General features: G+C 43.7%; 3 protein-coding genes and 1 long non-coding RNA gene across 9 annotated transcripts; 3 read left to right on the top strand and 1 right to left on the bottom strand.

Annotated features, from left to right (window-relative positions):
* The first annotated feature begins 3828 nt into the window (after window positions 1-3828).
* On the top strand, window positions 3829-19557 carry VPS4B (vacuolar protein sorting 4 homolog B). Of its 2 annotated transcripts, XM_015854583.2 has the most exons (12): window positions 3829-3981; window positions 6737-6848; window positions 7458-7608; window positions 8801-8868; window positions 11923-12042; window positions 12283-12439; window positions 13229-13377; window positions 13550-13631; window positions 14242-14461; window positions 16379-16516; window positions 17378-17488; window positions 17592-19557. In XM_015854583.2, the coding sequence occupies exons 1-11, from the start codon at window positions 3964-3966 to the stop codon at window positions 17477-17479; spliced, it is 1317 nt and encodes a 438-aa protein (XP_015710069.1). In that variant the 5' UTR covers window positions 3829-3963; the 3' UTR covers window positions 17480-17488; window positions 17592-19557. The 2 variants fall into 2 exon arrangements, with proteins under 2 accessions (XP_015710069.1, XP_015710068.1); XM_015854582.2 differs by having other exon boundaries at window positions 17378-19557.
* An 8047-nt stretch (window positions 19558-27604) lies between these two features.
* On the top strand, window positions 27605-47817 carry KDSR (3-ketodihydrosphingosine reductase). Of its 2 annotated transcripts, none has more exons than XM_015854624.2 (10): window positions 27605-27932; window positions 32059-32148; window positions 32949-33005; window positions 36668-36733; window positions 36876-36971; window positions 38048-38239; window positions 39261-39344; window positions 42064-42147; window positions 43955-44056; window positions 44413-47817. In XM_015854624.2, exons 1-10 carry the CDS (start codon window positions 27825-27827, stop codon window positions 44530-44532), a joined length of 999 nt encoding a protein of 332 aa, XP_015710110.1. In that variant the 5' UTR covers window positions 27605-27824; the 3' UTR covers window positions 44533-47817. The 2 variants fall into 2 exon arrangements, with proteins under 2 accessions (XP_015710110.1, XP_015710112.1); XM_015854626.2 differs by lacking the exon at window positions 27605-27932 and adding an exon at window positions 28170-28365 and having other exon boundaries at window positions 44413-44882.
* A 3827-nt stretch (window positions 47818-51644) lies between these two features.
* On the top strand, window positions 51645-141300 carry BCL2 (BCL2 apoptosis regulator). Of its 4 annotated transcripts, none has more exons than XM_015854617.2 (3): window positions 51645-51799; window positions 52092-53409; window positions 136508-141300. In XM_015854617.2, exons 2-3 carry the CDS (start codon window positions 52843-52845, stop codon window positions 136640-136642), a joined length of 702 nt encoding a protein of 233 aa, XP_015710103.1. In that variant the 5' UTR covers window positions 51645-51799; window positions 52092-52842; the 3' UTR covers window positions 136643-141300. The 4 variants fall into 4 exon arrangements, with proteins under 4 accessions (XP_015710103.1, XP_015710102.1, XP_015710101.1 ...); XM_015854616.2 differs by having other exon boundaries at window positions 52008-53409; XM_015854615.2 differs by having other exon boundaries at window positions 51961-53409.
* LOC107309651 lies at window positions 124437-130538 on the bottom strand. Its single transcript, XR_001553275.2, has 2 exons — window positions 130460-130538; window positions 124437-127414 (listed from the first exon to the last, which is right to left on the bottom strand). It is a non-coding gene; the product is annotated as an uncharacterized LOC107309651 (long non-coding RNA).
* Window positions 141301-142963: the final 1663 nt, after the last annotated feature.

Genomic DNA, 142963 nt, shown 5'->3' with positions numbered 1-142963 from the left:
GGATGGTCTTGGAAAAATGCAGCCCAGACCTCGGCTGGGAAGTTGTGCTCAGCTGGGATGAGCACCGGCTCTGCAGGCCCCTGCTCGTCCTGCAGGCCGTCACCTGAGTGCGCTGCGGGCTGCGGGACAGCACACTCCAGGTAATCCTCGTCCGACCTCACCGAGTATCGGATGGTGGCGACTTTGTGCCCGCATACGGCACAACTCGGCTTCTTCTGTGCCCACCAGAGGGCACAGCCCAAGCACAGCTGGTGCAGGCAGGGCATCGCGTAGGCCGCCTCGTCCCGGCTCTGCCCGCAGATGGGGCAGGTCCATTCCGAGGGCAGCTCCATGGCCCCGGGCTGTGCGGTGGGCTGGGGAGAGCCGAGGTGGGAAAGCTGCTCCCCTCACAGGTGCTGCAGCAGGCAGAAGGTGTTACCACCTGCAAGAGAGAGAGAGAGGCCACGGTCACTCACAATCCCAGGGGAAGGAAGCTGATACCATAGTCCCTCAGCAGCCTGGTCCTGGTCCCTACCAGTTGCTGCAGGGGCCATGTCCTGCACCACTCACCTCTGCTGCTACAAGCTCACCCTGTGCAGCCCCAGCTGCCTGATCCAGGCAGGGCTGGGGGAAACACTGGTGATACTGTGGGATGGGCACCAAGATCTGTTGCCAGCAGCCACACAGCAAAACACAACCAACTAGCTCAGTGCTCCAAGTCTCGCAGCTGTGCTCAACTGGAGTCCAGGCACGAGTCCACACTGGTCTCTGCCAGCGCCCAAATCTACACAGGGAGGGCTAGTGAGGTCACAGTCATCTCCATTGCTGACATCACAACCCCTCGGTAGGTGACCTCACGTTCCATCACTGCATGTACTGGGGCAGCGGCCTGGGCCTCCATCGCCCTCCACCATTTCATGATTTTCCTTTGTAATGGTGATATATTTGGGAAAATAAAAATTGCATGTTTACTATCTCCACAATAATCCATCTTCTGTGAACTGTTTACACTTTCTGAAACTTAAAGAGACATTTTTTGCCTCTTCTACATGTATTTTTGGAAACCTGGTAGTAATTTATCACCCTTAGGTGATGAGAACATCTTCCATATACTTTGGAATTGTTCTAAAGCTTCTGTAGATTATCAGAATCTTAAATGATGTCTAAATGAAGGAGTCCAAACTGTACTGTCTAAACTTTTACTTCAGGCTGCAGGTTGGGGCACAGTAAAGTTGTGGCACATCCCCTTGACACAGAATCTGAAGACTTCTCAACATCCAGTACATCAGGTCTTGCCCTGAGGTTCCCCTTTGCCTCTAGTGCCATAGGTGCAACATGGCTTTATTTTGGCTCCAGTCTTTCTGGTGTCAAGTACAGCTTTAGACCTTTTCTTTCTGTGTTTTACAGCTACAGCACCCTGCCTAAACATCTAGAGTTCTGAGTGAATTTGAAAGAAGGGATCTTGGGACCCAGCCCTCCTCCGCTATGCTGGTTAGCTTCTAGTTCAATTAAAAGTGGTTACAGAAGGAAGCCTCTCCTCCAGGACTACTGTACCAGCATCATTCCCCAAGGCACTGTGCTCCCAGCAGACATGTTCCCTGTTACAGCCTGTGGTCTGGGTCTTCTACAAAAGCAATGTTTGTGCCTTTCGTCACACCACATCCCAGTGCAGAGGAGGCTTGAAGGCGCTGTGACCAGACTGACTGTGCACTGAGCACTCCCAAGCTGCATGCCTGTTGTCACTTTCAAAGTCTCCTGAAATACAATGAAAAGACAAGTGGTTAGAGAAGAGATATTGCTTTATTTATGTGCAGGGTGCAAGGTGGAGAATAGCACCATCCACATCCATAAGCCAAAAGTTCTCAATACTCGCCTATTTAATACGTAAGGCACACATTTGTAGTTACTTGCAGCTACCACAGTGGAGCAGTATTGCTGACAGGAGGCCTGGCTGTGCTGTAGACAGGACTTCTTTTATTGATGCATTCACCTACTCTTGGCACGAGGCGTTCAACCAAGCTGTGGTTTGGCTCCTCTCTTTCCATACCAAAAACTGATAGCAGGAAGCATTCTCCACAATTCATTCAGCCTTAAGGAACGTGGAGATCATGTGTGCCTGTGCCACCTAGTGTCACAGTGATGTGATTTAACAGAGTCCCAGACAATTAATTAGCAGATGGGCCTCACAGAGGCCAATAAGTACTTGCTGACAGACAGTTAAATGTGACTGAGCGTTGTGCCCTAGCAGCCCAAAGGGCCAACCACACCCTGGGGTACATCAGGCCCAGCACTGCAATTGAGTGTGGGAAAGGGTCTTCCTCTCTGCTCTGTGCTGTGCAGTCACACCTCCAGCACAGGGTGCAGATTCTGGTGCCACGGTATAAGGATATCAGACTATTAGAGACTGTCCAAAGGAGGACCACAAAGATGGGGAAGGGTCTGGAAGGCAATGTGTGTGAGGAGTAGCTGAGATCCCTTGGTCTGTTCAGCCCAGAGCAGAGGAGCTGAGGGGAGGCCTGATGGTGGCTGCAGCTCCTCACAGGGAGCGGAGGGGCAGCGCTGAGCTCTGCTCTGTGTGACAGCGACAGGGCCCGTAACATCATTAATATAATTTATTGTCACTACACTGAGTTGAACACAATAGTTCACAATGTTGAACACAATGACAGACTCCTGGGCTTCTCAGGAGTTTGTCATGATGTTATTACTCAGCATTCAGCCAGTATTTCCTTAGGCACAACTAGCTGCAACGTCACATCATAAGCATGCTGTATGAGTAAGATTTAATGAAGTCTAACACTTAGCCTGTTATCTGTAAATACAAGTGCCTTTTCTGATTTCTTGTTCTTTTTTATTATTATTTTTTTAATCAGCATTCTTCAGCATCCTGCATTGTATGCACATACGAAGACATTAAGCACGACCAGAGAATTTCAGGAACAAATTATGTCAACCTTCCTAGATATCGGACTGACTGTGCTTTTGCCTTTTACTCTCATCTCAGAGCAGACATGACTGGGCTTAGCTGGAGGTGACTTGCAGAATAAAACTCTATAATCCAGAGATGGGTTATAAAGCAGGTATGTTTATTCCAGCGCCGGGTGCAAGGGGGATAGCTCCACCAAACTTGCACACCGACTTGTAAAATCGTGACACAGATATAGGTACATCTAATACATAGTCAATGATTTCTCGGAATTCTAATACATAGTCAATAGTTCTCGGAATTCTGATACATATTCAATAGTTCTTTAGCATGCAGACCCCCTCTTGTTCTTATCAGGGGGATGCAACTCCTCTTCTGGTCGTCCGTGAGGTCTCACTCCTTATCTGCATCCTCCCTGCTCTCTCAGGCCCCTTGTTTCCTTTACTTGTTACCTTTAAATTTCCTTTACTTATTTCTATAACTACCTTTAACCGTCCCCCTTTTAGCCCCCTTTATTCCAAATTCCAGCAGAGCATCTGTTTCCTGCTTCACTGTTCAGAAGCAGGTAGAAAAATGAATATTGTGAACCTAAGAAGGGTTTCCCCAGCAGTATTACAATTAACATTGGGAAGGACATGACATTAATTTAACACAACTGTTGCAGAAGTTTGTAAGTCTGAAATACGTATAGCAAGTTTACAAGACTCGTTTATAACGTGCCGTGCTTTCTGAGACACGTCATTGCTCAGCAGGCTCCCACAGGAGGTAAAGCCCAGAGCACAACGGGCTTCACAACCACCCCCTACGTCAGCGCTGGACCTGAGGTAACCTCCTCCCCTCAGCCCTACAGCTTCCCGCCAACCCACCAACTTCCGCTACCGGGCGGGGCGGGGCGGGGCGGGGCGGGGCGTGCTGACGTCAAACGACGCTCACGGGGCGTTGCCCGGAAGCGGAAGCGTGTCGGCCGGCGCTGTGGTGCGGAAGCTGCTGGTGGAGGCCTTCGGTTCGGTTCGGTTCGGTTCGGGGCCGCAGTCCGGCTCGTGTCGTGTCCTTCCGCCATGTCGGGCAACCTGCAGGTACAGCGGGTCCTGTTGAACCCCGGGCTCGGCGGGGAGGGGCGCCGGGCTGGGCCTGGGGGTAGAAGCGCTGACATCAGCCGTGGTGGGATGACGAGGAGGCCTGGGCGGGGGCTCGGAAGTGCAGGATGGGCCCGGGGAGTGTCCTGCCCTGTTGGGAGCTGAAGGACCCATGGCCTGTGGGACGGGGCTGCGGCATGCTGTGAGCTGGAGCCGTAGTTTGGACTGGGGGTATATGAGCAGTGTAGTGCTTATATTGACCGAGCTGGGAGGGATCTCACTGCGGTTTTCCAGTACTTGATCACAGAATTATCAAGGTTGGAAAAGACCTAGATCATCCAGTCCAACCATTACTGATACTTCCCGGCTAAACGATATCCCTCAACACAACATCCAAACGTTTCTTGAACACTCCCATGGTCGGTGACTCCACCACCTCCCTGGGCAGTGCATTCCAATGCCTGACTACCCTTTCCAAGAAGTAATACTTCCTAATGAACAGCCTGAATCTGCCCTGGCGCAGCAGGGGAGCAAGACTGACTTTTTGAGTGGCCTGATGGAGATAGGGCAAAGAGGAATGGTTTTAAGGCATAAAAGAGGAGATTTAAGTTAGATGTTAGGAGGAAACTCCTTACTCAGGGTTGTGAGAATCTGGCACAAGGTGTCTGGAGAAGCTGTGCTGCCCCATCCTTGGAGGCACTCTAGGTTCTATGGGGCCTTGGGCAGCCTGAGCTGGTGGGGGTAGCCTTGACCATGGAAGGGGCATTGGAACTGGATGGGCTTTATGGTCCCTTCCAAGCTGAGCTGTGTGAAATTGCAGGGCCCAGAGTAAGCAAAGAGAGCAAAGCCAGTGTTCATTCCAAGGGTGGTGTTCATCCAGCTATCAAACTGTGGCCCCAGCAGATATAGCTTGTGCCTCATTTATGGTTACAGCTATGCCTTATTTTGTACAACTTTCATATAAATTATTTCCTGTTTGATACTGGTGTTTTTCATCTCATTAGCAGGCTATGAGCCTTCCTAATGCAAAAAAGTAGCAGAGCTGAGAGTCTGATACCTAAGTAATTATTTTCTTGGTTTTGTTTAAAAAGAAAAATACCAGAAACAGTCAGTACATGATGTAGGCCTTTGGTTTTATATTTCAGAGGAGCAAGGCCCTAAGATGCCCTGTTAGGAGAGTTTACCATTGATCAGAGACAGTCTTTACCATTTAGATCACGGAACAATAGCATTGTAGAATATCCTGGGTTAGAAGTGATACACCAGAATCATAAAGTCCAACTCTTATTTGCTATTTGGGTATAGTGTCGTTTTTGTCATACCTCTGTTTTTGTTATACCGTATCCAGGAGTCTTCGCACTGTTCCTATGGTATTAAATCACTAAAGTAACAGAAATTATTGTTTGGAATTGATTTTTGTTGTGCTGAGTTAGAATGGTTTCAGCAGGGATAGGGAGGTGATTGTCCCTCTCTACTCTGCTCTTGTGAGGCCCCATCTGGAGTATGTGTCCAGGTGTTGGAGCCCTCAGTACAAGAAAGACATGGAGATTTTGGAAAGGTCCGAGGAGGACACAAAGATGATCAGGGGCTGGAGCACCTCCCCTTGAGGACAGGCTGAGGGAGCTGGGCTTTTTCAGCCTAGAGAGAGAAGGTTGCGGGTGACCTCATTGCAGCCTTTCAATACCTGAAGGGAACTTACCCCAGGAGGGAGTAAACTCTTTGAAAGGGCTGAAATAGCAGACACGGGGAAATGGATCTAAGTTAGGAGGGAAGATTTAGGTTGGATGTTAGGGGGAAGTTCTTCACTTAGGAGAGTGGTTAGGCCCTGGAACAGCTGCCCAGGGAGGTTGTGGATGCCCCTCCCTTGGAGGTGTTCAAACCAGGTTGGAACGGGGCCCTGGGCAACCTGATTAGTAAAGGTTATGTTTGGTGGCCCTGCCAGCAGGGGGTTGGAACTACATGATCCTTGAGGTCCCTTCCAACTGGGTCATTCTGTGATGTCTGTGATTTCTGTGGTTTGCAGAAGGCAACGCAAGGTCAGCAGTGAGGAAAGATTTAAGTTCTGTATCAAAGAAACAGATGTTTGTTCTGTTTCCAGCACTTGTCACAAAGGATCCATAGTGTTACTCGTCAGGTGATTGCTTTGAAATTGATTACTCTCGATTTCAAATGGATGCAACGAGAAGATCTTTTCTTCCATAAATGCAAGACAAAGCAATAGAAGAAGAAACTTTGCTCCTTCTCTGATGGTTACAGTTTATCAGCTTAGTTTTGACTGAGACACATCAGAGTGTCTGGTTTCTGTTGAGAGTATGTGCACAGCAGTGTCTAGTGAAAACCCTGTGATGACACTGAACAGATTTGGGCACCTCAGCACAGGAAAGACATGGAGGTACTGGAGCAGGTCCAAAGAAGGGCAATGAGGCTCGTGAAGGGCTTGGAGAATCAGCCCTATGAGGAGAGGCTGAGGAAGCTGGAGCTGTTTAGTGTGGGGAAAAGGAAGCTGAGGGGAGACCTTATCACCCTCTTCCAGTACCTGAAAGGTTCTTACAGTGAGAGTGGGGCAGGTCTCTTCTCACTAGTGACAAGTGACAGGACGAGGGGAAATGGCCTCAAGTTACGCCAGGGCAAGTTTAGGTTGGATATTAGGAAGAACTTCTTTACAGAAAGGGTAGTTAACTACTGGAATAGGCTCCTTGAATCGCCGTCCCTGGATATCTTTAAGAGCTGTTTGAATTACTTACCTGTGTTACAGAAAGCGGTTGACCTGGCTAGTAAGGCAGCACAAGAAGATAAAGCAGGCAACTACGAAGAAGCCTTCCGCTTGTACCAGCATGCTGTGCAGTATCTTATCCATGTTGTTAAATGTAAGTGTAATGCGTTGGGTGATTAAGTTTTATATTGCCTGGAGTAGTCTCCTCTATTGACATCAGCATTTAACTTCTGACTATCATTGACATTTGTTTTCTGTAGTGTGGCTGAGGTGTTATATTATGCAGCTTGTATCCTCACTATATTGCATACCTGCTTCTTTCCTGTATGAACTCTTAGTTGTATCCACAGGTTGTTTTTTGCTTATTAATTCATGTCATTTAGTTTCCTATGGTTTTTCCAATGGCATTTTTTACTCATATCAGTCACGCTCATCACCTTGGCCAGCAAAATGTCATAGCAGTTTGAGGGGCTGAAAAAGCTTCTAGTGCCATCATCCTTACTCCTGTTCAGTCAAGTTTTCAAGGCGAGGCAATGTTCAGGTGTATATTTGATTTATAAGTGATTACTTACCATTGATTTGTAGGTGTTAACTTCTTTCCTGTCACTTCTTTCCATGGCGTAGGGGTAAAAATAAGTCAATGAAACGTTTGGATATGTGGTAAGCCCCAAGAGAGCGATCTTGATACAATGTAAAGATGTTTTCTGAATGATGCACGTGTATTTTGCTGTTAACAAAGCATTGTTTCTCTTCAAACTCTCAGATGAAGTACAGGGTGATAAAGCAAAGCAGAGCATTAGGATGAAGTGTACAGAATACTTGGACAGAGCAGAAAAACTGAAGGAATATCTGAAAAAGAGAGAAAAAACTGCACCAAAGCCAGTTAAAGAGTCTGGTCCTGCTGATGGAAAAGGGTATGTTTTGGGGAAAGGTAAAGCAAAATACTTTCTCAACTCGGCTTATTCTGCGATTCAGCTTTTCAGAGATCATTGCAAATAGTGTTTTTGAAGTGCTTCACTTCAGGTAGCTACTAATGTTGAGGTACAGCGGGCTTAGAAAGGAAAAATAATGTGAATTAATATCACAGGCTTTTTGTTCTTGTTTGCTACACCTTTGAATGCTTTCATAGGAAATTCACTGAAGAATGGAAGCTGTTTTGCACTCATACTTGCTTTTTGGGCTCAATGACAGTGAGCCTAGTGACACAATTCTGCATGCGAATATCTAATAACTAGAAAATAAGTTCAGATTTGGTCATGATTTCTGTAGTCTGAGTTCTATCTGTCTCTCATCTGATGAGAGGTAACGAGGTTCTGTCATAGGCCAATGTTCCGAATCGCTCTATTGCCTCGCTCCTGCCTATTCACTGCTTTCCTTCTATTAGATCTGTTTTTCGTTTTGCACATCTGGGAGCTGAATCAGCCCACCTGAACAAGCAGAGCCTCTTTCGTATTTTCTAGGGTAGAAGAAAGGTTTCACAATGGTGTCTCTGAGTGAGGTTGCCCTTTCTGGTAGCCTTGAACAGCCAGCACTGCTCACTTGTCTCTTGAAACCTCACCTGAGGTTTCAGCGTCTTTCATTGTCTGCTCATATAATGGGTTTTATTTTTTGAGCTGTTCTGCTGGTTTATAGTGGAAGGAAGCACGAGGCTACATGTCTCCATTCCATTTGTTCCCTATCTCACCTACTTCATTCTACTTTTAATTTCCAGTTTTCTGACAAGACTATAGAGAGTTTTGTGATGCTTAGTGGAACTGACCAAGTCCAGTTGCACTTTTAAACAAGGAGTAAGTGCCAGCATCTGCAGTGAAACCATTTTGCTGCTTCCACGGTGCTTTTGTTTCCTAGAGGCTGAGTCAACACACGTATAAGTATGTTAAGAGGAAGGGCTCAGGTCTGTAAGGAAGTTGAATTGGTTGCAGCGAGGGGGATTAGAATGTAATATAGAAAAGCAAGGATATAAACTTGTAGAAAGCTGAATGAATCTAAAATCATAAGGGTTTTCATTCTTCTGAGTGATATTTTTTCTGCTTCTTGCTTTCTGATCTGTAACGCAGGATAGCAGTCTTGATGTATTTCAATGTTTCTTTTTGGTTTCCAAATCAGGAATGACAGCGATGGGGAAGGAGAGTCAGAGGATCCTGAGAAAAAGAAATTACAGAATCAACTTCAAGGTAACTCTGAAGCCTGTGTTTGTTTAAATGGAGGTGACTTTGGTCAAGTGGATTTCTAGTTGCTTGTTGTATTTTCACCAGTTAACTTGTGTCTTTAAGTGGCTCAACTAATGTACTCTACATACAAAAATAAAGTCTTTATGGAAATATGGGTTTGTGTGCCATGAAATTCAGTGGTGAATATGTTGAAATCATACCATTTATCAATTAAACATTTTCCAAAGGGAATAGTCGCAGGATCCCAGATGGCTCTTTTGTCAGACTGTGCCAGTTTATGTGCTGACATATTGCCTAGAGGCCAGAGCTACAGATGTCATCCAAGTGCGTAGTATAAGCAGGACCATCTTCACAGAAAGGCTTGAACTCAAGTTGATAAGGTGGGAAGATGGATTCTTGTTTGTTCATAGCAACAGGCAGGATTTCCTCATGTTGCACTGATGAGGGTGTTACTCAGTTGCGTAACATAATTGTGTTTTTGAAATGACGTGCTGTACACATGCAGTGATGCAATACACAGCAGTAGTTTTTTACATAGTAAAGAAACGGCTTAGCTTGATACTCCTTAACGGTAAAGAATTAGTAAGAGCTTCCCTGGCAGATGATATGTATTGATATGAAGAAACTTCATTCTCCTTATTTTCACTATAACAAAGGTGAGATGCATTTGTCTGATCTCTCAGTTTCTGTCATTTCAGAAGCTGTTGTACACCTTTGTAAAATGTATTCTAGTTTTGCTTCTCTATACATTTACTCAATTCTATGTGTAGCCCTATGGGACAGTTTCCTGTACTTTAAAATCAATAAGCGTTGGATTCTTAGCCTGTGCCTCACTATAACCATTTTGTTTCTTCCCAGATTAATCCAACCTTCGGTTTCCTATGAACCATAAGGTTCTTGCTTATTAATCCTCTTGCTTTAAACATCTGAGATGTGAGATCTCTGGTGTCTTTAAACTTAACATAGGAGTCCCCTATACAGTGTAAGCTCTTGGCAGCCCTCACTTTGCTTATCTTCATTTTACTTCCCACGACAGCTACGGATATGCCCTGCATTTAGTTTTACTGCCTTGTTACTCTTAGCTGACTTTGCCTTATGGAACTTTCCACATCTATGGCTGTGTATCAACCAATTCACAGAGCTCTGAAGGCATAAGGGGAAAGTGACAAGAAAATAGCTTGCAAAAGCTGGTTGTGAGCTTATAGAAAACCCTTTGTAGAGAAAAGTGGCAACTGCATTGCTAAGTATGCTTGAGTACAGAAAGATAAGCATTAGGCCATTGACACTGGTTCATTTGGAAGATTTCTCTTACCTTTTGGATTTGCCTTGAATAGGATTTCACAATCTGCAGCTGGCTCACCAGCTCCACTGTGAGCTGTCCCATCTAAAAGATGCCCAGGTAATGGAGTTTTTATCTTCAGACTGACTAACCTGAAGTCTGGAGAGACAGGGGACATCACAGCTCAGCAGCTAAAATCAAATGAAGTAATTTGTGGCCCGGGGCCTGGCAGTAGGAGAGGAATTTAGCCAAGTCCAGGTGATGGAATTATGATTAGAGGAGCATGAGTTCCATCTTCTGCATTTTGGGGACCATGCATGTTTTGCAAGCGCTGTCATGAGCGCTGGTTTATATTGGTGGAAATAAAGTGTTTCTCTCCTCCAGGATGGGAAGACGGAGAAAGCAGCATGGGTAGGGTCAGCAGCGCCAACAGTCAAAAACACAGAGACTTTTTGTTCTAAGTTTTAAGGGATGTTTATTAGGTATTATAAGCAGCAGGCCGAGAGGCAGATGTTGGGCTCCCGGCCCGCCGGAGCCGTGCTGTGACGGCAGTGCGGTTCTGGCCTAGTGCCACCGCCGGGGCCGCCTCTTGCAGTGCGGCACAGAGACCTGGGGGCTGCTGCGGGCCTTCCTCTTCGGGGAAGAACACAGCCGTAGCACAGCTGGTGCTGACAGGGGGTCACGTAGGCGACATCCTCCCGGATTTGCCCGCAGATGGGGCAGGTCCAGTTGGATGGCACGTCCATATCCCTGGGCTGTGCAGTGGGCTGGGGAGAGCTGAGGTCGGGAAGCTGCTCCCCTCACAGGTGCTGCAGCAGGCAGAACGTGTTACGAACTGCAAGAGAGAGAGGCCACAATCACTCACAGTCCCAGGGGACTGTGATGTCCCAGTCCCTCAGCAGCAAACCCTCCTGATCCCAGTTCCCCACCAGCTGCTGCAGGGGCCATGTCCTGCACCACTCACCTCTGCTGCTACAAGCACAGCCTGTGTGGCCCCAGCTGCCTGATCCAGGCAGGGCTGGGGGAAACACTGGTGATACTGTGGGATGGGCACCAAGATCTGGTGCCAGCAGCCACACAGCAAAACACAACCAACTAGCTCAGAGCTCCAAGTCTCGCTGCTTTGCTCAACTGGAGTCCAGGCACGAGTGCACACTGAGTGCTCACAGCCGGGTGTTTGCCGATGCTTTCCTGTGCAACCTACTCTAAGGAGCCTGCTTCGTCTGGGTGTATGTCTTGTTGATCTCCTTTTAGGAACTGTACTCTTCTGTAGCTGCTGTTGGTATGTTTGCTGATCAGTTACAGAGTATCATTGCATGTCACAGAACTTCTAACAACTGTCTGCTTATTGATCTTTTTTTGTGGTAAAATAAAAAAAATGTGAAATCTTTGTAGAAGTAATATTCATTTGACATCTCCCCAGGGAGGTGGTTGAGTCGCCATCCCTGGATGTGGTGCTCAGGGATATGATTTAGCAGAGGGTTGTTAGAGTTAGGGTACTATGCAGTGGGGTTGGACTCGATGATCTCTAGAGGTCCCTTCCAACCCCTACAATTCTGTGATTCTGTGTGTTAGGCTGTGGTTGGACTTGATGATCTTCAAGATCTTTTCCAACCTGGATAATTCTGTGATTCTATGACTAGCATTGTTTGATGCTTAAATCTGTGTGGAAATGTCTTGTTTTTATTTCATGTGGACATATGCATAGATTCCTTTTTCAAATCTATAGTAAGCAAATAGTAGAACAACACACATCACTGATTTATGTGATCTTATAGGTGCCATTGTTATGGAGCGGCCAAATGTGAAATGGAGTGATGTTGCTGGCCTTGAAGGTGCCAAAGAAGCTCTTAAAGAAGCAGTGATCTTGCCCATTAAGTTTCCACACTTGTTCACAGGTCAGTATTACAGCGTTTATTTCCTAACTTAGATACTACTGTTGAAGTAAGCTGTGTGAGCAGAGTCTAAGGAGAGCATTATGCTGATATATCAGAGGCTCAAACTGAGCTGGTAATGATCTATCTGACAGGTGTTTCTTAGATACATACAGAAGTCTTAGTAAATTAGGGAGCCTTCATCGTAAAGATAGACTTGCTCTTGTTACAGTGTTTTGATGATTGCTGATTTCTTTCTTGCAGGAAAGAGAACCCCCTGGAGAGGAATTCTTCTGTTTGGACCACCAGGAACAGGAAAGTCTTACCTAGCAAAAGCTGTTGCAACAGAAGCGAACAATTCCACTTTCTTTTCAGTATCTTCCTCTGACCTGGTCTCAAAGTGGCTGGGAGAGAGTGAAAAGTAAGTTGGAGTTGCCAGAGTTCCAGGAAAATATTACCAGAAAGAAATGAATTTTTCAGGGCTAGATGGGGCATTCTAAAGAAATAAAATTTGAAGGAAGGTTCATGTGTCTTGTTAAAGCAAATCTTAGATACTGCATTGAAGCAGAGAAACGTCAGCTAAAAGTACCATAATGCACTATATTTTGTGCTGCAGCAGCTGGACTGCTCTTCATTACTCAAGACTGTGTTTAAAAGTAGTTCAGACAAAGATATCAGGAGCACAATGGTAATCAATGAGCTTCTGAACCCAGCTGTGATTGTACAATGAAGTGGTTTGAGGTGCTGGGATACTTGGTTTCTAGTCACCTTCTGGCTCACCTGTTGCAGTAGCCCTGCAGATAACACATGGCCTTTCACCCCACAGAGGTGTAAAGGTTTTCTTCTACATTCTGTTTTCAAACAAAATCTTGAAGCTGTGGAAGGTGGGCATGTATGGGTTGGGAGAGATGACCACCTGTGAAATACTCACTCTGCATGTTTGTTTGTTACGATGCAATGTGTTAACATGGCCAGGAAGCCTAAAGTGACCTTATTCTGTGGTATCTCACTCAGCATCTCAGCATTATGCAGAGTTATTGGAGCTGAAAGGATGTTGTATCTTTGAGTAGCTCTGTTAGTATCTTACGTGGGATTCATTTTGTTTTTTATTTCTAGTTTTTTCTTAACAAAATCACTGTATCATAATCCAAAGTTACGTGTTCTTGCTGGTTTGCACATTAAGATAACTGCAGCTATTTCCTTTTTTAAGATTAGTGAAAAACCTATTCCAGCTTGCCAGAGAAAACAAGCCCTCTATTATCTTCATTGATGAGATCGATTCGCTGTGTGGGTCAAGAAGTGAAAATGAAAGCGAGGCTGCTAGACGGATTAAAACAGAATTTTTAGTCCAGATGCAAGGTAAGTTTAATGGCTTTCAGAATCAAAGGAATTTGGCTGTGCATAAAATACACAGCTTACATGTGAAAAGATCTGCAGCTTTACCCCATTGCGTTTTGTAAATGTTCTAAAACATCTACAGGCATTCTCTGTTTATTTTCTAAACGGTGAAATGATTTCTTCCTCGTTATAGGGGTTGGCGTTGATAATGAAGGAATATTGGTCTTGGGAGCAACAAACATACCTTGGGTTTTGGATTCTGCTATCAGGAGAAGGTATGTTGGCCTATGATTTATATATTTATGTTTATGGTAAGAAATCTGCAACCATTGTGAGGGTTCATCCTAAGACTATTTGGGTGAGCGAGCTACTTGATCCTTGCAGACGCAGCTCATGAGATGGACTGAGTCAAATAATGGGTGTTTAAACCATGTGGCCTCCAGAGGTCGCTTCCACCCTGAGCGAGTGTAGTTTCATAGGAGGAATAAGAGGTGAAGGTGGTACTTAAAATTTCAAGTCATTCTTTGCAGTGAGAACGAGTATCTCTCATTCTTGTCCATAAAACTTGAAGGAGCTTGTAGAGCGTGGCAGTAACAGAATTAATTTTCAATGGCTTTGGCCTGCTCTGTCACCTATAGGAAGTCAGTAGTGTTCTACAGAGCTTGGAGTTGGTTACTTCCCTGGTGGGAGGTCATTGTCTCTTTGAGAACAGATGCTTCAAATGAAGCACTGCAGTTATCAACCATTCCTACCAACAACTATATTGAGAGTAAGCAGTTTCATTTAGGAACAAAGTATGTACTGATTTGCATAAGCTTCTTTCCATTGTGCACCTGCGTGAGCCAATGTCTGTGCAGTGTTTTGCTTTTATCTTTTTCAAACCAGGTTTGAGAAGCGTATTTATATCCCTTTACCTGAAGACCATGCCAGGGCTGCCATGTTCAAACTTCACCTCGGGTCGACTCCAAGTCTCCTAACAGAAGCAGATTATCGGGAGCTTGGAAAAAGAACCGATGGCTACTCTGGTGCAGATATAAGCATCATTGTACGCGATGCACTGATGCAGCCTGTTAGGAAAGTGCAGTCAGCTACTCACTTTAAAAAAGTAAGTAAAAAAACCAAACGTTTTTCATATTACTTCAACTCTGAGAATTATCTTGCTCTGAATAAGCTAGAATAAGTGTGAACTGAAGGTGGGCACTTTTCTCCACATAGTTACGAGGAATACATTCAGCTTAAGGCACCAAGAGAAAGGAACACTTAAATACAATGTGGTTCAGAACGCAAGAGATCTATTTAAGTTCCAGAGTTTGCAGTGAGAAAACCTTATCAACCTGTTAAAATATGCCACCACCCTGTAAGTTTGCTGGTGGGGAAGAATATTTGATAGGTTTTTTGATGAACTTTTCCCAGTTTAAAATCAAAGAATAATTTGAAATGGTATTTCAGAGCTGTGACGCTGTTGTAAACTGTATTTGCTTAAAAAAAAAAAAAGCGGCTGTTTTGATATATCAGGGATTTTCTGGATTACTCCTTCCCTTAAGCAGCAATGCCTAAAGTATTTATCCATTGTTGTCTTTAAATGATGATGGCATTTCTGGCCAATGGGTTGTCACATTTGAGCCTTCCATTGAAATTTTCAGACATCTGAGGCGTGTCTCACTACCACAGAACAATGAAATAATCTCAGTTACCACAGTTTGCAGAGCAGCCAAAGGCAATTCTTACCTCTTTTGCCAAAAAAGAGAACAAACCTACAGTGCTTTGAGTGTTCTGATGCAAGTCTGTTCCACTTGTTTTGTTTGTACTTTAATTGGATGCAGATTCTTATTTTTATAAGAAAAATCTTTGCTTTATTAACTATTTCCATAATAGCAATTTGTCCCACTTAAATAGAATCATGGGATGGCTTGGTTTGGAAGGGACCTCAAAGCCTACCCAGCCCCAACCCCATGTCCTGGGCAGACACAGGGACCAGCTCAGGCTGCCCAGGGCCCCATCCAACTTGGCCTGGAGCACCTCCAGGGATGGGACACCACAGCTTCTCTGGGCAGCTGTGCCAGCGCCTCGCTGCCCTGAGTAAGAAGTTTCCTCCTAGCATCTCACCTAAATGTTCTCTCTTTTGGTTTAAACTATTCCCCCTTGTCCTAATTGCCATCTGCCCGTGTAAAAAACAAAGTTGGTCTGCCTCCCGGTTCTAGCATTTTGCTCAATTTTTGTAACTCACTGTAAACCACTGCTTGTTCCAGATGATTGATATCGGTTTGTGCAAGTGAGTTTCTAATGTTATAATCTCCACTTTTCTTTGCTGTGCTTTCAAAACAGATTGGAACAGCAAATCCGCTTCTCTGCTATTTAACAACAAACAGTTGTTTTTTGATCTTTGTATATGTTCTGTGTTCTTGGGGATGTGTGATACTTCAGTGACAGATGATAGAACTCCGGGTCTTAGATGTGCACTGCAAAAAGATAAGAGGCAGCTGGTGCAGATTTTGAGGTTCTGTCTGTGTATCTGGAAAAAAAAAGGATGGTTTCTGTTCTCCCGCTAGATGGCCCCATTTTCTGTCAAGTACTGTTTGAGGTTGTGTCCAAAAAGATGCCCACAACTTTGTAGTGCAGTAAGTAAAAGCTTAAAAGGACATCCGAGGCAGCTCAACTTGAGGGACACTCAGTAATAACTGAGTATATAATAGTAATAACATTTAGAAATGTTAACCAGTGGTGAATGGACTCCTGCAGTGATGGATGACTAAGAGGAGAGTGGTCTTCTCCAAACAGCAGTGCTGATACATTGGCTTTCTACAGACATTCCTACCTTAAAGGCTCATTGGTTCTGACGTGATACGAGTTCAAGTATCTGACTATTGCTGCATGTTTCGTAAGTGAATGATGCCAGCACCTTTTCACAGTTCCACTCTGCTGGATAAGACTTCTCAGTGGGTGGGGGGAGTCAAGAGAAAATGAAGGGAATGCTTTTGCTCTAAAGATGTTCAGTTTATTTGTTTATGTGTTTATTTATTAGGTAAAAGGACCATCAGTGTCAAATCCAAACACAGTGGTAGATTTGTACACCCCTTGCTCTCCAGGTGATCCTGATGCTGAAGAAATGACATGGATGGATGTTCCAGGGGATAAATTACTGGAGCCTAAAGTTTCCATGGTGGGTTTTGTTGTTGTGGTTTTTCTTTGTGATGTTTCTTGCTTTGCAGAGCCCTGAACATACTCAAGGCTTTTTAAAGCCAGCATGCAAGGCAATTGGCTGAGCCCTTTGTTTATAGACGTGCTTGGACGTGCCAGATGACATATTAATCCCAACACAGCATGACAATAGAACATGCTTATCAGCAAGCCAGCTCTCTGTCACTGATAAGCATTTATCATTGTCTAGTGGCATGTAGTATAGACAGCACCCAACTCTTCCTCCTTTAATTTTTCTCTTATTCCTTTAAAGCCTTCAGAATCCCTGCCCCATCATATGTTATTTTCCCATTGCTCTACAGCATCGTTGTTGACACCGACAAGTGGGAAGTTATATTCAGTGTAACTTGAGAAGAATGTGCTGTGGGTAAATTTTGCCCACAAAAGAAATGCAAGCATAACCAATACAGTGTAAAAATCTGGTGGATATAATGGTAGCTTGGATTATACTTCATCACAGATGATGCAGCTACATTGCTTCTGTCTACAGATTAAAACGTCATACTTGAGAGAGATTGAATTTTAAATGCACTGCTTGAAAGGTTACAAATTGCTGAGCACTTTGTATGTTGTATATTGTACCCCCAAGCAGCAGAAGGTTCTGAGTGTACGTGCACTGTTTGAAGGAAGGACTTGATATCAGATTTGTGCTCACTAATTGTCTGTCTTCAGGAGTTAAAAAGTGACCCGTGTGCAGAAATGTTTAAATAAGAGTTCCTACCGTCAACTTGTTTGAAAAGGCTTTTTAAAGCTTACTTTTCTTTGCAGTATTGTTAGCAGTGGTACGTTTTCTAAGCGCATTTTCTTGCTTTCTTTCTTACAGGCCGACATGCTCAGCTCACTAGCTAGCACGAAGCCAACAGTTAACGAGCAGGACCTGGAGAAGTTAAAGAAATTTACAGAAGACTTTGGTCAGGAAGGCTAAGCCAAAGATGTCCGTGGATCATTCGAACTTTTGCTTTCTTAAGTATTCTTGTGTCTTTATCAATGGCACTCCAAATAAATGCCGATAAACTCTCTCCTTTCTTGTTTTGCAGAAGGAATAGAAGATCTGTTTGCAAAGACCCTTACGCTTTTATATTGTATTGTTTTCTTCAGACATCTATTCAGTGTCTTCTATCGGAAAATAATACCGAAAATACAATTTTAGCAAAGTGATGTGGCAACTCATGTGAAATATTTGTAATTTTTCAATGATGGGTTCAGTTTTAGCTATTCTATTAGGCCTGGGCATGAGCGAGTTTTGAACTTCCAGTAGGCTCAAAAAGAAACCCTTTTTTGAGGGTGCAAAGAGAACCGATTTGCCAGGTGTTTTCAGTAGCCGTCAGCCCACATGTTGATTACTCCTTTCATTTAGAGAAATGCAACGAGATTTGGTAATTGAACATAACTGTGTGTTTGCTGTTAAGGTAAGAAAGAAAACACTGTGAGGGGAAGACTGTATGAGCCAGTGCTTTGTTTCAATACTGATGAATGCGGTATTCGGCTTTTTCTGCTGTGCTGTGTTAGAAAATTTTGCCTTAAACAGCAAGCTTTTGTTTTTAACTCTTTACTAGCTGATACACATGTCACTATGCAATTGAGCAAAGATGTTCGTTACATGCAAGTATGGGAAAGATTTTCTGATGGCTGGTTTTTTAAATCCGGTTTTATCAGAGTTTTGGCTAAAGGTAGGAAAAAAAGCATTGAGTAGCACTTGTAAGATTCTGTATGTTAAGGCTGGCAAGGTATGGATAGTCCTTGAAGAGTGTAAGGGAGGCGTTTTGGGAAGCAGCATACTCTCAGGGGTGAGGAGCACGTAGCACGATATAGCCGCAGACTTTGCAGTGATAGGTTAATTCAGAGCCCCGCTGATCACTATGGCGTCCAGGTTACATCAACTTAGCGCTTCATCTTTGGGAAGAGGCTGGCACTTTAGTGCAGAAGTAGCGCTTCTGTTGATTATTGTTTTTAAGAACTACAGATTGAAACGTGCCTGAACTTACAACGCTACAGTGTCAGCACTGAGTTTGTGCCTTGTAAGTTTGCACTGGCTGTAGCTGCGAAACATGGTTGGGATACCCAGAACGCTCTGTTCTGTAATGGTTGTGCAACTCTGTTGTGCGTATGCTTTGTTTAAGTTGCATTCAAAGAAAATTGCACACTTCATGTGCATATGTTACACGTACACATGCACATAGATGATTGTCTTTTTATGGGTTTTGGTTTCCTTTATGTACATATTTTGTGTACTTGATAAATCATAGGATGGGTGAAACTTGCTGTGCTTAAATGAAGTAAAATGTACAACACCAGTTCTGTTCTGTGAGTGTTTCTTCAATGTTACTTTCAAGAATTTATCGCTTCAGTTTAGGCTTTTGTTTCTACGTTTGACAGCTAAGCAAAATACTTAGAAATTCTTTCATCTGCGAGGTGCTGAGCTTCTGTTTACTAACAGAATGAAATGTTCTTTCCAAAGTCGTTCAGTTTCACACAGCTTTACTTTGGTCTTGCACTGGAAAATGTGAATGTGATTCAGTGAGCTGCAAATCTTTTTGTGGACCTTTGTGGGCCAGCGGGGAAATTCCAGTGGAGATGCAAGTTACTGTGGTTTGTAAACTTAATCTTAGTTGCAGCAGGGTTGTTTGTTCTCAGTTGCCCCTGGTGAACACTTCAGAAGTGAGCCACGCTCTGGCATTGCTCTCACCTGGAGGACTGAAGCTGCTGTCTGAATTACTTGTTAATTGACCTTCATAAATGACAGTCCTTTATGGCAATCTTAAAATTCTCAGGAAATGTGTTTCTTTGTTGTCGTCGTAAGTCAGTTTATCCTATGGGTTTCTCTAAACCTAACTGTAATCCCTTATCTTTAATGTACAAAAGTATGCTGTATGTTTTAAACTTGCATCTTGCTGCTTGCTCAGTTGTGGGATGACATCTGTAATGGAAACTTTGGTGTTTCAAGTTGTTTTTAGAAATATTCCAAATAAACACCGCTGGTTAGAACTGCAGCTGCAAGGATAACTTTTTGTTCTGCTGTTTTTGTACGGTGAGAATAAGTTGATCACATATTCCTAGCTAAGTTATCCCAGAAGATGTAGCTAAATGGCTGTGGGGGAGGTAGGGAGGAGGTGTCATTTACTTCAGCTTTCAGGGTTAATCTGAACTATGAAGGCTACTCCAAAGGTGGTATTTATTTTATTATATCAACCCATGGTGTCAGAGGCAGATGCTGGTGGTTTGGCAGTAGTGGTTGAACCTTCCTACCAATATTCCATGATGTGATCTTGCTGTGCGACAGATGGCAGCAGAGGGGCAGCCTGACAATGGCATGTGACATGGGAGTACAAATGAAGTAGAGGTGTCATTGAATTCCTCCACACAGGAAGAATTATGCCTGTTGACACTCATCAATGCTTGCTGAATATTTATGGAGACCAAGCAGTGGATGTGAGCACAGTGAGGCAGTGGGTGGTGTGTTTTAGCAGCAAGGAAGTTGTTTCAGTGGAAATAAATAGGAGGCATTCAGAGCAACCTATGTGCTCATAAGCAGCAACAATGCTGCTTGGTTTATGGTTGATTAAAGGTTATATTTGCTTTACATAACCAGAACCTCTAAGCACTGGATAGATTACTTCTATCTTTCATGCTGTCAGCTGTGACTTTGTCTTTGACTACTTGGCTTTGATTTTCCTATCATTATTCAACTACCAGTCTTCAGAACTGAGTTGATTGCTTTTGTTATAATGAGTGGAGCAGAACACACGTCCTCTGGGCAGATACCCTTGAATCAGCTTCTGTGCTCCTGTCAGTCAGATGTACCTGATCATAGTTTGCTCTTCAGCAGCTGAAGCAAAGAAATGGCTTAACCATTCTCTGTTTAACCACTGTTTAATCTACTTTTTGTGTTTGTCTTCTTCCTAATGAAAATTTGCTCCGCTATGTATTTTTTACGTTATTTCTGAAGATTATCCTGATGGGGAGCTTTTTGATGGCTCTGAATTGTTGAAATATGCAGGAATGCCTTGATTTCGCTGCATAGTCCTTCCTTCCTCCAGAATGATGACCGTGGTTTCATGACTGGCTTCCAGACGTGTTTGTCTTAACCAGATTCATCCTAGTAATCATGGCTGACTTAGAGCCGCTCACATGACATACATAAGCTATTGCAAGCATTGGTGGAGAGTTTGCTTTCAGTTGTGCTGCTTTTCCAATAGGTACTTTATTACTATCAAAACATACTTCTATTCTTGAGCAGATGGTCTACGTTGTAGCTACTGTGCTTTCACCTTGATTTTTCTTTAAAAATACCTCTTCACACATAATATTTCAATTATTATTCCACAAATTCTCTGTCGTCATAATTATGCGTGTAAAATTCTTAGTTGTTCCTGTTCATCCTCTGTCCTGGCATTTGTGTACTGACAGCCCGGGTATCAGATAAGCTTGTCCTGTTATTTTTCTTTGACCTAATTACAGTTTTGCCTGCCTACCTCTACCCACGCGCCCTTCTGATAGTAAATTTTTGACTAGGTCACTGTTTTGTACACTTTCTGTTTACTAGAATCACAGAATCTTTGGAGTTGGAAGGGACCTCTGAAGGCCAACTAGTCCAGCTCCCCTGCAGTGCACAGGGGCACCACAGCTAGATCAGGTTGCCCAGGGCCTGACCCAGCCTTGCCTTGAAAGTCCCAGGGGACAGGGCTTCAACCACAACACTGGGTTCAAATGCCTCACCAGCCTCGCTGTAAAAGAATGTATCCTTATATCTAACCTAAATCTTCAGCATCCATCCATTGGTGCCATCTATGCACGGTACCTGCCACGTGCAGGATCTGCTACGTTCTTTTGCAGGAATACTAGACATTTTACAGCTCATTTCTTTGCATGTCTCAGGCACTAGTCATGAAAATAAACATCAGTATCCTACCCGCATCATAGCAGGCACTAAGCTCTCTCATAGAAGTCCAAACAGGTGTTGGTCATGTTTTGAGACTTCTCCAGGAAATAAGTCACGGGCACCTGAACATAGGCCTGATGTTGCTAATGAAGCCAGGGTTGAGTTTTCTTTCCTGCTTGGTGACCTATCACCGGGCACCGTGCCATGGATTGGCAAGACCTGCTTTTGCTTGCCTCCCCTCCTCCTCTGCTGCCTCAGCTAATTTAAATCTCAGCTATTCAAGGCAGGGACTTTGCTTTCAAACATGCTCAGTGTCACATGTGGTCTGTAAACTATAAACAGTAATTTCCACTGACTCATACTACTGTAGGCAGATGAGTGTCTACAGGTAATGAGTTACAAAAAACGGTGCTGGAGCAGTCACCTTTTACTACTGTTCTGGCAGTGTGCTGCAAGAACCTTAGCAATCACCAGTCAACCAAACAAGGGACAGAGAAAGTTGCTATTAATGTCACCATCTCACAGAGGAAATAAAAATGGCAAATGGAAACTGTTACTTACAGCAGTGATTTGAGCTCGGGAAGAGGCGAGTGAATCGTTTGCGTACTTGAAAGCCAGGGGGGAAAAAAAGAAAATTCCAACTAGAAATGATCATTTCCCTTCACCACCTGAAGGCTTGAGCACATTCATTATGAACTCTTTACACGTGTGCTTGCTTTGGTATGGTTTTGTTTGTTCATATCCAGCCCTACTCTACCTCTGTAATTAAGAAATGTTTTTGCTTTTGTTTTTGTTTTACTTGCCTGGAGGCCTCCTGCCCATGGTGCACGTGGCTGCTGATAGGAAACAAGCAGGTGGCCTGCCAGCCAGGCTCGTGTAGTTGCAGAACTGCAGGAGCTGCCACAGGAACCACAGGGCTGGTGTCACAACACAGCCAGTGTTCGGGGAGGAGCTGCTGCACAGCTCTCTTTGCCAAGCATTAGTAGCGTAGAGAGGTGCCTGCTTGTTCCAGGTGTAGATGGGCTCTGTCCAGCAGCTTTTTCCAGGTGTAGATGGGCTCTGTCCAGCAGCTTTTTCCAGGTGTAGATGGGCTCTGTCCAGCAGGCCGTTAAATTCTTTGAGCTTCCATGCTCTTTTTGGGCACAGCTATTTTGTTCTTCCTGGGCAACCTGAGGGTCTGCATGGGGTGAATCTGTCCATGAAGGAGTGCACAGGTTGGGAGATGCTGGTCCTTGCTGCAGCTCTCCTATATCTAACGCTAAGGGGAAACGACTGCTGGAATGACTGCCACAGTGCTCATGCTCTACACAACAATCTGATGTATTTTTATGCTTTAGTCTGTGGTGTCAGCTGTGAAAAAGAAACGATTTCTGCAGGCTTTACTGGTATTGGGGTTATTCGCTTGAGTCTTTGTATAGAGCACGCTCGCTTTGTTGCAGTAAGCAGTGGAAAGGGGTGATGCTGCTTAAAGGAGGCAAAAGGTTTTGATGGGGCCATTCCTTTGATGGAAGTGTTAATTGACAATCTGTGCCTCTCTCTTTCCTGCTGCTTTTGGGTATTTTCCACCTCCTTCTTTCTGCCCAACTAGTTCTCTCATGTCAATTTCTTTCTTTTTCTGGCTGATTTATTCCGTCCTTCACACTATTTTTTCCCAAAGGGAAGATAAGAAGCTGATTCCTTTTAAAATCTTATTTCAAAGCATGTTCCTATTTCTTCAGCTTTTCTACCAAAGTGAGCTTATGAGCAGCAGAACAAAAGCTGGATCTTTCTCTGATATTTTTTTCCCCTTTTTCCATTCAAACCTACAGGGCAAATCTGTACATAGCAGCCTTTTTGCAGGCTGACAACAGGAGGGCAATGGTTCATGCCATTAGGGGGATGGAAACAGCCTTAAGAAGTGCAAGCAACTCTGACATGTTTGGTATAACCCACTAGGGGAAAAGGTTTGAGGTGCAAGTTTCCTTGCATTCAGCAGGCTGTGTTGTACTCAGTCCTTGGGTTAGAGAAGTAAGCTAAGAAAAAGAGATCTTCTAAATTTCCATTGCCTAACAGCGGCTTCTTTGCCAAAGATAATGGATCACGGCATGATCTTGAAGTAATTTTGGTGCTACGGGGTTGGCCAAGCAGGCCTAGAAATGGATAACTCTGGCAGCCAGAAGCACAAATAAAATCTCCAGAGCACTGCAGTAGCTTCACAAGCACTGGAACTACCTGAGAATATCACTTACAAAAAGCAAGATCAAAGGAAACCAGAGGCTTGCTTGAAGACTGCAAATCATTAACTGGATCTTTCGTGATAAGAATCAGTCACACGCACAGAACAGAAATGGCTTGACTGGATGGTGTGTGGTGGTTTAACAGGTAGCTTAATCCCAGAGCAGATCAAAGTTGTGAACCTTAGAACCCGTCACTCTTCAAAGATTACCTCGAGGTGTGCTTTTCTTAAGGCAAAAGATTCTGCCTGCTCTGGAGAAACAATAACTGCAACCACATGGCTGGACAGGAATCAGGAGGAGAGACAGTAATTGGCCATAAGTTGCTGGAAGGGTAGTCACAAAAAATGCTCCTTACCTGGCTAAAAAGTGAAAATATTCCTGAAAATCCATATTCAGTGAGGTAGTAATGATAGCCACAGGTGAAGGACAGCCTCTCAATAAAGGCAAAATCCAATAGTGCTGGAGCAGTGCGGTGATTCCTGAGCGATTCTTCTCTGCTCTCTCAGAACAGCAGACCTTTGCCTTGCTTCTCCATAGAATGCCTGGGAAAGAGGGCAGCTGTTATGAGGATGGGGAACTGGGAGGTGTGGGATAGGGTTAGGGCCTCAGCCCTCTCTTTCAACCTACATCACCCCCAACACCATTGTAAATCTATAGCAGTGTCTGACACCTGAGTGCGAAGAGCAAACTGCTCCAGTGTGGTGCTTAGTGTAAGCAGGTGTACCAAATAGAAAGAACCATGGGTACTAAATGAAATCCAAGATCATTTTGGTCCCAAGTTTAACTTATGTCTATTAAAATTAGACAGTAAAGACTTCCTTTTACCACTGGTTTGAGGTAAGTTATTTTTATTTTAATAAATACATTGCTCAATCTGTGAAATACCTGTACAGTTATTTATTTGGTGCGAAATCAGTTGTGACACATAATGGGCCACCATGGCCACCAGTTATGAATGGGACTCTCGGCTGGTAGCTGGGCTACGTATGTATATATACTACCTGCTTTTGCACCGCAGAGTTGGCCTCCTCTGCCCCAGCAAACAGCCTTGGTTTGACCTGAGCCTGAGCTGCTACAACCACCCCCTGCCTGTGTGCTGGCAGCCTCCAGCACCTGGGCCAGCAGCCCAGCCTGAGTTCATCGTGATAAGGGCATGCGGCATAGCTGCAAGCTGCAGAGATTGCCGGAACCCATCCCTGCTGCAGGCGAGCACTTTCTGGATGATACGCTGAGCTTGGGAGGGCAGGAAATCTCCTTCTAGGAATGCCCAGAAGATCATCACGATAGCACTCCAGCAGACAGGGTACATATGGTATTTTGACCTGCATAATGCTCTGGGAGCTGTTTCACCCTGCTTTACGTGGGGTAGCTGATGATCTCTCCAGCACGATGGGCCAGTAAAGAAGCTATTGTTCAGCTACAGGGGGTTTGCTTGTTTGTTTGGAGAAGAACAGCAAGACAGGCAGCTGGGTGTGATAAGTATTTCAGTCACACTGCTTTAGTCACTACCATGTGCAGATCATTATTTCTTTCCCAATTCTCCTCTACTGCCAGTGTGTTATGTAAATCCCTTTCTGATTTCAGTTCTTACATTCCTATTAGCTCTTCTCCTCTGGGACAATGGGGCTTTTGGCCACCTAGACTGCCATTATTCTAAAACTTGAAGCTTTGCAGGAATCCAAGAACTGCCAACGTGCCTTTGATGTCTTGTAATGATTACTGCAACAGACCTCTTAAGAAATGAGCACAGAACACCTCTGCTTACTACACAAAAGAGAGAAAGGTTGGAGAAGAAATTAAGTTAATACAGAAAAACAGAGGGTAAAAGTTGTTCTCCTTGGCCACTGAAGTTTCTCCTTCCTGCTTCTTTCCCTAAAAGCAGAAGGACTGACTGGATGGAAATCACATAAAGAACTCTCCAGCTTTTTTTCCCAGTCACTGTGTAGCCTACACATCCTGGCCTTTTTCCCTCCTCTCTCCCTAAGGTGAATATGACACAACCAGAAAATCCAGCAGATGAGTACTCAAGTGCATTAAGAAGATCTGTCCAGGCTGCAACCTCACTAACCACTCTGCTAAAGCTTTATGCCTTCTCTTAATGGCATCTTAAGACAGCCCATATCTCTTTTGTGCGTACCTTGCATGCTTTGGGAATAATTATCTTCCAAGAAGATCAAAAGGATACCTCTAATATCAGTCACATGCACTGTAGTATCACCAATTCATACAGTTGTTTCCGTGTTTCAATGACTGCTTTTGTACTTTGGTTGCTGCGCTTTGTTCACACTGAGTTATCCCAACCCACAATATTGTTATTGCAAACGTCTGTTGAAAGATTTAAATGAGCAGAAGCGAGGAAGCAGAAAACCACGGCTGGTCCTACAGTTTGGGCACTTCAATCTACTTGTATTTGATTTTCATCTCTAAACACATCACTGTTGTGTTGAAGCTTCTTCTAAGGATTAATTAGCAAAGCAATTAGCGTGTGTTAACCTTTTTGTTTTCTTACCCATCCCCAAGGTACATACATAACCTTGGTCAGTTTGTGCTTCAGAATTACACTTTTGATGTTGTTAGCCAAGGTCAGATTGATGAAATACTGCTCCACACACAACCAAAGTTTGAACAAAAGCAGAGTAGACGCTGTCTGCACTGTCAATCACAAGGTTGTAAAGTGGCCACTTAGCCATAAGGAGAAGACAGTACTGATTTCTCCATAAGACTTACCGATGGGACTCCTCATTAATCTACAAGGGCTTTTGTAATGTTTTGTAACATGTGATTGTAACTGTGATGCATATCTTGCTTTTGAGGTCTTTAAAGGCCCCCTACCAATATGTTTAACCTCCATTTTACTAGAAATTAACTGCAGACGATTGTTTCTATCCATGCCCTCGCCTCACGTTGATTCTGAGAGCGATACCACATTGTGAAAGACGGATTTATCTCCATCTGCTTTATCTCCACGCTGCTGACATTTGGGCTTTTCAAGTCTCGCCGTATTCTGCAGTAGTTATCTAGGAACAGGCTCTATTACATTATCAATCTCCTGTGTTTAATGAATATTCTACAAAAGATAATACATACACCGTGTTGTATGTAAAGAACGAAGTCGGTATCTCTGCCTGCTGTGCTTCTAGTCCACATCCTACACCATCTTCTGTTGGTTGGAACTGGCGGTCGCCTACGATTCCCCACAGCCTTTTTTTGGACACAAGCTTTGTTCAGCGCTCTCCGCATCCTTGCTGTGGTGGCTGTTACCTCAGCACACGCACCTTCTTCCTCTCATTTCCTCACACCTCCACCCCACAGCACCACGCTCAAAGTCTCACCAAAGTCCGATCCTGGCTCAGTCCCATTCCACAACTAATTCCTGGATTCTTTTGCTCCATTTTCCTTGCTCTCCCCTTTAAGGACGGCCTAATCCCTGCCCGCAGCCCTGCTCCCATTTCCGCCTACTCCCCGCTCATCTGCATTACCCTCACACCCTTCCCAGTGCACTCGTCTGATCGTAATCTCTCCAAGGCCAGGACGCTGTGTATGCTGCAAACTCCTTTCTACAAGTCACAGGCTGCACAGCGTTTGCAACATAAACCGCTTCAGGAAGCTCCTTTGGGCCATAAACAGCAAAGGAACTATTGAACACAGGCAGCCATACTAACTCAAAGGCAACGAATCATTTCACTTGAGCTCCAGGCCGTTTTGGATTTAGTTTATCTGATGATTATGCTTTGAAAAACCACGTTTGTCCGTATGATTTTCCACACGAATGGCCACCCTCGGCTCTCAGGGCGCGAACCCCACACGGAGCCTCCCGTCGGTCTCCACACGGAGCCCCGCCCGCTCCTTTCGGCGGGAAGCCCCACATGACACGAAGGGGCGGTTCTTCCCTCTCTCCTCCCCCTCCATGCTCGGGTCCCTTAGGGGGCGCCGTCCCGCTCCCCGTCTCCTCCTCTGGAGCTCCCTCTTCCCCGCCGCCCTTTGCCTCCAACGGTCCGCCCCGCCTACCAGCCATTCAGGGCTCCTCCCTTCTCCTCCTGCCTGGCCCCGTGGCGGCGCAGTGCGGGCGGTACCGGCCGTAGTCCCGGGCCGGGCCGCGCTCGGCGCCTCACGCAGCCTCAGGGGCCGCGTCACTTTACACTGCCCGCTCCATAGCGGCGAGCCCGGCCCGAGCCATGCTGCTCTTGGCGGCCGCCTTCATCGTGGCCATCGTCCTTCTCCTCTACATGGTGTCGCCGCTCATCAGCCCTAAGCCCCTCAAGCTGCCCGGCGCGCACGTTGTGGTGAGTGGAGCGGGGCCTCTGTTCTCTCCCAGCTCCCCGCTCCGGCTCACACACCGCGGGGCAGCGCTCCGCTGGAGGCGCTGGGCGGGATGAGGGAGCGGGGAGGCCGCGGCCGCCGTGTCCCGGGGAAGGCCCCGCTGCGTTTATTGGAGCGCGGCCCTACGTGGGAAGGGCTGGAAGGGGACCCGGGGTGAGGAGACGGGCGGGCTGACCCGAAGGGAAATGGTGGGACGGCACGCAGAGCGGGTATCCGTGTCCACGAGCGACGTTTGGCTTGTCTGTAATCAGCGTGGCGGGGCGAGCCGCTGGGAGGGTTGATTCGGGGAAACACAGCGGCTGAACGGCTCCCCAGTTGTGATAGTCAAACGGGTGTGTGATGGGGAGCGGCAGCCGGGGGGCTGCAGGTGCCTATGGGGCACATGGATGCGTGATGGTGAGTTGTGGCAGCTGTGGTCATTCAGTCGGATCTCGGGACTTAACTGGGGTGTGTGCTGTGTGGAGAGCTGCGCTGTTTGCTCCCCCGTCCTTGGAGGTGTTCAAGACCAGGTTGGACGGGGCCCTGGGCAACCTGATCTAGTAAATGTGCATGTTTGGTGGCCCTGCCAGACAGGGGGGTTGGAACTACATGATCCTTGAGGTCCCTTCCAACCCGGGTCATTCTGTGATTCTGTAAATCTGCTTTTAGGAGGTGAGTAGTACATGAAGATTGCCCTTGTTACTACAGGACTAGGGGGTAATGCAGGAGTTAGACCTTTGAGGTGCAAGGGAATTGACAGCTGCTCTGCATTTGGGATTTCTTTCTTTCTCGAGCTCTGTGTGGTGCCTTGCTTGTTTGTTTTCGTTCTTATCTGCCTATTTGTTTTACGGCTGCTCTTTGCAGATAGAGCTGTCCTTGCTCAGAGCTGTCCAAGTTGCAACAGTATTCCCGAGTTGCTTGATGCAATAGGTATTGCTACTGTAACTGGCTTTACAGTATCATGTCCTGCCTGAGATATACAAGCGTGAGCAAAGGTTCCCTGGTTGAGTTTCTTCCCACAGTGGTGGGAAATCATTCTGTACTGCGTAAAAGCAAAAGGGTCTTCTGCAATGCTTACGTGGAAACTGAATAGTAAACGATGAAGTATTCAGTGTATTCTATTCAAGAATATTGTTTGCTTGCTTGTTTGCTTGTTTTTAATCTGATTATCCCAAATGTCTTTTCTTTATGTCGTTACGCATTTTCCAAAGCTACTCTGCTGGCTCTTCTGTTTTCAAAGAGCTGCTTCACTTGGCTCGCACTGAAAACAACAAAGAATAATCTCATTGGAGAATCCTTCCCTTACAGCCACAACCGCTTATTATATTAGCCACGTAAGCTGAATTTGATACAAGTGAAGGTCTCAAAATGACTATTCATAGGGTTGTAGAATGGCCTGGGTTGAAAAGGACCACAATGATCATGTAGTTTCAGCCCCCCTGCTATGTGCAGGGTCACCAACCACCAGACCAGGCTGCCCAGAGCCACATCCAGCCTGGCCTTGAATGCCTCCAGGGATGGGGCATCCACAACCTCCTTGGGCAACCTGTTCCAGTGTGTCACCACCCTCTGGATGATTAACTGCATTGATATACCAATAGAAGACAAGGCTGTATGTATTGGCATCTCCTGTTGTCCATTTCTAGAGTCACTTCTGTGATGGAAGCACAGCCATCGGGTTGACTCAAGCATCAGGTTTCATTTAGTAAAACAAAATGCTTTTAAATGTATATTTACTTTTGTGGGCTAACTGTGGTAGGAATGTGAGGATGCTCGCTGCTTGTAATTGTCTTCCTTTCACTTTGAGCAGAGCCTTTAACTTGGAGGTAGTTGAGCTTCAGCATGTCTAAGCCACAGGAGTAAGGGCCATCTCAGGACTAGGAGTAGTTTCAGCATTACTCTGCAGAGCCCATCAGATAATGGCAGCATGCTTTGGGTGTTCCTGGAGTTGACCCATCTCTATGTCTCAGCTTTATAGCTTTTGCACTGGGAGCACTGTGACCTGTTGCTTGGATGCATCTGGGTGGTTCAGCAAGAGGTCATTTGGAGCCCAGTCAAGCACAGCAGCAAATCAGAGCAGGCTACAGGGATGTTACTGACCTATCTGACACAAGCCCTGTCTAGCGTTCTTGAGTATGACTGCAAATAAAAACTTCCCTTTCTTGTGTGAGTTTAGACAGAATCACAGAATTATCAAGGTTGGAAAAGACCTAGAAGATCATCCAGTCCAACCATTCCCAATACTTCCCGGCTAAATCATATTCATCAACACAACATCCAGACGTTTCGTGAACACTCCCATGGTCGGTGACTCCACCACCTCCCTGGGCAGTGCATTCCAATGCCTGACTACCCTTTCCGAGAAGGAATACTTCCTAATGAACAGCCTGAATCTCCCCTGGTGCAGCTTAAAACCATTCCCTCTAGTTCTGTCACTGATTACACGAGAGAAGAGGCCAACCCCCAGCTCACTACAACCTCCCTTCAGGAAGTTATAGAGAGCTATAAGGTCTCCCCTGAGCATCCTCTTCTCCAGGCTGAACAATCCTAGCTCCCTGAGCCGCTCCTCATAAGGCCTGTGCTTCAGACCCCTTACCAGCTTAATTTACTTAGAAAGCAGTCATTCTTTATTCAGAATCCGACACTGTTAAACGTCTCCAGAAAAGAACATGCGTCTTGAAGTCATCCACAAGGGTTAGTTTAGGGAAGAGTTGATTAGGAGCTGTTTTGAAGTGACTTTCTCTAATAGACAAAACTCTGTTTAAGCTGAATTTAGTCTTTATAAGCTCTCGACCCACTGGTGATGGCAGACAAACTAGACAAAAACAGTGGACTATGTTGAAAATAAGTTTGCTGAGGTTACATGATGACCCTTGATGTACTGAGCTGTTGTCTTTGAAGGATTGCGATGAAACACTCATAAGAAAGAAGAGTTTAGTGACTCATGGGACTGTACTTCTAACTCTTCTGACTTTACTGCCTCCAGGAATATGAAAGAATTTTGAGGGTAGCGAGTCTGAAAACAAAACTGAGGCACGTGCAGATGAGACTGGGAGCCTTTGTTCTTCCCCCGGTTGGCTCAAGGGTGTTCCATTTCTCATAGTTGAAATAGAGGTGATGCCGTACTTTCTCTGAAGTCTTTTGTCAAGAAGAGCAGTCGGAACACCATCTGTGTTTTGTTTTAAATGGAGTTTGCAAATAGATTTTTCTGGAGGGTAGTGAGGGGGGCGTTAAGGTGACTTTAACCTGTTTATTAGTGTGGGGATGCTGCTATCACCTTGCATTTGTCTGCAGGTAAACTGTTTATTTCCTGTTTGCGTGGAAGACCACTGAGAATTATGGTTTAGAGGAAGAAGGAGAGGCTTATGAAGGCTTAGAACTGGGATCCCTACAGAAGGGCATTGAGGCAGTTCAGTATCCAGACGTGAACCACGAGACTTGGTCTACAGGGGCCAGCTGTCAAATTAATCACAGAATCACAGAATCATAGGGGTTGGAAGGGACCTCCAGAGATCGAGTCCAACCCCCCTGCCAAAGCAGGCTCCCTACACCACATCGCACAGGTTGGCATCCAGGCGGGTCATGAATATCTCCAGAGAAGGAAACTCCACCTCCCTGGGCAGCCTGTTCCAGTGCTCAATTAAGGATGTTTTAATAAGAAAGAAGATAACTTTGTGTTTGTTCACGTGATGTTTTTGGCAGACTAGCCATGATTGCTCATTTTATGAATGCTTATTGTAGCTAGGCATGGAGGGACAGGATGTAATTGCATCCTTAACGTTAGCAGTGATTTCAAACTTATAACTATTACTTTACTTTAAAAATAAGTTAATTAAAGGCAAATGAGAGTGGCTCTAAGTGTGCCTGACATAAGAAAAATGGAAGAAGTACCACTAAGATGAAGCTGGTTTTGGAAACAAAGAGTTGCCTGATGATAATGAGATTTCGTTTTTCTATTCATACTTAGTGAGTAAACTAACTTTTGTGTATCTTGTATCCGTACTTCACCGGGTAATATTTGAGTCTCAATACACTTCTAGAGTTTCAATTTGACTTTTTATGGTATAGGGATGAGAATAATGGACTAACTGACTTTCAAATAACTTCTAGGTAACCGGAGGCTCCAGTGGAATTGGAAAATGTATTGCTATTGAATGTTATAAGCAAGGTGCTTTCATAACACTGATTGCAAGAGATGAGGTAAGCGTATTTATATTTTTGTTGGCTATGCTGTATTAATGAAATTGGTGTGGTTGAGGAGTAATTTGGGAATTGCTAATTATTCTTTTTCCACTCTATGCTTTAAGGTGATCCTGATAATTTAATGTGTTTTCAGAGTAGAGGTGGCTGCCTTTTGAAGAAGTGTAGCCTTACATACAACTTGTGATGGCTGAGGGAGTTGGGTTTGTTCAGCCTGGAGAAGAGAAGGTTGCGGGGTGACCTCATTGCAGCCTTTCAATACCTGAAGGGAACTTACACCCATAAGGAGAGTAAACTCTTCGAAAGGGCTGACAATAGCAGGACACGGGGAAATGGTTTTAAGTTGAAAGAGGGAAGATTTAGCTTGGATGTTAGGGGGAAGTTCTTCACTAGGAGAGTGGTTAGGCCCTGGAACAGGCTGCCCAGGGAGGTTGTGGATGCCCCGTCCTTGGAGGTGTTCAAGACCAGGTTGGACAGGGCCCTGGGCAACCTGATCTAGTAAAGGTGTATGTTTGGTGGCCCTGCCAGGCAGGGGGGTTGGAACTACATGATCCTTGAGGTCCCTTCCAACCTGGGTCATTCTGTGATTCTGTGTGATAAGCTTGCCTTAAAACTCTTCCATTGCTGTCACATGGAGTTGATGTTTTGTATATTCATGAATCTCTAATATGAACATGGTAAAGCGTTATTGTTAGTTGATGATAATGTCCTTGTTTTTAGAGAATGTTTCTAGGGCTTCTCAAAACACTGATACATTCTCATAAGTGCGGTGCTTTAGCTGTTCTTATTATCCATTTCAGAACAAGCTGTTACAGACAAAGAAGGAAATAGAGAAGTACTCTGTTAATGACAAGCAGGTAAGATCACTGCTACCTATAACTGTGGTGTTTCAAGGTAGTCGCTTCAACATCACTTCAGTAGCCTGGTTATTAAAATCAAGCTGGTTGATAACAATAGGTGAGGCTTCACTTGAATTCAAGAAATTCCAATATGTCTATGTGTGATGTTCCAAACTCTGCTACATTTGATGTTGCCTGGTTAGTACACTAACTTCTTTTCCTCAGAGAAAAAGATTGGTATCTTCAGCCATAGATGTAATAGAATTTGTTTGATAGCTGTAATTTGCTGTCACTTGATAAGTGTTTGTATTGTTTAAGATTGAGGAGAATAACCTACTTTTTTTCAACACTGAGAGATCATAAATGCCGCAATTGTAATGGGGGAATAAATTCAGGTATTTATTTTCAGATTTAGTTCCCTATGTTGTGCTGTGTATTGCTGTTTTCCTGGCTAAGCACTGAAGGTAAATACTGTACTCAAGCTTAATGCACTGTTTTAGTGCATTAGTGCTTGCTGGGGTATTAAACTTTTAAAATAGGGCGGTTTTCTATGTTCAAAAAACACAGCTTCAAAATGAAATACTACAATCTTTTTTCTTAATGCTCATAATCCAAAGGAAAAGAGAAACAGTGTTGCGACCATTGTACCTTTGATTTCTTCTTTCTTGTGTTACAGAAATTAGTTCTTATTTTCGTTATTACAAGTGCAAGCAATTTGTTTGTGATAGGGCTTTTGGTGTATATTGGGTGTAGTAAATCACGTCGTTAGTCTGGGGAATTAATAAGTTGGATATGTTCTCTTGAAAAGATAAGCAATGGAGAAAGGTGGCTATTTGGAAGCACTAATGTTAGTACTATCTGAAGTAAATGAAGGTATTAAGATTACTCTGTAAGATTCAGTCTTTGCTCATTCCTGTCAAATGGTTTGAGATGGTCTTTCTGTGCATGTTTCCTTACCCAGATCAAATTTATTTTGAAATATTAAATCATATGAGGGGAGAGAAGGAGCAATATTATGTCCCCTTTTAAAAACAAATGAAGCCAGGTAATGATTTTCCTTTAGCTGCTCTGGCCTTTTCCCAGGGTTGACGATGACTTTGATCCTTTGTCAAACACTGTCACAATGCTCTTGTTAATAATCTGTCCAGGCATGACAGATGTGGGCTTACATTTTTATTTTCTTAAGAAGAGTACCAGGTATGTTCCCACAAGAGTTTCAGTTAAAATTTCAGTAAGTTCAAGACTGAACAAGCTTCAGTGTGGGCCAAACAGGATTGTTTTAGCAGTAGCAAATTTAGACTTGTCCATACTTCCACTGGCTGCAGGGGGAGTGCCCTAGTGTACCCATTGTGGGGTGGTAGTCATTGTCACAGGGAGGTCTGCCTGTTCTAAATTCAAAGAACACAAATAGCAAAAGCAGGGTGTCTGGAATAGTGGATAAGAAGCTGACAGATGAGGGCAGCTGAACACACAGAGGCTGTAGAAGAAGATTGCTGAAAATATAGTTGTCTGGTGTGGGTTGCCAGACCATGGAGGCTGTTACATTTGCAAGATAGCAAACTAGGGAGCAAAAATCCAGAGGAAATACCAGTTTTTACATGATTGCATGCTGTATACATTGTGCTCATGTATGTTTATATAAAACTATGTTGCACTGAGAACCAGGCTTCTGGTGTCTACATAACTTTAGGTGTTTGATCTGGCGTGTGTTCTCTGAAAGCCATTTCTATGTGATTTATTTAGAATGCTGACAGTGCAGCCTTTACAAATAAAGGTGTGCTGTGGAATGAAATACTTGCCCGTAAGTTTTTGTGAAATTTTTTAAAATCCCTTTCCTTGTATGGGGATGAAGCACCCCCCCTATGTGGACAGGCTGAGGGAGTTGGGTTTGTTCAGACTGGAGAAGAGAAGGCTGCGGGGTGACCTCATTGCAGCCTTTCAATACCTGAAGGGGAACTTACCACCCGGGAGGAGAGTAAACTCTTCGAAAGGGCTGACAATAGCAGGACACGGGGAAATGGTTTTAAGTTGAAAGAGGGAAGATTTAGGTTGGATGTTAGGGGGAAGTTCTTCACTAGGAGAGTGGTTAGGCCCTGGAACAGGCTGCCCAGGGAGGTTGTGGATGCCCCGTCCTTGGAGGTGTTCAAGGCCAGGTTGGACGGGGCCCTGGGCAACCTGATCTAGTAAATGTGTATGTTTGGTGGCCCTGCCAGGCAGGGGGGTTGGAACTACATGATCCTTGAGGTCCCTTCCAACCCGGGTCATTCTGTGATTCTGTGATCTGTGATTCCTGCTTACTTCACAATTGAGCTTTTATTGAGAAATGAATGCTTTAGGAATGATCAGACAATGTGCTATTAGAACAAAAGATGAGCAACTGGAATGAGGATATTAGACTTCCTGGCAACATAATCTGTTTATTAGGACCACATTCATAGTGCATGCTCTGGACTGGAGGTAATCAACTTAATGTAGCAGAAAGGAAATGCAGTAATAGGAGCAAAAAGATGAATTGTATAATGTGCTGGTAGCCAATACAAGCTTTGGTAGTTCCTGAGTATATTAATCACAGTATGATTAACTGATTTGTAGTCCAATATCCAATTTTCATATGGAACTGTGATTTTTAACCTTGCTGTAAAGACATCCAGATAGTAAATCAATGTAGCTCAGCTGTTATTTTTGTTCTCAAACTTATGTAAAAGATAAATATTTCTAAAATCTACAAATGCCCTAAGGAGAGATGCTTGCTGGCCAACCAATGACTTGCACCACAAGTTTACTCCAGTGTCCAGCTATGCACAGTGCTGGAAGGCAAGAATAGCCAACCTGCTGCACAGGAATGGCAAGCAGATTCTGCTTATGGAGCTGGGAAGTGTTGCAGTCTGACCAGAGGCAAAACTGACAAATGACTAGCTGCCAAAGCAGTTAGTTACACTTTGGTAAGCTTTGCTTCATTTTTGGTGGCATGCTTCATGACAAGTGACCATGATGACACTTGTTAGAAACTGGTGATGACTTTGTTTCACTTTAAATAGCTTTAAATGAACTGAACAAAGTAAAGTAAGGCATAGGGAATGAGAATGTAGGAGTCTCTGTTTATGTTGTTGTGTATGATCGATTCTCCTTTCAAGGTACTGAGTTACACCAAAGCTTTGGTTGTTTAGCAGAGAGGAGAGTCTCTTTGTAAATCCCTGGCCAAGCTGGAGTTGGCAGTGATCTTACAGTTGGTGATACCCCAAAGTCAGTGCTTTGTTTGGCTGCAATTTGACTAGAAGGCACTTCAAAACTTAGGTTCTGAGATCATGTTGCTAAATGTAATCAGCAGTTTTAAAGAAAATCAATACTTCCAGCTGCAACAAAACTTAAGACATTGCTGTCTCTGTTTGTTTGTTTTGTTAATTATTTACTTATTATCCCCTGGGCCAACATCTATTTTCAGTTTCTTGAATCATTCAAACTAAAATCCACAATCTCATGTTCCCAGACAAGGAGTAAACCTTACATCATTTCTTAGGTATATGTAGCACTGTGCCACTAATCAGATTTTCCTAGTCTTGTTTTTTCACTTTTGTCCCTGATATGACCTAATTAAGCAGCACACAGTTTCTTTTGTAGAACTCGGCGCCAACCATTCTTGAACTTAGATTATAAAATGCTCTTTCATTTTCCTTTTTTAGGTTGTGCTGTGTATTTCTGTTGATGTATCTAAAGACTATGAACAGGTGGAGAATGTTCTCAAACAGGTGAGAAGCAACTGTTTCACCTATGTGTATATGTAAAGGTCATCTGTGCGATGTGTTTCAAGTGACGATATATTTTATAATGACACCATACTATATGAATGCTTTTTTCCTGCTGGAAAGTTTCACTTCTGTCCTCTTGCAGGCTCAGGAGAAGCTGGGGCCAGTTGACCTGCTTGTAAACTGCGCAGGAACATCAGTTACAGGAAAATTTGAGGATATCGAAGTGAATTCTTTTGAAGTGAGTGATCATTCTTTATTTCATTGCAAGTAATTTGTCATTCCCCTGTTCTAAGGAATAGATTATTTTACTGTGTCTTTCCAGACTGTATGAGTAGAGATGTATTCCATCAGTGGTGGTTTTTGTATGCATTTTTAGATTCGCAAGGATTGCAGCTTATTTTTTTTGCCTGATTAATAGTCCATGGGCGGTTCAGAACAGTGAATTCTCCACCTGGGGTAGGGAAGAACCTCATGATGGCAGGAAAGGTTGATGTTTGCTTTTATTTAACGAGCTCTGAAATACACTGAATTTCACATGGTCTCTTTGTTCCTGATGAAGGTGTGTGGGGGTTTTTTTCCACATGTTTTGAATCTGTTGAAGAAGAATCCATCTTGTCAGCATTCAACTCTGAGGTGTACAAATAGTTTGTAACTTGGTGCCTCTTGATGGAAAGAAAAAAACAACACTAAAACCCAAACCAAAATGTATATTTTTGGTTACTTTGAATCCCACCTCATCAGTGAGCCATCTGAAAATGCTAATTAGACATGATACTGAATAGACATAATGGTACAGTAAGTGTAACAGTAAGTAATGTGTTTTATTGCTTGTATAGGCCACCAGTTGTGTTTTAGGTCTTTGGGAGAATGAAACAGAAGAATTCATCTTACCTGCCAATGATGAGAGCTTGTGCATACATACATAGAATTGTTCCTCTTTCTTTTTTTAGGAAGCCCTTCGTTTCAGTATGTTTTTGTTCATCGTTTGTAAATGGATTGCTTGACACTGTCCAAGTCCAATTTCTTGTGAAAGCCATAATAGCTCACATTATCAGTATACTGAATGCCATTAGCATTTGTATGTGCAGTGCATTTCTTTTTGTCTTACAGTGACATTCTTAGCTATGGAATGGTTTATGAAACTAATACAATAGAAAACCATTGTTTACTTTGCTAACTGATAGGAAAACAAATCCAGTGGAGTTTGGTGTTAAAGCAAGCCTCAATAGGGATTCTGAGAAATAACACTGAATATCTGAAGAATGCTGAATCTGTGACTCAAATACCATTTTAATATCACTTTTTTTTTAACAGAGATTAATGGCAGTCAATTATCTCGGTAGTGTTTACCCGAGTCGTGCAGTAATCTCTACTATGAAAGAACGGCGGATGGGAAGGATTGTGTTTGTATCATCTCAGGCTGGGCAATTAGGCCTTTTTGGTTATACAGCCTATTCTCCAACCAAATTTGCTCTTCGAGGATTGGCTGAAGCCCTGCAAATGGAGGTGTGTGAAATGACTTATGCTTTTGTTTGCACGCAAGAACGCTTATGTTTTCACTTGCAGCTAAGCAAATTTTATTTCAGTGGTCTTGTGCAACTCTGCTGATGCTTGTTATGTTGGTCCTTCTTTGAGAGCAGGACAACCATATTGCTCTGCACAGGGCTGTAGAAACTGAGCTACTTTCATTTGCATAAGAGAGAAGAAACTCTGTTTCTAGAACTGAAGATGACCACATACAAACATATATGCTCTATTTATCTTATATCTAAATGTCTTCTAATTTAATGAAAGGGACTTAAAATTAAGCAGAATGGTATTGAAGACCCCATGGATATGTGAGGGCTTGTTACTAAGGGCAGTGATTCCCAAGTTGGTTGCAAGGATGTAGTAAATGAATGGTATGTGAACCGTAAGAGACAGGAAGCAAGCTTGAATGTGATAACAAAGTCTGTTTGAAGTATTTTGCTCTTCTAGACATTGGTATATGTGAGCTTTATATATTGCAATGTTCTAAGCTTACATTTAAGTTGAGACCAAAAAAACCCACGTTGTTTTCATTATTTGATGGGATGAGACTTCTAAGTATGTCACTGCAGTAAGACAGGTAAAATTGATTGGGAAGTGATTTTTCCTTAATGCCCATTTGATTCTGGACCCTTGCATGGTCACTGTTATCCTATTCCATTCGGTGCAGTGGGTTGTGCTGGTCAGCGGAAGAGAGTTGTGGTCTGCAGAGCAATCGGACTGCACAGTCTGTCTACAGGCTGATGATATATTTTTGTTAGTTCTTAAAGGTTTTTACTAAAAGCAACACAACCATCTCTTTAAAATCTGTGTTTTCTTCCTTGTTTGACAAAGCTCCAAGTCTTGAAAGTGTTGAGTGTGTGGATGATTTAATGCTACAAGCAATCTGAAGAAATAAAGCAAGCATAAATTTAAGAGAAATTAATGAAATTATGAGAGAAGTGTAAAGGCTGTCAGTAATAAGATAATGTTTTGGTTGTTTTTTTTTTGTGAACTGCAGGTCAAACCTTATAATATCTATATAACAGTGGCCTATCCTCCAGATACTGACACACCAGGCTTTGCAGAAGAAAGTAAAACAAAGGTAAATGGTTCTTCAGCAACATTGTAATTTTTTTTTTTGGAAGGTTTACTTTATAATACATTATGTGTTTCAGATATCATTCACTTCTGTAGTACTTCTGGAAACAGTACATACTAAAATGCTTAAAACACTTAAACACTTTGGTTTTATCTACTTTGCTTATCCAGTGTAGTTTACTCTGGCTTTAAATGGAAGAACTGTTTAACTTTTAATAGCTGAAACACTAATAAGCTTTTCTGCATGCAATCTGAACGTTGCGAAATAGCAAATGAAAACCACTGTAAACTGTTGTTATAAAACCATGAATGGAGGCGAAAATCATATCGATCCGTTATTTTGAATCTTTTGTCTATGCGTTAGGTTGGTCATCGACAGGTGAAAGGAAAACTTCAGTTCTTTCATTGAGTTTGCAAACCAACTATTCTGTGTGAATACATGCTTTGGCGACAGATTTTAATGAGGTGGGGGGTGTGAAAAAGCTACTATTAAATCGTAGAAAGGGAAGCCTCTCATTCCGTTTGGCACTGTCTCTTTTTCAGAGGGGTGTATCCATGGCTGCCTTTTTCATTTTGCTTAGGTTAAAGCAGGTTTTGATCTTCAGAAGTTTAGTTGCTCCTCATCACTTGGCGTATTTCCTGCGCATAAAATGTAATATCAAAAAGGGTGCTGGCAATACTATGTTTAGGCCCCTAGTTTACACTGATTTATCTGCTAACCAGAGAAAATAGCTAATCTACAGATACCAGTATATGTTTAAGATGCTCCATCTAATGTCATGTGTAATAGGGAATTGAGGCTGAATTTTGTCTTGCACCCTTTCTATAGTATTCAGTAGGGACTGTGTAACACAATTCTTTGTAATTTCTTGGTACAGATACTCAGTATTAAACATACTCCCACACAGCCACATAAAGAATTAGACATCTGCAGATACTTGTGTAGCTTGCACATTCTTTGTCTTCATAATAGCCTACTGCAGGGAAATACATTGTCCAGCAATGTTGTGTTAATCTCAGATTTCTGTTTAAGGAAGATAGTGATATATAGCTTTTCTTTATCGAAAAGGCATTGTCTTTTAAACACATATTTATGCGTTGTTTTAGCACACGTGAAGTCTTAATGTTGTGTGACTACCTGATAGTGTGCCTTAAATCACCGCAGTATTCTGTCATTTAACAGTTCAGAATGTCATTCATTATGGTTGCATTTATTTAGTACTGCTTAGTTTAGAACATCTGTTTCTGTGGTTTGCATCTCATTAAGGCTAAGCTGTTTTATTCTGTAATCATTGCTCAGAGCTAGTTTAAGCACACACAAAAAGAAGTCAGCTCCGAGGATGCTTCTTCCTTGTGTTTAATCATTAAGCTCTTTTTCTGTGATAACTGCTTGACAAATTATAACAGTGCTTTGACTGGCTAATCAGATGAAGTATTTGGTGGTTGAGCTCTGCCTGCCTTTTTCTCAACATGTCATTAACTTTAGTGAGACGCCCCTGAATAGCTGCTGATTTTTCCCAAACTTAGAGTACACGCAATACTTACAGTATTGTAGTTTACTTTTGACATCTGTCTCTCTCTCATGGATTTTGTTGACACTGGCCAGTGAATTAAATTATGCATGGGTTATGAAATGGAGATCTGGTGACATATGCCATGCCACCATAGGAAAAAGCATGTAAAAGGTGTGTGTTTATGATTTCCTCTAACAAAGACACTGACTTTAAATGCGTATATTAGGAAAAACCACTGAGCCTGGTCAGCACATCAGGATTCACAATTTCACAGATACTTCAGATTGACGTTGAGAAAGAAGCCTGTAATTAAGTTCTTCCCTAAAAGGGTGGGATTTATTTTTTTGTGTGTGTTTCAAAGGATTAATCACAGAATGCTTTATGCATATTAAGTATTTGACTAGGTTTGAATGCTTCCATTCAACTTCATTAAATCTAATTCAATTCTTCTCCATAACAAATCTACTTGTAACCGCTCTTCTTTTCCTAATTTAGTGCAGTTTGTTCTTTATCAACTGAACCATTTATCTTAATATATTTATCATTTAAACAGCGTGCTATGTGTTTAGCTCCAGCACTATAGAAGCACATAAATGACAAACAAGCTTCTGAATACTTCTCAAACCTTTTTACTGCTTGCTTTTACAACAGATCAGACTTATTTTTTTTTTTGTAAAAGAAATTGTAATTGATAAAATTGCTGTGGCTGCTTTCTTCCAGTAAGGTAAAATGACACAAATGCTCTCAAACACAATGAAGTGAAATACAGCGATGGGTTTTGGTGGATGCTGTGTGTGGGGTTTGAGAAACAAACAAAAAAAAATTAAGTAACATCCTACAAAACAAATTAATACAGTATTTTAGGCCTATTTTTTACTTTATTAAAAATAGAGGCATTGAGGAGATGTGGCTTAAGCATTTTTCTGGCTTCTGAAAATCATATACTTGGAAAGAATGCTATCTACTATTTTGTTGGTAATAAATTCCAAGGGGAATAAGTACTGCCTAAAAGCTGGCAGTTCTCTTTGTAAAACTATAGTACTTGTGAAGCTGCTTTTTCTTTTAAGTGGATGTTTTAGGTGATGGAATGATACAGCTTGTTAGCAGCAACACCATCCACACTGGAAGACTCAGAACCAAAATTTGTCCTTCGTATTTTCTCTCCTGTATGTTCTTAGTCTAACTTCTAATGACATTTTCCTATTAAAGCCCTTAGAGACAAAGCTAATTTCTGAAACCTCGTCTGTTTGCCAAGCGGAACAAGTCGCCAGAGTTATAGTCAAAGATGCCATAGTAAGTAAATCATTTCTTAAAGTATGACCTTCATAGGAGAGACTAAGATGGCTTGTAATGCTTGCTTAAGAGAACGACTGAGCTAAAAATAAAATCAATTTACAAGAAGTGGTGTCTCTGGTTAGTTTGAGCAGGAAGTTTTTTTGCTATTCTTCTTTTGCCACTGTGCCCACAAATGATTTTATGCAATCTTTTTGAACAAAAATGTATCCAATGTTGTTCCTTAGAATAAAAGGATACCTAAGTATGATACAATGTCTCAAAAGCAGGTTATGACTTTATTTCGAAGCCCTGAGCTATATTGGCTTTTCGTGTCTCAAATACCATTTGTCTAACCTCAAAAGCTTATTTGACTGTCTAATTTTTCTTGAATATGGGCTTAGATCAAAATGATGTTACTATAAATGGAGGATGTCTAGTCTTTTTGGCTGTAAATGTCTAAAGTATCTGATCCATGAGTGATTAAAATACAATAAGATGCTCTTAGTTATAAGGGAGTATTGCATTTTTGAGGAATTGTACAGATTTGTGCTGAAGATTGCTTCCTAATAAAATAAGAAGCAAACACCAAGGGCGTTCTGAGGTGGAAATAAAAATGGAGTTTAATATCCTTAAAGTTCAGCAATTGAATATTAAAGTCTAATTATTTTACAATTGTAAATAATGTAAGCGTGGTTTTGAGAAGCTCTTACAGTAGTTCCACAAATACAGCAGATAAGTGCAAAATCACATCTGGATTTGGGCTGGTGAGTCTCAAAATCTAATATGTCCTTACATGGTATTCTGCATTGGTAGTTAAGGAGAACCAATCTCATTTCTAATCATAAGCATCTGATCTTTTCATACCATGCCTTTCAGTGCTCTGGGTGGTCTGTTAGTTGAGATTTGACCTTTATACGGCCAAGCCCTCAGCTGAGAGACTAAAATTGAAACTAAAAAGTAGTTCTTTGACTGTAGGAACTCAGTTCTCTCAGGTGCATGTTGGGTAATACTTCACTTGAGTGTCATCTTCGCTACTGCTCCGTATAGATAACTGTGGTTCAGGAACACCACCACCTCCTTTCACTTCTTCAGTCCGTGGTGGTTCTGCAGTGTTTCAGTAAGTCTGTTTTCCAGCATAACCTGCTAGGAGAAAAAATAAATAAAATGGGAGAAGCCTGAGAGTTAGAGTTGGAGAGCTGCAGTTTTTTCTGATGAGTAGTCAAAAAAAAAAAACCCACCTTTTTCTCCTGGGGAGCCTCCCCCTTTTCCATTAGTTGGATTGCTTAGTAGGCAGTGTGTTTTGCAGTTTTGAGGAGAGCAAATTGAAGTCGTTGATAGAAGTGAAGGAGGGCCTGTTGCATAGTGTTTGAAGGACACCTCCTCCAGTAAGTCTCACACACCAGTAAACTAGTTTGAACAAAAGATTTAGCGGTGTTTTATTCTTGAGTACAGTAGTGATTGGTGATCTGACAGAAATAGGGAGTAATATGCTCCCTGTAAACATGTTTCAGAGAGCACTGTGCATTTCCTATATCAGTAAGCATACTTCAAGCCTTTCTAGCTTACCAAGAAATTCTTAGTAGTCTATCACACCACTGTTGTTAGGGAATGTCTTTCAGAATGTTGATGTATAGTACAAAATATTTCTTAATACATAGGTTCTTAATTGTGGTCATGTTTTTTTATTTTAACTTTGAGATATTCAACCGTACTGACTTGAAATTAACTATGATTATCATAAATAGCTGTAAAATTAAGGCATGTCATGTTTTGCCACAACTGGGTAAATTACGTTTTCCTTAATTACTGTTTCCCTTCCATTCAGCAAGGGAACTTTAACAGCTTTGTTGGATCAGATGGTTACATGCTATCGATATTGACAAGCGGAATGTCCCCAGTCACTTCTATCACTGAAGGTCTTCAGCAGGTAAGGTTAGCAAAGGTCTTGTAGTCATAATTCCTCATAGTTCAAAATATATGGAATGTTATGCGAACACTAATTACTTTTTCATCAAGTAGCTCTCAATACCATGGAGAGCTCTCAATACCATGGAGGCTTGGATTTAGGAAACTCAAGCAATGTTCTTGAGCTGAAGCAGCAGTGTGGCAAGAAAGCAGAGAGAACTGCACACTGCTCAGTCCTGAAATGGAACACAGTTAAAGAAGTTTTCATATATATATTTTCTATTATATTACCTGTCTAGAACTTTTTTATTTCATGAGTGAAAAATATGCTACAATCCAGGATCAGAAGTGAATTGAAAGATGTTTCTCTGTTTCCAGGTTGTTTGCATGGGCATTTTTCGCATCATTGGCCTCTTTTACCTAGGAAGCTTTGACAGCATAGTTCGACGCTGCATGATGCAAAGAGAAAAATCTGAGAATACAGATAAGACTGAGTAATTTTTAATTGAATTGAAAGAAGAAAGTCAAACAGTCCTGGACAGCTTGCTGCTCAAGTGGGACTCAGCTTCTCTGTGGAAGGATGTAGACTGAAGGTACTTGGTTATGTGGTAGATGAGTCCTCTCAAAAGCAATGAAAGAAAACGGAAGTTTAACTCCAGAAAATGCCAAGCTATGCAAAAGAGTGATTGAGGATTAGCTTTTTTTAATTATTATTATTTTCCTTTGGTGATTTGAGCTGGAGAGAATTTGGGAGCTTGTAAGTCATCTGTAGGGAACAACTTGAGAATGGACCACATGTGGTAATTCTGGACAAATGCTTAAGTTTTCTCACTTTGGTGCTTATGTGGAAAAAAAGATAACTATACAGTGACAGAGTGGGCTGAAGTAGAAAGTCCCCTGAACAAGTCAGTACTCTCGCTAATGTTTCAGGACTGTTCTTAATTTGGAATGGTAACTTCTCCTTCGATGGCCAACCTACAGATCTTTCAGTCAAAGACAGCTTTCCTTGTTCTGTTCAGCACACAGTTGTGGAAACCTCAAGACGACAGATTTTATTTTATTTTTTTGGTGTAATCTAAGCTTTCTCAGTCTGGGAGTAATTAAAAAGTATGGCTTAATATATGCATACTTTCTAAAGGGAGATGAAGAACCCATTCCTACAGAGAAATGCTGGGAGGTGTAACTGGCCCTTGAAGTATGCTGTGAACAAAAAAAAAGATCGAACCATTTTCAAGTGTGATTATGTCTTTTAACATTTTTAAATTGTTGGAAAAGTATTTGTCAAAGTTAGACACTCTTCTTATCTGCCAGTCTTTGCTCTGGAAAGGGAAGTAGCTTCGTGCTACTGTCATGCACATTATTTTTCAAAGCCGCAAATGATGAGCCACACCAGTAGGTGATGATAGAATCAGACACCGGGCTCTTAGGGTAGCAGGAATGTAGCTTTTGGGATTGGGGACAGGGAGGAGAGTCAGAATGGTATTCTGTGCTTAATTTCATTGTTATACGGGGAAAAACTTCTAACACAACAAGAAATTATTTGAAGTTCTCTCCTCTGCCCCTCTCCTCATTTGCTTGATTTACATTATATATGAATCAAGGCTGCTCCATAACTGCTTTAGAATACACGGAACACAATGGTTTGTTCTAATAAATCGCAAGTTTAACACTGGAAAAGCTTGATGTGTAACAACGATGTTTTAAGGGTGCACTATATACACTGTTTATTTAATGGACCACTATAGCAAGTGCCTTGTGAGCTTTTTTTTTCCCCAAAAGCTGTGTATTTTGTATTTATTAGCTCCACTGTGTTGTAAATGTCAAAGCTGCCATTTTCAGCCAGTACTCTGATTCTAAAATTACTGTTAAAACTTGGTGTTTTCAGTTCCTTGAAAGCAGTATTTAATTGCAAAGCAAGCAAAATTGATTGTTTTTAAGATGTTCCGTGTATATCTGTTTTAATTCAGTTAAGCCAAAATGAGAAGTAATAGGTGGTTTACATGGAAAACTCTTTGAAATGTAACTTGTTTATTCTCCCTCTGATTTCAGTAGATCACTTCAAAAGCTTTTGTTCACGTAGGCTAAACTTGCTTTAATGTCTGTTTTACAAACGTATTTGGAGGAGTCACGCTGATACTCTCATTCAAAGTGGTTAGAATTTCATTGGATTGCAAACGTCAAGGCGTTGCAGAATTCTTCCTAATGCCTGTGTTTTAGGTCCTGCCTCTTGATTTTGTTTAGATCTGTGAAGTTGTGCATGCCTATATTATACAATTTATTTTGAGAACAGGTTATATTCCTGCATATTCTTTTTTTCAATCTGCTGGGCTTTAGTGCAGAGGAATCTAGTCTGCCTATGTGTTTTCTCTGCTGCTTAATGTGGATGACACATAGTGGAGCACTTATCATACATCGTCAATATTGCCATGTTTCTTAAAGCAACGTAACAATGCTGTTTGGACCCAGTTATCTACATTAGTTGTTATCTTGGTGCAAAAATCAAATATTCCCTTGATCATCTGCAAAAAGATACCAAAGTGAGTGAGTGGGTTATGCAGTAGTTTGAAAGATACGCTTCTGCAAGTGACTTTAGAGCAACACAAGCTTGAAGATCAGGTCTTGAAACCAGTAAGACTTTAGATACTTGAATTTTATGGGATCTTCAACTTGGGATGTTAAAAGGCTTGTGTTTAAGAAATAACCCAGAAGAATCAGAGCACACATACTCTGGTAACTGGGCCTCTTAAGAATGTTTCAGGTAGGGCTTCTTAAATCACCAGTCACTCTGTTGAAGATCTTGGCTGAAGAATGCTCCAAATAATGACTGACTGTAGTTCAGCGTGAGCGTTTGCGAAGAGGAATACTGGGTGAAAGTTACAGCCCTGATGTAAAGGGGCTTCAGCTCACACCTGATTTTTGCGTATCGCAAGAAGTCGTATTGGCTGTAAAATCATAGGTTGCATCCCCTCAGCGATACTAGAAATGTGAAGCAGGCAAACTTTGAAAAGAAACAAGTCAAGAATAGTTTCTCAGAATGCTCCAGCTTCTGTTGAACCGTATTAACGTGCAACATTTTAACTGATAAACTTGTCAGCTGTTTTATTGTCAAAATGGAGTTATACTGTCAAACGCAGCAGCCTTTAATGTCAACTTTTTCTTATCCCCATTCTAGATCTACCATCTTACTCATTTTAAGGTCCAATATTAAGTGAAGGAGATGCCTTGTAATCTTGTGGAATAATGTTCGAGTAAAAAAATATATATATTTTGCTACTTTAAACATTACGGAACCTCTGCATCGAAGCATTTTAGCAGTGTATTAAATCCATGAGGAACTTCAAATAGATGCAACGACTTTTTTTTTTGTAAGACCGTCAGTAATTTAATCACTTGTGCCATATCAGGCAGTGTCTTGTCTCTTGTTTTCCTGGTCAGTCTTTAAGATTCACTTTGGACTTTGATAGTCTTCTCTACTCCGTGTGGTTTCTAATGACTGTCTGTCTGCTTTAAACACAGATCTATTATAACTGCACATATAGTTTACTTTACCAAGGTGTTCATGTGCAATTGAAATAGATTTAATATTTTACTAAGACAAATGATATAGGTAAACTTTATTTGCTGTGAAAAAAAAACTTTAGGCACTTTTGAACGGTGAAAATACATAGTACCATTTGTAAAAACAAAGGAACGTTGTGCTTATTGCTTCATCTCTTTTGTGCCAGAACTGTAAACGAGTTTTCATATTTTATATTTCTCAAAATAAATGGAGGATCAACAATACCTGTAGCACTCAAGTTCTTTGAAGGGGTGAAGTGCGGTAGGTAAATTCATGGAGCAAGGCTTGGTGGTTTTCTTTTTGTAATCTGGGATTAATTCAGTGGGATCCTCTTAATTATGTAGAAGATTTGGGGGTGAGGGGGCAATACATCCCCCTCTATTTTGGCAGCCTAGGCAGAGGTGTACAGTAAATAGTGGGGGAAGATGTAATGAACTCCATTCAGTAGTGTCGCCAAACACGACGGGTGTGGCATTAAATTGATAATGGCATGTGGCATTAAATTGATAAAAATCTGCCTTTATTGTAGGGGCTGCTGCCAGAATTTAACTAGTGCTTGTGCTCTCTGGAAAGCTTTCATGACTTCTGGTGGGCCAAGTGGTGCTTGTTCTTTCTAGTGGGAAACAATAGGAATAAACAAGGTTAGGGTGGCTGTCTTTCTGTGACACTGTTGAACGCGAACCTTTATATAATATGATTGTATTACATTCCAGCTTGAGAGAAAGGCTGAGATAGTGCTAGTCATGGTGAAATACCCTGAAGATGGCTACTGTCGAATCCAGGATCACAGAAACTCAGCCTTTCAGAAAGCCATTCTCACTGATTTATCCTCCAAAATCAATAACGGTTAGAGGGGAGTATGCTATGTAAAATGTGTTTTAAAGCTGGAGGGGCTGGTGTTCGTTAGATAACAAGAAGTTTTATAACAGAAGGCAGCCATGTTGCTGGGATCAGCATGGGAGCTGCTGATGTTTTTCCTTTTTCAATAGAATTAGCAGGCAAAGTAGATTGCTCTTCATTCCTAAAGATTTTTGAAAGATAAAAATACGTAGCATTTTGTTTAACTAAATAAAAGAGCAAACAAAAAACACCCTTTCTGATCTCAGCGAAGAGGCCAAACTACCTGGCTAGGGTTGTTTTTGGTTTGCTTTTGCACAGGGGGTAGTACCAGGCACACTGAGTAGGTGGCTGTCCTTGCAGAGCCCACAGCAAAACCTTCTGTCACTTGCTTTCCTCTGTCGCTTGGGGGAGACTCTCATGAAACCAGAACCTTTTAAATGAGGTGTCTGCTGGGGAGCCACACCTCCCATCCTCTATTTGTTTGCTTTCCAACCTCAGTGCACTAAATTGGTGAAAAAGACTTTACTCATCAGCAGGTGCTGGGCTGGGAGGAGGGGAAATAATGCTATTTGCTTCTTGAGCAGAAACTTGCACTGAAATAAAGTGTTGTGGTTGGTTGTTTTATTTTTAATCCAAATGTTGCATGTCAGACTTGAAAGGGAAAAAGAAAAGCATCTTGCAAAGCTGGCTTGGGTAGTCTTGTTTTTGGTGGGATCCTGAATGAGGATCACAGTATCAAACCTGCTCTGCTGTACGGTGCCACCAAGGCAAGGCAGTCTGAGACTTGATTTTTCTAAGCTGAAAACAAGATTGTTTTCAGCTGAGGGGGAAATCCCCGAGTTAATTTTAAACCTTTTGAGTTCTATCTAGGAGCGCATTCTGTAGTAGAGCTTCTAGAGAAATACAAATATCATGGTAACTACCAAGCACCTAGAAGCAATTTCTTTGGTCAAAGTGAAGAGTTAAATCTGTGAAGGTAGCAGCTGTAGACAGTATTTAACAGCAAGTCTCAAAAGACTTGGCAATGCTTTAGGCAGCTCGCAGTTTACTTGCTGGGGAAATATGCTTTTTAAAGCTGACTCTGCTGCTGTGTATGAAGACAAGTGATGAGGAGGAGGCTTTCCAGAGGTGCCCATGGTGCCTATTAGCTTGAGCTGGGCACGGCCATTCTGCATCCCTCCCACCTTTAAGCTTGAATAGGAGGAAAGGTGGCTGAGGAATAAGTAGAGTAAAAGGAGCTGAAAGTCAGGCGTTGTTTGCTGTTTGGATCTGCTGGATGCTATCTAAACATCTCGTGCTGCTGCCTTTCTTGGAAAGCACAATTAAGGCCCCAATCAAGTAAACCCTAATTGTAGGTTCAGCAGGCTTCAAACTTCTTACAGTAGCACTCTGTGCTTTGCAAGCACTTCAGGCAAGAAGGATCCACTCCACACCTGTAGCATTTGCAACGCTGGGAGGATGAAAGACAATCTCCTGTTCCAGGAATGTGCTCTGTGAAGAAGTGCTCATTTGTTCCAGTTAACCTGCCCCTGTCCTGGTTAAGAATGGGAAAATGCATTGTCAATGCTTTTTTTCTTTTGTGTACTTTTTAGACAAGTGAAACCTTTTCAGAAAGCATTTTATACCACAGATCCTGGCTGCTGTCTGGATGATGGTGTTAGGGAACTCAGCCTGACATTGAGTATCCCCAGAAACCATCTACCTGGTCATCTACCATCTACCTCTGGGCAACCTGTTCTTGTGCTTCACCATCCTCCATAACAGAGCCTGCTAAAGAGTCTGTCCCCTTCTCTTACAGCCCCCTCTTTAGATAGTTTTCTGTGAGGCCCTTGGGCCAGCATAGCACCTCACCACACTGATCTGTCCTGGCTGAGGCCTAGTGCGAGCGAGCACTCCTGCCTCTGAGGTACCTAGAGGTACCATTGAGGCACAGCAATGATTCCCTGGCTCACTTTATGAGTTTGTTCCACATTCCTTATCAAATCCTGAGCCTCTCGTGATGGTTTGCGCCGTGTACTGCCTTTGGCTCGGCTGTAGTTTTAGCTGTTGCTTTATCCAGGCAAGGTAAGCAGCAGCACCACAATGCAAACTTGTGAAACTTCAGTAGGTGCTCATTGCCCAGTCAGGCAGCGTTGTTGCTTTTAAGGCAGGTCAGATGCAATTAGGAATGGAAAGACTGTAGCACTGTATGTCATCATGTTTTGCTATTATTTTTTTTTACAGAGTCCACTTTGTCAGTCTTCAAGGCACAGTTTGTTTCCCATGACTCACCCTTCATGCCCTCCCTTCAAGTAAGCGGTTCCTAGGCTTTTCTCTTGAGGCTCTGGTCTTTTGGTACAGCCTCAGCTGCGTTTGGTATTAGCAAACTGCGATGGCTATTTTCTCATCAGCCTTTTCAGAAGGCCTGGATCTGTCACTGCCAGAGGGAAGTGCTGAGCCAGTGAGGACAAAGCCTCCTTACTCAATCTGTTCCAAAGGGACTATCTGTCTCGTGAAGTTTGCCGTACCCGCCCGCGGGTGGGCCGCAGCCTTCAGCCCGGCAAGGAACCGAGGGAGGCGGGTGGGGGGGTTGGAGGCCGGGACGTGCGGCAGCCGCTGGGGGGCAACAGCAGCGCACGGGCCCCAGCAGAGCAGCGGAGCGGCCGGCACCCGGCGAGGGGAGGAGGGAAGCGGGAGGTGCAGGCGCTTTAAGCCCCAAACGGGCGGCCTTCCTCGGACTGCTCCGAGGACTTCTTTTCCCCCACGAGAGGCGCGGAGAGGCGCTCCATCTCTCCGCTCCCGTCCCACTTGGTGCCACCCGCGTCGCCGCTTCCCCGCTGCGGGAGGGGTTGGCCCGGGGTGCTGCTGGCGGCCGCCCCCCTTCGCTCAGCGATGGAGGCGGGCCGAGGCCTTTTCCTTTTTTTTTTTATAAGCGCCCTCCCTGCCCGCCCTCACCCCCCCCTATTTCCCTCTTTTCTTGAATGAAGCGTGAGGCGGAGCTCTAGGAAACCGCCGCGCCCGGCTGCGCCGCTCGGGTCCGGAGCCTCCCCCTCGGGCTGCGCTCCTCCCCGCCTCTCCCCGCCCCCGCCCCGCTCCGCTCCGCTCCCCCCGCCGCCGCCGCCGCCGGGAGCTCCCGCCCGCGCCCGCCGCCGCCGCTCGGAGCCGCCGCCCGGAGCCGCCGCCGGCAGCAGCAGCGCGGAGCGCCCGGAGGAGCCGCCCGGAGGCGGCGGTGCGCGGGGCTGCGCGGGCGGCGGGCGGGCAGCGGCCGCGGTCCCCACCGGCGCAGCGGTGGCAGCGCAGCCGGCCCTGCTCGGCGGTACAAAGCTGCTTGGGAAATGGCACCGCTGCCCGGAGCCGCAGTCGGAAGCGATCTGCCATTTCATTTTGGTTTTTTATTTTATTTTTTTTAAGCGGGCTCTTTTCGGTGAAAAATAATTAATTTCTTAAATCTGTCCCTTCTCTTTTTGATTTTTTTTTGAATTTTTTTTTTACATATATATATTTTTTTATTTTTAACGTGTGTGCGTGTGCGTGCGTGCGTGTGGAAGCGCTGGGCTCCTGCGATCAGGGTCTGAATGAAACTACGTAAATGCAGCTGTCGGTGCGTCGCGCTGGAGGGACGAGCGGAGCGCTTCGGCCGCAGCAGCCTGCCTTCAGATGCGCCCCATCTGCTCTCCAGGATCTGCCGTCGCCGCGGGGCCTCTCGCCCGGCTGGGCTCCGGGCCGGGGATCGCTGAGCTCTGACAGATCGCCGGGCAATACACTGGGAAGCGTGCTGACCGCCTCTAGGTCCCGTCCCCATCCCACGGTGACCCGAAGCATCAAAGCATCGCGTTCCTGAAGACTTGGGATGTTTGGGTTTTCGTGTTGCTGTTGTTGGTTTGTTTTGTTTTTGTCTTTTTGCGGAGGAAACTTGACAGAGGAACGTATTTATAGCCCCGAGTAAGTACTTTTCAGAGCAAATTTAGTTTGTGTAACTTAACAGAGCGATGCCGAGGTTCCCGTCTCGGCGTTGAGACGGAGCGCATCCGTCCGCTCCCTTTGTGTCCGTGGGATCTCAGCACAAGGGAACATGCACCTGGTTCCCGGCGGGCGTAACACCCTCTGACATGTATTCTGACAGCCAGGAGGAAGCGTCGCTCAAGTAGATTTATAATAAGTAATAAACGTGCATCTGGAAGTAAAGCGTTCGCCGTGTTTTAGTCCGTATTTATGCCGTGCATCTCCATCTGAGGAGGCAACGCCGAGAAGACGCACGTCCCTCTGAGAGCCCCCCACCTCATGATGAATGAAACAGTGCCCCACACCTTAACTGGATTATAATTGTTGCTGTTCTTAATTTTATTACCGTTGGCTGCTTTACTTTTGGGGGTTCGTCCCACTCCTCTCCTTCCTCTCCCCCTCCCACTCGCTGCTTCCCCTCGAAAACCATGGCTCACCCCGGGAGAAGAGGCTACGACAACCGCGAGATAGTGCTGAAGTACATCCACTATAAACTCTCTCAGCGGGGCTATGACTGGGCTGCCGGTGAGGACAGGCCGCCTGTGCCCCCGGCCCTGGCTCCTGCTGCTGCTCCTGCCGCGGTGGCTGCTGCTGGAGCCTCCTCCCACCACCGCCCCGAGCCCCCCGGCTCGGCTGCTGCTAGTGAGGTGCCCCCAGCTGAGGGGCTGCGCCCCGCACCTCCAGGCGTCCACCTCGCCCTGCGCCAGGCCGGGGACGAGTTCTCTCGCCGCTACCAGAGGGACTTTGCCCAGATGTCGGGCCAGCTGCACCTGACGCCCTTCACGGCCCACGGTCGCTTCGTGGCCGTGGTGGAGGAGCTCTTCCGTGATGGGGTCAACTGGGGCCGGATTGTCGCCTTCTTCGAGTTCGGCGGCGTGATGTGCGTCGAGAGCGTCAACCGGGAGATGTCGCCGCTGGTGGACAACATTGCCACCTGGATGACCGAGTACCTGAACCGGCACCTGCACAACTGGATCCAGGACAACGGGGGATGGGTACGTGCCTGCGCTTTGCTCTTCTGGTTGGTGGGCTCTGGGGTCACTTCAGTTGGGGCACACAAGGTTTGCCCCATCGGAGCTCCCTGCTCTCCCAGCCTGCTGGTGAGCCTGGCAGTGGCGGGGTCCCAGCATGGCACGGTTCCGTTGTGGCTGAGGACAGCGCCAGGGGTGGTGGGTTCCCGGCATAGCGACCAGGTGTGCGATCATCCCCGTGTGGTCCTTGGGGTGACACACTAATGTGCAACAAGAGAGGGGACCAGTGCTAGACCGTGAGTGCTGCAGTGGCAGCTGGAGGTTGTGCCCGGTGTTAAGCCTGTCTTTGTCTCGCCACCAAACAAAGGTGCTGGGAGATGTGTCCATGGGATTGTTCTGGAAAAGCTGGTGTTTGTTGCGGAGTTTCCAGTATAGAAATCTCCTCTGGCTGGGGCTGGTTTCAGCATCCTCCAGAACAGGAGGGTTTCCACTTATGGAAAATGGACAGCTTTTATGCTTGTGGTCGGTCAAGCGCCTTTCCTTTTTCTCTCTCTCTTTCCAGAATAAATAACCCCATTGGAAGTGGGAGGGTATTTCTTTCCTTTTTCCTGTATTCATTGGTACACCGTGACAAAATGTGGTCCCAGCTGCTCTCCCACAAACTAAGCCCGATGAACGCGTGAAGGCTGTGATATCAGTGCCTTTCTGGGGAGATGAGCAACATCTGTACTGAAGGAGAACCTTTGGCATACAGCTGGAGTGAGTGCCAATCCCCTGGCACTGGACGTGTGTGCTCTAGGGGTGTTCTCCTATAGAACACACAGCCAGATCGGAGAATGGTTTCATGGTATGTGTGAAGGAACACAGTGCGTGTGGCCCGGTTAGCATGGTTGTAAGGCCAGTGTTTGCAAAGAGTTAACTTTTCAGTGCTCGGTTCCTTGTTAGGTTGGTGTTAGGCTCAATGTGCTGCCCACATTGGCCGTCTGTTAACATCAAATGCATTGCCTTCCCTCTGCTAAGCCCACCTGAGCCAAGGCACAGGAGCGATGGGACATCAGTGTGCCAAGGGTTTGCTGCTTGCTGTTGTTTTCCTCACAAAGCAGACACTGGGAGGAAAACAAAAATAAATCTGTAAAGAGTTCAGGCTGCCAGTGAGTTCTGCCGGTTAAGACACAACGCGAGCAGTGAAAGGGTTAGGGATTTCCAGCTTGCATGTCTGGGCTGGGATGCCTTACTCGAGCATAAGTCCCACTCCAGGCTGGAAGCCTGTGCACGGAGCTGGGGCCCTCGGCTCGCTGCAGAGCCAGTGAAGTCATCCTGCTGACTGCAGCGAGCTCTGGATCCGATCTATGGTCAGGCTAAGATGTTGTCCTGAGGGTGCAGTGTGTGGGGGGAAACGTCAATGATGAGCAAAAATGAGACCAGGAAAGGGCAGGTGTTACAAGGAGTCATTGGCCAGAGCAGGCAAAGGCTGGAGCTAATTCTGGATGTTTAGAAGCAACTTAGACTGGAAACACTAAATGCCTTTAAAAGGCAACAGTGCTTCCTATCTGTTTCGCTGTTTATTGAGGTTTCTTATAAACAAAAGCTCCTTATTCACGTGTGATGCCATTTACTGCTGTGTGTTACTTGCAGTGTAGGTGTGGAAGATGTGCAAATTGCTCCCCTGTGGCAGCTTTTGCCTTGAATGGTTCGTACCTCCAAGTTAAGCAATTCACTAAGCACATGCGGAGCCTTCTGGTTCATTACAAAGAGTTAAAGACTGAAACAAAGTTGCAAGCACAGCCTTTAGGATCCTGTCCACAGCCTGAAGAAATCAAGGATGGCACAGCAATGGATTATTTCTTTTTCTAGTTTTCAGGATACGTCAGTGGGAAAGTATGCTTTAGTACAGTGCCATAAAGCTCTCGGTCGTCTGCTTGGCACTTGCACCATGCCCTGCAGGCAAACCTGATGGCATTGTATCAGTGGCTGCTCTTGAGCTCACCTAATAGGTGACCGCGTTTTGTAGGACCTCCATGTTGTCTGGGTTCCTGGAGCAAGCACTGCTGCTTGCTGTGGTCACGGGGCAGCCCCTTGTCATACTGAGGAGCAGTGTGTGGTCATGAGGCTGTGTGGCAGCAGGATGTAACTTTGGGAGAGAACGTCACACTTAGTCAGGAGCAATGACTACTCACATGTTACACAGCAAGCGAGTTGGACAGCACGTGCTTTTAGGGTGTTGTGTGGGCCTGGGGCTTACACCATCTCTGATGTCAGGCTGAGGTGTCCTTGTTGCTAATCTGCCTGCTCTGAATCCATTCTGGCTACTTGCTGGATATTGTTTTTAGAAGGGTATGAATCCTTTGTATTCCAACGAGATAGAGAAGGGATTTGAACTACAGTGATCTGTAAGGAAAAAAAGGTCATGGGAGTGCAGGTGGGAAGGGGATGTAACTGTTGGAGTGCTTACTTCAGCAGTCACGAGACATTCACTGCTGGTGGTGCCTGGGGATTGATGGCGCCCACACAGCACCGTGGGTTTGTTCAGAACTTGGAACAAGCAACAGACGGAGAGTGCCTGTTTGAAGGCTGTATTACGAGCTTGTGGTTCTGGTGGCGAATAAATGCAGCTTTCAAAGATTTTCACATAGGTCAGGATGCCACAATATTGTACTTTGGCCTAATAACATCTTCCTGGTGTTACAAGAGAAATAAGAGGACCAGCTCAACTCTTCAATTTTGTGGTCCCCAGAATATTGCGTGCTTTCTGACTGACACCTTAATAGCTTCGTTTTCTTTTGTGCTGCCTGACGTCTTAATTGCAGTACTGCAGGCTTTGCAGTGGACTAGCGCATGTTGTGGCTTCCATGTTGATGGAGGGAATGTGAAATGTGGTGCAGCTGGTGCAGTGGGTACTAGCTGCATTTGTCTTGCAGTTACAGGTTCCCACTTTGAGCACACAACTTTGTTATGCTAGCCCTTCTCAGGGGTCTGGTAGTCTAATGCACAGCTTCCTTCAGAGGGCAGTGAGGCCCTGGCACAGCTGCCCAGAGAATCTGTGGTGCCCCATCCCATGTCATTTGAACCAGGGATGTGATAGCTGTATGTTTCCATCCAATTCTGTTCTGTGATTGCAGCTCTTTATTCTGTTCCACAGTTCAGGGCAGATAGAGAGGAGGATTTGGATCCCATAAGTGGATCACAGGTGGCCAGTAAGTCCACTAGGTGCCTCATGTTCCTGTGAGTCTTTACCAGAGCCAGCTGGAGATGGGAAGCACATGGAACAGCACAGGTTCCCAAGAACTACGATGTCCCAAGCCCATGAGGCATCCTCTGAGTCCAGCCATCATCACATGCATGCCAACATCATTCACAAATGTGGCTGTGGATAAGCCACCGCTTTGCCTAGCAGCCCCATCACTAGAGCCCTCTCTCAAGGTTTTCCTGTTAGACCTCCTGCAGCCTATGGGATTTAACACCTGCATTCCCAGCATCTCAGGAGGCTTCACCTGACAGATGACTGGTGGTTTTGCCAATATGTCTTCCCATTTGTCAACAGGGCTCCTTGTTCTGCAAGGGTGAGATTTCACGTGGTAGAGGAGGAAGAGGCCGGATGTCTGACTGCCGTGCTCTGGTGTGCTTTCTGAGGTGACCATCTGAAGCCCATGCATGAGTACCAATCCCGCATTGGTCTTCAGCACCTCAGCTTTGCTTTTCCTGTGTGTCTCCTTGTCTTGCACGTGGCAGGGCCCCACGGCCACACAGGTGCCACGGGTTGTGGCAGCGAGAAGCCTTGCCTTGGCTGAATCCCCACTGGGGCTAACCCCAAGTCGCTGTTTGACTGTCGAAAGGAAGCGATCTGAAATCCGCCGAGTGAAGTAAATGAATTGGCAGTTTCAAGTGTTGCACCTTCTGGGTCCTTTTGCCAGTTTTTGTGGCTTTGTGGGTTTATAATCGAATTCTCAAAATATTATCAAAATATTTTTCTTTTTGCCGTTGCTGGAGAGAAATCCATTCTGCGGAGGAGCTGCGTGGCAGTAGGGAGGAAAGAACCCAGGAGAGAGAGAGAGAAAATGACTGGTGTTTCTTGGTCTCTTTCAGCTCTGACAGCTTTCTGTGTAACAATGTTAAGTTGCATATTTTTTCAGTGGTCTCATAGTTGTTTTTTTTTTTTCAAGTTTTTTTTTGTGTGTGTTTTTATTATTTTTTTCAGAGATGTATTGACTGTGACCTTTAAAATTTCAGAGCCTCTGGTCTCGGTTATGGAGGTGATGTCATTTGCCTTGATCTTGCAAAGAACCCTGAAGTTCAAACAGCAATCCTATTAAAAAATTCTGCTTTCCTTTCAGTATTGAGAAAGAAGTCAGCTGTCTGTCCGCATTGGGGCAGGCCCCTCTTGAGATTCTGCCTTGGCTCTGCTGAAAAAGAAATTCTTTCATTTTGCTCTTGAAATTAGGAGTGCTCGGAGGCCCGAGGCAGGCGCAGCGGTGTGTGAATGTGTGCGTGGAGCAAGAGCCTTTTCTCAGGGGACAGGTAGGAGGGCCTGGTCTCTCTAATGCGATGCAGGAGCTGTGCACCCATGGTAGCAGCAGAATGAAGACCAGTGGCTTGTCCTTGCACTGGTTTTAGATCTGTTGGACCTGGGATGGTGGAGAGCGGTAGATGAAGAGATGGAAGCGATGCCTGGGTGTCATTTAAAGACCTCCACGGTGGCTTGGGTCCTGTGTAATGGTTGGTCTCTGGCATGCAGGCAGGCCGGCTTTTCTGCATGTATGTTCTCTTTTGGCCTTACTGGCACCCGCTCAGGCTGGCCTGCAGGCCTCAGTGCCATCTGGCCATGCTGCTGGTGGCCTTCCACTGTGAGGGTGGCATGCACTGCACCTTCTGGCCTAGGGCAAGGGTGGGCACGATGCGAGTTGGCAGAGGGGACTCATGACTAATACATGGCACGATAGATGGGGTTAAATAACAAGTCTCCAATGGCAACGTGAGCTTGTCATAGAATTGCAGTGTGATGAAGGTGGGAAGGCACCTCTAGAAGTCATCAGTTCCAACACCTGACGAAGCAGGGCTACTCAGAGCAGGGTGCCATATCCAGGTGGTATTTGAAGATCTCCAAGCTGAGATCTTATTCTGTTTTCATCCCATTTAGTAATGCAGGTGAAGGTGAAGCATGTGACTGTGCTGATGAAAGCGCAGCTGCCTGGTCACGAGCTATTAGAATGAGCTCCCTGCTCTCTGTGCACAGTTTCATTCAGCCGATTTCTGGTCGTCTGCCTGTTCTGTTGCTCTTGCTCCATCTGCAGCTGGCGGCTCCCACCTTCCCCCCAGACCTTCCACTCTTTGCTGTATGCACTGCTGGTGCCATGATGTAAAGCTGCGGCCATCGTCTCCACCAGTGCTGGATCACCATGAGGTGATCACCGGAGCACACAGTGGTCTTAATGTATGTATGAGCGCCTCACGGCAGCTCGTACCTGGTGACCTGGCAATGATGATAACACGTGTTCCTCAGCTGCAGCAAAATACTGATTATTTCTGAGGGCAGTGCTGGCCTGCTCTATTTTCCATTTCATATATAATAATAGGATAGATGAAGGTGTGCGGTGCCATAAATCTTCTCTTCCGCAGATAGATAGCATCCAGGCCTTCTTGGCAAACACGAATGCTGATGACAGATTTGAGGGATTTTTATTTTATTCTGGCTTTTAGTTTCATTAACAATCTGATGGCTTTTCTCTTTTTTTCTTCTTCTTTTTTTTTTTTTTCATTTTTTCATATTTTTTTTTTCTATTTGGCTCATGAAAGACTGTGTAACCAGATAACTTTTCCAAATGCATCTAAAAGTCTGGAATTTATTTTCTGTTATTTTATACTAATACTGGTTTGCTTTTACAATGGTTGCGTATTGGTAGACTTAGTTAAATTCCCCTCACTGGAAAGTTCTTTGCAGGTTTCTTGATCTTAAAACTAAGGAGTAAGAAAACAAACCTGATTTTAGAAAGTGTTGCCATTAACTTCAGTAGGAACAGGAAAAGGCACTTAATTGGACAATTGTAGTTGTGTTTACTTTGTATATGCAGCAAGAAAGAATAAGATCAAATGAATAAGCCACAGGTTTTCAAGTAACACAAAAATATAGCCTTTTCTGCAATGCATGGTTAACCTTTGGTAGCTGTTTCCATGGGAGGGCTTTTGGGAGAAAATACTAAGCTGGGTTAAAGGAAGGTTTAGGTATTTATAAGGGTAAGAGGAATGTCTGAACTTTAGTTTGAATAATAATAGTGCTTTGAAGGGCGATTGTACACCTTGATGAAACGGGATAAATTTAACATTAGCTGGTGAAATTGGATCACTAAGTGCTGAGGGTAGGCCTTTCTCCAGAGCATGTTATTTCATAGTTATCTATTAATTAAGCACACCACTGCATTTACTCCTGCACTGGCTTACTGAGGATCTGTTATGTAGAGGAAATGGTCAACGTCTTTCAGGGCATGCATAATTTTGTTGTTATTTTATTTTACCAGAGGAACCAAAAGAATGATTCCATTTTGCTATCTGCAAAGCCAACTTGGAGGGCTTTGGGGGGTACTTCAGTGAGTCATGTAAGTATGTGTGCCAGCTACAGTCAAGAAGAAAAGGCCCCAGTTTTCCCCGTGCGGTGATTCAGAGGCTGTCACCTAGTAATTAGAGAATGCTGCTGAGAGTCAAAACTCAACATGGTGCTAGCACTGAGTGAACTGTGTGATTTGGGGCAGATTGTTAAGGGCTCTTTTTTTTCAGCCAGCCTAGCTTTGAAATGAGTGATCTTGCTAGTATATGTCATTACAAGTCTGGGAAATACAGCATTGATCACCACGGTATCATGAGTTGGCTGATGCTTTTTAGTTGGAGGAAAGAAAGTCATGCAAGATACAATGTTGAGCAAAATACCTGCCATGGTAACTTTAGGCTTCAAGTAATATTTGAATCAATATAACTGGGTGCCAGTATTCAAATTGGCTAACATTGAATGTTGTCATTGCTGGAGCTCTACAGCCTAGGAAAGACCAAAGTGAGTCCAATGGTGAAAATTCCTGGTGATGAGGTTTGACCAGAGAGGCAAGGAAGAAGAAAGAATTAAAAATAAAATGGAACTTAGACTTGAACTTGTTCTGATCTGCTGTTTGGATATATCTGAGGAGTGCTTGTGAAGCAAACAGATTAAAAAGATCTGTTTCAGCTGTTGGTCTGTAGTTCCTATTCAGGAAAAGGACAAACAACATGAGGAATTGCGATATACAGCTTTAGTTTCAGCACAGTTCATCTGGCATTTAATGGAAGAAATTTTCTTTCCTTTTCCATTCCCATAAAATGTTTGTGTAACAGCATCTATGGCACCTCAGAGGAAGCAGCAATGAGCTGTGTTGCATACAGAGATGCAAAGTGTCTCTGTGCACACCTGTTTCTTTGCTTCCATTTGCAAGCTTCAGTAAGCATTCAGATATGGGCAGAAAAAAGCAGTGTGTTTGCGTTTTTGTTTTTTAAGTAATCAAACCTTTCGGCTTGACCAAGAATTGTCCTCAGAACTGTCCTTCTGAATTGAAGCTTATGGAACAAAATTCCTATTGCATGTTCTGAGGAGACGTCCATGAGTCCTTGGGAAGTCAGGACAGGTCCTTGGGCTGGAGGCCGGTGAAACGCCTCTTTCTGTGGTACCAGGAGTCCTGTGTTGTGTCTTCAGGAGGGAGTAGTTTTTGTCAGTTTTGTCTGTTAAGGAAAGAACTTAAGAAAATCCATCATGGAGTCAGAGCATGTAATCTAAAATGTAGGAGAGGATCCTGTTTCTAGGTGAAAAAAAGAATTAAAAAGTATTCAGAGGAGAATCCACAACCCCAGAGAGGTTGTGGATGCCCCATCCCTGGAGGCATTCAAGGCCAGGCTGGATGTGGCTCTGGGCAGCCTGGTCTGGTGATTGGCGACCCTGCACATAGCAGGGGGGTTGAAACTAGATGGTCATTGTGGTCCTTTTCAACCCAGGCCATATGTGATTCATATACAGTACTAAATGTGTTGGTATTGTACTTGGCAGAATAAGATAATCAGTGTTAAACATCAGTAACATTTCTTGACAAGATTGTTCGCGCACCTCAAGAAAAAAACACTGAAAAACCTGAAGTAAGAAAACTCCCTGGTTAATAATGAAAGTAAATCCTGCATTTGTGCTCCAAGTGTCTGCAAATTTAAGTTCAGCTAGTCACATCCAGAGACCCTTGACTGATGTCATCTAGCAAATCACACTAAATTATGCTGTCTAAATACCTAATTCCAGTCTGCTGATTGATGCAAAAGGTCCCAAGTATAGCCCAGAAGGAGACTTAGCATGTGTATTATACAAATTTTAGCTTGGTCTGTTCCAGTCTTACTTGCCCAGACCCACTAACACAAAGCAATAAATAGCAGTGCTGCTCTGAAGCCTGCAGAGGGAAATGCTTCCCTCATTCCCAGCTGGAATGCAGCATCAGGGGACACTGGGAAGGGAGGAAATGACACCCCCTGTTCAAATTGTCAGGTGGCAGTCAGACTGCAGATAACAAGCCTGGAGTGCACTCAGGCTTCTGCAGTGGCTCAAGGCTATCTGCAAATAGTCCTGCAGTAAAAGAATCACCTGCTTGGCTTTGGAGTGAGCGCACGGTATCCTGGCCTCATTGCAGCCAACAGATATATTTTTCCAGTGTGGTGAAGTTTCCCTCCAGGACATGGTAGTGTCCAATGTCAATACAGCACATGGGCAGAACCTCCATTCCATGTGCTACAAGTGGTGGGGGAACCCATTGAGGCATCTCTTTGTTCCTTTCTTCTTATCATCTGGGGGTGGCTGTTTTGCCGGGAAGTTGCGATTTATTTTGCAATCAATGGGAAAATGTTTTTGCTTTCTTTTTTTCTTTTTTTCTTTTTTTTTTTTTTTCCGCTTTTTTTCCCCATTTTTCCTAGAGAGAAGGATGTTTGGGTTATGGTAGCGCATCCTGCAGGCTGGGGCTGCTGTGACAGTTCAATGGGCTGAGCGAAGACGCAGCATTGGCATGCCATTATGCTGTGTAAATGGACTTAGGGTTTGTTTTAGAAAGCTCGCTCTCTTTTCCCCCTCTCCGCTGCCTTCTCTGCCCCCTGCAGACACAAATACATCATTCTCACAAATGAAACTCTTTAATTTTAATAACTGGCCTAGAGCTAAAACTGACAGTGAGAGAGGAGCTGTTTGGTTTGCTGTCGCTGACAGCTGGAATAAACTACCTGTTCCCTTGGAAGCAATGGACAGCCAGCATTTATTTTTAAGGACATTCTGATCCCTAAAGAAAGACCTCTCAGCAAAAACAGGAGAAACCAGGGCAACTTGGTGCTGTTGGCTGCTGTTAGAAGCAAAGCCCTGAGGGAGCTAGAGGAACATGGTGTGTAGAGGTCCCATTTCTTTCTCCCTGTAGCTCAGGCCCTTCTTTTCGGAATGAATCCTCGTCATCCTTTGGGAGAGGCTCAGGGTCCTTCTGGAATAAGCATCCTGTGGTCGAAATCCATGCCAGGCTGGTTGGACAGAAGCGTTTCTATGCAGCTGAGTGGCCCAGGTTCTCAGTGTGATGTACTGCAGGCCCAGGTTCTGTGCTGTGATGATGGAGGGTGAGTGATGTGTTAGGTATGAAATAACTTTGCAGTGACTAGTTTTACTTCTGGCTTTGTAGGAAAGTCAGCCTTCTTATTTTGCCAGTTCTCAGAAAAACATGGCAGCGCTCCCATTTCCTCTTCTCCTCCCTCAAGGCCTGCCACCCTTTTTATTTTTATTTTTCGCTCCCGGGGCCATTAGACAACATGCAAATTATAGTTAATAGAGCCAGAACAATGCTATGCTCCCAACAGGATAGATAAGGGTCAAAGCCATCGTGTGCCAGCCCTCAGTGTGATACTAATTCTGGCTGTGTCCGCTCAGAGGTCAGGCTGGAGGTGGCCACCGGCCCCTCGCTGCTCTCCTTCTCCTGCACTTTCTTACAGCCAGGCCTTGCAGCCAGGCTTATAGGTGGTTTTGGGGAGTCATGAGGATGCTGTGCTCTATGCACCTCTCTCGTATGCCCCAGACCCTCCTCCTGGAGGCCTTGGAGCCACTGCAGTGAGATGGTGGCAGTGGGCGTTGCCATCAGCCCCTGGCCTTGGATTTGTTCCTAGCTCTGCCTTTGCTTTTAAACCATGGGCTCATGTCAGTGAGGTGGTTAGGGAAGGTTCATTGTGTAGGTGGCTGTAACTGTACTTAAAAGTGAATAGACTATAAGGTAGGATGGAGAAGGGAGAGTGCTGGGTGTCCCTGTGGAGGCTGGGGCCCAGGGCTCTTGGCTTCCTGGAGGAGCTGGCATCCTGCTGGTGTTTTGCTTTTGGAAATGCCAGGTGCCTGAAGTCATACCTTTAGCCCAGGTTTGAGTGAATGAATTAAGTGAAAAAGGCCACTTTGTGCTTTATAATGTACTTAAAGGAGTAGTTTGTGCCTTTTATTCCCTTACTTTCCCCCTCTTTTTGACTTTGCCAGGAATTCTGCTAGATCCCCAATGTTGCAAACACAGATGTGCTTACCTTTAAAACATAGCAGGAGCCTTGCTGAAGTCATCGACTTCCAGGGGAGCAGAATCAGAGGACTGAAGCAGAAAGTGAAAGTCTTTAAAAACAAAAATGCAACAGAGAAGCCTCCTCTTATTTCCAAACTGAGTATAAATGCAAAAAGTAAACAGTTGGCACAAATGACTAATGCAGGTTTGTCAGGGGGTGAGCAAAAACATGCTGCATCCAAAGGCGTGTTTTGCTTTGAGTTTAATGGGGTTTACATCAGACCTGTAGCAAGACAGGCAAGTGGGTTTTTTTTCTACTGAAAAATGTCATTTGAAAAAATGTGGAAAATTCTCCTGTTCTACCTCCTACATGTTTCTATTGTCAAACAGTCACTGATCTTATTTTAGACTTGACCTTAATGTTCTTTCCACAGCACACAGGCTGAATGACATGTTATTCAAGTTCTCAGACAATATTATGATATATCTGCTGTTATATTTAGCTGTAACTTTCATTCTCCTTATAAACAAACCCACCTAAAACAACCACCACCTATCCAGGGAAAGTGTTTCCAGTCCCTTCGGTTTAATTTGGACAAATTTGGCATGAAAACATTCAATAGTTCCATAATAACCTTTGCAACAGGATGCCTGCTGTGCTGACATGCAGGTCTAGAGCAGCTTGTACCATGTGCCAGGAAATTGCATTCTTAAGAAAAATCTAGACATAAATTTTGAACAATCAACACTTAAATTTGGAGAAGTCTGGCATAAGTTGTAATCTGCCTCGTGGGTTTTTGCTTTAATAGCTTTTTACTTTCTGAGCTGTGCCTCTCGGCCCTTTGTGAAGGCTTTGCCTCTCTGGGCTGAGCCAGAAGGGAAGGCATGAAGTAGAATCATTCAGGTTGGAAAAGACCTCTAAGATCATCTAGTCCAACTGTCAGCCCATCCCCACCATGCCTGCTAACCATATCCCTCATTGCCACATCTACACGTTTCTAGAACACCTGCAGGGACGGTGACTCCACCACCTCCCTGGGCAGCCTGTGCCACTGCTTCTCCACTCATCTGGGGAAGAAATTTTTCCTCATATCCAATCTGAACCTCCCATGGTGCAGCACCCTGCAGAACCCACTGTTCCGCATCAGCCACGGGTACCCTTCACCGTGGGGCAAGTCCATTTGATGAAGTATGGGGGAACCAAACAGCAGATTAGCTCCATGGTGAGAAAGTTTTCCCCGCCATGAGTTGTCTGTGTTCATCTCACTGCAAGTGGAGCGAGAAAACAGTCAGTGCAACATGGGTGCCTGTCAAGGTCCAATGGCTCATACAACTTTTCTAAGACCCTCTTGAAGCGTTGAATATTCAATTAGAAAAACAGAGACATTTGTCCAAGGCTACACCCATGAGGTGCCTCTAGGAGACCGTAAAGAAAAGTGACATAATACACGCAGCTTGTTGGGAAAGAAAAACCTCTCTGTTTTTCCCAGTGAATCCAGTAAAGCAAGCGGCCAGTGTCACTGGCAAAATGCTAAACAGGATCCTGGGATGAGGCGGGGACTGGGAGGGGATGTTCCATCAATGTGAACGGGCTGGGAAACCATGTGAACTGAACCCCATCAGGAGAAGCTCGCTAAAACTTCAGCCAGGAAAAATTAAACAGCTCTATAAATAGCTAAATTGAATGCATTTGTGTGTGTGTGGATGCACACGCATGTATCTATGAGGTCATGCGCATAAAAGAAATACAGTAGTACTTCATGTGTTGTTTTCTTTTTAAGTAGTGGAAAATGTTTTAATGATTTTTTTTCCCTTTTTCCTAGAGACAGTACATTATGTTCTGTCCTTAGGGCCAAAAGCACAAAGTGCCTATTTTCATGAGGAATCCTACAGAAGGAGGAAGGGAAAGTATTATGCAGTGCAGCGAGGGTATAGTAGCCATTCCACAGTGATTACACATCCCAGCAAAGGCTATACTAGAAAACTCAAAACTGTATTAGAAGCGGAAAACAAGATGTGTGAAGTGTTTCCTATTCCCTCCCCACATCTACAGCAAGCAAGCATACATAAAGGCTGTCATGGAGTTTAAATTTAACCCCTTATATTTGATAATAAGGCTGTACTTCTGTGGTGGCAGCCAACATGCTATGCACGCACGCACAAAAGATTGAGGGATTCCTGCACTTATTAATTTTGCTCTCTCACAACTTCTAGCTGATTTTCAGTATGTTAAAATAGTCTGGTCAGACACAAAACAGAAGTGGCTGGAAGTGCTAAGGTAAAGGGGCAATCAGTAATGGACGTAGCTAATGTGAATCCCAGCCTGAATTAAAGTATAGAACAGATTTTAGTTCTGTCCTAGTGGATTGTGATCCGAGGTCTGACTCTCCCACATTACCTTTTAATACCTTTCATTCATCCTGTGAAGGCCAAACGATGAATGAAATCAGTCTTCTGAAACAAAAAGGCTCTTTTCCATACAGAATTCCAATGAATTAAAGGATTGGTAGAGTTGTTCAATTTAATTCAAGAGCAAGAAGCAGCCTAGGGTGTAATACCCTCATACCACGAGGGAATCAGTTTCGTATTTGAGTCTCCTTTGCTGCCTTGTTTTAGCACTTATGATACCATCAGCAGCTTGGTAAGTGATGTAATGGGCATTAAATCAGGATGACCAACGTAAACATCTGTCAGTGCATGTGAACATTTGATGTACGACCCAAGGGCCTGGTGCAGCAGTCAGTGTATTGGCAAAGAGGCTCTGGACGCCAGCGTCACTAGAGGTCGTGAAGCCACATGCTGGAGGGGCTACGTGCTGTCTCCCCTATGCTGTTAGCGCATAACTGAGTGCGTGACCTGGCTGCTTGCTCTCTGGTGTATTGCTTGGGAATGTGTCCCTCCAGTCACTCATGCTGGGCAGAATTCAGCCCAGCGCTGAGATTTGGTGCACAGCATCAGCAGCAGAGCTGTGGTTCCTCTCTGGGAAGCCTCAGCTGGCCTTTGTGTGATGCGTGGGCTTGCTCTTGTCCTCTGAAGAGCAGGGGAGGTTTGCAGAGGTAGGTGGTGTCATTCTGGGTAGCCACGTTGACTGAGATTCATAGTTCAATTGAAAACGTCAAAATGTCAGCTTTGGTTTTCTGTGCCCTTAGTATCAGAGGAGGCATTCCTTAGGCTCAGACTTTTCTGGTACTATTTTCATTCAAAAAGTCATCTTGTTGTCATGTTCCTGCTTGAATTTGTGATTTTTCTGTTCCTATTTATGAACCTAATTAGGTCCATGTTCCTATGTATATATATCATTTTTTAATGGGAGTCATATGCTAGTCGTATCTAGTGAAGCCAGATGTGCAAATTAGTGAATACGTACCTCCTCCACAGAAATGGGCAGCAAGGATCTGAAAAGCACGCTGCAGGGCAAGCGTGAAGCGACATGAGCACTGCCTGGCTCATGGGCAGCATGCTGGGATCTCTTGTTCTTTCTGGCAAGGTCTTTGGTGGAAGGGCAGCAGGCGTGCGAAGCGCCCAAGGAGGTGGCAGGAGGGCACGAATATACATCCTTCCTTCTTGCTTCTCCTCCTGTGGGTGTTTCAGCGCAGCAGAGCGATGGGGGGGCTCACAGCACCCGGGCCCCATCCATCCTGAGAAAGATTTGCTTCATCACATTGAGCTGCAGGAGAGCTGTTCCCATTTGCTCTGCATTCTAGCTGTTAAAGGCATTATCATTTTCTCACACACACACACAAAATAGGCATATTTGAGTATTTTACTTCTTTTTAATCACTTCAAGGTGCTGCACACTTATAATTTACTTCAAAAGAAGTCTTTTGTCAGTCGTGAGTAAGTACACGAAGTAGCAAAGTGTAGACATCTTATTTCCATGGCTGTTCGAAAGAGAGCTGGCAGCATCCCTTTTTTTTATGATGAATATAATCTAGATGGCAGGAGAAGTAAGTAAAGTATTCACAAATTACTCAGACTTTTTGGAGCTGAAACACAAGCCCTTCAAGAATGCGATGTAAGCTCCATTAATTTGAAAGAAATTTATGAAAAAAAAAAAAAATATATATATATATAAAAGCAAGCTGAAATATTTTCTCACTTTAAAAAGGCACTACCAACTTTAAATGAAAAATAAATAAACCATGATTAGCTTAATGCATTCACACTAAAAATGCCAGAATGTGATTATTCTAAATGAGAAGCCTGAAGAAAAAAAGCCACCCCTTGTCACCCAGGCAGATGTACACACACACACACACACCACACGTGCGCCATTTGGTTTTTACAGAGCGTGCTGTCAAGTAAGTGCTGCCACGGTCTTGTTTAATCAGTTTCCTCTTTTATTTGTGTACTGCTTGTAAAGTCAAGATTTTTAATAATTCATTCGAAATTGATTAGAGTTCAAGGGGAAAGTTTTTCCATTAAATGGCTGAGCCAAGTAGGGTAAAAAGCAGGGAGAGCAGAGGTTGAAATTAATTTCTGCCTACAGTACGTATTGTATATTGAAATGCCGCGTTCAGACTTAAAAATCAGGCTTAAATGGAACATCGGCAGTTGTCATCTGTATTTTGGTCCTCCTCCTGTTGGCAAATTCATTCTGAGTCTCCACAGATGCTGCCCTGTACAAGAAGATAAGGAAGGCGATTTTTGTCCTTGCACGTGCTGCATCTTCCCAGAGCAGGGTGAAAAATTCCATTTGGGACTCATGACTTTGTCTTGCCAGCTGTGATTTAATCCTCTGTGCTCTGCCAAGATCCCTGGCAGTGCCCTACCGTTATGTGCAGCTCTGTACGGGGTGTGCTGCCCAATGCTGCCAGGGCTGGCACCAGGTGCAGCAGAATATCTGCTGTGCTGCCTGGCGAGCAGCGATGCCTCACAGCTACCACACAGTTGTAGCTTAAACAAGCAATGCTGGCTGGATTGGTGGTGTTGATGTTGAGGGGCTGGAGGGTGGGCATGGCATGGTACCAGCAGCTTCCAGCGCTCAGCTTCAGCTCTCTGTGGTTGCGCCTGTGCCCCGGGACAGTGCCTGCCATGGGCTTCTTTCTTCATGTTTTCCCTCCTTTCTCTTGTGCAAGAAAACAGCTACCAAAGGCTTGGATTCAGTAGTGTTTTTTGACTCGAAGCTTCCCTTTGAAACCCCTGTCAACACTTCCTCAACATTCAGCTGAAACAGTGAAACCAACAGGGCTTGAGGACTATGAAGCAGGGACGGGAGCCTGGGCATTGTGTTGCCTCCGGTCTCCAGAACTGTCCACACTACCTCAAAAAAAAAGCCTCTTTCTATTAATGAGAGCATGTCCTTCAGCTCCTTTGCTTTCCAGAAGCAGTCTAACCAGCTGTGAGCTGCATTGCCAGTAATTGCTGGGCTCTGGTTTTCAAATGCTACTCAGAGCTCATGTGGTGGGAAGCAAACACCTTACTGCTCCAGTGAGGCTCAGCTGGGACTGTCTGCTCTTCCCCTGTGCTAAGCATGCCTATTTGTGTACGCTTAGCATGCAAACCATCCTTTGGGATGCTGCTTTGCCTTCTGCTTCATCTAAGCCACTCGTGACTGTACAGAGTGTTGTCAAAGGCACTACAGAGTGAGGATGCCACTTGGGCTTGACAGAAACAGAAGGTGACAGAGGCTTGGAGAAGAAAAAAGATCAAATAGCACTCTGTGGCCATTAGATCTGAGGGTATTTATAGGCCAACACTTGAAAGTATAGTCAGCAATGTCTTGGTTATGGGAATATGTTGTTTCAGTTCTTGAGCAGCAACAGCCTTAAGGCATGCCCCTGGTACCATATGAGCTGGATCAAATCTAAGCTGTTGGTTTATTGGCATGGGAAGGAGTTTGGTAAGCCCCAGAAGCATAATTGGAGCATATCCACCATGAGGGAAAGGCTGTCATTAGTGAGAGAGGGATCCTACACCTGATGGGGCTCCTGGTTTTCTCATAGGAGTAGGCAAGGGACAGCTGGCTGTGGCCTGCAAGCAAATAAATAGTTTGATGCTAGGTGCGGTACCAGTAGATGGTGCTGAAGAATGGGTTGCACAGTTCCCAGGATTTGTGAGGATCCATTAAGACTTCTTCCTTGGGGGCTCCTTGCACACCAGTCCTTGTCTGGAGGACGCATTGCTGGCTGGGCACAACTCAGACTCAAAGGCCTGTGCCCAACATGTAACTGAGTATATTGCATCTTCAGCTTCTCTTGAATGGAGGTGCTTTGTGTTTCAAAATTGTTAGCATTGCTAGTGTAGCATTCCCTGATCGTAAGCATACTCTGAGCTGCTTACTCACTGGCAGTAAACAGTATTATTGTAATGGCTTATCATAACACCCAACAGCTGCTTACTTTCAGGGAAAGGCCAATGTTTATTGGCCTCCTGCAATTGCCTCTATGCTCTTCTGTCATGTACTGCTTTTGTCTCGGAAGGTCTGCAGATTTTGCTGGCATGAGCCTGTTCTCAGAGGACCCTCACTTGACCTTGGGATGCTTTGAAGGAGATCTGAAGCCATCCTTTTTTACCTTGTCTTGTGTCCTACTCTCTACAGGTCAGAAGCACTGGAGTTTGTAATGGAGTAGGCCACCAGTATAGTGTTGTCTGTTTGAGGTAGGAAGCTGTCTGTATAAGAAAAAAAGTAGAATTTAAAATTGTTTCATGAAAAAATGGAATCTACACTTTACAAGCTCAGCGATGAGTGATTTTCCACCTTTAGCTTTATGTACTTTTAATGTTCAGTCTAAATTAGGCCACAGGAAAAGGATGGTCTATCTTCAAAGAAACAATTTGGCTGATTGCGTTCTTCAGATTCATGGAGAACAGCTGTGGGTGTAGAAGTAGCTCTCAGGCTTTCTTCCATGCTAGCATACAAGACGTGGGTGCAAGCTGGATACTGCTACTGTGTGTGAGTCAAAGCAGAGGGCTGGTAAAACTGGTTGGTGAAATTACTGGCAGAGCTCTAGAGCCCTGTTGGTAGTTTCAGAGGTGTGCAGACAAGGGGAAGCAGACAGGAAGAAAGGCATCCTCCCCATACAACTAGGGGACCTCACTGGATTTTCCTGGTCAGAGACCTCTTTGCATAGATGAATGAATACGTTCTTTTTCACTTCTGTGTATTCGTAAAGAAAGATTTCTTTAGGTCATAATTACAATTCCCTTCCCTGAAATGAAGCCCTATACATACTTGTGCTACTTATGGGAGGTACATCTTGTGCATATATTACACATTAAGAGGCCTTTGTTGGATGTTTTGAAGTAAAGTGTATTATCTCCATTGATATGGGAGAAGTCACTAGAGAGACAAAAGTAGGAACAGAAAGTAGTATCCTATGTACATTGTACTTCAGTATGTCTTCCTGCTATTTCTTGTGCAATGTGCTCTTAGAATTAAATTTAGAAAGCATGACACTAATTTTTTTGGACTTGTTTGCCTGTCATTTTTTTACATGAAGACTGAACTTATTAGTTAAAAGAAATGGCTTAATTTCCATGGAAGAATACCACTTCATGTCTTAAAAGACTTGTTTGTGATGGATTGTGTGAACACAGAGTGATAAGTCATGAAATTCTCCAGAGATGTGGTTCTATCCAATCTAGAATGTGGTGCCACAGGGGTAGCTCCACACAAGTGTTTTGGGAAACCCACAGTGGCTCTGCCAGCAGACACTTTTCTTTTTTATTTTTAAGGTTTTATAGTGGCCGTTCTTCTATTTACAAGCAGCTTTTCATACAGTTGATCCAAGGCAGTTCACTGGTTTAACATCTGCTATTCAAATTTGGTACCCAACAACTGGCGCGTAGGTGGCTAACGTGTTGCGAGAGTCCCTAGTTTGACGTGTTTGGTGACACAGGTTTCTCAGGATTTGCCTGCTTGTGTGGTGTTTTTCAGAAACAAGTGTGGAAGAGCAGCTATTCCTGAAGGAGTCTGTGAACCAGTCATCTTTTTTTGTTGGAAAGAGGCCGTAACTGCTCCTGTATTTACAGCATTGCAGAGTTGGTTTTGGCTAAAGAGGAACAAAGCACTCTGAGTGTAGAGCAAGAGGGTCAACTCATGGAGGGATTCAGAAATAGCTACTCCTCAGCCATCCCATGTAAATACAAGCTCCTTTCTTTCACTTAGCTCTGTGGTTGTGCTGCAAGGCTTCGTGTTGGGCTAGACGGTATTTCATTTGGATTGACAGTCAGCTGATGCTTTGGTTATTTTTTCTGAAGACCTATCTTGGCAGTTTATGTTCCCTAGCGGTTGTCTGAAAGAGGACTTCAGAAACATTTAATTTGGCCGGCAAACTGAACAAGCTTTGTTTAAATAACCAAACAGGTACAGAAGGCTATTTGATGTTTGGAATTGTCAACAAATTATGTTGAATATATATTTTTTGCATGATCCATGTTAGTTCCCTACTGCTTCAAAGTACAGTTTCAGAGCTGAAGGTTGATTTGAGGATATTAAATGTACTAGGTTAGAGGTGTTTATATGTGAGGCACAGTGTGCAGTTCGCTGGGGTAGGTAGCTATTTACAGGTGATTCATGGCACCTAATTGTCATGATGCCTTCCTCTCCACCAGGCTGTGATATCTGTGTGAAAGCTGTGGAGGCAGTAGTTTCATGGAACTGCTTGGACTGCTTGGGCTAGGCAGAAAACAGCAGCTGAACCTACCCAATGCTGCAGTGGTGCAGAAAGACTGAGACTGTTTGCAGTTAAATTTGTATTTCATACATTACATTACATTGCTCTTTGTCTCCTTGGGTTTGCAAGTTACGAAGGTTTAAGCAGCCTTCTTGTTTATTGTTCCCTCTCTCACTTTCACATGACTTTTTATTGAAGGCCTGAGCACTTAGGCAGAGTGTTAGATTCAACATTCTTTTAAAATTAAATGTACTGGGGTGACCTAATCATATGCTAGCTGATTGACTGCAGGAATGTGCGCCATGATATTCTGTAATCTAGTTTAATGTTAATTCATTCTTTCACCTTGGGCAAGCAGCTTAATTTCTGCAGAAAGGGGATAACAGTTCCTTTGAAATGTTGACAATGAAGTGAACAAATAAGCATTTTTTTAATCTCTCTTGGTCAGGCATTCTCATTTTAGAAGGAACTCCGGAGTTTCCATTCAAGTGTGATAGGAGTCAAGGGATGTAGTAAGGGCTTCTGGCCCATTGAGGACTTAGTGTGCTTTCAAATACTGACCCTTTTACCTCAGCTTGATGTTGCACATGTGGGGTTTTTTTTTGTGTGAGAATGGAGTGAAGGATTCATCTCTTGTCTCCAGGGCCACATCGTTTGCCATCTTAGGTCTTGTGGCACGTACACACTATATGGGTGGGATTCTTACTTCCTTTTTGGGCAGAGATGAACGCTTCATTCCATGTTTTTAGTTTTCAAATAGTATCTCTTTGTACTGAATAGTGATAACACTGATGAACTCAGCTCCATAGGGTTAAGTGCAGCAGTGGCTTCGTTTGCTGCTAGTGAGTTTGCCTCTTAACGCTTTGCCTGAAATTACCTGTGAAGTCCAAAGCGATCAGCTTGTTGTTTAACATCACAGCAATGAAACACCTCATGGCAGCAGAGCAACCTTTTACGTTTTTCATTTTTCAATTGTGTTTTTTAAACTTTGAAGTGCCGTTTATTTTGACACCTGATATTTTTCAAGCCACAATTTTATTTGGTGGGAATGGCATTAACATGTATTAAAGGCAGAAAAGCCTGAGGAAATGGTTACAAGCTATTCCCTGAATGTAAATAATTTCCTAAATTTTGAGCTGTACAAGTCTGATGTGTTTTAAATGGCCTTCCAGAGTGCAAAATGAAACTTACCGTGGCATTTAACAAGCAGTTTACAGAGGTGCTAGTTATTCCACTTGGCTATATTTAGGAGTCCAGGAAACAACAAGACAAAAAAAAAAATAGCTAAACATTCTTGAAAAGAAAAAAAAAAAAAATAAAATTAAAGGAACAGTTTCGACTGGAAAACTGATGTCTACAGCAAAAAAAATAAAAAAATAAAAAAATCACAGCTGCTAAATGTTACCAAATTGTAATAACTGTGACAGTTACATCCCAATCTTTCTGTCAGACATCTTCAGCTGTGTGAAGGCCCTTGATTTCTGCAGCAGCACATAGGCTGGTATTAGAGGGTTCTGGTAAAACTGGATGGCTAGTGTAAATCAAGGCCTGTTGTTGCATTCCAGAGTGTGAAGGAGTCACTTGGAGAGATGTATAGACAGGAGTGAGTTGTAGGATGTGTGAAGAAACCATAATACAGAGGCTTCATGATGGTAAATTCTCAGCTGTATACTGAGTCCAGTTTTGGACAAAATCTGAGAGGGAGTCCAAAGGCTTCCCATATTCTCTTGGGGAACATAGCCCATGGGGAGAATCAAAGCAAACTCTGCTCACTCGGTCTGTGAAAGCACAGAAGGACTAAAGGATGATAGGGTAAGTCTTGTGGCAGCCCCAGAACCAGAAGGATACAAGAGCAGGATTGTCAGAGACGACATAGGCGTCCCCTCTAATGTAATGAAGCTGTCACAGATTTTTAGTAATGAAACAGTACAAGTCATGTCAGTAAATGAACTCGGCTTGTCCCTCCTTTGCAGCAAACAAAGTAGGTAAAGCTGCTGGAGCCAATACTTTGCACTCCGCCTTTTGAAGTGATGTAACTTTTACCAACCTTTAAAACACTGATCATGAATGATTCACTGTTTCTCAAGGGTTTTGGTCAGCTGTTCCAGTTTACTGGTCTGGAATCTCAAATCTACCATCCAGTCTCTCTGAACTTCCACTTTTTTGTTTAAAAAACTGCATTTACCATCTTTACTGAGAGAAGCTGTCATAGCACCAAGGTTAGAAATCCACTGTAATAGATGCTACTTACATACATGGGGAGACAGAGCACCTACTTTTGCAGATCTGTTATTGAATTGTTTTCCTGCTTCAGTGCAGTTCCTTAGGGCTGTGATTTCTCATTGTGGCAGTTTTATAATTGCAACCTCCCCAGCATCATGCAAAGGGTGTTTTTGTTGCAAGTGGTGAGGAGTGAATTGCTGGAAGCTTCCTTCCTTCACTGCCACCCTCTCTCAGAATCACCCCAGTCCATCCTGTACAAGCTGGCCAATGCCACCCCCCTATGCACTACTTACCCACCTCTTGAGTGAATGCCCATGCCTGACACCCAGGCCATAGAGCAGGGTGAGCCCCAGAATCCTGTGGGATGCCCAGGGGAAAGCCTGGGAGCCACCACCTGAAAGGGTGGGCTTGTGCTTGGCTCTCAGGCTTCTGCTCAGAGCGTGGCCCCTTACTGTGAGCAGTGGTGAGAGGCAACCCTAATGAGGTCCCTCGCTGCTCACTGGACCAATTTGGTTTTAAGTCTTAATAACGTGAGGCTATTTTGTTAGCAGCTTTACTTTCCAAGTCTTTTCCCCTTCCAGCACCCCTAGGTACGGCTCTACTGGATCAGTTACCATCTGCTCCAGTGTTTGCATTTAGCCTGCAGGGCCCGTGATCTCAGAAATATTTCCTGTAAATGGAATCTCTCATGCCAGGCCTGTCACACAATAGATATATAATTGGATAAAACCTAAATTGAAAACAACAAACAACAAGAAGAAAACTACATGTTGTGCCATACACAGCGCGTGAGGCCGTCCAAAATGGGATACACTCCTTGTTTATGTCTGAAGCTGCTCTAGTATGTCTCTTTTTATTCCCCGTTTCCGTTCAACAAAATCAAATTAATGTAATAGCTCAATTCCACGGAGCATTTTTTCCCTCTTAATATCCAACTGGAGCAGCTTGTAATGCATTAGCAGAGCAGCATTACCTCCACAACAAACACAGGTATCACATTTTCAGTCCCAATCCTGGTTTGGATACTAGATGGAGCCCTCCTGGAGGTGGCAAATCTTTCTACTTCTCTGTATTTTGATGACCAGGGGCAAGGCTGGCTCCACGAGAAATCAGCAGGCAAGCCATAAGCAACCCATGCCTTGGTCAGCCGCAACCAGGGTCAGCTTGCAAATGACGTGCCATGAGCGATACAATGGAAAAGCAAATTCAGGCTTTGTGTAGGATGCTGCTCTCTGGGACCTGCCTTCAAGAAGATGCAAGTGGTGGAAAACATCCAGTCTGACGAATCTACACCTAAGCGTTAAAAACAATTCTGAGTAAATAAATCAGAACATGATGGCTGTGATTTTCCCCTTGCTCATACTAGGAATTTTCTTCATCACCACTGCAAGAACAAACAGCGTGAATTGTGTCCATGCCACTAGTAATGAGCTTACAAATATATTTTCTCTTTTGTTGGAGAGACTGCAAATGCCGTACGATACTCATAGCTTCCAAAAGCTGCTCAAAAGTACACTGCAGAACATCAAAAAAGGAATTGAATTCAGCTTCAGTCAAGACCAGTAATTGGTTTTTATACTTTAAAAAAAAATCCCCAACCAAAAGCCGTTCGTCTGTCTCTGGTAGATAAAAAAAAGCCCTGAGTTTGGATTTGAGTGCCCTCAAAGTAGTAACGGTAATCCTCATAAAGGGGCTAATTTGTAAATTTTTCCCAACAGACTATGCCACCATGTTGTACTAAGGCTTATTTATGATAAATGTAGTCTAAAGTACTGGGCATATAAACCTGGAATCCTTTTTAATTCCAACATAAAAGGATTACATTTTATCAGTGTAGCTTATCTCCTAGCATTCCGCCTCTTCTCTTACATCATTTTTTTTGAACATTCAAAACTTGCTCTTCTTGTCTTTCGCCAATAGTTAGCAATTTCTAAATCAAAAGCAAAATCTAGTGCCGTTTTTGTCCATGGGGTATTTTACTGATTTCCATAAGGGCAGCATGTCGTCAGGAATGGTTAAATGTGGGCCCATAAATTCACCCTTCCTAAAAAATGTGGCCTGATGTTAGCTAGCAGCTTCCATTTACCCTTCACTTGAGCTGTAGGCTTAGTTGTTTGGAAAAAGATTGGGCTTGATGTGCCTTCATTAAACAAATAAAGCAAGCCAGAAGCAATCAAAACTGCGTGTCAGTTCGTGAAGAGTGAGCCTTGGTTTCTTTGTCTGGAAGATTAACACTTCCTCGGGAGGACTGTAATAGGATTGATCCTCCCAGTGGCACTTCAAAGACACACGTCCTGAAGATTTTTCCTGCGTCATTTATAGTACCTCTGGAAGTTCAGCCTCTGCATTTGAAGGGTAACAATCTCCAGAGCCTTCTTTCTGTGCAGGGAATTACCTCAGTTTGCTGGTGTAAGGCTGAGTCTAAGCTCCTGCGCCTGAAATCTGGTTCTTAGTTTGCATTTAAGTGCCTCTTTACACTGGTACGTTTTTATACAGAGATGTATCCACAAACTGAGATGTCTGCTGCCATGAAATGGCCTGGTGCTGAGGGTACCCTCCCATGAGTTTAGAGGCCAACTCATTTGTCTGGGACCTGATCCCTGCCACCAGAACCATGAATGTATCTCCAGTTGATCTTGGCTTAAAAACCAAAGTGGTATGATACTGGTGTGGAGACCTGGACTTGTCCTCCTGGTTCCCCTTGTCTTTCCTGCTCGCTGAGGGAAACATTACTCCCATTTTTAAGAAAGGGAGAAAGGAAGACCCGGGAACTACAGTCCAGTGAGCTTCTCCTTTATGACTGTGAGAATCGTGGAGCAGATCCTCCTAGAAGCTACACTAAGGCACATAAAAGACAAAGAGGTGATGTGAGACAGCCAGCATGGCTTCACACAAGGCAGATCTTTGGCCTCATCTCAGGTTGGTTGCCGCCTTCTATTGTGCATGGTCTTCTCTGGGTCGCCGTCAGGGAAAGGGTGATGGATGTCATCTACCTGGTCTTCTGCAAAGCCTTTGACATGGTCCCTCACCACATCCTTCTCTCTAAATTGAAGAGGTGAAGATTTGAAGGATGGACTGTACAATGGATTAGGAATTGGCTGGCTGGACGCAGCCAAAGGGTTGTGACCAATTAATGGTTCCATGTCAGGATGGAGGCCGGTCACAAGCAGTGTCCCTTAGTGGTCAGTCTTAGAATTGGTACTCTTCAATATCTTCATCAATAACAAAGACAATGGTGCACCCTCAGCAAGTTTGCGGATGACACCAAGCTGAGTGGTGCCATCAATACATTGGAAGAAAGGAAAGCCATCCAGAGGGACCTGGACAGGCTAGAGAAATGGGCCCATGAGAACCTAATGAGGTTCAGTAAGGCCAAGTGCAGGGTGCTGCTCTTGGGTTGGGACAATCCCAGGTATTTATACAAACTGGGGGACGATCGTCTTGAGAGCAGCCCTGTGGAGAGGGACCTGGGGGTCCTGGTGGACAAGCAGTTGGATATGAGACAGCAGTGCATGCTTGCAGCCTGGAAGGCCAGCTGTGTTCTGGGCTGCATTAAAAAAGGGGTGGCCAGCAAGGAGAGGGAGGTGATTGTCCCCCTCTACTCAGCTCTTGTGAGGCCCCACCTGGAGTACTGCGTCCAGGGCTGGGGCACCCAGCATAGGAAGGACATGGAGCTCTTGGAGTGAGTCCAGAGGAGGGCCACTAAGATGATCAGAGGGCTGGAGCACCTCTCATGTGAGGGAAGGTTGAGGGAACTGGGCTTATTTAGCTTAGAGAAGAGAAGGATCTGGGGAGACCTCATTGTGGTCTTCCAGTACTTGAAGGGAGCATATAAACAGGAGGGGGAATGCCCGTTTACATGGGTGGATAGTGATAGGACAAAGGGGAATGGTTTTAAACTAAGACAGGGGAGATTTAGGTTAGATATTAGGAAAGTTTTTCACACAGAGGGTGGTGACGCACTGGAACAGGTTGCCCAAGGAGGTTGTGGATGCCCCATCCCTGGAGGCATTCAAGGCCAGGCAGGATGTGGCTCTGGGCAGCCTGGTCTGGTGGTTGGCAGCCCTACATATGGCAGGGGAGGTTGAAACTAGATGATCATTGTGGTCCTTTTCAAGCCAGGCCATTCTATGATTCTATGAAATGCTGCAGTCTTCGGCCAGTTGGCTGAATCATGGGGTGAAACCCACTCTACATGTCCCTGACAGGCATCAAGGAAAGAGCCAGAAAGTCCCTGAGCACTTTGTTCATTTAGTTCTCGTTCTTCCGATGACAAGTTTTGCTCTCACACTGATTGAAATGAATGGGATTAGACAGGACGTACCAGTTATGATTTAATTTTTCACTTCAAATTTGCTGTCAACCTCCATAATTCTATTGCCAGGATTTCTCATAAAGCATCTTGGTATGTTAGTTAATACATTTAAATCTACTTAAAAAGACTCTCTCCTGGGAGAAAATGGAGCCCTGCTTAACATTCCTTATTAGCTTGCTTAGGGGGAAAAAAAACGGTTGTCCTTGCCATATTGGCTTACAAAGGGAGTTGCATTCTTACTCCATGTACTTTAGTAATTTGTAATCTTCCGCTCTAACTAGCTTATTTCCATGTTCTAGCGATTCAGTCGTTTTAGTATCTGCTTTGACTAATAATGCGGTGTGGCAGTGTAATTTCGATGACCACAAAATGTGCAAGCAAAAGTTGCAGACTAATTCTGGTACTTGGATGTACCCAAACAGAAATTTCCCGCCTGCGCCGCGCCGCTCGCCAAGCCCCTGGCTAACCAGCCAGCAGCACCGAGCCTCTGGGCCCCTCTGTCCTCGTGTACATGGCGAGCAATTGCCAGTAAACATTAAACAAGTGATGGAAAGCACCCTTCGCTGGTACTTCTCACATTATGAAGCAGCACACAAGCCTCGGGGTGAACAATCCCTGTGTTTCCCAGCATTGATGCGGGGAAGTAGGACTTGGCCCTGGGAGCACGTTGAGAACTTTTTGCTAGGGCAGGATGGGATGAGGCTCTCTTTTCTTTGATGAAAGCCCAAAGGGAAGAAGAGCTGGGTTCTTGGAGCACCCCAAGGTTGGTACCCTAGATGGTGGCCAATGACAGTGCCCAGGTGTGGCCATGTGTGCAGCTTTTGTGATGAAAGGGAAGTGGATGGGATGTTGTTGACTTCTTCCATATCAGGGTTGTGCTTCAGGCTCATTGCAATCCCATAAATTAAGCCTTTGCTCGCTATAAATTAACCACTGTATTAAGTGCAAAGTCCAGAAATAAAAGGACATAAATACTTGCATCTGAAAGCTGCATTGTCGTCTGTAGATGTTTAAGTGGGGATTTTATCCTTTAGATTAGGAATACCACTTATCTCATCCTTCTGGTTATTTTCACTGCCCTTCTAACTTGGAGATAAATATTCCTTAATGGTTTTTTTATGTGTTTTATTTCTTTTTCCATGATGATCAGATCAGTTCTGACTAAAAATGAAGCCAATTATCAAGAACAATAAATAAAATAAAAGTGCACATTGCTCCTCCCGCGCTGGAAGAAAGATCAGTAAGTTGAGACAAAACAAATTTAGTTGCCAAGTCTAAGTACCAAAGGCAGCAAGGAGAACTCCGGCCCCATCCTAATTAAAGAGATCTAAACACAATGAAAACATACTGTACTGATGTCATACGTTAAAATATTTATAATTGCACAAAAGGAATCGCAGCCGATTGAAACCATTTACAGAGCACACCATTTCTGTGAGCTGGAGAGAGGAGTGACTGAAAGGGCTGGTTTTGCTCAAACTTGAGTCTTGGGAAGGTTTTGCTGTTCCAGTTCCAGCTATGAGGTCTGATGTCACCTTTGCTTTGTTACCTGCTGGATACAGCAGAGTACTGTACCTTTACATCTGAGGACAGGAGATGGTTCTGCCCAGAATGGGCACTGCATTACTTTCGGCTAGACTAGAGTCATTTCTCTTGTCAAGATGCTGCCTGCTCTTTGTGTCAGTCCTGCAGAAGGGAAGTGAAGGCTTACAAAAAGGCAGGGAATGGCCTCAGATAGGCTTGACAGGCTGAAGGTGTGGTTAGGCAGCAAGAAATGCTCTTGCCTGCCTGCTGTGGTAAACTAGTGGGAAAAACAGGTGTGTTGGAAATTGTGGTCTGGGAAAAGCAGAGAGGAAATAGGACAATCCACAGCCATACGTATGAAGGTGTTGGAAATGCGGACAGCCAAAACCTTCTTCGCAAAGCTGTATGTAACAGAGAAGGTGGACAGCAGGCAACGCTGTCTCATAGTGCTCAGTTGGCTGTTTAAACCTGGCCTTACCTGCATACGTTTTGTGAATGGGAGCCACAGTACGTGTTCCCAGAGAAGCCTGCTGCTGATGTGCTCACTTAAATATTTTTGTAGTATGTAAATAGTTTTTTGGCTGGACATCATGTACTCTTTGGAGTAGGAAATTTTTCGAGTGTGGCTTAATTTAATATCTTCCTTGTTTGTGTTTGTATTTCTTGGTATTGATTTTCATAGAATCATAGATTCATAGATTCGTTTGAGTTGGAAGGAACCCTTAAAGGCCATCTAGCCCAACTCCCTTGCAATGAACAGGGACACCTACAGTGAGATAAGTTGCTCAGAGCCCCATCCAGCCTGACCTTGAGTGTCCCCAGGGATGGGGCTTCCACCACCTCTACAGGCAACCTGTTCCAGTGCTTCACCACCCTTATTGTAAAAAACCTCTTCCTTATATCCAGTCTAAATCTCATATCTTTTAATTTGGAACCATTTCCCTTGTCCTATCACAACAGACCCTACTAAAGATTCAGTCTCCTTCCTTCTTACAGCCCTCCCATTTAGATACGGAAAGGCCTGTATGGGAAACTGTTGATCACAGCCTGAACCTCTGACTGACCACCTGAGGCAAGCAACGAGTCAGCTGTGGAAGCACAGGTGAAGGTAATTCAGCTGTGCTACTGGAAGGGGTGGAGCTTGGCTCCACCTCTCCCATATCTCATTTAAGGGCTGACCACCACTAAGGCAGGATCACTTTCTCTGGAGTTTACTCCTGTGTGGAGTTTACTGTAAACCTTCCGCACTGGTGAGCATTTTCTATTTATCATAGGTTACCTTTCTATCACAACAGTCTTTCATACAAAACATCTGTTTAACCTCTGTCTACCTATTAACTATGTAATTGTATAACTGTACCAAAGTTACTCTCGGATCTCCCCAGAGCCTTCTCGTCTCCAGGCTGAACAGACACAGTTCTCTCATCCTTGTCTTCACAGAGAAGGTGTTCTGTTCTTTGGATCATTTCTGTGGCCATCCTCTGGATGTGCTCCAACAGGTTCACATCTCCTCTCTCCTGTGCTGAGGACTCCACATCTGGAGTTTCATGTTTTTCTTTCTCAAATACTGATAAGATCCTTTTGTAGGTAAACTAATAAAAGCAGCTTTTGAAGTTTCTCCAATATTAAGGATCTCTGATGATGTGTGAAAATACTGGTACTTCTTATTGGCACTTAGAGAAGAGCACTTATTGCTTGCTGTTGCTAGTTGGAATTTTATCACCAGAAAGGTGATTGGAGTATTTAATTGAATAGCTAATAATAATGAATATCTAACAAAATATATAATGTGCCATTTTTAGGGAAATAAAATAGGCAATGCCAGTCTATATCATGCCTTCCTATAATATGAAATCACAAACCAAAATATAAATTATGCAGCAGAAGAAATGGGGTTACCTCTATGAACTTATCAGTAAGCCAAGAGATGCAATCCTGTTTATGCCCAGTTTTGCAAGAACTGAAAAAAAATGAAACTCTTTGTCAGAAAGAGATTGATTGCTTTGCAAGGATTCAAGAAAGACTAAAAAGTGTTAGTTGAGGTATCTTAAAAGGCATTTATGAGAAGTGTGTGCTGTTTTTCAAGTGATAGTGGATCATTGTGAAGGGATACAGGTAATCAAGTGCTCATCTCTTTATCCAGCTTGGAGGTTGAACCAGTTCCTGTCCAAAACCTCTGAAAAACATGAGTGTGAGACTGGCCCCAAGATTGCTGAGAACCTGGAGTTTGGTGCCGTGCTCACATGGAAGAAGAAATTCTTCGCTCAGAGGGCAGTGAGGCACTGGTACAAGCTGTCTGAAGAAGCTGTGGTACCCCCACAGAATGAAGCCATTCTGCTGCTAGCATTTCCCACTCCACTGTGTGTTTACTCCTACAACAACTCAATTAGGCGGATGGAAATTACATGTCGAAATGCTCCAGGCTTCAGTGGCTTGCCCAAATTCACTCAAAGAGCTTTGGCAGAGAACTGCCTCCTGAAACTTGCTTGCACTCCGACAATGGTCTGTGTCGTCTCTTCACCCTGAGGGACAGCCAGGGCAAGCAGAGAGTCGCAGGCATTCAAAAGACAGTTAAAAAAAATAATCCCCTGTTTATTTAACTTTGTAACAATTTAATCAACATCCTATTATTCTTGGGAAGTTTAGATATGGCTCTACTTTTTTTTTTTTTTTCTTTTCCTTAATTCAGCTTGAGATACGCGCTGCTGGGGTCAGTGCTTTTACACAAAGCTTCAGCCTTGGCGAGTCTAACAGAGAATAAGCATATTTATATAATTTGTTTCATACAGTATGGATCTATTCCTACAATTCAGTGTTTAACAATTGAAGTTTACAGTGGACATAATTTGAGCAGGGAAAGAAGTTCCTCACTTTTCTTCAAATGCTGTGCTTGAGGCCACTCTGACAGATTACGGAGTCAGTTTTAAAGTGGACATGGAAAGAATGCCAAATTCAGCTTTCCTGGCAATAATTGCTGTAGAAAGAAGCTGGATTAGAGAAGCTGGAATAAAAAGTTGAGCGCTAAAACAAAAATGCTAATTACCAGTTTCTCTAATCATGCAAAATTAATGTTTTATGACATTTTAATATGATGCTTTTAGCCTTTCCTACTTTGTCAGTGCCAGCATCCTGTGAGCAGCTCAGGGACGCTGTAATTATGTGCTCCAGGCGATTGGCCTTACCTGGCTGCTTTGAGCTGAGCTGCGTTTGTGATATTCCAACTCAGGCTGTGCAAACTGCCACCCTCTGGGAGGCAGAAATGAGAGCGCCCAAGAGAGAACCCCCAGCACTTACTTACTGTAAACCTTTGGAAAGGCCGGGGGAGAGCTCTGAGCGTCTGGAGTGCAGCAGCCTGGTAAGGTGGCCAAATGCAAGCTCTCAGGGAAGTGTATTCACAGTGCACAGTCTTAAATCTGCGTATGGGCACTGCAAGCAGCCCATGCAAAGTTATGGAGCATTGAGACCCCAGAGTTGGGCCCATCCCTGCCCCTTTGGTTAAGATGGAAACCCTTTGCAAATTTCTTAAATCTAATTTGCCAGGCATCATTTCCATTTCTTTTTTTGAAGACTGGTGGTAGATTTGTATCTGAGGGGACAGGCATCCACTCTTCACTATTTTTTAGGGCTTAACATTTTCCTATAGGTCAACATTAATTCTCTGCTGGTGCCTAATTTAGATGGCCCGATTGGCTTATTTTCAGGCTGACTGGGGTGCGCTGCTATTGAAATTAAATCTGTAGTTTAATTTTCCTTTTAATCTGTTTCTTCATCAGAGAGAATCATTATTTCTTGGTAATGTTCTGTAAGAGGAGAAGCTTGCCGTTCTTATTCCAGCATGTCATTTTACAAGTGTACTGCACGATTTGGACTTTACGCATTTCCAAGAAGTTGCTTATTTCTTATATTTATTTGGGTTTATGGTTATTAAATAGTGTGGGAAAGTAAGGGGAAAATGCTCTCGCTTCAGATGGATGGTGCAGCCTCTGCACAGCTCTGTTTTCCACCCTACCCCCATCAGAGGGGCCGGGACGTGAAACAGCTGGTGTGTCTCTCCAGAGACTAATGTGCTGTCTCTCGCTCCATTTTGTGCTCATAAGCCTCAGGCATTACTCTGTAAGTGCACTCCAGGAATTAAATTAATTTACAAGCTGGGGAGTAGGCTGTTTCTCCTTGCTCACAAGGCTCAGATAGGACTGCTACTGTATAGCCAAGGCAATGGCATGGCCATGCACATCGTCCTGGGGAGCACCTGCAAGCGGGACAGCATGCAGCCAGCACCACCGCAACTGCATGGTGTGGTGGGTCCTGGTGGTCCTTGCTGTGATTACCATCGAATCACAGAATGGCCTGGGTTGAAAAGGACCACAATGACAACCTAGTTTCAATCCTCCTGCTATGTGCAGTGTCACCAACCACTCAACCAGGCTGCCCAGAGCCACATCCAGCCTGGCCTTGAATGCCTCCAGGGATGGGAGGAAATTACCACAACCTCCTTGGACAACCTGTTCCAGTGTGTCACCACCCTCTGAGCGAAAAACTTTCTCCTAATCTCTAACCTAAATCTCCCCTGTCTCAGTTTAAAACCATTTTCCCTTTTCCTATCACTGTCCACCTTATAAACAGTTATTAGGAGATGGTTTGGATAAGTGATGCCTCCTTTTCTCTTAGCCTTTATCTTGGCCATGGAGGTATTTCTCAGTTCACCAGTTTGATTCTTTTAAGTCATATCCATCCATAGTTAAAATTGTTGTAAACCACCTCCTGTGTAAGTGACTGCTGCTGGGACCTGGATCGTGCTTTCCTGCATAGGAAGAGTGAGCAGTGCTGGTCTCCAGATCCATTCAATCTGCAACCTCAAGGACATGCTAGCTGGCCTTAACCAGCTAATGTGAGCGCTCAAGAACAGGCTGTGTTTTTCATGTTTTTGTGCCCATGTCAGTGACAGCCATGCCTTCTGTCATCACTGCAGTAGCTCAGTGGTTCATCCTTTCACCACCTTTCAGAACTCCCCCCTGTCCCAAGGGACACACTTTGTGTGCTGCTGTGGTGCCGCAGCCCCATGGCTCTGGCATCCTCTTTGGCAATCCCTGCAATGCCCACTCTTGTTAGTGCTGACATAAACCAGAGTTTCCCTTCAGCTGGAGATGGACACAGAAACCTTGTGGAGGGGCTGTGTGGTCAGTGTTTAAAGTAGGGATGAGTCTCGCATCATACCATAGCAGCTGGTAAAACTTGAGCAAAATATATTAAAATATGGTTTTGCCACCATCATCTCCTTATGTTTTTATGAGCTGAATACCTGTTAACCCGTGGACATCAGACAGCAGACCCAGCGCCACTCAGAGCTGTCCTTGCAGTGCTCTTCATCAGGCAGGCTGCTGAGCAACTGTGCAATAATTGAAGCCCCACACTTCCTGGGCATATTGTGGTGTTTCTGCATTTGTTGCTAGGGAACTGCACTGTATCTTGTGTTATGACTGTCAGGGTGAAACACACTCATTGTGTTAGTAACAGCCATGCACCTATGGGGACCGAAAGGGAGAGTTTCCCGTGGCACGGGCCCACCGTCTGTGTGGGTCTGTGGAGAGCCAGCAATAATGGCAGCAGCCCAGCTAAGAAGGCAGGAGTTGGGGGTGATGTTTAAACAGCTTCAAAGCATAATTCACACCGAGTGTCACGAGGCAGGAATGCCGGAGGCTGTTTGATCTTCCTCCTCGCCTACCTAAAGGTGAAGGGCTTTTTTTGGAGTTCCTTAAATCCCCTGAGAAAAGGTAACTATAACAATGAGCAAGCAGATGTGTAGGAGTGAGTGCAGCTGTAACTGGATCCAGACGCTCTGCTGTATGTAGGGACATGAAGGGAATGTTCCAATAAAATTCACGTAATAAAAACCCAAGCCCTTTTTTTTCCTGGTTAAACTTGGATTCACATGTGCAGCATTCCTGCGGACTTTGATGTGGGTTGATGTTAGCACCATGCAAAAACGGATCAGGAGAAAGATTTTTAACAGGCTGGGGGTACTGGAAGGTAAATCCACAGAGACCTGCAAATTTAAGCACTTGCCCAATTAAGACTTTGAGCAAACAGATATTTCAATGATGCAATCACCTTCACTGTATGAGCATGCTGCTCCAGTAAAGACATTCTCAGACTTTCTGAAGCCCATGCCCGTGTGGTGTTGTCACTGCCCTCACTTTCCTGTGTGATCCTTGGTTCCTGACCCACCAGGTGAGTCGCTCCCTTGGCAGGGGATGGGAAGAGTGGAGTCATAGAATCATTAGGGTCGGGCTAACTGTGTCTCAGTGCCACATCCATCCTCTTCTAGAAGAGCTCCGGGGATGGAGACTCCGCCACCTCCCTGGGCAGCCTGTGCCACTGTCTCACAAAGAGCAGCAGTGTAGACCACTGCTTCTCCTTGTTTTCCTGTCGTTCATCAGCTCTGTGCTGAATTAGATTTTTACCAGACAAATTGCACAGTAGTGCCGTTTTGTTCCTGCCCCATGCCTGCTTCTGAGTGCAGGCTGTACAAAACATTTCAGTGCAGCCAAAAGTGCCTTCCATCTGCCTTGCAGCAGCTGAAATCCTCTTTGTGTACAGAAAACAACTCAACTGAATGTGCACTAACTGTGCCGGGACGCAGCAGGAGCGCCGCAGGACATCTGTAGTGTTTCCCTGTGTTGCGTCCTGCTCTGCTCCCCACATGCTATGGGGTACGACAGCCCCCAAACCCCAAAGCCTCGCTGGCTGTTTCTAATCAGCCCCCTCAGTCGTTAATTGTGGAGTGCTAGCAGGGTGCGTGCTCGTTAGGGCAATGCTCGGTACCCATATAAGGCTCTTCTGTGAGTCCAACTCTGACATAAGACTGTTTAATTAGTCCCAATTCCATCAAGCACTGGTCTGCATAACAACTTGCCATGGAAGCATTTGGTGATTTGTACATCAAAAAGGATCTGGAACAGCTGCCATGTCTTTCTGTGAGTTTTCCAAGGGAGGTGTGTATGTCCACTCTGTACAGACATTGATTAATTATTATGGGGGGGATACGAGGAGCTGAGAGAAGTCTAGTTGTTCTTGATTGAGGTTTGACTGTTCTTGGAGACTTTGGCTGCTCTCAGACTCGGCACTCAAGGATGCTCTGAAAGTTCTGCCTTCTCTGCTCCAGGTATTTGTCATGTATGTTTTGACTGTGGGCTTGACAAGGGAACTTGGACTCATTTGTTTTAGAACATGCACAGCCTGGACATGCCATTGACAGCTTGTTCAGTGTGTGTTTTTTTTCCTGCCATGAAGACTTTGTTAGGTGACAGTGCCAGATTTTATCTGGCTGGGACTGGCACATGGCCACAGATGGACTGAGTTTCCCCTGCGTGTGGCACACAGCAGTTCCAATTCAGCACCTCCAGAGGTGCAAACACACTGCTTGTACATGCCAGCATGGACTGAAATAGACTGAAACAGACTGAATCATAGAAGAATAGAATGGATTAGGATGGAAGGAACCTTAAAGCCCACCCAGCCCCAATCCCCACTGCCCCAAAGGGCTGCCGCAAACCAGCTCATGCTGCTCCCTGGGATGTTTCCATTCACATCCCAGGGCAGGGACATCACCTCTGCTGAGTGTCAGCAGCGTGATGCTAGCTGTGAAGCTGTGGTGGTTCCTGTTCCTCTCGTGGGTGTGGGGAAGCAGAGGATGCAGGAGGTCTTCTAAAGGAACTCCTGGAAGCAGCTGCCCACCTTGATTGCCAGAGTCCTGCCAGAGGGGACAGTGCCAGAGGGGGACAATTATTTAGTAATCATGATATCGTTCATTATGGTTATAGCTGTAGTGAATAGTGAAGGGTGACAGGAAAGCGTCACGACTGCGTCAGGATTTCCTTGCTAACTGACCCTTCTCTACCTGAGGAGAAAAGAAAATAAATGCTGATGGGCAGAGGAGGAGGGGAAGGAAAAGGAGAAAAACAGAAAGTCAATGGAAGATGGGGCATGAGATAAAGAAATTGTGAAAGAGACAGTCCAATGAGCAGTACAATGGTCTGTAGCAACAAAAGTTTAGCAAAGTTTCCACAACTCTGTGCTTTAGCAGTCTGAAGCCAGACGGTTTAGCTTTTTTGGTTTAGTGTTTGTAGCCACAAAAATGTGTATTATTTCCTCCTTACCCACAGTGTACTCAGAGTCATCCATCCAATACAGAAGTTAATCCCAAATAATCTCATCACCCAGAAGAGAGAAAGTGCCTCCAATTTTACAACCCTTTATTTGCTTTTTCTTCCATACATATCTTAATAGAACTTGTACTACAGTATTTTGGGATCTTTGACCCTCTTTGTGCTGTTTTCTTGGATAAACAAGTTCTTTAGCAGCAAACTGTGTTCTGTGTTCCTACCCATTTTCCTAACGGTGAAACTACACTTCAGAAGCCTGGCGCTGGTATGGACGTGCTCAGATGGAATTAGTTCATCAAAAGGTAAAAAACAGTTCCTTTCTTATGTGACCTCTTCCCATGATTTCACTTCTTAAGGAGAATAAGATCCAAGGGCCTCGGTATTCTTGTCAGCTGGAGGTAATATAAGGTTAGAGGTCAGCTGGAAAGACTTTGTACAACTCTATTCAAGCTCACCTGTAACCACTGCTCTGCCCTCACATGTGCAGAGGTGATTATTCCATTAAGATTATCAGCAATGCAATAATTTGCTGCTGTTATCATTTAACTCGTCCCCAACAGGAGAGGTTCCCAAAACTTTGATCTTTTCTCCACCACTAGGCTGGTAGGCTCAAGAGTAGTAGTGTCGCATCAGGTCACATTCAGAAGGTTTTCTTTGCAACTGAGACATCTAAGAGCTGACTGATTGCTCAAGGCAGGGAAACTACGCTCTGGGACTAGACACGATGTCCTTCTTTGATCTCTGCCCATCCACTCAATACATTTCTGCTCAGAGGTTTAAAAAGGTTTTAGGGAAACAGGTTGAAGAAAAAAGCCACCTCAGTTCTCTCTGCTTCTGAAATCAAAAAATGAATGTTGCAGTAGTGGGAGTGTGCTAAATGCTTGCAACTTCATGCAAAGAAGATCATCATTTACCAGCTGTGAACCCTAAAACCCTGAAGTTTTCTGCGACAATTGCACATAGTGCAGAATGCCCGTGCTTTCAGTTTTAGTCACTGTGTCTTTCCATCATATAGGGCTTTAAAATACTTAAAGAAAAATCCCCAAGCTATGCACAACCTCCCTAAAACCCATTGGTAGAAGTTTGGCATTAAACAGGGAGAATTTTTTACCCTGGGGATTACCCGTAAGAGTGAAATCAGTTGTGAAATAGACTCACCAGTTTGAATTTGATGCAGTCTGTCTGTTGACTTGCTGTTTTAAGTGCCTTTGGTTTCTCCAAGGCACTTGTTACTGTGGGATCAGAGACGCACTGTGTCTGTAACTCCACTTAGATGGGCCTCTTGGGTTTCAGAGCCTTTTCAGGCTGCCATTTACATTGGCAGTATTGCCACGTCTTAAAGGGCTGAGTGTCGCTCTGACTAATTTTCTTAAGGTCTCTGCTCCTGGAGCTGGTTGCAGAGAAGTTCTCTGAAAGCTCAGCCCCTGTGCAGCCTTAAAGGGTCAAAAACAGAGGCTACATAACCCTTCCCCCCCTTCCAGAATTACATTTTTTCCAAACCCAATTTGTTATTTTTAAGCTGATGGCTTAGGCTGGGTTTAGCTCTCACGTGGGAATTCACTAGGGAGTTTTCCAGAGGGGAAACTCTGTCATCTGTGTCATCCTAAAGCAATTAATTCCTACAACTAGATCTGTACTGAGCTCTGCTGTCTTCTTTGGTGCTGGACACCAAGAGTAAGTAGACGATAGACACAGGTTTCTGTGGACAGCAGAAGTTTGTGTCCAGCTGTAGCATCAAGGTGTAGTTGATGCAGAATATCCTCTGTATTGTTTCAGGCAAAACTAGCTCTCAAAACAACACATATTTAAGGATGAGCCCATCTGACAGATGACTACAGAGAAAATACAAATGTAAATTCAGCCCCTCGTTAAAAATGGATGAAGCAACCTATGTCAAAAAGCTAGAACTAGGGAAGAAGGCAAAGCTTGCTGTGACGTCTGGCAGTGTGTTTGTTTTCCCTTCCTCACCATCTCGACTGAGAGATTTCATCTCAATTGTGCGGTGTGTCTGACAAAGTAGTATTTTCTGCAGTGTTTTGTGTTGAAACATAGCGGCTTTTTGTTGGTTTTCTTTCAGGAGAGATTTTTGAGATTATGAAAATTAAGAGCTCAGTATTTTGTCATTACATTCAAAGAATAAAAGATAAAGGACATTATGTTGTTAGCCCATTATGTTGTTAGCCCTAGGTAGATGCATTATAGCATTTATTAACTGTTTCCTAGCTAGAGATGATTTTGCTTCTCTGCGCAGGATGGACTTGAGCTACCTAAAAATTAGGCATCCAGCAGGCAGACACTTTGAGAAGGTGATTCATCTTGTCCTAAAATAGGTAGTGTGAAGCTAGGTGATTCATCCAGGGGAGAAATCTATGCGATTAGTTCAGTCTAGACTTGTAGTTTTAAGACAACTCAGGCTAGGAAAAATGAATCTTACCCTACGTCACTTGAATTTTCGTCTGAGTGGCCTAATAGAGCAGGAGCTGGCAGTGACAGCTCAGCCAGCGATCATGCTTTGCAGCTGACACGGCGGTGTTTATTCCCACCTGCAGAATGGGTCCAGTGCTTTTTACATACCCAGCAGATGATGGGTGAGTGACAGAATTCATGAGGGTTAAAAAAATGTATCCTTGGGCAAAACAGATGATATATGAAACCAAGAAGTATTGCCAGAATTGAGAAGACTACCCATCTATCTAAAGGCAATAAAAATGATGATGGCTTTTTTTTTTTTTTTAATCTCTTTCTCCATTGTGGGAGAAAAGGTCTGTAAGATTTTCCTGTTTCTCATTCTGCTGCTATATTTAAGAATAATTAAAGCCATTCTGGCTAAGGGTGATATAATGCATATATTCAGGAGTAGGCTTTCAGTTTAATTTTTCCAGCTGGTGGGCCTGTTAGCCCATTTATTTGACTAATCTTCACACGTTGACTGAAATAGGTAATTGCTCTGTTCCCCCTGAGACTTTGCTTCCATTTTTTTCAGGCATGAAAGATATTAGGCTGTGTATATTTTAAATTCAAATACTTGGTAGGATAGATTTATGTCTTTAAATACTATGCAGATCTCGCTATAATTCATTTCATATAGAACAGGAAAATGGATTAATACAAGAGTGCTAGACAAGAAAATCCAGAGTCTTATCTGATGAGACAGGAATCCTTTAATCCTCACTTCTGGAAGTGACAGCAATATCTCCCTTCATTTCATGGTGATTTCACATCTTTATCTTAATGGGAATTCAGAGTTTATTTGTTTGTTTATTCTCAATACGTTGAAGGAGCACCAAAATTTAATATGGGATTGTGGTGTAGATATTGAAGGGATTCTAGCCAGTAAAGCACTGTTGAACGTGGTGTAACAGCACACGCACATCCATAAGTTGACCTTACAGAGTCACTTGTACAGACTTTCCGGGTCCATTACCTCAAAATGAGGAGGCATGGAGCATGCTTAACAGTTGAAGGCTGAGGACTTGCTGTATTCAGAGCTGGACTTTTGCCAGCAAAACATTGCTGGAGGAAAGAAGCAGTGAGAGTTTTAAGGTCCAATAGTTCATAAATCACCCAGGATAGAAACACATGCTGTATCCCACGAGAACACCAAGATTATATTGTTGCAGCAGTATCCAAACAATATTCCAGCTCTATAAAATCTGAGGGTACTAAACTTATACAAATAAAGGTCTTTATCTCTGTATGTATAGATAATATTTGTCATCTTAATTTGAATTTTAACATGCTTTTGCTGTCCTTTTTGTCAGGAACAATTAGATATAACAGCCTGTTCTTCATACAGTCCAAAATCGTAGTGTTCAGATGGTACAAAGCAACGATTGCCTAGTCCAGTGAAGTAGGCAATTTTAGCTAGTGGGCTGCACAAGTCACTTTGGAATTTTGCAGCAGATAGGAGAGGTGGAAGATGATAGGCCTCAAAGTGTTCTTTGGCATCAAATGTGACTGAAGGACACTGCTATTTGAGATTAAACTCTTGCTTCCAGGATCAGTTAGGTTTCCTGAGATAAAGGTAAATGAAGGGAGTGATGTGGCAGGAATTTCTTCATTCATATGCAGATCTTTTCCTAGCTTTATTTGGTTTTCACCAGCTGTTCATAGGTAGATATCTACTACAGTATTTTTCAGGCATAAATGAAATAGAATGACATATTCAGGTAAGAAGAAATCTGTGTGTGTGTGTGTAGGGATATCCAATATATGTTCCTCTAAAGCAAGTTTAATGTTATCTCAGGTTTTTTTACTAACTGTGAAACCCAGGAATTCTTTCTCGGTTTATTCTGGTGGGGCGTAGTTTTCTGAGTAATAAAATAGGGTTGTGCTTACGTTAAGTCCTTTGTTCAGAATATTTATCTTGAACTTTGGAAATGATTGAACTAAACCCAAGTTTTTGTGGGTACCTTTCAATATGTGGGTGTTGCTCAGAAACCTATTTCTTATTATTGCTGCTTAGGTATTTTGCTTTATTATTACAAAAAATGCAAACCAGAAGGATGGTATGTAATTTTCTTTCAAACGCTCTCTAAAATGTACTTTAAAATTGCTTTTGTATTTTGTAGGTTTTTCAGGCATTTGGTTACAGTTTTCTTACTTATTTGCAGCTGCAGAAACCCCATTTTGTAGTCTTGTTGTTTGAGAGAACATTCCAATATGTCAGCATCTGTGAAAAGCATGAAACACTTGGCTGTGGCCTGGAACCCATTGATTTCATAGATATCTTGTCCTCTGAATATTTTTTCCCATAAACATTAAGTTGCATCACATGTTCTGGTTTTTATTCCTCTTTCCCCATCCCCCTCCCCTCCCACCCAAACACTTGCAGCTGAGGAAAGAAAAGCAAAAATTAATTAAACCCCTTTTTCCCACATACACTTTGTTTTGGCTACAGAGTTTGATTGGCGTATTTTCTTAAAAGGCCACTATTATCATTGATAATAAATGGATGGAATCATGAACTACATCTTTTCCAATGCACTTAATAGTATAGTTTGCCTTAATCCTGTACCCCTCTGAGGTAAGACTTTAGAACTTAATACCGAGAAAAATCATAATCCACAATTTAATATGGCTATTATCTGGTTTTATCTGTCTGTGAAGAAGATTAAATTCCAGATGGTAGAAGTTATAATCCAAGCCTGTTACGATCACCAAAATGAACCAAATAACCAAATGGAAAATAATCTCACTGGAATTATTTGTTCAGGAGCTTATCTTCTGTGGCTGTCACCAGAAATGCAAAGTATCAGAAGTATATTTGAACCATGATGCCCCCAGAAGTCTCCCCAGAAAACTAAAGACAGCTGCTGCCAGACAGTATACTACAGTGTAGTCAGTGAATCATAGCATATCCCAAGGAAGAAACCCACAAGGGTCATAGTCCAGCTCCCAGCTCCACAGAGGACCACTCAAAGTCCAAACCCTGTGTCTGAGATCACTGTCCAAATGCTCCTTGATCTCTGGTACTTGGGGCCATGCCCACCTCCCTGGGCAGCCTGTTCCATGTCCACTGCCCTCTGGTGAAGAACCATTTCTTAATCCAGCTCCTAAGAATGACACAGCTCTGTGGCATTCTACCTCTGCTCCCTGTGAGGAGCTGCAGCCGCCATGAGGCCTCCCCTCAGCCTCCTCTGCTCTGGGCTGAACAAACCCAGGGACCTCACCTGCTCCTCACACATCCTGCCCTCCAGACCCTTACCCATCTTTGTAGTCCTCCTTTGGATACTCTCTAATAGCTTTATGTTCTTCTTACTTTGTGGTATGTCTGTAAATATATGCATGTTTACTCTGTCCCAATTGCAGAATCCAGCATTTGCACATGTTGAACTCTATGTGACTGGTGATTGCCCTGCCCTCTAATTTGTCTAGATCTCTCTTCTACCCTTCAGAGTAGAAAGGGTCTTTTCCTAGCACATCTCTTCAGGCCAGCTGTTCTGTCACCTTGTTGCTGTCCATGAGCCTGTTCATGTCCTCATGGCTCCTTCTTGGAGAAGAGAATCATGGAATCACAGAATCATAGAATGGCCTCAGTTGAAAAGGACCATAATGATCATCTAGTTTCAACCCCCTTGCCACAGGCAGGGTCACCAACTGCTAGACCAGCCTGGCCTTGAATGCATCCAGGGACAGGGCAGGAGGAAGGAAAGAGAATGGGGGGACAGTGTTGAAGAATTTCTCTGCTGTGAGACTCACTTGGATGAACTCTGAACTCAGTTTGCATGATGAGGCTTTGCAAGAAGTGCAAATAAGAACACCAGAAACACCGCGAGCTCTGCAGAAGGAAACTCTGCTCAACTGACTGCCACACTGGCAGGCCTGGTGGGATGCAAGGCTCTTTCACCTGCATCACCTCGAGGGTCAGCAGAGACCACCAGGATTCTATCCAAGCATACAGGCAGTCCCAGCCTCTGTCTCAAAGAAAGACATCACTAGTAGAGATTCGGCAGATGTGCTTTAGACTTTTGCTAAGACTTAGGGCTTAAGGAAAGCTATCGTCTAATCAGTGGTTCATAAACAGCTTCCTGAGAAAATTCGGCTGTGACATCCTTCTGAAATTGCATAAGTCAGTTGTGAAAAGCATGTCACAGAAGCAGTGTGTGTTTTAATGGGCACAACCTACAGAATTCATACTGATTTTACTTACTCCTCAGCAGTATCATATGAAATAGGGCATTGCAACAAGCTGCTTTGGAGCCATTGAGGAAGAGACTTCCTGTGCTACAGCTCAGCAGAGCCGTTAAAAACAATGCAGTATGAAAACTGTCAAATGTGTGATAACTCCTCCTGTTGACAGTGGTTTCCCTGCAAAAAAAAAAAAAAAAAAAAAAAAAAGCATCACAAACATGCATGTAGATAAGCAGTCCTATCTTTTTCCATTTTTATAGAAGAAGAAATTGAGTCGCACGGTGGCTGAATGACTTATCTATGGTCATGTCTGGTGGGAATCGGACGCAGTATAAGAACAGGTTCCCTGTTCCCAGCTTATCTCCTGCGTGTCCCAATCATTCCAAAGCATTGACTCCCAGTCAGCTGCAGATATTCACCAGTAAACAAGGTTACTTCATGTAGTCACATGCAGGACCCACGAAGGATTTATTTTTCAAAGGGCATGATTTATAACAGTCCCCTTTTTAAGGACTAGCAGTGCTTAGGTGAGGTTAAAGCAGTGATTATTCCGAAGTTCTGTTTTCAGTGCAGTCTCTCTCTGGATGGTTGCTGATTTTGTTCCATTTAAAGCATTTTGTGGCATGAACTCACTTTGTTTCTGCCCACATCACTGCATTCCTGGGATGTTTTTCACAGGCCTTAGCAAGATCATCTGACAGCAACTAGTGAGGTCAATGAACTTTATACACAATTAAACACTTGAAGCTGGGAGAATTAATTGTTATTTTTTTTCCCCTGCAAAGTTAGGAAAGGATACATGGTACGTTATAGTCTGTAACAGAGTCAATGTTATGTGTGGTAATCAAGCTAGTTTCACATGATTTAATGCTGAACAGAGTAAGAAAATGATTGCATCCTTTACATGGGCCTCACAGAGCAGTCACCACCCACACTGTTTATTCAGACTCGGAGCTCTGCCATTCACTGTGTAAGCCAGAGGAGGAAAAAAAATCCCTTCATGAACACTCTTGAAGCCATGTACTCTGAGTGCAAAGTGGAGTCGGAGGGAGGGATACAGATTTGGGCTTTTGGTTGCCCCAGTTCCAGGAGATGCAGTTTTTGACACACAGCCAGCAGCATGGTTAAGGAAGGAATATTCAGAACCAGGAGAACTGGGTGGAATAAAACCAAGCCGCTAAGGTTTCTAGCTATGCCTGGGTAGCTCTTCCTCCAGAAGCCCCCTCTGTTAATACCTGAACAGAGAGATGAAATCACCTCCTTGGCTCTGTGCAAAATCAGTACCATTCACAGAAAAGGCTTTTGGTGTGGTGGCTTTCATTAAAATTGCCTCCTTCTAGCATGAGAGGGAACTCCTCTGCTATGTTATGCATTCACTTTTGGTAGTGGGAGCATTTGAGTACCAGTACCTCGCTCCCTCGTGTCTACTCATCTATTGCAGAGAAAGCTCTTACTAGAAACAATTCTGACAGAGGGTGAAGGACATCTGTGACAGCCTAGTGAAATAATGTATGCATCTAGTGGTAGTGGTTTTACTCCTGCAGCTAACTTGATCTCATCAGGAGGGCTTTCATTATAATTCCATTGGTATTTTCCATTTCACATTTCTTTACATACCTTCTGCCTAAGCCCAGGTCTTGAAAAGGAACCTGTCACTTTCCCAGGCACTTGCATTTCAACCCTTCTGCAGACGTAAGCCACTCTTACATTTATATCTGGGAGTTCCCCTAATTGGATGCAGCAATTAAACTTTATGTCTTAGATGCCAGCTCATCAGGGTGGCAGAGTAATTGGTTACTCCATCATCTGAAGCTGCTGTCGACAGACATTCCTGCTCCCATGGCCTGCGCTGTGCAACATGCAGTGTTGGAGCCACGACTGGGAGGTCTTATTCTTTCTTTCCCCACCTTTTAATTTCTGGTTTCTTTCCGGTCCTTTCTCTTTTATTCCTTCTAATTTATTTTGAATAAATGGGATGGCCATGTTCCCTTGTGCAGTATCAAAAAAGGCAGATAGTTACTTTTTTAATGATAGCTGCCTAGTGTATAGAAATGTAACGTTAGAGCAGCACCTTCATGTTAAATAATGCCTTGAAGTGTTTCAAGACCCATAGAGTTTGTGTAAACCCTTGACTGGAATAGTTTGATTCCAAAATTCAGTATCTTTCACCTGTTTTTCCATTTAAAAACTAATCACGAGATGCACAATAGGTAAATCCACGTGCTTTTGTTCTTCTCGCCAGACTCTTGCTTCATAAATTAGAGCTGAGCCACTTTAAACCCAGAGATTTGGAGCGTCCTCCCAGCTGCCTTCTAAAAATACTTAGTGCATTTTTCCAGTCACCAAGTTTCTAAAAGTATGGATTTGTTTCACACTCATTGCAGTTAGACGCTATAGGGGAAAATCTTCTTTGAGGAGCATAAACTGGGCTCTCACTGACTTCAGTGGGAGCTGCATGTGCAAATCGGGGAATAAAACTTGTCCAAAATGTCTCATAGTAGGAGGTTATAGGGCATGTGAGTTTACAGAGCACAGTGACTGTTTCACTCATTGTCTTCTATGTTATTGAAAGCACTTACATAAGTCAGTGCCTGGGGGGAAAAGTTAGTTAATTAGCCCAAACAGAAATCCCTTTAAGTGTAGCAAGGGTTATTCAAGCAGCATTTGTATTTCCAGCATAATGCTGCATTCCCACTTTCCTTAGATATGTGACAGAAATGTTCCTCTCCTCCCGCCAGTTAATACGTTATTAATACAGAAGTCATCAGTACCAGAGCTATGTTTTTTTATTTCCACACTGGGACATTTAAGTACTTTTAGTTCACATTTGCCTCTCTCCTCTGCAGTCTGGAAATTGCAGTATGGACCATTTTGGCCTGTTCAACCTTGGTCAAACAACCACTTCTACCTTCAGCCCAGGCCTTCGTGTTTGACTTTGGTTGATAACAGTTGCCCCATTGAATCATTTGGGTTAAGAAGAGGAAAACTACTGTTTGCTTTGTGAACTGCTCCACAAGTCTCTTTCTTGAGAACTTTCTCTGTGTACAGAGCTTGGACATGGTTCACACTGCACAGGTGCAGTGCTACTAAGTCCCATTTCTTCTTGCCCAACTGAAATAGGGAAAACAACCCACAAAGGTAACATTACAGGCAGTTTGTTACATTAAGTGCAGAAAAACATCTCCATGGGTTGTTTTCTGTCCCATTTGACGAGCCTTGCCCTTCAACCAGGACAGAAGCTGCTTTGTCAAATGCTTTTTGTACCAGCTTAGCTCACAGGGACCTGGCTTTGGATGCCAGCACACTATGCACACTGTTCATACTTCTCCACTGGAAGAAAACAAGTGAGCCCACAATGTCCGAACCAGCCTAGCACAGTGCGTGGCTCAGGCAAACTAGGGCTTGGGGAGATCGCCTGTCCCAGTGGTCTCTTCTCAGGGCCAAATGTGGGGCATTTTAAATGTGTTCCTGAACTGTGTTCTGGGATGGTTTCTTGTTTTGGTGAATGATTTATTTCCCCCATATGTGTTTTGGATCACAACACTTGCTTCCTCTGGCTGACTCCTGGTGTCTCTGTGGTTGCACTGAGCTGTCGCCCTGCCAGGCAGGGACTCTTACTTTGCTATGACTCTGGCACAGCAGGGCCTCTTGGCACAACCATAACCTAAAAGATCAGTAATAATATGTGGTGGAGACATTTCAGATGCCTTAAATTAAACAGGCATATGGAAAAAGGTCTTACATCCCATGTGGCTGTAAGGTGGATGCTTAATAGGGTCAAGAGGTTGCGTTGGGTGTCAGAATACTAGATGTAAATCCATGCTTTTGGATGATTCGGCAGAATCTGGGAAACAAAGGTGGAGATGGGATTTAAGACCCTTAATTCTATATGAATGTAGCTTTGTGGTTTAATGTGCACAGCAGTAGCTCTGTGGTTTATCATTTACTGAGAACTATGCTTTTCTAAGAAAACGCTCTCTTCCTGGTGCATATCTAAGCCAAGGCCTCTGCTGTCATTTCGTTAACTGTAAGGATTAGTATTTAAAATAACTGTTTGGTAGTAATAAGGCCAAACAATTACCCAATTCACGAAGCAGGTAAGTCTAACAGAAATCGTGTTGACTAAAGCAATGCATTGGTGTTGCATTTGAGCTTTTGCCAAGAAAAACCTGAAAGTTCTTAAAACTGGCTACAAGGGTACGGGATCTTTCCTTTGCTTTTGAGTCAGTAAATAAAGTCCTTAGACATTTTCCACTTGGGAACACAAGTGTAGACTTGTATTTACGTTTTTATGTGTGGTGTTTTTTAAGTGAAAAAGAATCCCATGATTTTGTCGATTGCTCAGCTACCAGCATGAGGGTCAGTTGATGTTCCTTTCTAATCAGGAATGCATTGTGAAACTGCTGTTGCTTGCAGTGAAAGGTCATCGGATCTTTAATTTCTGTCACCGTTTGTATTTTTCTAATAAATCACACCCTGTGATAAACTGAAACCACAGAAATGAAACTTGAAAACAAAACCTTTCCTTTGACCCACATATGGAACGTACACTTTTCCAGAAGGACGGTCATGTTGAATTTCAAACCAGCCACCTTTTTATTGAAGCAGCTGGTTACTGGGAGGCAGGCTAGATTAAGAAAATAAAGGGTGTACACTCTGCGTAGCTGCATGAGTTTGGGTTGCCAGAATATTTTGGTTTGTTTGTAAGCACGGATATTTAGTTTCACAATTAGTATTGGGGCCAAGTAATTGACAACCCAAACTATTCTGACTGCATTCACAACGCAGAAATATGCGAATGCAAGTTCTTAATGATATAGCTTGATGTTTTTGGAGCTAATGAGATGTATCTTCTGCTGCATCTCCTCAGTAAGGACCAAAACATTGCCTTGGTGCTGTGTTTTATGTACGGTAACTCCCACAAAATGCCTCCACACTATGGGTTATCAGTAAAGAGTATTTCATTTTCTCTTTCCATTTTCCCTTCTCAAAAAAGAAAAAACAATCTGATGCATAAGGGAAGTGCTTGCCTGCTTTCAAGTAGTGGAGCTGAACTGCTGTAAAGCTAAGGTAAGATGGTACTAAACTGGCTGCTGAGCTTTGTGGGTTTTTTTCCTGCTGGAACCAAGTGCAGCTTTGGTACAAGAGAGGCCACAGTCCACTGAACTGAAGTTCACTGAAGGCTGCTTGCCTTCACCTCTCCCTACCAGTCCCCCGCTGCTGAAGGAAGTGTTTGGATTTGTTCTTTACTCCATAGCAGTGCCCAGTGGCCAGAGGAGACCTGTGAATCCAGTTCTCCATCAATGAAATACAGTGTCTGTCCTTCACTGGTATTGCCCACTTTCACTGGGCTTGAACGGAAGCCTCAGTTCTGGCATCTTCTATCTTTGGTGCACTGGCCTTTGCAAATGTTATGTTCTTCTGTTTGGAGAAGGTATTTTTGGATGTCCTGTTGCTGTAACTGACAGATACTTTTTTCCCCTTAAGGAAAAGAGAAGACGTGCACTTTGTTTTGCAATTTCACATGAGACACACAAAGGGTGCGTTGTTCTAGTCCTCCCAGCACACCTGTAGGCTCCTTGTGTTGGCACAAAGGACCTGGCTCTCCTTGTAGCTTGCGCATGGCTGCAGAGGCCTCTGGTTCTCTGCTGGGCCTGGTACCTGTGATAGAGGGTTCCTGGCAGCTGTGTGGCCCATTTGGGTGTCAGGGGCCGAGCACCTTCACGAAAGCTACCCGTGGCTTCTGTGCTGCTTGGATGCTAACCAGTCATCTCATCTTCCCCTGCCTGCTTTCCCATCTGTCTGAACAGCAGGGCTGACAGAAGCAAGACCACAGATGCATCATTTCAGTTCAGAGGGGGCCTCTTCTATCTGATGGGCAGCAAAGATGTTAACCCTGATTCCCTTGCACAAAGGAAGAGCTCGTCCTTGCTCTGCAGGTTTGTGTCTGTGCTGGGGAGAAGTAGCTTTAAGCTGCCCTTGCCTCCTTCATGTATCCTTCAAGGTTTGGGCATAAAGAAGGCCTGTCCCCAAGGAAAGCACCGCAGGGCTTGCTAGCATTTTGCATTGCGTGTAAACCAGGTGTTGTGAGAGAAGAGCAAAGGATACGCTTCCTCTGACAAGACACGCGCTGTTCTTTGTATACAGAGCGCTCATTCTGAGGAATGTGTGCTTTTTAGTTTTCTGTGGAAACAGCCCATCTTACCCTGAAGCACTTCCTCCCTCCCACCTGTGTTCCCATGTGCTCAGCATTGGCACAGGTGGAGAGCACACAGGTTTGCCCTGAGACCTCTCCTCTCCATCTCCCTCTGGAGAGGCTGATATGGTTCTAGTCTCCCACAGGTTGAGAGTGCAGCTGGGCTTCTCCCTGCCCCAGAAATCTGCAGTTCCCAGCCCCAGAATGGAAGAGACTTCTGTGCATCGCCCCTTTGGTCTTGCCTCTGCCCCATAACACGAGCACGTGGTGCAGGAGGTAACCGTAGATGGCTCTGATTCATTCAGCTTCCTGCCTCTCTCTAAGAAAAGGCTGTAAATAGCCAAAACCAGGGGATTCCAGTGAAAAGAAGGGGCGGGTACCCACCAGCGGAGCCACAGCCCCCGGCCTCGCAGAAGGCCGGTAGTGGTGAGAGCCGGGCTTCTGAGAAGCGGAGGCGGGCGCAGCGTCGCTGTCACATCCGAGAGGCTTCCTGCGGCAAACAGAGGGGAACATGAGAGGAGAAACCTCGGATGCCACCACCAGCACCGCTTTGCCTCTGTCCTCTGCCGCCCTGCATGCTGCTTGGCACAGGCGTGCTCCCACTTCTCATCTAAAGGCGAGCTGGGAGCCCATTGGGGAGCTGAGCGCCTTGTCAGCAGTGCTGCCTCCAACTGGCCGCCTCTTGCTGCTTCCGTGCCCTGGAGGAGGCAGTCCTAGCAAAGGGGGCATGAAATGGGCCATGGAACTGGTTGTGGCAGGGGCAAGAACGTGCGGACTGTGTACTGATGAGGGTGTTGTGTGATGCATCTGGAGGTAGAGTGTGGAACTGCTGGCATGGGACATGCTTGTTGGAGGGCAGCACCATGCCATTGACCTCGAGGTGGCCACATATTTGAGTTGGGCACAGAGAACTCGCTGGTTCTGTGTTTTCTCTGCCATTGGCCTCAAAATTAACTTTGCTGATGGTGAAGTTACAGGCAGCAGGTGGGAAACATAATGCTTTTTACAAGGAGCGGTAACCTAATACAAAGTTCATTCAAGGCTCAGAAACAAACAGGTGCTATTGAGGGTTAGCTAGCTCTGTCTTCCAAGTGAGTACTGGAGGGAGGCTTGTAGGTTACAGATAAAGCCCTTCACCCACAAAGAAATTCTTGATGCGATACAAAAAAAAATAATAATCCTCATGCAGTTTAATATATACCAGTATAATATTCAGACACATACTTGGCAGTAGAAGATGCAGTTGATCTTCTGTGTATCACTCTGGAAGAGGCTTAGATCCACCGTCACTGACTTCAGCAGAAAAGTGATCTGCCTTTCCCCACTATGTTCTCCACACTTCCGTACTAATGCATCCTTGACTCTTTCAGGCTGCTGAGATTGGTTTCTGTTCTTTTCCCGTTAGGAAATTCAACCTCCACCTGTGTTTAATTAGATACTGGATAACCTGGGTTGTTGTATTACGAACATCTAGGGCAGCAGTCTAGAAAAAGCAATCAGTCCTAGGTCAAAGTGCAATAGCTCCAATTTTAAGCCAAGTGAAGCAATAGGAAGTAAGTGGGGAGACCTAACAAATCCAGAACAGTCTTTTTTTAAAAAGCAACAACAAAAACCTAAGCAAACCCTGCTGCTCATATCTACTGTCACACAACACAACACATTTGTCATGCCACAAAGAAACAAACACATAAAATGATCCTTCTCAAACACGCGTGAAAATGGTTAGTTTTTCCAATGTTTTTTAATTCCTTTACCTTCCCCTCTTACTTCACTGCTTCAGAGCTTGTGTTGGTTTTACATGAAGCTTTAGAGACACAAGTTGATTTCTGTTTTCAAGTGTAAAGGAATCACTTTCCTTTAAATGTTCACGCTGGCTTTCGAAGAAAGTAAGGCAGGCGTATTGTGCATGCCTCTAAAGGAACTGGTCCAGTGATAATTTGGCATGTGTGTAGCCTGAGGTCCCATGCAGGGCATGCAGAGATCTGGAGTTCGCCACTTACCCTGGTGAACACTCACGTTAGAGGAGGGCAGGATTTGTAGGGAGAAGTGGCACCTTTCTCATGTTACTGTGGTAGTGCTGTATGTCCTGGATCTCCTCATTCTTCCTGGGTGAGGGCATTTGCTGCTGGATTGCAGGGATTGCTTCTCTGTCTCACTAAATTAGCTGTGAGCTGAGGAAACCACAGCAGGAGGAGCTTGCTACCTCATCATCTCAGGATAACCCATGATGCTGAGTTGTAAGCAAAGTCAAGTAGCAGGCTGCTGTTTCTTTGGGCTGAGAAATGATCTCAGGTCTTCCCTACAGCATGGGGTGAGCCCAGAGCCTCTTGGTTAGATCAGGGGGGTAAGGAAGAGAAGTATGCAGGCCTCTGGGTTTGTGTCCTAGGAGGAAAGTAATTGCTTCCAAATGCAGGCATCTCAGCATCCCCAGGATGAAGGCATCACTCCGCAATCCCAACATCACACGGCTGCTGCCTTGAAATGAGGATAGGGTATGGTTTGTCTCCCACATTTTATCTGGGCAAACTCAGCCAGATGATTTCTCCCACATCTTTTCTTACATGTTTTGGATTCCTACTGCTTTGAGCAGAGGAGCACTGGCATCCCATGTGGGCTGTATGGGAAATTGGTAATCACAGCCTGAACCTCTGATTAATCAGCTGAGGCGAGTGTCAGGTCAGCTGTGGGAGCACAGGTGAGAGTAATTTAGCTGTGCTCCTGGAAGGGGTAGAGCTTGATTCCACCTCCTCTAGACCTCGTTTAAGGGCGGACCAGCACTAAGGCAGAATCTCTTGGAAATTGCTCCCTGGTGGAGATTGCCTCAGCATTTCCCAGTGAAGGCATCCATTTTGATGAATTTTTCCTCATAAATAACCTTTTGAATATCTGTTATCATTTTTGTATCATTCCACCTTACATGGGCTTAGCTAGGTTCTACCCCAGTGGAGAAGTGCATGTGGGGCTTTGGGCTGTCAAAAACATTTTGGCCTTCAGATGTGAAAATGTGTTACTCTTCCCCCTTCCCAAACCTTACTGTCAGGCCAGCCCAGCGGCTATACCCAAGCTCCTACAGCATCTGCTAGACTCTTCCTCCTTAGAAATGCCACAACCAAACTCTTCTTCTCTTGACTTTTTCCCCTGTGGATGTAGAGGGGTGCAATCTGTCTTACGCAAACTGATGATGATAGACATCTTCATATGCTTTCCAAGAGATCCTATGCCCCACATATGCTTCTCCTCAAGAGCACGTGGCCTCCTTTCCCTGCAGAGACTCTGTGGGGCAGCAGAGCTTGTTAAACTCACGTGTGCTTTGTAAATACCAGACTTGGTTTTTGCAATGCAGACAAATAAAAGTTATCTGCTTCTGACATGATACTGCAGCTGTATCTAAGTACCTTCCAGCCATCATTCCTCAGGGTTTTGCTGAGGCTGAATGCAGTTCCTCTGCCATTGAACTTACCACAGTGCGGTTTTGAGTGACTTCTGCTATGAGAAGAAAAGGAGGTCTTGCATTGCCACCTGCACACTGCCCAGGAGAGAGCTGGCTGGAGGGCAGTTACATGTGTTTCTGATCTGTGGGGAAGAGTACGCTTCTCCTTAGGTCTGTATAGACTGGGGATGTAGCAGCTGTTAACTCATCCACACTACTTGCCTGTGTATCATGCATATGTGGGACAGCTGTTCAAGCTCAAGGCTAGCTGTGGGTTCAAAAACATGAGCAGATCAGGACAGAGATGTTCACCACTCCTGTCCTGGAGCAATACTCTGTTATCAGCATGGTGCTGTGCTACCCTGGGCAATCTGTGTGGCTCCCAAATGTGAGGCATCCCTTCTGGATAAGCCTTGTTTTAGGCGCTGCAGGGCATAAAGCTGTTAGAGTGTTGAATGGAGGATTACAGAGATGGTGAAGAGTCCAGAGGGCAAGGTGTGTGAAGAGCGGCTGAGGTCCCTGGTTTGCTCAGCACAGAGCAGAGGAGCTGAAGGGAGGCCTGATGGCTACTGCAGCTCCTCAAAGGGAGTGGAGGGGTAGCGTTGAGCTCTGCTCTGTGTGACAGCAACAAGGCCCAAGGGAACAGCATGGAGTTGTGTCAGGGGAGGGGCAGCTGGGGGTGAGGGACAGGGTCTGCACCAGAGGGTGGTGGGCATGGAACGGGCTGCACAGGGCAGTAGGCACAGTCATGAGTGCTGGAGTTTGGGAGTGTTTAGACAGTGCTCTCAGACTTCACTGTGAAATTGTGGACATCTTTTTATACAAACATATTTTGCTAATTCTGTTGCTAATGCGTGTCACCAGTCCCTATAGTACTTCAAGCTTTGAGATACCAACCTGTTGAAGTTTGTGTCGTACATTTCCTTGGTTGGTGCATCGTTCTGTCTGATCCTAATAAGGTCATCTTTGTGCACAGCCACCTGCTAACTCTTAAGGCTGTAAACTATTTTTTTCTTTCTACCCGTCTGAATGAGATCAGTACTTATCTCAAGCATGCTGAGTGCATGACTATCTAAGATATTTTTGAATGACCACATAAGATATCCAGTAAATATCTCCGAGGCTGAAGTCACCACTGATGGTAATTCCTCTTTCTGTGCGTTACAAACAGATGGTTAAGGAGATGTTCCATTCACTGGTAAAATTTGTTCTGTAACAGATGCCTGCCAGCTGCCATTCCCTGCCCTGCTGCGTGATTTTATAGAGCTAACAAGATTAAGAAACTGTTGAAATCGATTTCTGCTTCTAAATACAGCAGATCTGATTCTGAAAGTGCTCGGAGGGCTCCATCTCAGGTGGTGTGAACTGGCACATCTCCAGCAAAAGTCAGTGACTGAGCTGAACCACTTCACCTCAGCCACGGCTCTGCCTTGAAGAGCAGCTCTCATACACAACAGCGTCATCACAAAGAAATCAGCAGAAGTTTCCAGAATAGAACAGCAGTGCAAAAGTGGGAAGAGGTGCGAGTTTGGGACTGTTTAAAAACTACCCTTAACTATTACCAGCCTTTCAAAATGGCTGATACTTCTTGCAACACACCATACACTGAAAACTCCATTATATCAGCTAGCTTTCTGCTTAGCCCCCGTGCCTTGGCAGAAGGTTGTCTTGCAGCCTTCAAACTTGCTCATGGCTGAATCAACGCTTCCCACCTGTAGCCACCAAATGAACACTGTGAAACCTCCCAGGCTGAAATCCTTCTGATGAAAATCTAGAGTGAACTCAGTATGAAACTGTGGAAGAACGCAGACGTGTATTCACAAGAATTCATGGTTAGGCTTTGAACAATCAGATGAGTATTAAGAGAGGGGGGGAAAAAAAGTGCAGTAGTTTAAAAATAACAAATCTACTGCATGGCAGCCATAAAAGGAAATTTGAAGGAAAGGAACAGAAAATCATGCCAGACTAACGCATTAGGAACAGCAGTTGATACGGCATGTACAGATGACAACATCTATATCTCCTTTCTCTCCCACATGCATGTAGGAAGCTTACAGAAGCATCCAGAGCATGATGTTGAAACTGTCAGCACAGTGTTAGCCACATCTTTTTGTCACTGTAAGTTTTGGCTGAATGCTACTTCTACTGCTGAAGTCTGTGACCAAGTTTTAAACTCAGGTCAGAGCTTTGGCAGTGCTCGTTTGAACAAGCCAACATAAAGCATCACAGGCTCCTCAAATGCATCTGTGACCTGGCAGATTTGAATAGTGAAAAAGGTGGTGTTCACTGTGACCCTTCCTTCCCCATTGCTCTTACAGCTCCTTTCTTCTAAGCAGATGCTTGAACTTCTACCATCTTCCTAGTCTTGGTACCTACTACGCTTAGTTCTCTGCATCCATCCCACTAGGGTCACCAGAATCCCATCAGCATTATTACTTCCCTCTCTTCTGCTTTGTAAAGGATGGAGATGACAGAGCTGGCTGCCAGCAGCATCCCACAGCTAGCTGGATGCAGTCACAGTTTCTAAAACATCCTCTTCCCTGGAGAGCCCCCCTGTGAAGTCTGTGGTGGACTGAGCTAATCACCAAAGAGTTCAAGCCTGCCGCAGATGTCCCCTGCCATTACCACCCTCAGCTCCAGCCCATCTTAAATCACTGCTATTTGTATCAAAAGTCCTTTGTGAGGGACACAGTTGCTCTTCTGTAGCTTGTCTACGCCCATCAGGTCATCGGCTGCTTACTAATTTTCTTTCTTTGTTTTTCAGTTTTCTTCTTAGGAAAAAAAAAGGGGGGGGGGGTGTGGAGAGGGGGATGTGGAATATGCAGTCATGATATAAATAAGGACCCTCATACATCTAAATTACACAGAGGAGCATTGTTACGCTTGATGTGATTTTCATTGTCAGCTCCTCACCTGGGACTTTGAGGGAACTTCACGCTCTGCAGGATAGGTATCTCTACAAGTTATGGCAGCCGTATTCAGACACACACATACACACACACATAAAAATAAACACAGAACAAAATGCTTTCTTTTCCTAAGTCCACAGGATGATCTTTTGAATTACACAGCCCTTCCTGAAGGTGACTTTGAAAGCCACCTCCCTCACTCCAACTGCCAGGTCCCCGTGCATAGCACACAACTGCACCAGTCCCTGGGGAGCTTTATCCCAGCCGAGACATGAAGAGCCCCATCTAATGGGGTCACCAGCTGCTAATGAAGTTGCGTGTTCATCAGCTGCAGCTACAGCCCTCAAGGAAGCTCCCCCACCACCCCTGCTTTGGGAGGCATGCTTTGCTGTGGCACAGCAGCTCGGAGGACCTACCAGTGCTGCCAGAGGCAATCTGTTGTGGGGGCTTTTTTCTCCCTCCCTCCCCAGCCAGGTTCTTCCTTCATTTCCAAATTGAATTGAGCTGAGTTTTAATTTTGGTGCCTATGTCAATTTGTCTGCTGGAGCCAAACGAGAGGGGAGTTATTCCGCTTTCTTCCTCCTGTGGAGGATCAAACAACAAATCTGTATAAAGAATTCCTTGTGGAGCAGCCTAAAAGCAAGGTTATGATTTTTCAAAGCAGTAGCCTTGTAAACCAAGCGTCTCTGCTGAATTTATGGAGCAGGAGCTCGTTAGGAATAATGATCTAAAACCTGACTGAAATCTCTGCAGCTTTTCTGACTTACACCAGATGAAGATCTGATCCGTCCACCTTGTTTTACATCCAGACACACACTTTTGTGGTGCAGACATAATTTCCTCTGCGTGCTTTGTTCTGTGACAAGCAACATTTACTGGGCTTTGTATGGCTCAGCATGAGCTTATAACAATTTTCTCTATGGCATTTATTTTGCTCTAAGTGATGTATATTGTGGCGATGTTGCTGGTACTTTGTTCAAAGCTCTAGTTCACTCCTTGCTGAAGCATGAGTGTGACATCTTGGGAGAAATAACTTCCACTTGCTCGGTGCTAATCTATCATGTTGACTTTATTTCTGTCAAAGCATACGGAGAGCAAACAGTTTCCTACCGCTCTGTGCTTTTCAGCTAAACACCTTTTCCAAGAGGCTGGTGAAATGCTTGTGTCATGGAAAAAAAAGCAGAATCCAGCTATGCACAAATTAAAGCAAGAGGTGCAGCGAATCAGGCATAATTGAGCACTTAACAGGTTCAGACTAGCCTGAGCTTAAGTGAACTGAACCACTGAACCCATCCAAGCTGAACAAATGCAGAGTGTTTGGGATATGCAGGTAAAACACACTTTAGTGTGGTGTTCTCTGTCTGCAAGCAGTAACATGACAACTTGGGCAGCCCCACAAACAACCTGAGTGGAGGAACTTGCTTGAAATCTCAGTTTCTCTGAGCAGGGTTTGCCCCTTTGCCTCTGCCAGTGTAACTAGGGATGCTGTTGGGCTCTTCTTTTCTTCTCAAGTGTTTGTCTTGGGATGTGAGAGTCCAAGGATGCTCTTGGGGTTTCAGGTGAGGCGGAAGAACAGCAGGTGACTTGGTTTTCTCCACAGGATCTTTACTATTGCATGTCTATGATATCTGTTAAGCGATGTGCTGGTTTTTTTCCTATCTAAAGATCCAGTGCATCAAAATCAGTGTGGGGAGTGCCCCAGAAATCTCCATATCACTGGAAACAGTTCTTACAAAGCTAGGCATTAGGCTTTGCTAACCAGGTGGCGTTGCTACCACCCTATTGCAGCTGCTGATCACTCTACAGGATTTTGTGCTGGAAGATGCTTTTCTTTTTTTACCTAGGGGAAAAACCTGCACACAGCATTACATTCTGGCAGATGGCATGTGCCTGTCCTAGGTGTTCACAAGACTATTTGTATCATTGTTATGTCTAGAGTTAAGTTAGGATTCTTTGAAGCAGGTGTCAGAGGGGGAGAAAAAAAGTGCTTGATTTCCATTTAAGCTCATGATCATTACAGTATCCTTGGCTCTTGGGGGCAAAGCAGGGACACCGTAGCTCATCATTTCCTGGATTGCAGGGATCTATCTGTTGACATCCACAGATGTCTTCTTTCTTCAGGAAGCCATTTTGTTTGGCTGGTGGTAGCTGTGTTGGGTGCCACTGCAAACTGATTTGGACTATGTGAGAGATGTAGGATCATCCTCATCCAGTGCCTAATTTTAGATGTTTTGGGGTTTGTTTGATTGGTTTTTGTTTTGTTTTTAAATGGGAATGCTTCAACAGAAGACATATCTCCTCATACAGGGATGTTCTCCTACAGAGTAGTCTTGTAGGTCTATGAGCAGTGTGGGAATGAGCCATGGTTCTCATCAGAACGTGAGTGGTAGCACAAGAATGATAAAAATCCTCTTTTTGTAAGGCCTGATCCTAACAGCAGTCTGTGTGGATGCATGGGTCTTTTAGTAGGTCCACACACCTGATCCAGCTGTTGCAGCGTTCAGCATGACCTATTGGTGGCATCTGGAATGCCATCCTACAAGATGGATGGGAGGTTTGCCTCAAGCCTAAACACCACTCGGAATCTGATGGACTCAGTGGATGAAAACCCAAGTCAAAATCACAGCTGAACATTTGGCCTAGGCTATCAATATAGTTTTTATTAAATGTTTTTAAGGAAACTGGGTAGACAAAAGAACCTGTCATTGTGCCTCATACATCAGCCCTTGGATGCAGGCTGACTGGCATTTTGCTGGTGGGTAATAGCACGGTGTGTACTGCTAGCAGGAACATTTGGACAAGCATGGGTGCTATGGGATGTTAGTAATTTCTTTTCCCCATAAGCATTTTGATAAGATTTTCTGTAAAATTTGATTACTGACAGCCTTTTTACAATGTGTAATTGGTGAATTTCCAGTGCTAAATGCATCGTCTTACAAACACACAGTGAAAGGCAAGTGAAAGAATTTTACACTTGAGACAGGTAGGTTCATAGGCTGAATTGCATGTTCATCTATGAGAAAAAAATCCCCTCAAAACTGAATGGGTCTCAAAATACTCTTCTGTAGATTTTGGTTTTGCACTGCATTCTGAATTTGACACAGCAGAAAAATTTTCTGCTAAAGATAGAGGGGATTTTGTATAAACTGGCTTGCACTTCTTGCCCTATGTGTGTACATATTTATATACACATGGCTAATAGAAGACAAGGATGAAACATGGTTTAGGTTTGTAATAAACTCAAGCATGAGTGTAGCCAGAGGAGACTTTGGCCACGTATTCTGCAGATGCAGGTAGAGTCTCATTTCCAGTTTGTTCTGTAAACAGACCCTTTTTTTCCATTATTTAAAACTGCTCAGCTGCTTCCCTGTAAGAAAACAGCTGAGGCAATTGAATACAGCCTTCATCACGTAAGTGGCTCTCCTCTCAAAAGCTGCTTCAAATTTGATGCCATTCTAGGTTTTTTTCTTCTTAGCCTCATCAAGAAGTTCCAGTTAATGAGCACTGGAATCATTGCGTGGGCAGAAGAACAAGTGCAGTATATACTGTACTGTTATAAAATTACACATAAATATTTACATACCATTTAGTGTCACATTATGTTCAGTTAAGCTGTTGGGTTGGTTGGTTGTTTTGGGTTGTTTTTTTTTTGCTGCTTTGCTCCAATCTTCCTTTGGCCATTTCAAGCATGACTTACACCTTTTGAGTTATTGTTAAACTTCCAACATCTCCTTGGTAAGGACAGTGTACGTGATGGGGCAGGTGGCTGAGCTGGGCTCAGCGGATTCATTTGCTGGGGAGGCTTAGGACTTTCCGGCTGTATCTCTGTGTTTGAGTTTCCAAATAATGCCACTGTGTTATCCGCACTGTACGCTGGCTCCATGGTTACAGAGGTGTCAATTAACAGCGGTGCAGAAGAGGACTCAGCCTGAAGCAGCTAACACGGGGATTTCTATTTTCCACTCTTGTAATCTTTACACCACTGAGAGCTGACAAAGACGCGGGTTGCCACGTATCCTTGTCACACCTTATCTAAATATATCGACCGGTTCCTACAAACCCTTATCTGTTTGCTCAGCAGGGACTCTTTCATTCACACTGAGGCTGCAGGGGAGCTGAATGGGCACTACAGGACGAGGCAGACCCAGGGGCTGCATAAAGCAGGGCTTTATAAGCCAAGTAAAAGAAAGTTTCCAAAAGTAAAGATCCCAAGCAACAGAAGGATTATACTCATGCAATATTACTTTTCATGCAGAACACATCTGGATCTGCTAGTCTTTATGCTGAGCTACCTTTATTGGCATGGACCTGTGCTGTGTTAGGATCCCTGAAGGCAGGTACACCCAACCTGGCAGGATCAGGTGCCCACAGGAGGCACTGGTTCTGCACAGGGGCAAGGCAGGAGAGGGGTCTCTTACCTCACCAGTGGCCTTTGTGCAGTCCCAAATGCCATCCTTGCACCCAGCACATATAGCTGTGCCTTGGCCTCAGCTGAGCTTTGCTCCTGACTTCAGAGGTACTGTCCTAGGCAGGGAAGTGGCAGGGCATCAGAACCAAAACAGCCTCTGTTGTGTGCACAGCTTGACAATATTTATTTATAGATGCAACCTTGGACTAAATGCTGATCAGTGAATGCAGCCCTTACGGCATGTGGGAGCAGCCTTGCTTGGGCCAATTTTAGCAAACTTGGCATCATGAAGAGGTTAACAAATTCTTTTGTACAGAAGAGCTGGATTCAATAAAGCGTTTCTGGGGCAAGCTACCATCGCCTGCCATACTGCAGTACATCAAGCAGGCCTTTTTTTTTCTTTTCATTTCTTTCTTCTTTGCCTTTTAATTTTAAATTGAGTGCAGCTGACTGCCTGTAATGCTGTTAACAATGGCACTTCTCTCCCTACAATAATGAAACATTTAAAATAGATAAAGCCAACATGAGGCTAATAAAAGTTTGCCCCCATCCTCATTCCTGTAGGGCAAATTTCCCCACTCTTAGCATTTGAAGTAGCGGGCGCCTATGAATCTGAATGTAATTGACTTCTACACACTATTACTCATCAGGGTAACTCCAACCTGGCGTCACTGGAGGCATGTGCTGGGTCTCACACATGCTTTGCATGGCCAGGCAGTAGTGGAGTTGTACAGAGCTGCAGTCACTGGGTGGGAACAGGGAGACTCAGACTGCCGGGCAGGACAGCCTTGGTGTGGCCCCAGTACAGCAAAGCCAGGAAAATGGGAAGGCTCCACATCTGGCATTCAGTGTCTTGCCACAGTAGGAATCCTGTGCACTCCTGTTGGCAAGCAGGGAGAAGGTGCAAGCCACCAGGTTCCCTTTCCACATTTCCCTTCTATATTGCTTGAGCAGCTTGGGTTAGGGGTCTACAAGAGTCCTCTGAATGCTGGTCTTTCTGTACATACAAACCATCAGTTTAAGACAAAGAGTATGGAGGGTAAACTGAATGCACGGGGCTCGTTGCAGAATGCAAGTCTCTCTTTAGCTTCTGTAGCCTTTGCCTTAGGCTCTGCATTGCTCTGCGTACATGCATCCTCACAAGGCCTTTTATTTTTCTTTTCATGCAGAACTGTTTCACAGCCTGTGTCAGTGTGGTGACACAGAGGAGCACTTTCCCCCCTTCTATCTCCCTGGGGCTGCATGGCTTGGGATCGTGTGCTCTAGCAGTTATGCCCAGCTGTGCGTGCCACTCAATGTTCCCTGCTTCTCCTACCCAAAACTCCCATCACTTTCAGAACTGCGGTCTGCACTGTTTTTATTTACACCTCTAGTAGGCCAGGAACTGTTTTTATTTACAAACCTAGAACTAGGATTGCTCACCACCAATGTTTACCAACTATACCTTCCAGCCCAAGCACAAATGACTCATCTTCACATTGCTCATAGAAAATAAAAGAAGGTTTAAAATACCCACAAAATTTGCTTACTCTTCAGGTGTAGCCCCCGGAAGGGTGAGGACAGCTTCCGCCGTATTCTGGTTGGAAACATTGCTTGCATGATGGCTGGAAAGTCAGGCAGTCCCTGGTCTTGACGATAGGCATAAATGAGGAGAGCGGAGTGCGGTCAAATCCTGAGTACATCTTAAGGAAGATGGTGGAATGCTCAAAGTGTTCCTGAAGTCAAGGGCCTTTTCTTGAAGTACAGCCTGACTGTGCAGTGTGGTGTCTGTAGAATTAAGCAGAAGGTCTTTATCCACACAAATGCTATGTTGGGTTATTGCCTTGTCATGCACTGGCAGCTGCCTTCAGGCTGCCATAGATGGCCATTTTGCTCCAAGCAATATGCACGGAAGTATCCCAGAGGTGAATCCCAAAATACCCATCTTGCTTTAGTGTGCTGCTGCCCCCCTTTCCATTTATGCACAATGACTAACGTGCTTTAAATGACAAAAATTTATCAAAAGAACGCTGAGTGATTTATTGTTGTGGGGTGGGACAAGATGTTGTTTAACAGCAACAAACAGTAACAACATTTAGACTCAGTATTGCCAAGGGAGCCCGAGGCGGTGCTTGCTTGCTAAATTGGGTAAAATGCAGGGATTTCACCAAATGCAAATGACAATGAACAATATGTATGACTCAATATATCCGCTGTGCTTTCAGTGTGCAGTCAGAGGGTGTTATAGCTGACCTTTTAAAGTGATGCTTTTCAAACCACATTGTTATGATTATCAAAGTGTTCATTTTAGACTACAATATTTGGAGCTACTCCCTTTAATATTCTCATGTAATGTTTGAAGGCTGTTTCCCCTCCATTTATAATAGAGCTCTTCCAGCCAGCCCCAGGAGTGCCATACTTCTTTTCCTACCTCCTACCAGCGAATTAAATTTGCCATCAGTTCTCAGAGCTTGACGCACACCTCTGGAATACTTCAAGTCACGTACGGGCTTAACAAAAATAAGTATGATAGTGATTTTGTGAGTCCTTCCTGTGTGCCAGAAATAGTGTCCAAGAACAATGCAAGGCAATAAATGCTTCGCTCTTTAGCCTCAGTTTCCTTCTATCTAAAAGCCATTGGTGGCAATGGTGGTTGTTTGAAGCAGATCCCAATGCTGCAGCAGGGACTGACCCCAGTTTTGCAACACTCTGAGAAAAGCTATGCATTGAATTAGTGAATCCAAGCATACAAAAGGTACAAAAACATTAAAAAAAAAGGCTTGAATGAAATCGTGCTGATGGGCCTGTGTGGTACTTCTTACCCAGCTGAACACAGCAACTTTCTGTGGTATCTCCATCGTGGTCAGCCCTGGCCAGCAGGTCTGACAGGCAATGGTTTTGCTGGGATGCACTTCCTCCAACAGCAAAGCCAAAAACTTAACAGGAACAAAGATCAAAAGGAAGGTGTGCAGAGCAGTCTGGCTGCACAGCAGTTTTCCTTCAGTAAATATCTTGGGATAGGCTCCTGCACGGGGCCAGCGTTACCACCTCATCCCCAAGCTGGGCCCTTCTGATGTCACCCCCAACACAGCCGCGGGTCTGGCAGAGGTTGGGTTGCCCACAGTTCAGGTGCAGCTTGGGTGAAGCATGAGCTGTGGTGGTCACACACTGCATCGGGGAAGAGTGAAGGGTGAAAAAATGGTGCAATGCTTTATGGAACTGAGGATGCCTTATTTTGATCGTGGAGGTCAGGCACAGGCGTGGGAATTCCCCAAGCTGGTTTATTTGTAGATTTGTTCAGACAGTTTCTTTCCTTCTTTCTTTCTTTTTTCTTTTTTCTCAACAAGTCGGCCTTTTTTTAATGATAATCTCATCTTGAAACTTGAGAGGAAGGGAATGTATGGGTGAGCAGCTAATATCAGTGAGTTCTGGAAACTCCCTTTTCATGATCTCTCTCATCTCACAGCTGTACTTTTTGATGCTTTCATTGCACTAAAAAGTTACTTGACGATACTGCCAATAAAATAACCAAGTCCATTCCAGTGAGATGAGTTTTATCTCAGAGTGAGTTTGAGAAAAACAGTGCTAAATAATATTGATATTTGTGACTTCCTGGACTTTGATATAATACATTATAAAGCAAAAAGACATCTGAAGTGTTAGGATCAGAGAAAGCAAAGCAATTTTCTTTTTCTTGGCTGATCACGTTGCTTGTTTTAATTTAATTTTAAGAGCGTATCAGTAGTATTTAGCGACTGAAGGATACAAGCAACTTACTGTAAACACTGGTTTAAAATTACTTTTAGAAATCTCTCTTTTCACAAAGCAATATATTTACTGATTTAAATCATACCCATCTGGACATGTTTATCAAAATCAGACCTTGTCTCCTATAAGCCATTTGCTGCCATTGCCACCCACTGGTCAGGGACAAATAACCGTCTTGTTACTGACCCAGATCAACAGATATCCTGATTAAACAGACATATCTTGCTATCCTTTGGCTTCCTTATTTCAGCATCTTGCCTTTAATGCAAAATCTGACAGAATTTTTATACTGATTGTGTCTTAGCAGCAAAAGTCATCATCTAGGAAAGGGGTGAAGGGGTCATATCTGACCGACCGTGAACTCTGACTTGGTAGTTTCATTCTTTCATCACCTTTTTAAATGCACTGTATAGAAACAAAGAGGATACCTTCCCTTCATGTTTCTGCGATACAAGGCACAGTTTTGGCAATATGTAATTGATGAAACTGAATTACAGACTGCAGGGAGCCATTTTTCTCACATAGGGGTCAGCATAGATGGGAATACTTTGGATTTAATGTTAAATTACTACAGAATCACAATAACTAACCTTATTAATCCCTCCTCATTTTCTTAAGAGTATCACAAAAAAAAAATGTTGCAGTAATTGCAGCTTAACTTTGGAATCCCTCTCTCTTTTAATCACAACCCTTTATGCACGGTGATTTTGTGTGCTATTTTGTAACAACCGTATTAACAATTAATTTTATTAATTGCATCTGTTGTTTGCTGGCTTACCACTTTCCTTCATGAATGAAAAACTGATATAGAACTGGTACAAAATTCTTCTTAAGGGAGTTGCTCTTTGCTTAGATAGCCGTGAACAAAAGGTAAAGGCAGGACCTTGTATTTCTCTTTCCTGTGTCTTCTGGTGCCACCAGGTGCACGCCCTCAATGCTGAGATGACAGCCTTCTCTACAAATGGTTAATCAGAGCTAAATAAAGGCAATAACATTTTGTTCTCTGCATCATTAGTAAGGGGGAAGGAGGAGGAGGACGTAGGAGAACAAATGCATCTTTTGTTTTTAAGTTCCTTGGAACAATTCTGCCAGGCAGCTCTTTTTCCCTCTGTTTCATTTTTCTTTGTTATTTTCCTATCTAATTAAAATTCTACAATGCTGTCATGAAATTGTTGTCCGTTTAAGGTCACAAACAGCTTCTGTCCTAATGAAATATGAATTGCATTAGTTAATTGAATTGCACACTTATTGTGTGTTGTGAATGGACTGAGCTCCCTTTTAATATATACTGAGCGTCCTATCTGTCTGGAGAATGCGTGAACATTTAAAACTCTGCTATCATCCTTTACCTCACTCTGGGAAATTTAATTGACAATAGTTTTGTGTCTGTGAAGGACAAGGACCGTAAGGTCTCACACAGAAAATTGCTAGCTGGGATGAGATCGGTTCTTCAGTGGTCTGGGGTCAGGTCACAGTCCCAGGCAGAAGCTCGAATAAACCAGTACGATGAGTGATGGCTGTGATATGTGAAAATCATAATGGAAACCCTCCATGAGCTTTGCAAGACAGAACTCTACCAGGATTTGCCTGCTCACTTTGCTGATATTACTCACACCCCTGCTAACACAACAAGCGTAGCTCTGGGGTCTTCTGCACAGATTATGTGAGTTTTCTTTGAACTGTGGTTCAGTTTAGCTCGTTGAAGACCTGGCCAAAGCCAAATGAAAACAGGGGAGATCTTTTCTGTTGACATCAAATCTGTGGAGAAAACAAATGCATAAGGAATTGCAGGCTCTAGCACTCAGCTCTCAGTCTTTACAATGTCTAAGATGGAATTATGGCATCTATAAGCACTCCATGTTCAGCTCTACTGTAACAAACCAGACCATTTTGGAACGTGATCATTAGCTGGGAAAACAGTAACACAATATTTTGCTTACAGGGATTTTGGTTTTTCACTTATTTGTTTAAACCGTTTAGCAATAAACACATATAGACACAGTTTTACAAAGGTAAGTATATATAAATACATACACGTATATATATCTAATACTTCATCTAAATATTTATTTACATGGAAAAGTATATATGGATTCTGCCGAACAGTTACCTAATATAATGGATCAGAATGTAGTAACTTCCAGTTACTCTTTAACTTGACAGGTGTTGAGTGCTATCTATTGTTCTGTCAAATAATGCCTCCCTCAACTTGAAATGACATTTAATTTAACGGCAAGCTGAAGGAAAAGATAAGCGGTGTTCAGATTGAAGAGCAGTTGAGAAATTTCATTATTACTTTACATGCAAAAATCATGAGAGATGCAAATGCAAATGGAAGTCTTTATTTTACTGGAGCAAACTAATGCGGGAATATAAAACCACCAAAGACATTTGCGGTGATATATAACTTGCAAAAGAAAATACGATGACCCTTTTTCCCATACTAACAGAGAAATTCATGTATACCATTAATCTAAGCAGGCAAGGACAGCATCTTTGCATGGGACTTCCCAGCTCTGTGCACATGCAGAGAAACCAGTAATTTCCCACTGTGGGAGCTGATCTACAGCTGCAGTAACACTTGCCTTCCAGGAACACTCCTCCACATGCCTCAGTCAAGCATTTTATGACCACCATCCCCAGGAGATGAACCGAGATACAGAGATTACGTGGGGCATTCACACTCGGGTATGTAGGCGAGGACTTTCCCTGTACAGTCAACAGAGGGAGAGGTTTCTCCAGGAGGCAGCTGGGGATACCCATGTTAGGCTCCTTCTTCTCTGGAACAGCCTCACCTTCTGGAAGAGTATCTCACCCTCAGTCATTATATTCACTGAACCTGAGGAGACCTTCCTGTGGGTGTAGTTGTTGCACTGCAGAAGTGCTTGAAGCGGGTGAACCCCTGCAGTTCATCTAACACAGCCACACCTGCTGAGGCTTCTGGATAAGGAATTCCCCACTCAGAATCATAGGTTGGAAAAGACCTCTAGGATTATGAAGTCCAGCCATTGACCCATCCTCACCATGTCCACCATGCCGTGTCCCCAAGTGCCCCTGTCCCTCAGTTCTCTTTTTGTGCTTTGAATTTTCTGTATCTACTACAGTACTGACAGGTCTCGCTGAGCCCCTGCTTAATATCACTGCTTGCATGAAAAGCTTCAAGAAGTGAGCAATAAGGAGTGGGCGTCTGCAAGGGTTGGGTGAGGTGCACCCTGACAGAGTGACAGTAGTGGGCAAGTGACTGAGAGTGAAAGTGGTGGGCTGGGGTATGAGAGGTAATCAGCAGTGGTTGGTTAGTGGTCTGAAAGGAAAGGAGTGAAAGTGCTTGCATAGGGAGGAAGGGAGTTGGGGAGGCACTGCCAACTGTGAGAAAGACAGCAGCATGCTACCCCTGGCACACTGCAGACACAGTTCTGTGCACAAATTTTATATTCTCTGAATATATTTCATGTCATATGTACACTCATACATCTATCTAAAAATACATAATAGAGTGGTATGGAACTGAGAAGGAGAGGAAATAAAGGAGATTCAAGGAAGTCTGAAAACCAAAAATAAATGCAGGAGTCCTCAGGAGAGTAAAGAACAGCAAAAGACTGATTCAGCCTTGTAGGCTTCAACGTGGCTTTGTTATTTTCTGTAGCACCATCACGTACAGGCAGACAGTCTAGGGCCCTGATCCTATGGATGACCTCCATGAGAGCAGCAGCACCTGACAGAGATCCACACTCAGAGAATCCACACTCCCCTCTAACCCTGGCCCACAGGATCTGGCTGCCCCTCCACGGCCTGGTGAAGCCTTATCTACCCCCGTGTCCTTAACTGATCCCATTGGCCAGGATACGCAGTGGACACTGGTGGTACTGGGGCTTTCTGCCCACATGTTATCTCTGCAGCCAGTGACCCCATGCTGTGCAGGGAGGTAACTCCAGCTATAGATGATCATCAGTCATCTAAGTTGTATGGGAAACTGTTAAAATGAAGGCAGCTACTTGTGAAGAGTAGCATTTTATGCCCTGGCACAGGCTGAAAATCCATTAACAAATTGTTGAGTTTTATTTTCAAATAAATCAAGAGCAAAGCTATCATTTTTTCTTAATACAGTTACTTTTTTTTTTTTTTCCTACTTTCACTATATGTTTAATTGTTATTTCTTCCATTTGGACATAACCAAATAATTATTGTTTACTGTTTAGTTTTCAAGAATAGTTGTAAATAGATAGCCAGAGGATATCTATGGGAAAAAAAACTCACCAATTCTGAGGCCTTCAGTCAAGATGGAAAACATTGAGGCTTGTCACCAGAACTCCACAAAGGAGCAATCTCCAGAAAGAGATGCTGCCTTAGTGGTGGTCAGCCCTTAAATGAAATCTAGGAGAGGTGGAGTCAAGCTCCACCCCTTCTGTGAGCACAGCTGAATTACCTTCACCTGTGCTCCTGCAGCTGACCTGACACTTGCTTCAGATGGTTTAATCAGAGGTTCAGGCTGTGATTAACAGTTTCCCATACAACTATATGTATATTTTTTTTCTTAAGGATAAAATGTTGCTTATATTTTAAATTTCTATATGAATCTTAACTGAGGAATCCATAGGTTTCGTCTCAAACAGAGCCATTTTTATTCAAAAGAAGTTTGGAAAATCCTCTTTAAACACTGAGGAACACAAACGTCCCCTGTCCGGCCAATATACAATTATATATGCCTTCTTCATGAAAATCGTGATGCAGCCAGCACAGGCTGTACCCACAATCTACTCACAAGAGGCAGATGTAATCTCTTTCCCAGCCCCTCCTCTGCCATGCATAGTCTTCATGAAGGACTCACGCTAATCCCTGGAATTCAGATATGAGATTGATGAAATCCTTCAAGCAGAAGGCTTCCAATTTTTATGATTTTGGATTAACTGTTACAAGGTTCTGTTCACTGTAGAAGAAAGGTCATCTCCTTTGAAGCTTGCTAAACTCACTGCCTCAGTGTCCCGTAACAATGAATCTGATGGTCTAATTGTAGATCCTGTGCAAAAAAAACTTTGTCTTACCAGCCTTGAACGTTTGTCATGCCTTTATGCATCTGAAATACCTTTTTTTTCTTGCATGAGGACTGGGAGCGCAGGGGCTCCATATCTACATTCACTCTCCCTGTAACTGATTATTCAATGAACCCCTTGTTCAGTTATTTGGTTGCTTACCAATAGGACTAGTTCCAGTTCCCTCTCTCTTCCCATTGAAAAGTTTTTTTCTGTTATCACCTCCTCGTTTCTCCATTCCGGTCCCCATTAAATAAATAGAGCAGGAAATGCAAAAAGATAGCAATTCTTATTTTGACTTGGAAACTGCTTAAAATATGTTACCTTCTGTTAAGGACCTTAGATCTCACAATGCTTCTGCTTCTTCACTTTCAAATATTCTGAAATCCCAGAAATGTCTGTTAGAAATTGAGGAAGCTCAGAGGATGAACATCATGTGGGAGGGGAGGGTGGCCCTTAGATACAGCTTGGCCAAGGCTTTGTTTTAAGAAGCCAGAGCCAAGGGTTAGATCACCTTCCTGAAGATGCTATCACAGAAGATGGTTTCCCATCGGTCAGAATGAGATGAGACCAGCAAGGCAAACACCCCCAGTCATCCCAGGGAATGCAGTCAAAAGAAGAGGAACTTGGCTTAGAACAGGAGACTCATTGGGGACTAATTTAATTTGACTAGATAGATGGACAAACTCTGGGTCCAAGACAGCGCTTTGACTAAGTCGTTCCTGGCTTCGTATGCAAGCCTGGCAGCTGGAGCTCCGCGCTTCTGAGTGTGGCCAAAAAGATTGTGTGAGATGGCATTTTACTTTGAGAGATAATGGGGATAACTGGGGAAGGGAGAGCCTAGAAAATGGAGAGAATCAGAACAGAAGTAGATGTGGCAAATAAGCCAGAAGTTATGAGGATCTGGGGAACGTATTAGTCAGATATGTCTATTAAAGACATCTGTGTATATGGCAGCATCTTGTGAATTCAGAGAACGTGATGCCAATTATGATCATCAGAGAGTTGTAATTTTGGTAAAAGCGTAAAAGGGAATTCAGTAAATCTGGGAAGGTATTGGATGTAAGTGTTGAGTAAGTGTAAGTATTTAAATAAATTTAACAAGCTTAAAAGCAAAAGAACAATCGGAGTATTTGCCGTGGAGGATGATTTCAGTTATAATGGGCAGTAGGGAAATATAGTGCTACAAGATTATAGTGACCTTATGTTGACCTACAAAGTGTTCAGGAAGGAAAGACTGGTCCATAGAAGCAGAGGAGATACTGCTGTATGGAAGGATAGCATAGCATAAGGACTATTTAGATGAGCTGTAAAAGGCAAACACTACACAACTGAATCTCCAAAGACAAAGAAATTTGAAACTAGAAATTCAGAAGCATTTTAACAACTTCAGGAAAGTAAAGACATCAGCAGGTCTTCACTGATAATCTCCAGCTTAAGAAGAGGAAACAGAGTAAGCAATGTTGAACTTTAGCTGCTAAGAAAACTGTAGTATCAGGACTTTTGGTTACTCCCCTATGCTCGATCAAATAGATCAGGAGGAACACATTAGAAGAGATTTCTTGACACCTTGCACAACAACATCTTGTAAAAGTGAAACCCAAAAGGAAGAAAGTAGTCTTAACTCTGATATCAATCACAAACTGATAATAGCTGGCTCACTAAGTCCTACTGTCCAGGTGGACCACAAGGCTAATTCATTAAAGCTGCTCTTACATTCATGGATCAAAACTTTCATCTCTTTGAGGTGGTATTGCCTCACATTTTAAAAAACCTGTTACATAAGGACATACTTTACTATCTAAGAAATGAAACAAAGAGCAACTTCATCTTTTTCCTCCTGAATCTACTCTTAAAAAAGGACCAGAGAAGACGGACTTTAGAAGCTGTTCACTCACCCAGGAGACTGAAAACATTCAGAGAGATCATATGGCTCAGGCTACCAGCTTGACGATAAAGTTTACTGCTTGTGTTTCATCTTCTGTATGTTAGGTATTCACTGAGTGGGCTGAACTACAGCTATACAGTGCCCAGATGTTCCTGCTTTCCAACAGGGTGTTTTGCCGGCTTCACAGCAAACAAGATACAACTGATGTTGGCACCAAGCCTGATTTCAAACACTTCTGCCCAACTCTGCCTCCTTTTATAGGGTCATCATTGCAGTTTAGCTTTATCCTAGATGCAAAATGTGTGTTGCAGCCTCAGAGAGCACTAAGCCGGGCTCTTCTTCACATTAAACTCCCATCTGTGTCAGAACACAACTTTGAAGAGTCCCACTAGAACTATGCAGCCTCACAGCGCGTGTGACTTTGCAATTACATTCACCTAAGTTGCACTCAGCACTGTGGCATCCAGCTGCAGTTAAAACCTGCTGGGATCACAGCTTAAGCATGATTAGCTGGCACAATGACAACCTTGTGTTTGTACTAAGTTTGACTCTGCAGAGCAATATATCAGCATGAAAAGGTGTAACTTCTGTATGCATGCATGCTTTGCAGAAACCGTGCAAGGCAGTACCGCATGCATGGAAATGAATAGTAAAAACAGGTAATGAAGAAAAGAAGGTCACATAGACGTAGAAGGAAGAATTGTTTGTGCTGGAAGGGTCCCTTGAAGGCCATTTAGTCCAACTCCCCTACAGTGAGATCAGGTTGCTCAAAGCTCCATCCGGCCTGATCTTAAGTGTCTCCAGGGATGGGGCATCCACCGCCTCTCTGGACAGTCCATTCCATTACTTCAACACCCTTACTGTAAAAAACTTCCTCTTTATGTCCAACCTAAATCTCATCTCTTTCAGTCTGAAACGATTTCCCCTTCTCCTGTCATAACAAACCCTGCTAAAGAGTCTGTCCCCTTCTTTCTTATAGTCCCCTTTTAGATACTAAAAGGCCTCCATCAGGTCACCCCAGAGCCTTCTCTTCTCCAGACTGAACAGCCTCAGCTCTCAGTCTGTCCTCATGGAGAACAAGGAATCACACGAGGAATAGCTGAAGAAACATATGAAAAGTGAGTTCCTGGACAAAGAATGCAAAAAAAAAAGAACAACAAACCAACCCAAGATACAAAAAGGATGCAATTTAAGAGGTACAATTTAGGAATGGCTATCAGTGACAAAGGTGATAAAAGCAGCATACCAGATGAAACAGGTATGACAGGAGCCCATTTAACAACCCATGGTTATTACAGACATATAGGATGTCCATTTGGATGGGATAGAAGTTCAGTAAAAAGTGTGCAATGGAACAGTGCTTTACTTTAAGCAAACACCACCGGTAACCTATGCTTTGAATACCTTTTTTTCCTGCATTTCAAGCATATTAATGGTTTAATATATAATAGTATTATTGGTGACACTGGGAACACAGGGCTTTGGTGAATCAGTCGATTTGTTTCATCTTTAACTAATTTGAACCTTTAATCCTCTTGCTTGCGCAAAATCTTCTTCCTTCAGGTCAAAGTATTAAATAGTCTCAAGAAGTAAATAAGGAGAAAAAAAAATACCAGAAAGCCCGTGGGGAACATTTAAATTAAAGTTATCTAATAGTCAAATCAACTTAATACTATGATCATAGGCTCATCTCAGCTTGTCTCACTGACTCCCACCACCTCTGCGAATAAAGCTGTGGGAATAAATAGACAAAACAAAAAAGGGATTTTAGATTACTTCTAGTTTCTTGTTGCTTTAGGTGGTTGCTTTTTTACTGTAACTGCTGTCATTATACAAATGCAGAACCTTTTAAAACAGAAACATGCAGACCAAAACATTGAAATTGTCCCCATTTTTCAGGCCTTGTTTGCACTGTACAGTATGCCCGTATTGGTTCAGCATCTGACTTCCTTTAGGGATATAAACTATGCTGGTGCAAATCCTTATGTAGGCAAAATCTTGCTGATATAACTGTCTTCTACCAGCACAACATATTTCAGTTAATGACTCAGAATACTCTTTGATATCAGTATAAATTGTTCATCCTGGGGGGGAGGACTGCTTCTTTACAGTTAAAATGTAGATAAGTTCTGAACTTTTCCTTTACTGGGGCTTAAATCAGTCAAACCTATATCTAGTATTTCTCATCCAGAAATAACACAGCTTCTTTTCATCACCTTTTTGACTGTTGGTCCTTTTCTGCGTTCCTGCTTTGATTGTATGCTCACCAGAAAGGAGTCTATTTGAAACCCCCTTGAAAGCAGAAGTTCTGTTTCAAGCAACAGTAACCGCAGGATCAAATGCCTCCCGTCTTAAAAGAAAGAAAACTGATTCAAAAGCTTGAAGCTAACAAATGGCTTGCAGTTGTCCAAGCCGCTTGTATTTAATATTGAGGAAGTGATGCTTTTCTGGCCTCCAGTGATGCATCTCCTAGACAGGCAGGCACACAACAAAATGAAGTCTTAATGCCGTGAGCTCCTTGAGACTGCTGCAATAACATTCTGGCAGACTGGGCTCCCTTGGCTCTTATACTTGCAGCAATTTGAATGTCTCTTTCGGTTTAGCGTGATGCTTGGCAAGTTTCCCAATCTTACATTATCTGAGAAAGAAAGACAAGAGAAGCTGGTACGTTGGGGGAGCCTTTGAAGATGCTTCTTTGCCGTTTGTTCATAGCAAGACAGCTGGCTGCAGGTAGGAGTAGCGTTTGGCCAGCAGCTTAGCTTGAAAATGGTTCAACTGAGTTGCATCCAGGCACCAAGATGCTCAGATACCACAGCAATGTGTGCGGTACAAGAACCTAGATATGAGAAGATTAGATAGCAAATCAGACAGAATTTTGCATGTGATTTCCTGGGTTTGTCTAAACTTATAGCAACAGCAGTTAATTATAGGAGATTATGAAGGCAGCTCCAGGGGAGTTTATGTCACTTATATGCTGGATTCCAGCCATACATTGCCAGCTGAGGGTTGCCGCTGTGGAAGGAAGCTCCTCCTGTTGCAAAGCTGGTGGAAACAATCCTGGTGCCTTCCTGCTCTGGGATGGGAGCAGCAGGCATCTGTGATGGAAGCATGACAGAGAGGATGAGTATAATAGCTGAACTGTGAGGCAAAGAGACAGACACAGTTCATCACCTGAAGAGAGACAGGCACAGGAGGTATGGCACACAGGAGTTATTTGTGGTTAATTCTCTAGATAACTGCAATACCTACTTCCAGATCTGGTCCTTCTCCCTCCACCAGACACGAATCCCTCAGCTCTTGCAACCGCTTCCTCTGGCACTTCATTGAGGGCAGATGAATGCTTTAATGAAATTCTTGAGGCTACTTGGAAGTGCCTGGGCAAGAGAGCCTGGCCTTCCAGCAGCAGCTGCTTGAGAAGGAGTCACTGCGCACATTGCTGCACAGAGAAGGCAGCGCTGTAAGTATTTGTGCACAAATGAAGCCAACAATTCTTTCTGGTAGATGAGCTGTGTCTAAGCAGTAGTTGCACAAGTTTCACAGCAGGAATAGTTAGCCTGCCTACAGTACTGTTCTTATGTACCTGCAGTACTTGCATCCATACACCTGCCCCTGGGCCAGCTTGTTTGGTGTGAGGTTGGCTCCCTCTTTCTCTCCTTAGAACTGCATTCTGCCATAAAGGCCCACCTGCATGTAGAAGTTTTCAGAGAAGCAGATAGCTACATTTTGGACCTTATAGCCATTTTTATCTGCAGCTTCCAATCTCTGAAGTCGTATTTATCTTAGAAAGTGGGAAAGCTTTCAAGCACTGATTTCATAGGTAATGCATTTTTCTTTTCTTTTCTTTTTTTTTTCTCTTTATTTGGCTGGTATTCATGATTTTGTTTCTTACTCTTTCCTCTGAGTATCTGAACTTTAGCATGACATTTCTGCTCCCTTGGAAACACTAGCACACCAAGTAATTACCAGTCTTTCCTGCCTAAGTGAAGGGCCTTCTGCTTCCTAGCAGTGTTAGTTCAAGGTCACAACAACTGATTTAAATACTTCACGAATTTGCATCTGACTTGCTGTCCACAGAACTTGATCATTAAGAGATCCAGTTTCCACTGGCACTCTCCCTTTCAAAGTTCGTCAACAGGAAATATAAATGCTCAGCTCTTTGTGAATGATCTGCAAGGACACGCAGGCGTTAAATAAATAAGTAAAGCAGTTAACCAAATCCTTTAGTTTCTGTTTTGAATGACTGGCCATAGGAATGCAGGCTGAGCTGTATTTCGGCTGTTCCCAAGGATGTGTATGTGTAACTTGTTGATAGCGGTACTTCAGGCTCTGGTGACAGGAGTGTGACCGCCCCTGTGTCCATCATCCTGCAGCAGCACAGCCTCTGCCTCCTCTCAGGAGCACCAGGCTACAAAGAAAACCATGAGGGCCCTGTTATTTCAGAGGGCTGGCATTCTAAATTGCCTCAACCCTCATCCTGAGCTGCCAATGCTGCTGGGTTGTAAGGAGCAGCATTAGACTTGCTCCAGCAATTAATGTGAGCATCTGGCACACAGGAGAGCTGAGGCTTCTGCCCTGCAAGACATGCAGGAGATCCAACTGATAGCAACAAAGCTCAGGAAGACCAGCTTACTTCATTGGCAACAACAGATCATCAGCAAAAGAAAAGAAGAGCCCACTACAGCCCTTAGATTTCAGCATTAAGTTTTTAAAACCTCACTGGTGCCCAAAGTTTATCTCTTTCACAGTAAAAATGACTTTGAGTGCACAGAGGAATTAAAGCATGTGTAAGGGTTGAAGGTGTGTCTCTGTCAAACATCCCTACTGTACTTGTTTCTGGGTGGGAGGAAGCACTAGAAAGGAGGAGAGAGCAGGTGGGCCCTGGAAAAGGGAATTTTTAGCATTTCTCCTGTGGGATGCCTGCTGTTGGTATTGGAGGTGGAGGGACAGAGATTATTTGCAACTCATTAAACCTTCTTATTTTGTTTTTGCATGGTGGCATTTGAATAAATCTAATGGTTGTAGTTAAGGTGTTACAACTGTGCATGCAAATTAATTTAAGAGCTGTTCTGAATAGCAAAACAAAGCCCTTCAATCTGTTTGCGAACCATGTCCTCACACCCTGATTTTCCCTGTTCTTTTCATATGGTCCCTCTTAGCTCTTACCCAATAGTACACGCAGGAGGGCTTTCTGGATGAACAGAAAGCTTGAAGTTTTCCCAGCCTACCCAATGAGTGCCTGTCAGGTAAAGCAACTCATAAAGCTGTCTTGGGGTGACAGTAGGATTCAGTGCACTGTGACAACAGGTGACAGGCAGCTGACTTTGTCTGAATTCCCACTTTCCTTGGTCTGCACAGCCTCTCCTAGCTTCTTTCCCTGCTTGGTCACCCATCACTGGTCTCCCAGGTCTTGTGGTTTTGTGGTAAACAAACAGATAGGAGTGGAGCAGAGGCACTCGGACCAAAAAACAATCTCTTCTGAGCTGATGCAGGCCAGGAACTTCTTATTGTGTTAATTCCCCATTACCACTGGGCTGTGAAAGGATGAAAACGTAGAGCAAGATTCTGAGAGGCCTTTAAGAACAGCACTAAGCAGAGCAACCCCACAAGGTGATCCAGTAATGCATCACACACTGATGCCAGAGATCTTCCCCCTGTTGTATGCTGGGCGGTGGCAGGGGGCTTACAGCTTGCTCCTACAGCACCTGCTGGGGCACTGCATACAAGGGTAGATATAGGAAGTGGCATGACAAATCCATTACCTGCCTTATGTCTTCCTCAAATAAGGCTTTCACAGGTGAACAAAAATGGTCTGGGCTGCTAATGAAGTGCTGCTCACAAAAGAAAACACATGCACAAATTCTTAATTTCCACATGGCCCCTGGTAGAAGCTACCTGCCCATTTAAGCCTACAGCACTTTTTACGTTGCTCAACCTTTATTTTATTTCGTTAGTACTTATTTATTGAACTGCAGATATATCATAAGGTTACTTTGTCATCAGATAACCTTCGCTGTTTCTTTCCCCTTGTAAATCAACTGATTGTCACAAGATCTTTTAAAAAAAAACCCAGCAAAAGCCTGCTTTGAGCCATGTGAGGAATGCGTGGCATTTCTGAAGATGGTGCCAGTAGCTTTGCCTGAACTTTTACCAGAGTAGCAGAGCAGTGCTGGCCGGCATGGGGCTGGAGCACTACGGCTGCAGCAATGCTTCTGTGTGCTGCGCTCAAAGCAGAGTGCAAGGCAGGCAAGCCAAGGGGCCTGGGGATCAGAGCACCATGTTTAGACAGCAAACAGGAGATCAAGTATTTTCCTAAGAGATGTTAAAACAAGCAGCAGGGAAAATGTGTGACTGGTCCCTCGTGGCTCAGCTGATGGCACAACCTGCTCAGACTAGTTCGATTCCACCCTCCACATTCACATGCACTGCCTGTCCTGGCAGAGACCACTCCGAGAGAGCCCTGCCTTGGCAAACCCTTGTTCTTTCTGTCTTTCTTTTCCCTGTTTACCTCGGCTAATACCTGTGCCTCAAGCCCTTTCGCTGCACTGCAGGATAAATGTATTAAACAAAGCCCTCTGTTGCCAAAGCGGTGGGCTGATGACAAAAGCTGTGCCAAAGCACTTTGAGCATTTCTACAAGCAGCTACTTTCAGTTCCCATTTCTCAGACTGTTACATGATTTAACTCTTTTGCTGCATCCTGAGAGTGACAGATACTGGCAGCTGGAGCATGTGGGGAACACAATGGTGTGCACATGTACATATTTTCCTTTATTAGCAAAATACCTGCCAGAACCAAATTGTCAAATTTGGGCTTTTAAATTAGGTAGACTATTTACAGTGTAAGGTCACTCACATTAAGAGTAAATTATTGAGAGTTCAGACAAGACTTTGAGAGAATTGGGCCTGTCGTCTTTCAGACCCATTTTGTCATTATTTTTGCTTTAGTGTCATTCTAAAGCTGTGTCAATGGTCCCAATACACTGTGTTTCTTTGCAAAGTGTACACAGAGCCATAGAATGGTTTGGGTTGGAAGGGACCCCAAGGAACATCAAGTTTGTGATGTTAGAGCATGAGCTCCCCATACAATTGGAATAACACAAGAAAAGTAATGTACAGTTGGAATAGAATCATAGAATCATGGAACCACCAAGGTTGGAAAAGACCTAAAAGATCATCCAGTCCAACCATTCACCTATTTCCAATAGCTCCCACTAAACCACGTCCCTCAGCACAACATCCAGTCATTCCTTGAAAACCCCCAGGGTCAGTGACTCCACCACCTCCCTGTGCAGTCCATTCCAGTGCCTGACCACCCTTTCTGAGAAGCAATATTTCCTAATGTCCAGACTGAACTTCCCCTGCTGTAGCTTGAAACCATTCCATCACAGTATAGAAATAGTGCAAGAATAGTGGTAAATAGACAGACAGAGGTTATCTATAGGAAAAACTCACCAACCCTGAGGCCTTCAGTCAAGGTGGAAAACATTGAGGCTTGTCACCAGAACTCCTCAAAGCAGCAGTCTCCAGAAAGAGATGCTGCCCTAGTGGTGGTCAGCCCTTAAATGAAATCTAGGAGAGGTGGAGTCAAGCTCCACCCCTTCTGTGAGCACAGCTGAATTACCTTCACCTGTGCTCCTGCAGCTGGCCCAACACTTGCCTCAGGTGGTCAATCAGAAGTTCAGGCTGTGATTAACAGTTTCCCATACAGCTCCCTTACCAACCCTGCGATGCTTGCTTTGTTCTCCAAAGTGATCCACAAATCTCTGTGGCATTTCCTAAGTCCACCTCTGTATGTGAATGTAAACTCCTTAGAAATGGTTTGCTGAATTTGTCTGGAAGAAGAAGAAGGTGGCCTAAAACTGAATGGTTCTTAGTGCAACTGAGATATGTGAAAATACATGCAATTTCCTTCTATGTATGAATTATATACAGCTTCTACCATTCAGCCCAAGTATAACTCCAAAAGTAAAAACTAAGGCTGCTATATATCAGTGTAAAAAATAGAAGATGATGGGTTAAATGGGCTTACCAACCTTCAGAAAAGAACTTGTCAAGGACTGAGCAGAGCAGCTTTGTTTGTGTTGTTTGAACATGGAAGATTTTCTCCAGACTGCCTCCTCGCCTTCTTTCTTTCCTTAATGCTACTATTGCTCCCCCATAAGTGGCACCCATTAAATACCACCAATGAACTGCTGCAGTGACATTGCACAGCTGATGCCAGAAACACTTCACTTTAGTGTGGCCCTTTCCAGGAGTAAGAAAACCAGGCAACCTCCCCTAGGTCTGGGCTTTTGCATAGTGCAGAGCCACGTCTAACTGAATTAAGCAGAGACGCCAAGACAAAATTGCTGAAACATTTCTCATGCTGATTTGGTTTAACAAGAATGCAGCCTCGTCTGAACACTGCATGGCTTTCCATGCAAGCTGAATGATCCACACCTTCCTAAACCCATATTTAAAGAGAAATGGCTTGACCATTCCCCACAGCGTAGGTTTATCCTTCATCTCTGTCAGCTGTGGAGGAAATCTATCTGCCAACAGCTTCACTTTCCAGCAGCATGAACTGGAACAGTCACCCCCATTGCAATAACCAGTCAGATTTATTTATGTATTTCTAAGCGCATGCGTCAGTTCGTATGAAGAAATGTAACCGCGATTATTCCTTACCCCATAAATGTATCCATCTGAGTGCTATGTTTAGTCAGCCCCGTGCAAATAGTATTTCCATTGATCTGAATTTACATATACTTCACTGAGAGCCTGGCATTAACAAGGGTAACAGGACATGCCCCAGTACATAGGGTCATCAGTGTAAGTATTTAAGCAAATGACAAGAACACAGAATGAAGAAGATACGTTGAGAACACTGTGACGAGAACCAGTTTTGTCTAAAGTCACAAACCTCAGATATCACTGGAGAAACAAAAGGGTGTGCAGATGCAAACTAATTGAAGCTGCAGCTCTAGGACTGTGTAGGGTATTGTGAAAACAGAGAATCCAGAATAGATCCATTTCTACCACAGGAAAAGGTGAGGGGTTAAAAAAAACCACCCGTATAAGGATTTGATCAGGTGTACCAGCGCCAAAGCCGAGGCAGTGGGCAGGTACTCTGCCACCAGTCAGTGGGATGGTTTGTGACACCTTCCCTTCCTGCACGTTATAGTTTGATGAAGTAGACCTGGTTGAAGTGCCAGCATGTCAACACTCCCAGGTGTACAAAGACACCGGCCTTTCTAACGACACCAGCCTTATGAAACGCTGTGCCTTGGCGCAACACCACCAGGGGCTCAGCTGCCCTGATTTGCATCTCCTCAGTGCTTGGGTTTCCATAGAGGACTCGTGATCTCTTCAAGAGAAGAACAGCTATAGATTTGTCTGCTTTTTTTTTTTTTTTTTTTTTTAAATGTTCCAAGAACTTTTCTCATTTAGCTTCAAGATGACATTTTAATGAGGTTTCATTGCATAACACAACATCAGACGATTTGAGCAGCTCTCTTCGCTCACTCCCTCCCCAAATCACCTCTGAAATGAATTACCATGCAGGAATGAAGGCTTTAATGAGAATTTATGTTGCTCATACTGAGGCAGGAGTGAGAGAAAAGTCATTCAGCTGCTAAATCATGGCATTGGAGCGGATGTCATTCCCTCTCCCATCATGACAGATGGCAGCACGGTGTCATTCAGACCTGGGCAGGTTTCTTCAAAAGTCTGGAGCTGGTGTTTGTTTGTTTGTTTGTTTTGGAGTCAAAGAGAGGGCAGCAGAGAATAGCTGCAAGCCAATTCCCGCTCAGTAAAATGGAAGGCTCACCAGCTCTTCATTCAGTACAATGTGGCTCAAGAGGATATCCTGTCAAACCAATGATAACGAGGGAAATAAAGTCACTTCCTCAACAGCTGTTTGATTCAGGTAGAAAAAGGAAGTCTTTACTTCCTCATGTTTGCTCTCCCTACCACCCCCTCAGCCATAAATGCATAAATGCCATGCTGAGGTTGGCTTTTCCCTTGGCATTGTTGGGGGGAACACTCGTGCCAATGATGCAGTGCTGGGCTCAGCATATGGGAAGTACTGACTCCTCTGCAGCCTTGAGGATAGGACTTGCCTCTCGAGCAGGGATGGAGGCTGAGCTGCAAAAGGACCGAGACTAAATCAAATCCAAATGCCAGTAACAAATGTTTCTGTAGTTAAAGATTATATTTGTTTCTTGAATCAGCACTGCCAAATTTGGGCCAGCAGACAAGAGAGGTAGTGCGATTGGGAGCCGCTGGTTTGAGCCAGGGCACCACTCAGGACACCATCATCACCATCGTGCCTCCTTATCTTCCATGGTGACAAACTCCACCAGGGCCTGAACAGGACCTACTGTCCCCGTGGGCAGCTCAGTGGGTAGTGGGGCTCCTGGCCTACCCCTGGCCCACCATATAAACCCAGATGGGTGAGGCATGCACCTTGGTGCATGGGGACCATGAGGAGCTCAGGCAGAATGTTCTTCTCTTTACTGCTTCCATCGTTCTTGCTGTGCTGAAATGGTCAACGTGAATATAGGCCATAAATGAATGACAAGCTTACTTGACTTCATAAAAGCTTCTAAAGAAATTACTTTCAAGCAACTTACAGGTCTGAATGAAGAGCTCTTTTCCATATAATTTTTAACTGCCCTGATACAATTTTACATCCAGGATATAACATTACATTAAATTTTAAATAGTTAGGCCTTAAAGGCCTACAGCCCTTTTGTTTCCAACCGTGTGAGATTTCCAGAAGGCCTCACCAAGCCAAAACTTGCCTCGGTCCATTTGCCAAGGGGACCCTTGCTTTCATTATAAAGAGTGTTTTTCAAACGACATCAAGTGTTTGAGGCAATTTTGTTAAGCTTATTTGTTTTAGTGAGATTCTCTTATTTTAAACAGACCGATTTAGGTGACAAAAATCCAGTGACAAACACGTGGGTTTATAGAAGACAAATCCTATGAAACAGTCAGGATTCTGTTTAGGGTTCTCCTTGTGCTGAAATAGTTTTCAGTAATGGGTCCCTCCCCCTCTCCTTGTTTTAGTACATAAAATGGACATGTGTTTATTTAAAACAGGTTTGAAACTTAAACAAATAGTGACAGGCTGTTCAAACAAGCTTCGGAAATAGGTCTAATCAGGATGTTTGAGAAGGGGAGGGAGAATGATCATAAAGAGCTACTTGTAATATATAGTGCAGACACCATTAAGCTGGGTTCATGTTATTGTTGTATAATCTCAGCAAAAATAGTACTGCATGCTACACATTTTTTCTTGGTGTTCCTCTTTTGAACCATACGTTATACCATAGGTCTGCCTTGTCTTCAAGTTCTACTGTAACCCTCTATCCATCCTCATAGGGAATGCTAGGGGTTCTACTGAATTGTTAGCAATGGCCTCTCTGGCAAACTGGGCTGAATGTTGCTGAGCGTGGGTAGAAAGAAGGCACAAAATATGCTCATTTTGCAATTGATACTGGGTGTGCATTGGCTGTCATAACTATACAGAAGTGAGACTCAGCCCACAGAAAGAAACCATGGAAATGTAACATTAAGATATTTTCACGACTTGCATTTCCATGGTATTTTTTTTTTTTTCGTTTCCTGTGTTTTCCACCTATTATAATATCAGCAAGTTTTGAACTTCACCCTTCTTGTATTTTTATAAGGCATGATCGTGAACTCCCTATCCAGACAAAGCTCCCATGGAAGTCAGTGAGTCTGCAGTGGCGGCAACAGGATTTAGCCCAGTCTGTAACATTTTAGGATATTGTGTTACTTCATAGCCTTAAGGAGAAATAAAGAAAGCTGTCCAAAGAACTGCTCAGCAAACTCTGTACTTCTCGGCTCTTCATCAGCACAGAAGAATATTGAGGCCAAGGTTTGGCAATGTCTATTTCAAACACAACACAGCTATGCAAAAGTTGCTGAATTTTCTCAGGGAAGAACAATTTGCGTTAAGACATTGGCCCCAAAGGTTAAACTGCCTTCACTTAAGAATATAGTCTTGGATACTCAAGTTTGAAAATGATTGCCTGGAGGAAGAAGCATTGAGAAATATCAGGAGGAAGACAATTTGGGTCAACCTGTTGGGCAAACCCCTTAGCTATTCTGTTACTGACACATTCACTCTTACCTACAACACGAGCCAATATTACTTAATATAAAAACACATTTGGAGATTACAAATGTTTTATTTATTTGCATCTCGCTTGGTCTAGTGAACAGGAGTCAAAATGGCACGATATAAAAAACCCTTACACGCCCTCTCGTGGTATAACCATAAATGCACTTATTTTAACAATATCTAGAATGGGCTAATGAGGAAGGCTATTTAATGTGTGATTTATGGGAAATGCATCTGGCTGAAAGGTTTCTATGAAGGGCAGAGACCTGTTACTCTTTGTTCTTGCTGTGATCCGTGACATGTATGCATTTTCAGAAGGCAGGTTACCGCCTAGCATAGTAACATTGCAAAATGTCTAAAGGCAACATAACATAAGTAGAGAATGTTTGCTTTTACAAAAATTTGGAAGCCTAGGATAATAGAGAATGATGTAAACCCCACAATGGATATCTGTCTGATGGGTTTATCTCTGTGGTTTGGGTGCAGACCTTAATTGGTTGCACAAGATAGAGTTGTCCTAAACTCTGCTATTTTTTCTACACCCTCCCCCCCCCCCCCCCTTTTTATTTTTTTAAGCCATTCAGCTTCATTATTCGTTGCTTTCATGCAGCACAGTGTGGTTTACCTCTCTGAGTGTTCTCAGGTTTCATGTTTGTAAAGAATGGCAGGCAGCTTGAAAGAAACACATTAAGCACAGAGTGTTACCGATCTGATCACTAGCCCAGTCAAAATCCCATTGTATTTGTGGAGCACAAAAACAGACCACTGCTATATCAGAGGAATGGCTATCAGGAACACGGGGCTGAGGTGTCAGCCCTTTTGGTGACAGTCATAAAAGGCCAGCAATAGCGTAACACAGAACTGCACCCTAACAGCTTCAACTCACACAGAAGAAACATCTCAATGATGGCTGTGTGGAGTCTTCTGAACCCTATCCCTAAGGAACACAATAAATATTAGTCAACAAAATAGATGTCCTTTGTCCAGTGGAAGCAAAAGGTTTGGAGAATGAAGTTCCAATCTCTTCCATTCCATCCTTCATGTGTTTTTGTATATACACAAAAGGGAGCCACAAGGGAGTTAGCTCCTGTTTAAAAAATGCCGTTACTGTATTTGCTGTTGGACAGGCCATGCCTAAAACAGACTGTAAGTAATTACAGCAATGTTTGTGAAGAAATAGGCAGGAGAACTTTGTGCTAAGCACTGCACAAAAACATAGCTCCCAAATCACTGTTTTCATACGTTGATGTGTTGTGGGGTTTTTTTCTACCGAAGTGATTGCTGAATGACCACTACATGTGAAGAAGCTCTCCTACCTCCCTTCAAGAGTTACTGTGATTCTGATGTTCCTTTATTTCCCTTTCTAGGATGCCTTCGTGGAATTGTACGGCAACAGTATGAGGCCTTTGTTCGATTTCTCCTGGATCTCTCTGAAGACCATCCTGAGCCTGGTTCTGGTGGGAGCTTGCATCACTCTTGGCGCTTATCTTGGACACAAGTAGAGTCACCCAGTTTATCGTGGATTACAAAAGTCTTTCAAAACAGCAAAATAATATTTTTTTTCTGTAGCACAATGGTATTTTATGAGCAAAACAACTTCCTGGCTAAAGATTAAATCAGCTATTACTGCCAAAGGAAATATCATTTATTTTTACATTGCAGGAAAATTATTTATTAAAATATATTTACATTTTAACCTGCTATTTTCAGAAACTCTGCAAGTTGTATCTGTCATCACATCATGTTGTTATTCTTAACTTTAAAGAGCCCCAAAGCATTTTAGGTTCTTTTTTTTTTAATTGATGCAGTTGTCTGGATCATTTTATCTGGAAAGAGCAAGTATACTGACAAAGACCTACCTGCTTACACTTAGGAAGGCAGTTACTTGAGCTGCTAACGGCTGTGTAATTGTATAGATCTCCTTGCAATTTTTGGGATGGCCGAGAGGGCTCTGAAAGAAAAGGTCAATGTGAACAAAGTTCTAATCCCGTCCTGCCTGCGAGCTCAACATGGTACACGCATGCAGTCAAAATGGTGACTTCTTGAAGGACACTTGGCTATCCCTACAGCTTGAAATGCAATTGCCTCTGCCTTGTAGACATGCGTTTTCAAGTTACCAGTCGTGCCATCGCATCATAGTCATGATAGCATCATCCTATACCCTACTATGTGTCAGCTCAAATGCTTTTCTTTATGGATGTGTGAAGTTTAATCTTTGGGGCTTGCAGGAAATTACTGTTCCAATGATTTTCTCAGCAGTAAAAAGTTTTCACGGCTACTGACACAGAAACATCAGGAGACCTTAAGTGCCTGCTTCTACAGAGCAGAGCTGGAGTCTGAAGACCTGACCTGCGTCCCACTTTAGGGCTCATATCTGCAACTAATCCTGTTTACTTACAGAGTTCCTCTGGGGGTTTGAAACCAATTAAATGTGGTCTCCAAATCCCTGAAAGTTGAAAAAGATTTTAATTCTATTTGGCAAGAAACAGACCTCAGCTGAGTTACAAATTAGCTCTGACTATCCTCGTTTCTCAAACCAGACACCAAAATCAAGTTCATTTTCATAACACAGAAAGAAAGTGAGCTTTATCCTCCTGCCCCTTGCCCTCAAAATTATTTCATGCTAATAATTTCCTAAGACTGTCTACTGAAGAAAAGATGAAGAAGAAACTCCTCTATCTGGACAGAGACTCTCTGACACCTCGATCTCACAGGTGCCTACTGTCATTTCAAGCGAAAACAGGGTGGAGGAAAAAGGGGAGGGTGAAGCCATCTGCCCCTGTTAGAAATGCAACGCAAGTACAGTTAATGCAGAATACTCAGTATACACTTTTATAAGCAGACCTGTGTCCTAAGACCAGGTGTGTTGATGTATGTCAAAGCAGGGCTTTCCATGTGCTCGGAGGGGGCCGGAATTGCTGACGAAGCAGAAGAATCCCAGTGTGTTGCATGGACTGCTCTGTTGAATGGACATCGCCATCTTCAATCAAACGCTCCTATTTTTTCTACGAAACTTTTGAAACCCGGGATTTGTGGGTAAATGGACATTCAGAGATAGAAAGAAAAGGTTTTAAAGCTCTGAATGTAATGTACCGTACAGCGCAGAAGTGCTAATAAGGGGTGAAAAAAGTAAAATAAAATACAGTGAATAAACTGTAGATTCAACCTCAGAATTTCAGATGGATAACTTTGTGGCATTATATGCAAAATATCTCCATTAACTTGGGAATGTAAGATGTTCAATGTTAAGGCTGTAGTTGATGTTGTGTCTTCAAAGCTGCTTTTTTTTGTTTGTTTGTTTGTTTTAAGAGTTGTACATCTCAGCATTTTTACTGCTATTTAGTCATGGCACCTACACTTTGTGTGAGCAAAGATGGAACGAGCTTACCTTTCCACTTTGAAATTACTTGTAATTTCATAGAAACATACAAAGGAGGTGTTTCAAAGATCACAGAAGTGGGACTAAAACTAGGATCGATTTTAAAGAAAAGAAAAAATGTCATAGAATCAGATGCACCTGCAGTGTTTTTGGAGCTTCTGTCAGAAGTGGGCATATGTGTGCAGGATTCATATGAGAAATATTTGAATTGGGAGCAACCAAGTATTGTGGATCGAGTGTGGGCTTTGTTTTTTTTTTTTCAGCTGCGAAGCTGAACGTGTCTGAAGCTGATTTCAAAACTGGAATTGGCTGCTATCGAGCTGATGTTTCATTTCACAAGCTAGTCTTTGTTTCAATTTATGCCCATACGCCCATTAAAGTTCATGAACTATTAGACCTCAAATTGTTTCAAAATTGTTTATTTTATTAAAGGTTTACATTGTCAAAAGTAGTAAAAGAGTAACTATCAATTCCAGTGCTGCTATACTACCAGGATAATTTGAATGGGTTTTATTTTTAATACCTTCCAATGGCAAAAGTTTTTTAAAGCTGCTTTAGAAATAATATGAAGACGACACGTGATGATACACATTTAAATGAATATTGAGGATTTTGTGTTCTGTTGTGTCTACTCACTGGACTACCCAGTGTATTGGTTAATGCCAGGCAAAAAGAAGAGTCACAATGACTGTTGATGATTTTATTTTATTAAAGAGCTAACGGAGTTTTCCCATCCTGACTGCAGAATAGTACAGTATTGTGGCTGCATTAGGTATAACAGTAGTTGATAATACATTTATTAAGAAACATAGTAGAAACATTGAATGTATATAAAAGCTTGAACTTCTTTAATAAAATCCTCTCCTCTCACTCTTGCATTTCTTTTGCAATAATTCCTCATCACATCTTCCCATAGAGGTTTGGTTTTTTTCCCCCCACAAATTGCCTTATAGACAATTGCATGCTCAAAGACTACACTTCAGTGAAAATTCATCCTCTGTCACTATGTGAACACACACACCTGGTTGTTCCCAGTGTATCCAAGCCATCAAAGCAGAAAGTGAAGAAAAGAGGGAGGTTTCTGAGGATGGTTAGGTGTGGAAGACCAGAGGACAACAAAGGAAGACACCAAGAAATAGAGAGAAGCAAAGAGATCACCAAAATATCTCCCTGCTTAGAGGCGACTGTTAGAAGGAATTGGTTCATCTTTCATTCTTTCCCTTGAAAAAGGGTGATGCAAGGGCAGAGTAACCCATTACAGACTCACCACGATCATTTTTCAGTATAAAACTTCATTAATGCTGAAGGCAGTCTTTTGCGTAACAGAAAATCCTTAGGAATTTGAAAGTAATGCTTGATTTGGCTGTGTTTAATTTATTTGTCATTAATTCTTTTCCGCTTCATTTATTAAGAAAATAATGAAGGAAAATGTTTTGTTCCTGGGGAAAGGAAAAAAAAAAGTATCTGTGCAGTCCCTTAAGATCTGTTACAGATCAGTATCTTGGGAATAAATGGAAAAATGAGGAAAATAATCTGCAAGTTCAGTGTTCTGGAATCAGAGCTGACACAGAGGATGTTTCTTAATAGAACAAGCACTGGATCTAGCAAAGGAGGAACAGGGCTTGGGGGGTAATGGAGAATAATATACAGATAGGGAAGGGGGCTGGAAGATGTGGAGAATGACACTGGTGTATAAGAAAATCTCAAGTTTCAGACGATGCAGGAATCCACCCAAGATGGCCTGAAAATAACTTCTAACTAAAACCAGCTACAAACCCGTGCACTGTGATGTGACTGCAATTACTAAGAATGTTCAGCTACAGAATTGTTTTTAAATTATTCTACAAGTACCCACTCATTACAAAAGCTCATTTGTTTGCCGTTGCGATTTGAGATTACGCAGCCTGAATAGGATTGCACTAATAGAGAACAATGATGGAAAAGTGTTTCTTTGAAACCAGATGTGCAAAGGAAACGTTGATGTGGTACGGTTCAAAGAATACAGATCCAGGACACCCAAGCATACAGTCTCCCTAGCTGAGTCAGTGGGAGTCAGATACGCATAAGGACTGCCTGCTTTGAGCCTAAAGCATGACACTATGCTTAGCCATGCACCTGCATCCGACTGCACAAGCCTAGAACTCCTATTGATTATAAGTGTAGTGAAGTAGCATGTTTAAAGCCTGTCTTTTTTCCTCTCTCTGTCTTTAAACAAGCTAGCAAAATGATTCATTTGTATTACAAGTTAATGGCTCGGTAGTATATGAAAATTTAAACATCTTTTGATTTATGAGTATAAAAATTCTTTCTCGTTGCAAAAGCCCAGCTTTGTTTTTCATTCCTATCTCTCTTTCAAACAAGGCTAAACAAAAGGAAGACAAAGGAGCCAGTTTAATCTGTATTTCTTTTAAATCACACTCCTATACTAAGTTAATGCAGCTTCATCACACAATGAAACCTTTCTTGGCAACTTATACAGCATTAAGAATTCCACAGGAAAAAAAAATGTATATTTTTATAATTTAATTAGCATATTTTTTTTCTTTTTCTTCTGAATATTTGAATTTTAATTATCACCAGCATAAATGTACATAAGCAGATATCGTTTATCCAGTACCTTTGGATGATGTATGTACGGTAACGTAGTTTGTCAGTTTATCATCATTTAATATGATTATGTCGTTCTTTGTCTTTAAAATGTTATAAGAACATGCTGCCATTAAACTTTCCATGTCTGTCTAGTTAATATTGTGAAAAAATAATAAAGCACACTGTGAGTTACTTGTTTTGCATTTGACTTGTTTAGGATTGGTTGATAAAACACGGCTCCAGTAGTTATGAGGGCAGTTTTGTCAGTGAAACATGGCGTTTCCTTCCTGCTTGTTCCGTTGACATTCTGCTCTATGTTAACATCTTCAGGCTACAGTGACAGTGTTGAAGTACAGCTTACCCACATGTGTTCTCTGAATCTCAAATATCCGATGATTTTGCAAAGCTCTCCCTGGAACTGGGAATGCAACCGAGTTAGAGCTTTCCTAAAAACAAACAAGATCCTTGCTAAACTCCATGGCAGCAGACATGACAAACTGTACATCTTTGAGGTTTATGCAACAGAGGAATATAAGCAAAACTTTACATTTTTATTTTTTTAATGCTGTGGTATTTTTTGAGCTAATATCAAAATGTTTAATAGATGTGCAGGAATGTATTTACGAATGCATTTATAACATTCACCTTTGATGGTCTAATGTATTTCTGTCCAGGGGCTGCCCATAAGGTCAGGGGAGAGTTGATATTCAGAGTAGTTCAGGTGGGTCCTTGGTCTGCCTGGACTGTCATGATGGAAGATGGAAGAGCTCTCAGCTTGCTTTGATCATTAACAGACTGGTTAATTGGGTGCTTCATGTTCCTTAGCTATAACTCCCTCTCATAGCACCCCGTCACACTCACTACAACACTCAGAGCTGCAGGGCTGCAAGTCAGTGCCTTGACTGAGATTATCTGCAGGCTGACATAGTCTAATCTTTTCCTTTACTGTGGTTCATGCTGGCTGGAACCACAGATTTAGTGAGTCTGTCAGCTCATGCCACTCCTTTCAGGAAGGTTCACCAGGACTTTGAGCTTTGAATGATACTTTGGGACAAAATCACTTCTAAATGGGATTTACTATGGGCAGTGCTTGGAAGAGCACCAGTGGACACCCTCTGAATACAGTGTCAATTATGCACTAAAGACATGCATCAGAAGTATCTGTGCTGCTGGCAGCTGACAAAGGACAGGGTTTCACTTTCACTCAGGCTGTTAGGTTCTGTTACTACTTTTCTTCTTTCTCTTGATCCCAAAAAAGAGCAGCCAATATCACATCTGTGGACACAACCTCATGAAGCTGCTGATTGAAGACAGCAAAAAAAAGCTCCAGAAAAAGCTACAATCAGTCAGTACTCCCCGGCATTCATCAAAGGTGTCTGTGCCTCAAGATACAGTAACCCAGGTTTGATTAGCTGCTGCTGTGTGAAATATAGTACACAGACATATCATCTATTAAGGAGACCCTGAGGACGCTGCCACCCGCTCTGTCTCATGTTTCCAACGTCTTGTTAAAAGTGCCATGAGACTCTTCTATTTCTTTACCAGAACTACTTTCCATCCTAGTGGAAAGGAGCTGTAAAAGCATATCATCAAATCTCAAGAGGGATGAGAGGAAAATAAAACATCTTCATTACTGCTGCAGGTTTGTCACAGTCCTGTTTAGATACAGGGAGGTGTTCAGCTACTCTGACCCTTAGTTCACAGATGTTGCGGCACACATTCTATGGCTGTAGTTCACATACAAAATAATAGCTGAATGTGTTAGTGAGTATTTAACTCTAGGAATGTACCCAACTACTTGAGGGGGGTTTGCAGCCCAGCATGCTCAGTGCGCTGTCATGCATGCCCAGCTAGT

The sequence above is a fragment of the Coturnix japonica genome, chromosome 2 (assembly GCF_001577835.2).
Source record: "Coturnix japonica isolate 7356 chromosome 2, Coturnix japonica 2.1, whole genome shotgun sequence".
NCBI classification, from domain to species: domain Eukaryota; kingdom Metazoa; phylum Chordata; class Aves; order Galliformes; family Phasianidae; genus Coturnix; species Coturnix japonica.
This window is presented reverse-complemented; position numbering and strand designations above follow the sequence as displayed.

Bases quoted from the DNA above. Each gene is read 5' to 3' on its own strand.
- VPS4B (XM_015854583.2), top strand. The intron at 14,462-16,378 runs GTAAGTAAAAAA...TTTATTTATTAG, and splicing joins CAGCTACTCACTTTAAAAAA to GTAAAAGGACCATCAGTGTC. The intron at 16,517-17,377 runs GTGGGTTTTGTT...TCTTTCTTACAG, and splicing joins TGGAGCCTAAAGTTTCCATG to GCCGACATGCTCAGCTCACT.
- KDSR (XM_015854624.2), top strand. From the start codon at position 27,825: ATGCTGCTCTTGGCGGCCGCCTTCATCGTGGCCATCGTCCTTCTCCTC. The intron at 36,972-38,047 runs GTGAGTGATCAT...TTTTTTTAACAG, and splicing joins TCGAAGTGAATTCTTTTGAA to AGATTAATGGCAGTCAATTA. The intron at 39,345-42,063 runs GTAAATGGTTCT...TTCCTATTAAAG, and splicing joins CAGAAGAAAGTAAAACAAAG to CCCTTAGAGACAAAGCTAAT.
- BCL2 (XM_015854617.2), top strand. From the start codon at position 52,843: ATGGCTCACCCCGGGAGAAGAGGCTACGACAACCGCGAGATAGTGCTG. The intron at 53,410-136,507 runs GTACGTGCCTGC...TTCCCTTTCTAG, and splicing joins TCCAGGACAACGGGGGATGG to GATGCCTTCGTGGAATTGTA.